Source organism: Primulina eburnea, chromosome 16 (assembly GCF_022965805.1).
Source record: "Primulina eburnea isolate SZY01 chromosome 16, ASM2296580v1, whole genome shotgun sequence".
Lineage (NCBI taxonomy): Eukaryota > Viridiplantae > Streptophyta > Magnoliopsida > Lamiales > Gesneriaceae > Primulina > Primulina eburnea.
The window spans coordinates 8039450-8183628 of NC_133116.1; the positions used below are offsets into that span (position 1 = coordinate 8039450).

Sequence of the window (144179 nt, forward strand, 5' to 3'; positions counted from 1 at the left end):
ATTACACATTAAACCTTCTTAATCACCATTAATCCGTTAATTATCCAATTTGGAATTCGGGCTACTATACAGACCTAACACTGTAGACTTTTAGAATAATTTTGCCGCTCTTATATTGAAAGTATTCGAGTGCATTGTAATCGTCCTGCAACTTGTTGTTCCCGAAAGCATATGACAGTTTAAAGAAGTTTTCCATGTTCCGAAAGTCAGTGCCATATTTTGGAAAGGTTCTAAATTTCCCCGTCGTAGGGTTCCAAAGAATGAGAATCCTAACACTGATTGACACACAGACCAAGCCACAGGACCCCTCAATCAATATGGATTCATGGGGCCTGTACAAAGGAGGAAGCCTAGCAGTTTTCACGATCAAATTTTGATTCAGTGGAGGGTAAATGGTAGGAACAGAGTCCTCAACTACTGATTGAACGGAGCAACTGTTCATATCCATGGGAAATATACTGGAACCGAAGAGGAGTCTGTGATCGTTCTTTATGGAATTGAAACGGGCCTTTGCAAAATCACGGCTGGAAATCAAGAAATGGGCTTTTGCAAAATCATTGCTGGAAATAAAAAAATCCCAGCTTTTCGATACCAATTTAAATTGACAGAGAGTTTTCACAAGAAGATGCATTAGAATTTCCACTACCATCAGGGGCGGATCCATTAAAGGGCTATACTGGGCTGTAGCCCAGCCCACCTTTTTTTGTTACTACTTAAGTTAAAATTTTAGCCCACTAACCAATGTCCTGTCCTGTCCAGTCCAGTCCAGCCCAGCACAGCCCAACCCATTTACATGCAGATCCAACTGTAAGAAAGTGTGTGTTGTAGACACGGCCGCTCGAATCAAAACAAAAACGTTCTCCAAAAACTGGAAAACCATTTTTTCAATTTTTTGATATTTTCCAATATCATGTCCTACCAAGTACCAACTGTGTTTCGTTTTTCTTTTTGGGTCGACATCGCTTGCGAGGAACAATAGGATACTCGAACCCATTCGGTATTTATTTAAAAATTGCATGATGTGAATTTTCAATTTTTAAATACTCAATATCATGAATTTTGTTTTTTGTTTTTCTTTTTGCCGATTATTTGACACTCTATATTGAACGAGATTTAGCTAAACATATTGATGTAATTTCTATTATTGATGATTTTAGAATCTCGTAGAGCACAATTTCGTTGAACGATATAATGTAATTTTTTTTAATAATATATAACTTATCATATTGAGTTCAAACCCCCTCACTCTTATTTCTGGATCCGTCCCTGACTACCATGTCATCTGGAATATTTTAATTCGACAATGGCTGCAGAGTACGATCAGGAGCATCCATTTTCAACAATAAGTTTTGGGAAGAAGAAAGTCAAGAAGTTTTGGAAAGTCAAGAAGTTTTGGGAAGAAGAAAGTCAAAAATAAACTTCACAAAAATTACAGTTGATGCTAATTATTTAGCTTTTAAATATTTTTTCTTTTCTTTTAATGACTCTCATCCAGGTTGATACCCCAGGAATGGACCCATCAAGATAAGGCCCAAACTCCTGGCTCATCCCTAACACAGGTAGAGGGCCCATGACAAGCCCATGTAATCTCCTATAAATACCAGGTTCTTGTGTCTAACTCAATGGATTCAATATACTATTTTTTAGCAGCAACTTTAGCTGCTCTCCTTTATATCCTCAGTCTCTGAATTGATCATCAGGAGACCTTCCCGGCCCTCTTCTAACAGTCTTCTTCGTGATTTTAGGCTGATGACAAATTTGAAACATGCGTCTGGACTAGTGTTACTTGCTGGAATCAGACCCCAAATTTTCAGTGAGTATCACTTGGCGCCATCTGTGGGAAAACTTTGAGTTGAGACGTATAGATGGTGGGCAGGAGAGGGAGCATTAGAGCTAACTCAGCATCGTCGCGTCCTCAGATGAGACCCGAATAATCGCATGTTGAGACGAGGCAGGAACAACCTCGTCAGGAGACAAGAGCTGAGCAGCCCCATCACAAGACAAGGGTCTAGCAACCCCATCCCAGTGGAAATATGGGGAACTTGACCCTGGAACAGTTGTACCAATTTATTACCCGGACAATGGACAAGGCCATGAAGAGGAACAAAGAATCTATGTTTGCTGAGGAACATGCCACTTGCCAGGAGTGAGATGAAAATGCTGAGGGCCACCAGAGCAGGGTTGAAGAGACACAACCCCTCCCAAAAGAGAGGAATATGGAGATGGGAGAGATGTGGAAGGAAATACGATGTTGAGGCAGCAGTTGGGAAGTAGATCGCCGATACCCAATATAGGAAGTCCTTTTTCAATTGCCTGAGGGGATGTGGGGGAGCCCGAGGGGAGGTGTGGGAAGTCGCAAAAGGTTGAGAGCAGTGCTAGATTGCCTTTGCAGAACAGATGAGAAAGATCATCATCCGGGAGTTGACAGAGGTCTCGCTCATCCTCTAGGCATGGTCCAGGCCCTCCGTGGATAAATCAGAGAGTCGGGGAGCAGAGAGGGGAAGGTCGAGGTCAATATGTCCCTCAGGAGCCCGTCGAACCGAGGAGGAGAATGAATTAGGATGACCACTATACGAGATAAATGATTCATATGATCTTGGGGGGTGCTACTGATGGAGACTATGGGCGAGCTCGGAAGACACATGGGAGAAGGTTGGAGAACTTTGAGATATCTAGGGGTGCAGACTTACCACAGGACCTCATCTACAGCTTTGAGCCGAAAGACCTCCGAGGCGTTGTGAATCCACATAACGATGCCTTGGTGGTGACGACCACAATTGCCAATTATGATATGGAGAGGATATTTACTGATAATGGAATCTCCGTAAACGTCTTGTTCAAGAGCACGTTAGATCAAATGAAGGTGGAAAGATTTGAGTTTGAGCAGGTCTCTACCCCACTGTATGGGTTTGCAGGACACGCCATCCCACCTTTGGGTCAGATTGTTCTTCCCCTATCTTTGGGGACTTATCCTCGGCAGATAACAAAAATGATAGCCTTCACCGTGGTGGATATCCTGTCAGCGTATAATGGAATTCTAGGACGGCCAGCCCTGAAGGATTTTAGAGCCGTAGCTTCCACATATCATAAGAAGCTTAAGTTTCATGTGGGGAAAAGAGTTGGAATTTTGTGCGGGGACCAAAAAGTCGCGCGTCGGTGTTATGAAGGGATAGCGAGAGAGGAGAGAAAAAGGGCGCGTGTGGAGGTTAACATGATTAGGAAAGGAAGAAGTGAAAAACTTGGCTCGGTTGAAGGTACAAGAAGAGCAGAGAGAAAAGATGGACCCAGAGTGGGAGGGTATTTTGAGATTGATTGAGAAATTTAATTCTGGAATTTATTACTTGGAGAATGCTCAAGAGAAGGCTTTAAAGAGGCCCTGGAATGCTTACCACCTTAGGAAATATCATTCAGAAATTTTTATCATTGATGTATTTCATCGTTTGAATTTTTTATTGTAAACAGTTGGAATTCAATAAAATCAAGTTCTTCTTTTCAGTTCATGAATGTTGTTGTATTATGAAAGTGAGAACACTTTATTTTCCTACTAAAATATCGTCTAGTAGAGGAGCAGAGTTGAAAAGGAGAAAATATTTTATTTTTCTACTAAGGCATCGCCTAATAGAGGAGAAGAGTTGATGATAGAAATTTTATTTTCCTACTAAAGCATCGCCTAGTAGAGGAGCAGAGTGGAGGATAAAAATTTTATTTTCTTACTTAGGCATCGCCTAGTAGAGGAGCGGGGTGGAGTAGAGAGATCTTTAAATTTTCCTACTAAAGCATCACCTAGTAGAGGAGTAGAGTTGAGAAGGAGAAAAATAAATTTTCCTATTAAGACATCGCTTAGTAAAGGAGCAGAATGGAGTAGAGACATCTTTAAATTTTTCTACTAAGTCATTGCCGAGTAGAGGAGCAGAGTTTGGAAGTAGAAAAATAAAATTTTCCTACTAAGGCATCGGATAGTATAGGAGCAGAGTGGAGTAAAGGCATCTTTAAATTTTTCTACGAAGGTATCGCCTAGTAGAAGAGCAGAGTGGAATAGAGAAATTTTCAAATTTTTCCTACCAAGGCATCGCCTAGTAGAGGAGCAGAGTTGGGAAGGAGAAAAATAAAAATTTTCCTACAAAGGCATCATCGCCTAGTAAAGGAGCAGAGTTGGGAAGGAAAAAATTAAATTTTCCCACTAAGGCATCGCCTAGTAGAGGAGCAGAGTGGAGTAGAGACATCTTTAAATTTCTTACTAAGGAATCGCCTAGTAGAAGAGAAGAGTTGGAGAGAAGAAAAATTTTACCTACTTGGGCTGAGCCTAGTAGAAGAGTCAGGGGAGAGGAGGTGAAACTTTTGTTTTTCCTGCTAAGGCATCACCTAGCAGAGGAGTCGAAGGGTGAGGAGTTGGAAATCAAGTTATTTTCCTGCTGGGCCATCGCCTAGTAGAGGAGTAAGATGGTGAGGAGCCTGTAGTTTTATTTTCCCGCTCAGGCATCATCTAGAAGAGGAGTCATAAGGTGAGGAGGTGGAAGTTTTATTTTCCTGCTCAGGCATCGCCTAGCAGAGGAGTCAGAGAGGTCCGGCTTAGCAGAGGAGTTACGAGATGATGAGGTAAGAGTTTTATTTTCCTACTAAGACCCAGCTTAACAGAGAAGTTACGAGATGATGAGGTGAGAGTTTTATTTTCCTGCTCAGGTATCGCCTAATAGAGGAGTTAGATATGGTGATGAGGTTGAAGTTTTATTTTTCCTGCTAAGGACTATATTTGCAGATGAGTCAAGGGCACGGGGAAGTGGAAATTATTTTCCTTCAAAAGCTTAGTAGAGGACCTTGAAGATGGAGGGCCACGAGGGCATACCATGTTAGAATAATTTATTTGGCTTGTTGATAATGAACGATGTTTGCCGCTACGAAAATTACGTGGATCGACTTGCCCGGTCAGGTCATGGGGATTTTGGGGCAACTCCCCCAAAAACTGTTCAGAAACCACACAATCATTCGCAAGGGGCGGAGGACGAGGGTGTGCAGGGCGAGCTCTCGACGTGCTGGGCGAGGGTGTGGTTGGGCGAGGAGGGGAGTGGGCGTGCTTGGGCGAGGCGAGAGGCTAGGGCGTGTTGGGTTAAGGCGAGGTTGTGGGCTAGGGCGAGGGCGCGAAGGGGCGATGCGAGAAGCTAGGGTGAAATGTGTGTGGCGAGTGCGCGCTGGCAGGGCGAGCGTGAAGGGTTTCTACGCGAGGTTAGGAGTGGCGAGGCCACGCTAGGGCAAGATGGGCGAGACTGAGAGTAGGGGCGAGGGGGGCAGCTGCGTGCCGAGGGCGCTACAGGCGTGCAGGCGAACAAGGGAGGATGGGCGAAGGCTCGTGAGGAGTGATGACGGCGAGGGTGGTGGAGGCGAGGCCGGTAGATGGGCGAGGATTGTGCTTGCGGCGCGAGGAGCGATGGCGGCGACCGCTAGCAAGGATGGTGGATGGGCGAGGGCTCACAGGCGAGGATGAGTGGGGGATGTGCGGGCGAGGGAAGGGCTACGCAGGTAAGCGCTCGGCGTGCGGCTGCTGGGCGAGGAAGAGGTCATGAATGAAGCGCGGAGGAAATTATGTGCGTGAATAATGAGAATGAAGTGAAGAGGAGATCCCTATCTATGGGGGAGGTGTCACGCCCCGAAACTCGGGATTTGAGACCGGTATCGTTTAACAACTACACAATTGAAAACAACCAGTCTCGTAGCATAGTATAAATCGAGAACCAATTTATTAATCATAATTTCTCAAAAACTAGTCTTTACAACTGAAATAAATAAAATTACGGAAACGGCTTACATGAAATTTAAATTACTAAAATTCGAAAATAAATTTACTAGGCAATCTCAAAAGTAATAAAAAAAATCACCAGCCCCAAAATTGTTGAGATTCCTCTTCCTCAACCTGTTCTTCGGATTTATCTGGGGAAGGTTTTAAGGGGTGAGTATTTTGGGAAAATACTCAGCAAGTGGGGGCCTTTCGAGCACAATAAAAACGACATGCAATTTTTGAAATATATACCATGCAAACATAACTCATACCACGTGCACATCATTAACCCGACACTGAGATTCATCTACTTTCAATGGTTTACTGATATCAGTCCCTAATTTTTACTCCTCTAAGGGGACGAGGCCGTATTGCGGTTATCTCCTCCACCGCATAAGAGTACGTATGGTTGGGATTCCCACCCATATCAAGTTGAATTATCACAGTGTCAAAACATAACTCATGCAAAAACATCGTAACCAGAAAGTTGTAGAAGAAGAATTGTACTCGACCGATTTTTTTTTACAAAAACGAAAAACACATGACCGAGATTTAACAATTTAAAACAAGCCTCTTACCTTAAATTCTTGATGAAAGAAAACGTGAAAGGCTAGGGTTTACTGCACTGGAATTTTCGAAATTCCTACTTCGGCGGCTGGACGGTGGCAGCGCTTCGCTGTACTCGAAAATCCTAAGGACACTAGAGGGGAGAATCTCGAAATTTTGGTAAGAATTATGGTGTAATTTTTGAGCTATAGGGCCCTCCTATTTATAGGGGTTGACTGCTATCGTGATCGAGAGTTATAGTGCGTTTGAACTCTGAAACAAATCTTCATCTAGAATCATGATATAATCGTGATAATGGGTGATATTCTAAATCTTCCATCCCCTATAATTTCGAAACTTACATAATATATACACTGTTTAATTTGAATTCTAGGGATTTTATTATCTCATGCTTGATCTTTTATCCTGTTATCTCAATCTCAACTCAAATCTTAGAGCTTTATCTGCTTATATTTGAAATTCCTTATTTAATTTCTTGGATGGAGATAGATTTATTCCTCCCAAAATTTCAAGTTGCACGATAAATAATACCATCTTAATTTCGAGCTTCAAAATTCTGCACACGATAAAATTATCTACACGACTTCGATAACCTTGCAAAAATCTTATATTCTGAATATAATAATATTAATATCCAAGATTACAATATCCTAGTATAATCAAATTATTAATCTGATATGAACACGATTGTACAAAAATCCCGGGTTTTACACCGAGACCAGGGTTAGTCGACACCGGCGTTGTTTCAAAATCACATAATTTGTAAACAACAAGCCTTGTAGTAATCAAAATAACCAGTCTATTTCATAATTAAATAATCGTATTTATAGTGCGATTAAAACAAAATACGGAAGTGTAAAACATGATAATATAACTAAAAGACAGAATAACAAGACTGGTCTTGGATTGAATTGGCTTCATCACCATCCCCAAAAATATTCTTGTTCTTCTTCCTCAATTTGTTCTTTGTTCTTATCTGAGGGGAGGAACTACACGATGAGTATTTGGAGAAATACTCAGTAAATAGGGATCGATTGATCATAGTTGATAACAAATGCGTATATTATTCGAAGACAGATAACATGTTCAAATCATATCATATCAATTCAAACAAAAGACACTGATAATCATCTTATTTTACATGGCTAACTGATCAGTTCCATAAGTTATATCCTCTAAGGGGACGAGACCATAGTACAGTTATTATATCTCACCGCATCAGGGTCATATCAAATAAAAGTAAATGTCAGAATTTCCTGACCATTTCAAATATGAATCATAACAGTGCCTTCAAAAATATTTTCCTCAAACATGCTTTCAAATATCATTTAACAAATTGAATGAATAACATATGTCGATCGAATTTCAAAACATACGTACTTCTGTTTGTACAAACATGGACACACTTATGAAGAACAAGCATGTCATTTTACATATAGCACATAATACACTTATGAAATACAAGTGCACATAAAAGTATAAAAAAAAAACCCACTTGCCGGAGAAATTGTTCCGAAAATCTTGAAATGAACAATTTGGAGTTTGACACCAAAAATCAGTATCCTTGAAAAAATGTTTGCACCTCTAATTGAACCGTTGGATCGATCTATAATTTGGATATGTTGCTCACAACACGTGTATGTGTATTCTGAACGATGGAGATCGGATTCGAATGTATAAACGATGAGCAAAATTTTCTGAATTTTGGCAGAATTTTGGCACTCGAAAATTGATAGCAACTTGGAGTAATTTGTGGTGTGATTTCTCTTGCATTTGGCCACTATTTATAGGGTTGGTAAAGCACTCCACCACATGTCATGATCCCATGTTTGTTCACCCACTAAGCCACAACTCCATGAACCCATGTCCCAGCCATGATCTCATGTTTGTTTATCCACTAAGCCACATTTTAGGCCACTAACCATGTTGATTTTCAAGGTTTTTTCAAGGTCTTCACATGAGGCCTAGAGCAGATCTGGCCGTTGATGAGGGGAAGTCGATTTAATTTGTTTCCAAATTTTTGGAGAGTAATGTGCGACATGATGAGAATACCCAACTCTCATATTGCAAACCGAGGACAACATAATTAATCAAACTTCAAACCTACGATTCAGTTCGACTTGGGAGGGGAAGACTGGTGATATCCCAGGAATGGACCCATCAAGATCAGGTGTAACGTCCTGAAAATTTGAAAGTCCACATGAACTACGTGCATGCAAGTTATTAAATTTCTTCGGTATTTTATTAATTTTTTTAAATCATTAAATACATGTTTATTTCATTAATTTGTGTTTAATTATTTTTATGCATTTTATGCATAATTATTGCATGATAGGGATTTATTTCATGATATTTTAAAAGTTTCCTGCATTAGAATTTAAGTTGTATTTCGCATCCGAACGAGGAACGGAGACCGAAAAATTATCAGGAAAATTATTTTAATCACATGATTTTTTTTATTGATTAATATAAGGTGTTTTTAAGTGTGTTTTTCAAAAATGAGATTTTATCCGGTATTTTTATCCGCATGATTTTATTTTTAACGGTACACTAATTTTATCGAATCGGGGGACTTTTTAAGAGTTCGGCTAATATTTTCAATAACTTACCAACATGAAAAAATTTTTGGGAGTGCGTTTGGATTTAATGGGCCCATTTTTAGACTTATTGGGTATATAACCCTTTTAAAAACTTTTAAAAGGAATCGTGGCCCATTAACAAATCTTTAATGAAATGATTAAGCAAGTAAGCAATATTTATCTTAATCCTAAACGTTATCAGCCGACACTCATCCATCCCATTCAGAATTCTCTCGGTTTCGGCAAGGAGTTTCTCAAGGTGCTTGGTTTTCGCTTGTTCTTGCATCAAACAATTCCCCGGCGCGTTCGATCTTTGTTATTCTTGCGTGAAACATCTTCAGGCATGCCACGTACTTTTATTGCTGCATCATATATGCTATATACATGCTGTAATTTGTTTATTTGTTTGTGGAATTCTCGATCCAATGCATGTCATGGAAATCCCTTGGTTTTTGGCTTAAATACATCCATCTTTTGTTCTATTCTCACGTTTTTGTTGAATGGTTGCAATGGGGCTGCTGATTTTTGGTTGCCTAGAGGTTAACATGTTGTGTCTAAGGTGATATGATGAAGGGATTCTAAGAAACACTCAGCTCTTGGTGAAAAACGATGGGGTCATGCGTGTGGCTAAGATTTCGGGTGACTTTGGTGTAGTGTTGGGGTGAGTTCGGTCGGCTGAGGGCCTGGGGCTATGGTTTGGTGCGTGTCTAAGTGTCCTAGGATAAGTCTCTTTATGGTGGTTCATGTCCTGGAGCGGCAGCCAAGAGGCTGAACAAAGAAAGCTGCGGCTGTGCAATTTGGGTTCACGAAGAGCAAGTCACGTCTGTGGGGTTTGGGGCGGCTGCTGGACGGGGCCAGGGCATGAGACAGTGTCTTGGGTCGTTCCTTATGTCCTAGGGAGGGCCTGGTGGTGTTGGTTCAGGGCTGGGTTGGCTAGGGAAGGTGGCTGGACCAGGAAGCAACCAGCTGCACCAATGGGAGACAGATTAGGCTAGTCACGGCTCTTGCTCGCTTTGGGGCTCAGGCGTTAGTTCTAAGTTTGAAAGGGGTGTATCATGGTCTTAAGTTATGTCTAAGGGTTGAGTCTAGGGCCTGGTTTGGGTCTGGTTCGAGTCGGTTTAAGCATGAAGTAGTTAGAAGCATGCTAGGGTCACAGCTTGAGTTGGGGGATGGCTTGCTGGAATTTCCAGCAGCTGTTAAGGGTCTTGTTCGAAGGTCTAAGGGGGCTGGATTAGTGGTTTTATGGTCTCTTCAGTGTTTAGAAGGGGTGGTAAAAAGTTGGGAAAAATTTGGTTACATTTCGGTTCGATTCGGGTTAAAACCGGGACTCCTCCAAGTTTTAAAATGAATCAATTAAGTTTTGAAACGGGCTCGAGTTTACGCCTAGGGATACTTTTATTGAGACATTTTAAAGAGTTTGGTAAGCTTCGGGTCAATTTTAGATGTCCAGAGGTGAAACGATAATATTTGGGTTCCCATGGGCAAAATGGTAATTTTGCACCTGGGGTGAGGTTTTTATCCTGGAAGCGCCCTGAGTACAAATATATGACATTTTAAATGATTATGCATCATTTTCACGATCTTTACGCAATTATGATAAATACGTTGCATGCTTGGTTTAAAGGAAAAGTTACGTATATGCATATTTTGATTAAGTGATGAAAATGATGATATTTTTGAAGGATGTGAATTGGGTGTGACTGACGATGTATAAGTATACAATGACATGAGATATGATGAGCTGAGGCCCGGGCTTAGTGGGCGGGTAATGCTGTCGATGATGTCCCCTGCCGCCGGGTACCACGGTTTATAGATGGATCCATCGATAGAGCTGATACGATAGAGCTGATACGAAAGTCACAACTAATGAACTGAATTCAATTAAAAGAAAATGTTTAAGTTTATGATGACACGATGTGCTGTTTTGACACGTATATGATGATATGAGATGACATGACATGAGATGAAATGATTTGACACTAGATGATTTTACACGACACGTTTATGTTATATTTTAAGTTCATGGAAGATATGTTGAATATGATATTTTTCACTGTTGTGTGTCATATATATGTACTTGTTATTACTGGTACAGGTTTGTCGAGTCCTTAGACTTACTAGGTGTGTGTGACGCAGGTGAGCTAAACGATGAGGAGACTGGAGGTGACGAACTCTGAGTCAGCGGACCTGGTGGGCGACATGACCCGAGGACCTATGATTTTTCCGCACTTATACGCTTTTACATTTTGGAGAGGATATGATGATTTTATACACTGTTTATGTTATTTTTGGATGTTAAGATTTTACTCACTTTTTTTACTCCATTATATTTTCATTGGTAATTGTTTACGATAATTTTTAAAAGATGTCTTTACGTAGGATTGCATGCATGCGATTCATTTACATGTTAAATGAGAGCTTTTGAAAAAATATTTTTCGCATTTTAAAATGAGTAGACGTTACATTAGGCCTAAACTCCTGGCCCATCCATAACACAGGTAGATGGCCCATGACATGCTCAGGTATTCTCCTGTAAATATCAGGTTTGAGTGTCTAACTCAATGGATTCAATATACTATTTTTCAGCAGAACCCTTAGCTGCTCTCCCTTATATCATCAATCTCTGACTTGAGCGTCGGAGGGCTACGTCGGGACACCCTCCTGGCCCTCTTCTAACGGTCTTCTCCGTGATTTCAGGCTCAGGGCAAATTCGAAACCTGCGTTTGGACTAGGGTCACTTGCTGGAATCAGACCCTAAATTTTCAGTGTATATTATATTTATCATTTAATTATCAGATACTAGATTTGTAACAAACTTGAGATACTCTAACTCTCGCTAGTTTTCGATACAGAAAATACGCAACCACCAAAACAACTAAATTCTCATTCTTCTGTTATATTTCTTTTATCATTCTTTCTTTTATCATTCTTTCCTGTTCTAGAGTAGACAGTACGTATGATGGGTCTTTAATTATTTTTATGGCTCATTTCATTTACAGTTTGACTTATTTAATTTATAGTCCCATCAAATGGTGTCGACTAAAAGACCATGGACGGGGTAGTCGATTTGCAAAGTAGAACCAAAGAAATGGCACATATATTTTGTTTTCAATAATCACTGCTAGCAATCCACGTGAAGCAAAGAGATAAAATATATAAGATATTAGTGTCACTATGTTAAATGTCAAAAAATAATTCAAACATTTTTTTAGTTAAAATTCAATGCATGATCCATGTAATTCAGTTATTGTAACATGAAAAATATAGTTGTAGCTTGTATGCGTGAATTCTTGTTTCTGATAGAGCCAGATTGTTTGTGTACATGAATATCTTCTTCCTAGTCTTGAATTTAGATAATAGAGATAGGTTGTTTGGGTTATCAAAATCATCAAATAGTGTGCAAGTACCCTCAGTTTCTGCTCCCAATAAGATTTTTAATTTTATTTAAAAAAAATGATGATCATAACAACAACAGAATGCAGTCCAAACATGTGAATTTAATCCTTCAAACTATGTCAATCGCAAGTAAAATGGAAGTGAACTACCTCAAATTAAACTTGCAAAAAGAATCAATCTCATATTTGCCCACACTTTATATTTCTTAGACAAATATAGAGAGTCTATTTTCAAGATCTGGCGCCCTCAACGAAGCTCCTCTCTCTGTAAATCATCAAATAACATCCTTGAGAACCTCGTAGGAGATTTGAAGCTTTACAAAAACGAAATGCGTATTAGGGTCATCAGGCCTCATATCTACCTGCAACTCACTATACAACTTGTGCTTGTACAGGCATATCTGGTGTCATTGTAAGATTACACAGCTCGAACTCTTGGCCGTCACAACAACAATCATCATCAGCTGAGTCTCGAATTCTCACTGCAACAACAACCAACATTGGTCGTCTTATTTTTCTTACCATATCTATCCATGTCCTTTTCAGAGGCCAAATTCACATCATCCGGCGAGAACTCAATTGTCTTTTCCATTTTTTGTTATTATATTCATTCATTTCGTAACAATCAAATTCAAACATGCTGAAAAGTGTTGGACGCTGATTGATTCAATGTTATTTTTGATATTTTATTATTGAATTCTTGTCATAATTTGCTAAGGCCGTAAAAGAATTGTAAAAAGGAAGCTGAACAGAACGAACCTGGGAAAGGTATCAATTTTTAAGTTTGCTCACACTTTAAGTTTCCTCCTATTTAAATATAGAGTTGCTGGCTGCAACCTTTATGCGAATTTATCTTTCTTGGAAAGCTTGTTGCTTTGTAATGTCCCAGATTCGACGACTGTCCTCACTGTATCAAGACAAGTCTTTCCAGCGTGCTTATGTCCTCACTCACACGCACCCTAGGAAACTTCCCAGGAGGTCACCCATCCCAAAATTGCCCCAAGTCAAGCACGTTTAACTTTAGAGTTCTTAAGTGATGAGCTACCGAAAAGAAGACGCACCTTCGTGATATAAGTAGTACCAATCAAATCTTTTTAAGCCCTCTTCAACTGTACAGTCCATTACATTGAACAGTCTCGGAATCCCTCTCATTCCCGTGTGGGTCGGTTCATTCATGTTCCCTCCACCTAGAAGCCTGCCAGGAGCCGCTCATTGTCCGTGCAACTGATGGCACCGGCGATCACCCCCGCTCTCTTCGGCCCCGGGCCTCACATGCCCACCAGCTTTCGCTTGGTTCGTCCCCGAACCACACCGTACTAAGAGAGGTCGGCTCTGATACCACTTTTTTTTTGTAACGATCATGGGCCATTAGGCTGAACCAACAAAAGCCTCGGCCCATACCCACGCACCATTACTGGTCATGAGTCGTTAGGATGGTCCAGCATGGGCCTCGGCCCATGCCCATGCACCGCCACTCACAGAAAACTATTAAAAAGATTTCTGTGAGTGGCGGTACATGGGCATGGGCCGAGGCCCATGCTGGACCATCCTAACGACTCATGATCAGTAGTGGTGTGTGGGTATGGGCCGAGGCCTTTGTTGGTTCAGCCTAATGGCCCATGATCGTTACATACTTGCTTACATAAAATAAGTAGATCAAATATTTATGATCTTAACAAGAAATATATGGGTCACCCTCGAGCATCCTCTGATATTACCATAGGACTTGGACTGGTGTCGTCAGCAACATTTTCGGGTAACCATGATAAAACCGTCGCTAAACCATACGTTTTTTTTTGTACCCTGGGCTATGGGCTAAAATTTGTTATCAATTCAAAATTTTAGCGACGGATATAATAAATCCGTCGCTAATTCATCCATATTTTTTAGTAGGACGAAAAATCTAGCCAGGGCTGGAGCCCACCCCAACCTTTGGGGTGGCTCCGTCCCTGGGCTGAATAGAGATAATTTTGCAATTCTAATTCTAATTCAGTTTGCAGTAGAAAATATCACATCAATTCCGCATAAAAATAATTCGACGATTGTACGTACATACAGCAGATTTTTAAATCAACTCGACCAGAATTTCTAACTAGAAAATATATCTTATATCTTTGTTATATTATTTTTGATTTTTTTATTATCTCTATCTCTCGTAAAATATCGAATTCGAGATAAGATATGAATTTTTTTTTTGGGGTCTCAAATTAATATTTAATAGTAGTGGATTTTAGTTACGTTTTTGTTGGATTTTATATTTTTTATTTGGGCTTATATACGTTTGATAATTATGGATAAACTTATAGAATTTAGAAAATTTAAATATATAATTAAGTGATTAACTGATTGATTATATAGCCCATTACATAATATTGTATGTAAATATGAAATAAAATAATTGTATTATATTAAAAAAATTGGAATATTTAATTGTTCAAAATATAATTTCATATTATCTGATACCCCTAGTAGGATCCGGGTCATAGTCAGGGTCGATTTCAGGAGTATCCGGGTATAACTCTTCTTCCCGGATGGTATAACTCCTCTTCCCGGATGGATTGGTGTTGTACGCAATTCTTTATTATTTACCCGGGCCCTCATAGAGTTGGTCGGGTGCTTCTCCCCTGACCGGGTAGTGTTTCCCAGTTGCATATCCACTTTGGCAACCTCGAAAATAGCGTTACCTCGACAAGTGAGCCACACTTGAGTATAATCATTACATGCCATCTAATCTGCCAGAGCAACTTGGGCTTGGAGTGTCCGAGAAGTCATCAGAAGCTAGGATGGTAAACCGACTTAGTAGATGTCACGGAAATCGAGGTAACTACCCATTCCTCCCCTATAAATAGCCGGTATTAAATTCATTTAAAGGAGAGAGACTCTTTGAACTAAAAAGTATTGTTCACATATATTCGCATATATATTGCTTAATTTCTTCTTTGCCTGCTGATTTAAGCATCGGAGTGGTCACGTCGGACACCCCTACGGCGCCCATTCACGAGTTCATCTTCTTGTTTGCAGGTCAAGACTGAAGCCATATACCTTGTTCATTTTCCTAAACAACACTACAAATACTTGATTCGATCCGGTGGAGCACCCGACCCTGCTCATCTATTTCGCCTGGATCGCATCATTGGCGCCGTCTGTGGGAAATATACTGAATTCAAGACGTTGATATGGCTCGTACAAGAAGAACCGATCAGGGTGATCCTCATGCCCAGGGGGATGGGGGACAGACTTCGAGACAAGCCAATGTCAATAATACTGGGCCAAACATTACCCTGACCCCTGAGGAGTTAAAAAGAATGATGGCTGATGCCGTCGCGTTATATGCAGCTGGAAAGGAGGTCTCTCGACCTGTTACACCACCCGGTGATAAACAGGGTGATAAACAAGGACATGAAGAGGAGCAAGAACAGGAGAGGAGGGAAAAAGAAGTAACAGGGGAAGATGAGGAGTCCAGCGCCGGATCCAAATCTCCTACCATGGCAGAGGAATTGTCAAATTTACGGCAGAAGATGAAGGTCCTCGAAGGACAGTTGGAAGAACGAAGCGTTGCCCGAACAATCTTGAGAGGATGTCCGTTCGCAGACATCATAGTCCGGGAACCTCTTCCCGGGAATTTCAAGTCCGCCAAAGTAAAAGATTATGATGGCAACGCTGACCCAGAGGAACACTTGGCCAGATTTGAAAATACGGCCATGTTGCATTGCTACACTGACCGAATTAAGTGTAAAGTATTCCTAACGACGTTGGTGGATTCAGCTCAGAGGTGGTTCGAAGGCCTGGCATCCCAGAGTATTAACTCCTTTCAGGATTTCCAGAGGGTGTTTTTACACCATTTCAGTAGCAGCAAGAAGTACAAAAAGACTGCTTTTAGTCTTTTTGAGGTGAAGCAGAGTCCCGAGGAGAGTTTGCGGGCTTACATCAAAAGGTTCAACAGAGTGGCTCTAGACGTCCCATCTTGTGCCACCGAGACCAAGACTACTGCCTTCACCCAGGGTCTGAGAGAGGGTGAATTCTTTAAATCGCTAACCAAAAAAGTGCCCGGGGATTTTGAGGACCTGTTATCCCGGGCAGAGAAGTACATAAATATGGAGGAAGCCCAGAAACAGAAGAGGGAAGCAGTGAGGAAAGAAAGGGGAGACCGGGTATCCAAACCCGAGGAGAGGGGACAGAAGAGGGGCAATCCAGGGCATTTCTCTCATCATGTGCCTCTGAAGATTGCCCGAGAGAGGGAGGTGCAGGAGTGTAGTAGGGATTTAGCTCCGGATCATCAACTGGCTCGGCCAGAGAAGACAGGATTTTGTGCGCTTCACAAATTAGGCTATCATAATACTGAGGATTGCAAAGTTCTAAAGGGAAATTATGTTGCGCCTTCCTTCCCAAAGCCCACTATCAATACTCAGATGTCTAGGGTGCCGCCGTGGACATCCCGACAGCCCGGATCTAGTTCTCAGAGAGGAGGTGTGAGAAACAACTCTAGAACCGAGCCCGGAAGAAGAAGGGGGCCTGAACCTGAGCAGAGAAAGAAGTCACCCTCCGTTGTAGGGACAATTAAAATGATATCCGGAGGCTCTACTGACGGAGACTCCAATCGGGCAAGGAAGTCAAGAAGTAGGAAAGAGTGCTTGGAGGTGGAAGGAATGAGGGGCAATGAGGCAGTCATCAGTTTCGGCCCGAAAGACCTGAAAGGGGTGAATCTACCCCACAACGATGCCTTGGTGATCCAAGCCCGGGTGGCGAATTATGACATTCTGCGGGTTTTCGTAGATTCAGGCAGTTCTGTGAATGTAATTTTCCAAGATGCTTTTGAGCAGATGGATTTACAGGGCTATCACCTGGAAACAGTGGAAACTGCTCTTTTTGGTTTCGCCGGACACATGGTTTATCCAGAGGGGGAGATTATTTTGCCGCTGACTCTGGGCTCTCACGATCTAAAGAAAACAGTGATGACTTCTTTCACTGTGGTGAACTCCCCGTCATCATATAACATTATCCTGGGGAGGCCGGCTATGAATGAGTTAAGGGCTGTAGCGTCTACCTACCACCAGAAAATAAAATTTCCTGTGAGAGCAAGGGTAGGAGAAGTTCGGGGAGATCAACCCTCTTCTCGAAAGTGTTATGTAGAAGCGGTCCGGGCGGATCGGAGCAGATTTAAGAGGGAGGGGAAGAGGGTTAGGACAGGAGAAAGAATAGTGGAGGAAGGGGAGATCCACTTTGTGGCAGAAGAAGAGCAGGAGGCGGTGGAAGTGGGGCCGGGACAGCAAATCCGGGTGGCTCGGGATCTCAGCATGACCACCCGGGTAAGTTTAATTAAGTGTTTAAAAACTAACATTCATGTATTTGCCTGGTCCCAGCAGGAGCTTACGGGGATTTCTCCCCTTATATCGGAGCATCATTTGAACATCATCCCGGGATCTCACCCCGTGAAGCAAAAAAAGAGGCATTTTGGTCCTGAAAAGGACAGGGTCATATCCGAACAAATAAAGGAGCTCCTGAAGGCAGGGCACATTCGGGAGATTCAATTCCCTACGTGGCTTTCCAATGTGGTTTTAGTACCTAAATCCACTGGCAAATGGCGCATGTGCGTAGATTTTCGTGATCTAAACAAAGCATGCCCCAAAGATCATTATCCACTGCCCCGGATTGACCAGCTGGTAGATTCCACTTCTGGTTATGAGCTGCTGAGCTTTATGGATGCGTACCAGGGGTATCATCAAATTCCCCTGGCCAAAAAAGATCAAGATAAGGCCAGTTTCGTCACCTCGGGAGGTACATTTTGTTATGTTGTAATGCCTTTCGGGTTGAAAAATGCAGGGGCCACCTATCAGCGTCTTATGGATAAAGTATTCGAGAAGCAGCTGGGGCGGAACGTAGAGGTCTATGTGGATGATATCTTAAGCAAGACCCGGGAGGTCACTACTTTTATTGATGATCTGGAGGAAACTTTTGCCACCCTCATGCAATATGGGATCAAGCTTAACCCGGCCAAATGTATTTTTGGCGTAAAGAGTGGCAAATTCTTGGGATTCATGGTCACAGATCGGGGAATTGAGGTAAATCCAGAGAAGGTGAAGTCTGTCTTATGTATGCCTTCCCCCCAATCTGTAAAAGAAGTACAAAAACTGACAGGAAGGATTGCTTCCCTTTCTCGATTTATATCCCGATCAGCACACCGAAGTTATCCTTTCTTTCAAATCTTGAGAAAGGCCCAGCAATTCGGGTGGAACGATAAATGTGAACAAGCCTTCCAGGACTTGAAAGCCCATCTTGCAGAGCTCCCGGTATTAGTAAAGCCCGAGCCCGGGGAAAAATTATTCCTATATTTATCCTCTACAGAGCATGCTGTCAGTTCAGTGTTGATCAAAGAGGAAGGCTCTGATTAGAAGCCTATTTATTACGTCAGCCACGCTCTAAGAGGGCCCGAACTCCGGTATACAGAGGTAGAGAAGATTGCATTGGCTTTAATCGTAACTTCCCGGAAGCTAAGACCGTACTTCTTATCACATCAAATAGTGGTTCTTACCAACAGCCCTCTTGGTAAAATCATGACTCATGCTGAGGTATCTGGGCGAATGATTAATTGGACTGTGGAATTGGGGGAGTACGATATCGAATATAAACCACGAGTGGCTATCAAGGCACAAGCTTTGTCAGACTTCTTGTCTGAGATGATCCAGCCCAGTGAAGAGGAAGTGTGGAGAGTTTTTGTAGATGGGGCGTCTAGCCTGGCAGGGTGCGGAGTAGGAGTCGTGATGATATCTCCCCCGGGAGAAAAAATCAAATTGGCAATAAGGATTGATTCCCGAGTAACTAATAATGAGGCCGAGTACGAGGCTGTGCTAGCTGGAATTCGAGCTGCTCGGGAAGTCGGGGCTTCCCGAATAATTATATATTCTGATTCACAGCTTGTCACTCAGCAGATAAGGGGTGTCTACGAAGCCAAAGATGACAGGATGCTGAAATATTTACAGCTTATCAAAACACGAGCGGAGGGCTTTTCGGATTGGAGTATCGAACAGATACCCCGAGAGGAGAACAGCGAGGCGGATATTCTGGCAAAAATGGCTGCCTCCCTAAGTGAAGTAAGTACCCGAGAAGTGTTGCACGTCTCCCGTTTGATCCTCTCGACCGACGAAGGAAGAGCCCCCGATCCAGAAAACTCTTGGATGACGCCCTTAATCAGATTTATTGAAAAGGGTGCACTACCCGAGGACAGAGGTCAAGCCCAGAAGATTAAGAGACAGGCTTCCAGGTTTGTTTTCTTAAACTCAATCTTGTATAAAAGATCATTCCAGGGGCCTCTCTTAAAATGCTTACCTGAAGAGGAGGTAGATTATGTACTCCGGGAGATTCATGAAGGATGCTGCGCAGAGCACCTTGGAGGAATGTCTCTAGCTCGAAAAACCATGCTTGCCGGGTTTTGGTGGCCAACTCTTAACCGAGATGCCACCCGGATAGTTCAAGCTTGTCAGAGCTGTCAACATCACGCAAATTTTAAGCACAGCCCGGCCACTCTCATGAAGCCCATCTGGGCATCTTGCCCTTTCGATCAATGGGGTATGGATATTGTGGGTCCCTTCCCAACTGCTCGGGCTCAGAAGAAATTTTTATTAGTAGCAGTGGATTACTTTTCCAAGTGGGTTGAAGCCGAGCCCTTAGCCCGAATTACCGAGCAGGAAGTGTTGAAATTTCTGTGGAAGAATATTGTATGCCGATTTGGGGTGCCCAGAAGACTAATCTCGGACAATGGCAGACAATTCCAGGGCAAAGAAATTATGTTGTGGTGCCAGGAAATGAAGATTATTCAATCTTTTACCTCTGTTGCATATCCACAAGCTAACGGTCAAACAGAGGTTGTCAATAGAATCATTGTGCAAGCACTAAAGACCAGATTACAAGGTAAAGGAAAAGATTGGGTGGAAGAATTGCCTAGTGTTCTCTGGGCTTATCGGACTACTCCCCGGGCACCTACTCAAGAAACTCCTTTCAGCTTAGTGTATGGTTCTGAGGCAGTCCTTCCCGTAGAGATCGGAATGACTTCTTCTCGGGTAGAAGCTTACCCAAGCAGCAATGATCAGGCCAGGGCTATGGAATTGGATCTGATAGAAGAAAAGAGAGATCGAGCATGCATCCGAATGGAAGCATATAAGAATCGGATTATGAAATCATATAACAAAAGGGTCCGGATCCGAAATTTCCAAATAGGAGATCTCGTCATGAAAAAGGTCAATCCTGCTGGGGAAGTCGGAAAGTTAGAAGCCAGGTGGGAAGGACCTTACAAGATTACTCGAAAAGTCAGTTCGGGATCTTTCTATTTAGAAGATGCACAAGGGCGTTCCCTCAAGAGACCTTGGAATGTATTTAATTTAAAACAGTATTATGCTTAAATGGATGTATTGATTGAAGATATAATGGAAGATATATTTTTCTCAGAAGTGTTCTATTATTTCTTGCATCTTAAGTTCGATGAGTACTAATCTTAAAAGCCCAGGGCACTACACCCTGGCTCGGGGCTACACACCTCGACCATTCCAAGTCCCGGGACATGCTCCCCGGCCCAAGGCTCCGCACCTTGGTTCTTAAAAGCCCAGGGCACTACACCCTGGCTCGGGGCTACACACCTCGACCATTCCAAGTCCTGGGACATGCTCCCCGGCCCAAGGCTCCGCACCTTGGTTCTTAAAAGCCCAGGGCACTACACCCTGGCTCGGGGCTACACACCTCGACCATTCCAAGTCCCGGGACATGCTCCCCGGCCCAAGGCTCCGCACCTTGGTTCTTAAAAGCCCAGGGCACTACACCCTGGCTCGGGGCTACACACCTCGACCATTCCAAGTCCCGGGACATGCTCCCCGGCCCAAGGCTCCGCACCTTGGTTCTTAAAAGCCCAGGGCACTACACCCTGGCTCGAGGCTACACACCTCGACCATTCCAAGTCCCGGGACATGCTCCCCGGCCCAAGGCTCCGCACCTTGGTTCTTAAAAGCCCAGGGCACTACACCCTGGCTCGGGGCTACACACCTCGACCATTCCAAGTCCCGGGACATGCTCCCCGGCCCAAGGCTCCGCACCTTGGTTCTTAAAAGCCCAGGGCACTACACCCTGGCTCGGGGCTACACACCTCGACCATTCCAAGTCCCGGGACATGCTCCCCGGCCCAAGGCTCCGCACCTTGGTTCTTAAAAGCCCAGGGCACTACACCCTGGCTCGGGGCTACACACCTCGACCATTCCAAGTCCCGGGACATGCTCCCCGGCCCAAAGCTCCGCACTTTGGCTCTTAAAAAGCCCAAATGACCATGAGGACCGGGTCTGGGAATACATATGTATTTCACATATCATTTAGTCACAAGGAAGAAAAGAAAGTTCTTCATTAAAGGGCTCGAAGGCCGGAAATTACAAAGGAAAAAGAGAGAAGGTAAACAATCCTACTCTAAAGGTGCAGTTTGATCCCCGGACTCCCCAGCCTCTTGGTCAGCATCACCATCTTTAGGAAGGGAGTTAATGGCTTTGTCAATATCCGGGAAGCCTTCTTTGTTAGCCGGGATTAAGTTTTCCTCTTCAAACTGTTCCCGGCATTTCTCAAAACCGACTTTGAAGTAGTTGTATGATCTATCTTCAACAGCCGCTTGGAAATCTGAGGATTGAAGGAAAATAGTCTTCCATTCCTCTTGAGTAAGCTGTAAGGATTTAAGCTTATCCTCAGCAGCCACGACTCGATGTTGTTGGCAAGTAGCTTCTTCCTCAAGGTAGCGGGTCCGGGATTCCAAGAAAGCAATCTGCCTTTGAGAGGCCTCTTCTCGGATTGAACTTTCATCCCGAGCACGCTGAGCGGAAGCCAAATGCTGGTTGGCCATTTCCAGGGAGGCCAGGAGACCGGTGACTTTCTCCTCATGCAGCTTGGTAGCCCGGGCAATATCTTCTCGAAGTTGATCATGAATTTCTTGAGCCGCCCGGGCTTGCCTATTTGTCTTCGTGGCTACTGCAGCCACCTCCTCAAAAGCAGGCATTATCATTTGAGCAGCCTGAGCAAAAACAAAGAGCAAAAGTCATAAAGAATGTGTCAAAATATAAGTGTAATAAGGAGAAAAACTTACGGAATAGAGGCGGTTCGATCCTTCCAGAAATCTATTGCAGGCCGGAACACTTTTTAGAAAGGCCGCCTCAGAAAGACTGAGCATCTGCTTAAAGCGTTTCGCGCCACTAGAAGTAGGCCCTTCGAAAAAAATGTTAGTCGAAGGAAATTCGGAGCTGGAGGCTTCCTTGAACTGCGGAGGAGGAAGGGATTCGTGGGAACCAGAAGGACCCTGATCACCTGCAGGAGGATTATCCAAGATAATCAGTTCGGGCTCGACAGCCAAGATCCTTTGCCTTTTACTAAGAGGAACCAGATCTTCGGCCTCCTGTGAGGTCTCAACCACTACCCGAGGAGTATCATCCTGGGAAGGATTCTCTCGAGTAATTTCGATTCCCCGGGGCGTTTCCTCCATAGCACGTTGTTTTTCTGCTTCGGCCATTGCCCGGTTTGTTGCGAGTTCCTTTTCCCGGGCCGCCTTTTCGACTGCCCGTCTTTTAGCGAAAGCTGCTTGCATCTCGGAGTTATCTGGACAGAGGAGAAGTAAGTGTTGAGTAAATCAAGGAAAGAACAAGGGAGGGGGTGGCAAGAAAGAAGGGTGAATTACCGGGTTGAGGGCCCGAGCCCGCCACCTCATCAATCATGCGATCTTCGGGATCCTCACCCCGGGGACTCAACCCATATGTGATCAAATTATCATCAGAAATTAATGTGGAAGATGAGTATTTGCGCCCTTCCACCAAATCCTGGCTCACGATGAAGGGTTCTTCAAATTTGTAGGTGCCGGGAAGCGAAGGTTGTGTAGGCAGAGAAGAGAGAAAGCCAGACAAGCAGGGAAGATCTCCCGGAAGTCGAATAAAAAAGTATCTTCCTTTCCACCCTTTTTGAGAAGAGGGAATATCATCAAGGAAGCGAGCGTTATGCCGGGCAGTCAGGGAAAAGGCATTATCCCCAAACCGGCAAGAAAAGTAATAGTGAAGAATGAGGGGGTTAATAAGAAAATTATTCATGTTAAAGAGGACATAAGTGGCAGCCATTATCCTAAAAGAATTAGGGTGAAATTGGTTAATGGGTACGCCAAAAAATTTGGCAACTGCAATGAAAAAGGGGTGAATCGGAAATCTAAGACCATTCTTAATTTGGTCCCGGAAAAAAGTAGTGTACCCTTGAGGGGGGTTTTTTGCCCTATCAGAGGACTCGGGTATTAAAATAGAAAGATTGGAAGGAATACTACCCAAGGTCCTAAGTTCTTCATCCGCCCCTGGGCGCAGGGTGCTACTCAAAGAGGAGAACCAGGGAAATCCAGGGGCCTCGACAGGAGGAGGGCTCACGGCCCGAGTTTTGCCCTTACCTTTTCTTTGGGCAAGAGTTCGGGAGGAATTAGGAATGGAGGGTTTAGAAGAAGATGGTTTAATTAAAGAGGCTACTGGTCTCTTAGCAGGTTGGGTGATAGAGCGTTGGGGTGGGGGAGATTGAGAAGCATCGGAGCGTAACGCAGCAGATTCGTCGCTAGGAGAGCCTCGCGCATTGGCTCCCGACGTTGAAGAAGTAGAGTTTGACATGATAAAAATAGAGAACTTACAGGTTTTGAAGAGGAGCTTCGGAAGTGGGTGATTTTTTGCACGGAAGAGCTTCGAGGAGCAATTTAAGCAGGGCTTCGCCGGAGATTCGAATTTGAAAGTGATATTTTCAAAATAATTTAGGCGCTACTTATAAGGAGAAGGACTCGATCTCTACCCTTGATTTGCATCTGATCGGATGGACGAGATGATCCTTGGGAATCGGTAAGGACACGCGTAATCATTATGGTGTCAGACTTATCAACGCCTCGAAATTCGAAACGTTGATAACCGTTGAAGCAAGAAAGGTACGTACTATCACGGTACCTTTTGAATTACCCAGTTTTTGGTAGCCCGGGGGGTTTAAGGCCCCGGCATGTTATTTGGGAGCCCGGGAGGTTTAAGGCCCCGGCATGTTATTTTATAAATCGGGAGGTTTGAGGCCTCGATATGTTATATGTTATGTTAAACCGGGGAGATTTTAAATCCCGGTTTTTACTTGGAAACACGTAAATTTGAGGGAAGTACACAAGCAAAATGCGCGAAGTAAAAGGCGAGGCCCCCGACAACTTGTTCGATAGCCCGGAAATTTAATTACCCGGGATTGTGTTTTTAGTCCAGGAAGAAGGATATCGCACCCCGGAATAGATTCCCAGACAGGTATATCGCGGAGACGTTTTCAGTTTTATAATTCGAATTATTACGATTGGTTGAGCATCTATTGTTGCGACGCACGTAAATTTATATAGATTTTCTGGAAAAGAGGCAATAAAGCAATAAAAAGCAATAAATTTCTCATTACATAAAGAAGCGGCGAGCAATTATGTCATCCATTACAACAGACACAGAATCTCGCCATTCTGTTATCCAGTTAGTCAGCTCGTGGATTCGAAGATTGACAAAGGTTTCGTTGTGCATTATCTTGGTCAGCGCATGCCATTCTTTCCGCAGCATCATGTGTAGTAGAACCTGGTCATTAACCAGGTCTGTAATCCGGGCCACTGCAAATTCTCGGATATACTTCCTCGCTCTTGCTCTTTGTGCTCGAGTAAGAACGAGACTGTTGCGGTAGGAAAAATCCAGATCGTGGGCCTTATCTCGTACGGTCATAACTTTCCTCCACACGCTCTCCTCGATGCCTCTCTTTAGCTCCTCTAGATGAGGACGCATTGCCGGGGTCACCAAGACGTGTGTGCTGCTGCAAGCACTGGAACCGCCTGAACTCGACATGGTAAAATGGGAAATTGTTTTTTGTGTTCACCCTCTTACTTATAGGCAAACGTCCTTAAATGTGGGGGAAATCCAAGAGTCTCAGCCATGCGAAGCGTCTCCTTTATTATTCAAAGGCAAGAGTTGATCATAGCCATCAGATTTGGACAGGTGTATGGTCAGGATGTCCCTCGTAAAGTGCGCGGAGCAGACGAAAGGATCTGAACAGTTATCAAAACGTCAAATCGGAGGTGCCTCGAAATACGGAACGTTTTTGTTTGGCAGGAGTTCAATAAATCTCATATTATTATGGCACCACGTCAGCAGACCGGGGGATTCTTGGTCCCTGTTTATTCTTTCTCTCGAACTACAAACTCGAGATCTCAACATAACAAACTGATAAATGCTAGAACGAAAACAAAAGGACATTTCATTATTAAAACTGAGCACGAATTACACGGAGATGTTCATCCTCTACAACAACCCTCCATTTGTGCAGCCAACCGCTGAGATCTCCGGTAGCGGTCTTGCCAAAGCTATCTGACCCGGCTATGTCTTCCAGGATCTTCAACTCCTTTTCTAGCATTAGTGCGTAGACACCATGGTGAGTAAATATGTCCACATACTCCGCAACACAAAGACGTTCACGATACTTCTGCATACGAGCCACGTTCTCAGGAGCAGGAGCCCCTTCTGCGTACTGAGAAGATTCCAGCTCGTACAATTTTTCCCAAAATAGGAGTATTTTGTGGAAAACTTCGTCTTCCAAATCAGTCTTCCGTCTCTCTGTGGCCGCACGCATAAATTCCCCCGCCATATCAGGAGCTTTCGAATTGCTTGAGCTTGCCATTGCATTGATAAGATGGAAGGATAAGCAAGGTCTCTATTTATAGGGTAGAGCGTTCATCTCTACCTTCGATTCAAATTTAATCGGACGATCGCAGGACGCTTAGGAAATCGTGCGTACAAGTGAAGAGACGTGTGCAGTTATTGAGAGTATAGACTCATCATTACCTTGAAAAACGAGCAATTTTCAGTAGCATCCTCATTAATGTATTCGATCGATTCTCTCGAGAATAGTGATTATCAGACATCGAGGAGTCAAGGATATGGGATACGAGACATTCCAAAAGTTCCCTTGTTTAAATATTTGTTCACAATTGCAAAGAGTGCAGAAAGGATCAAATCGGGACAGCGAGTCAAGCTCTAGCCCGACTATTTTAGGGATGGGTGGTGATACCCCTAGTAGGATCCGGGTCATAGTCAGGGTCGATTTCAGGAGTATCCGGGTATAACTCCTCTTCCCGGATGGTATAACTCCTCTTCTCGGATGGATTGGTGCTGTACGCAATTCTTTATTATTTACCCGGGCCCTCAAAGAGTTGGTCGGGTGCTTCTCCCCTGACCGGGTAGTGTTTCCCAGTTGCATATCCACTTTGGCAACCTCGAAAATAGCGTTACCTCGACAAGTGAGCCACACTTGAGTATAATCATTACATGCCATCTAATCTGCCAGAGCAACTTGGGCTTGGAGTGTCCGAGAAGTCATCAGAAGCTAGGATGGTAAACCGACTTAGTAGATGTCACGGAAATCGAGGTAACTACCCATTCCTCCCCTATAAATAGCCGGTATTAAATTCATTTAAAGGAGAGAGACTCTTTGAACTAAAAAGTATTGTTCACATATATTCGCATATATATTGCTTAATTTCTTCTTTGCCTGCTGATTTAAGCATCGGAGTGGTCACGTCGGACACCCCTCCGGCGCCCATTCACGAGTTCATCTTCTTGTTTGCAGGTCAAGACTGAAGCCATATACCTTGTTCATTTTCCTAAACAACACTACAAATACTTGATTCGATCCGGTGGAGCACCCGACCCTGCTCATCTATTTCGCCTGGATCGCATCATTATCAATTAAATTAGTTTTCTTATGAATGAAATTGATTGGCATTTAAATCAATGAAATGGAGAAAAAATCATCCTCGAACAATTTTCAGCTTGAGAAAAGAAAATTTATATAAATCGCAGAGTCTTTCTCGTGTTTGCTCCTCAAACTATGGGTTGGAACCTATTTATGTTATCTATATCTTATAGATGTCGTTTCCTATTAGAATTTAATTTTTAAAAAATATAGAATTTGGATATATATTCATATCCTAACCAAAAAAAAAATGATATCACTTGTTAATTTTATGATTCAAATATTTATTTGAGACACCCGCAAAAAGGTAATATTTTTATGTTAAAAATGTTAATTTTTATTATAAATATAAATAACATTGACTCGTCTCAAAATTTGAAATATATATATATATATATATATATATATATATATATATATATATATATATATATATATATATATATATATATATATATATATATATATATATATATATATATATATATATATATATATATATATATATATATATATATATATATATATATATATATATATATCGTGGGCTTTTGCTTCTAACAAATTAATGTAATTTTAAATTGGTAACCTTCTAAATTGATCTATTTATCTTAAGTTGGGGAACATATTTTGATAATAATTAAGTACCAGTAGTTACCAAACGGGTGTTGCATGGACATAATTATTACGTTATTTATTCAACTCAAAAAATAAATTATTTATGTTTTAATTTTGAAAAAGGAAATTGCTTTCGTGGGAATTGCTTTTATAGATTTTAAGAATATATTATCATCTACATAATATATATATATATATATATATATATATATATATATATATATATATATATATATATATATATATATATATATATCGTGGGCTTTTGCTTCTAACAAATTAATGTAATTTTAAATTGGTAACCTTCTAAATTGATCTATTTATCTTAAGTTGGGGAACATATTTTGATAAATAATTAAGTACCAGTAGTTACCAAACGGGTGTTGCATGGACATAATTATTACGTTATTTATTCAACTCAAAAAATAAATTATTTATGTTTTAATTTTGAAAAAGGAAATTGCTTTCGTGGGAATTGCTTTTATAGATTTTAAGAATATATTATCATCTACATAACAAAAAAGTGAAGATGATTTTAAGATGGATTTATAAAAACAGTACGCCAAATTAAATTTACTTTTGTAATCTCATTTTTAATTGAATATCTAAAATGTCTCTGCTTTTATTAATTTATACTGTTAATTAAACTTAAACTCTTTGTAGTGATCGAGAGTGTTTTTAGAGGGAAAATTCTATGAAACTTTGTCAGATAATGCGACTATCTTCATGGGATTAGCTATATAAGACTAAATTTCTCAACACCTAAAATTCGGCCGGACCACAGATAGTGCAGAAAACGGTCTCATAGATTTTATGAAACTTTAATTTATACTCAAGTATGGTAATGCAGTAACTAAAATAACACAGATTTTATGGAAATTCGAAAACAATATTCTTCTACGTATCTCTTTCTTAGAAAAGAATTTTAAATCTTTAAAAAACACAAGAAACATCACCTACACAGTTTAAATAGGAACAATGTGTTTCAGAATCTTAAAACATGATTAATGCATGAAAACAACAGTCGGTAATTTTTCAAAGTTAAAATATGAAACTTTTTTCCCTTAAATCTAATTAAATATACTAATGAAGACTTCGAGTTTCATCGATTGGATAAAATTGCAGCTCCCAGGAATCATTCGACCATTTTGGTGGAAGACTCATGTACCGGCTGAACAATTGTTTTTATCGAGCATGACACATTTCTTCTTCATTATAATGCAAGTAAATGTCATGGAATATTCCCCTAAATGCACTAAGTTAGATCTACCAAATCAAGAATGTTTCTAAATAACACAACTTAGCGTCTGGTAAGGTGATAATTTTCGCTGTTTGTTGATTGGTTGAGATATATTTCATTCAAATTTATTTTTTCATGACGTGATCCTTTATGAAATGATGTTCGAGTCTTAATTACTTAGTTCGGGAATGTATCATGAGATTTTATGTTATGAAAAAGCACTTGTATTGTCACAGAAAATAAGAGTTTCACTCGATCAGATTCCATAATTTTTGAGATGTTGAATCTATCGAATTTGGGCATTTCATTTTTTACCTGCAAGATATTTTGCTTCATCAATTGAAGTGACTATAGATGTCTGATTCTCGTTGAACCAAGAGATCAGTCTGTCTCCGAGAAATTGACATGACCGACTAGTAATTTATTTTTTCAATCTTGCAACCTGCGTAACATGCATCAGAGTACCCAATGAGATTAAAACTTGAGTTTTTCAGATAACAAAGACCGACGTTGATAGTCTCTTTAAGATATTTAAGAATTTTTTGGCTGCGGTGCAATGAGATTGGTTGGGATCAACTTGGAATCTTGCACACATACAAACTACAAACATGATATTTGGTTGACTAGATGTCAGATACAATAATGAGCCTATAAGACCGTGATACTTTGTTACCTCGATAGGAATTTCGTCTTCATCTTTGTCTAATATTATTGATGCACTCATATGGGTTGATGCAACTGAGAAGTAGTCCATTCCAAAAATATTTATGAACTTTTTGGTGTACTTGGATTGGTTGATGAAAATAAATTTTCAAGTTGTTTGACTTGCAATCTAAGAACGAATGTAAGCTCATCCATCATGCTCATCTCAAACTTTTGCATAAACTTAGAGAATTTCTCGCAAAGCTTGAGGTTAGTAGAATCAGATATAATATTATCAACATAAATTTGAATTAAAAAAGTATGATCTCATTTGGTAAACTTGAACAAGGTCTTTTCAACCGTTTCTATCACAAAGTCATGATCAAGTAAGAACTTATAAGGAAGTGTATCATACCAAGCTTTAGGTGATTGCTTCAGTCCATACAAAGATTTATCTAATTTAAAAACATAATTATGACAGGTAAGATTGATAAAACCTAGAGGCCGTTGTTCAACATATACTTCCTCTTACAATAATCCGTTCAAAAAAACTGATTTTACATCCATTTGATATACTTTAAAGTCCTTGAAAGTATCATATGTAAGAAATATTCAAATAGGCTCAAGTCTTGCAACCGATGCAAACAATTCATCAAAGTCAACGCACTCTTCTTGTCTATATCCTTGAGCTACAAGATGAACTTTGTTCCTCACAACCGTTTCATTTTCATCTAGTTTTTTTTCTGAAGACCAATCTAGTCTTGATAATGTTTTGCCTTTCCGGCCGAGGGACTAAATGACAAACTTTGTTTCACTCGAGTCTATACTATCCTTGTTCATGATTTTCTGAAGGATGCTGGTATATGTTTTGCTGATGGAGATGCCAAACAAAATATCTTGGTTTTCAATCTTGTAAAATCCATCTTAGTGTAGGCACAAATGCAGGAACGGAAATCAAACAAAATTAAATTAAATAATAACGTCGAATTTGTTCGTCGGGGAATTTTGATTTATTGTTCTTTTTATATTTCAAAGTAGGGGTTGTTTGTTTGTTCTAATTGAACGCCAGCTATGTGAGTTTTATCTCCGATCCGATTGAAATCTCTAAGACCATAAGATGCAGAAAGAAGTGAGGTACTATAGAACACAAAGGGGAGATATTGTTTTGTGTGGGTCAGCTAGTTGTAAATCTATTGTTATATCACATACCCATTTTCGTCTTGAAATTTACAATTTAATCAAACCTTTGATATAAAAATGTAAATATTTTATTTAATTCTAAATTTAATACAGCTGACAAAATTTTAAGAGTAGGTCTCATGTGAGACCGTCTCACGGATCATAATCTATGAGACGGGTCAACCCTACACATACTCACAATAAAAAATAATACTCTTAGCATAAAAAGTAATACTTTTTAATGGATGATCCAAATAAGATATTCGTCTCACAAATACAACCCGTGAAACCGTCTCACACAAATTTTTGCCAAATTTTAATTTACACATGAATAATTTGGAGGCATGATTGAGTTCGCACTTTGGGGCAACATTAATTTATTATATCATCTTTCGGCCCATATCTAATAAATGAGCCTGAGACAAACCTTGAGTAAAAGGCATTGCAAAACGTGATAATCAACGTACTAATTGTCCACATAAAATTTGTGTCAGCGAATGAATTGTCGCTACAAAATCAAAGCATGCTGTCGAATGATAATTCAAACAAAATTACATGCAAATCTTCAATTTAATTTCCTATACATAAATTCTTATCCTATGGATGTTAAATTCTTATTTTCGAGTTGAGCTCGAGCTGGTCAATAAATTAATTTATAGTTAATACCAAGGTTCTCAAGAGCGCGAAACGTGACGAAGCAATAAGGCTAAGTTTCAAAATTTATAAATTTAAGTGGATTTAATATGAGATTAAGCATGAAAATTTTTTTTAGTTGACCATACATATATAAAAAAATAACCATAAAAAATATTTATCCAAACATAGTGTTAATCATAATGTTTGAATACTCCCACTCGCTAACCCATCATAATTAGTACGTTCACTACCTCTGGATAATATATATTTAACCCATGCTTTGTACTTTGATATATAAATAACTTTAAAATAAAGCAATATATATATATATATATTAGATTGGGAGAAAAATCCAATGATATAGTATGAGTGCGGGCATCACAATTTGTTGACCAATTGGAGTATTGATTCTACGTTACTTTCCGACAAATAGACAATATTAATTTATAATCTATGAGATTGAGATAGCAAAGATTTTTCATGGTCCACTAGCTTGAATTGTCTCATTCAACACATTCTCTTTCTATATAATACAAATAGGAAGATTTTTATTTAAACAAGTTTCCTTGTTGGATTTTTTTACTCCATTCTCATTTTTTTTCTGAAATTGGAGAAATTTCAGAAAAAAATTGCAAGTTAAAAAATTGATTTATTATAATATGACAAAATTTTTAGTGACTGACGGATCAGAATCCAGAATACCCTAACTTACAAGAACCATTTACTGCGATAAATTTTTTATGTTGTAATATATTCTAAGTCTACCTTATCAAAATCATCAATTTAATTTTGAAGAAATTAATAATCTTCGAAATATCATTATTTCTTAATTCAAACTTTGATTACTTCCCGATAATATTTTTAAAAAATAAACATTTGAAGTACATCATATATGATATACAATTAAACTATTAAAGAGTTTTGATATAGTGATCGCCCCACTCTATATACTAATGTAAACATTAGCTAAAATGATGTATTATACAATGGACGTCTACTATATTAAAACTATATAATTAACAGGCCTAAATACAATTATTGCATGATATGACATTTGCTGTGAAAATATGTAATTCTCCAAAACACGATAAAATATTAAATTATTTTTTAGTAGCTTTATCTCTATTTTTTCACCCTTAGCTTGCTTTTTTAAATTCTAAAACGATTATTTCCTCTCTCTTTTTTGTCCTTTTATCGCAGGAAAAAATTTAAGATTTAAAAACAATCAAATTGTTTTATATTATGTAATAAAACCACTATGCTTGGCGGATAGGGAACACACGTTATGAAAGCGTGACACTGATGTCATTCATAAACCGCACAAACAAAAGGGTTTATTGTCGAGATGTAGTGGAGGGGTGCAAACCTATCATCAAATCTTTCAAGAAACACTGCATTTTTCATATATCAAATCATATTATATGATTAATTATATATATATATAATTAATAGTGCTTAAAAAATGTGGCACTACAACATAAATGGGACCAATGAAGCCATGCGTGTGACCATTTTATCAGCTCAAAAGGGTCTGTTTTCTTTTTCATTACCCATAGTGAAAAACAGTTTTATGTGCACATGTATACAAAAAAAATCTCATGTGATTTTATGAGACGGGTCTCTTGTCGATCCAACTCATGAAAATATATTAACTTTTATGTAAAAAATATTAGCTTTCATTGTATATATTAACAGAATCAACATGTATATATAACATATATAAATAAGTGAAACTATCTGATTAGAAACTTACTACGTGAATATTGTGATAAGTGAAACTATCTGATTGGAGACTTACTACGTGCATTTGAGATGATTTTTTACCAATTGAATGACTTGACTCTTTCAAAACAGTAGATGATTCGTACTAAACTGAAATATTGCAGAAAGGGCAGGACCAGTGGAGATAATTGTATTAGACCAGAATTTAATTTCCGAGGTCAATTTGTAGGCTATAATTATTTGTTTGCGGAAAAATACACCGTGAATCTATCATAATATGGAGTAGGTCTTATATTAGATCATCTTACGGATCTTAATATGTGAGACAGGTCAGCCCTATTCATATTCATAATAAAAATTAATACTCTTAGCATAAAAAGTAATACATTTTCATGGATGACCCAAATAAGAAATCCGTCTCACAAATATGACCCGTGAGATCGTCTCACACAAGTTTTTGTCCAGAATATGATAGCGACTATGGTGTCATGGATACATATTCATAGTTTAATCTTTTTCATTTATATATGAAATCATAATCTCTCTTTTATATAGTGGTTACAAATTTCTTAGTTAGAAATATCAAATATTACCAAATTATATATTGTAAATTGTGAATAAAAAAAAATAAACATTGAAAATTGAGGAATAAGAAGATGATTTATGTTAGTCCACTTCTAATTATTGATGTGATCTTGAATTGAAGTCATCAATAACGTCCCCAATTTGACGACTGATTGTGTCAAATAAAAAATGGGTCTAACAAGTTATTGTAATTACTTGTTAATTAGTGGTGCACATAACATAGGTTGGGAGTCGATAGTTGTTCCTGTTAGGAAACGTAATTGACACAATTTTTTCGGACGTAATAGGTTTTAGAAAATTGGAGTTTTGGTAAAAACGAAAAAAGTTTGATCTTTTAATTAATATCAAACTCGATATCGTCACATGTTAAATTCATTATATATCATAAGGAGTGTCATTATTGAGAGAGAAATTATTAAAATGTAAGGCAAAAACTTGTGTGAGACGGTCTCACGGGTCATATTTGTGAGAGATCTTTTATTTGGGTCATCCATGAAAAAATATTACTTCTTGATCCATTTCGAATCGGTTGCCTTTTCCTATTCATCGAAGCTAAACCACATGAAGACCAACTTATTGGTGATAATTGATGAGTCTTCAGGCTAATTGTATTACAACATAAACTTAAGTGAGATCCATATCATAAAATATTTCTAAGACTTAAACTACAAAGGAGAGATTGCAAATTTGGCCTTGTAACTTGTTAATTTTCCATTTTCAGTTATATATGTTTTCAAGTTGCTATTAGTCCAATAACTTGGCTAATTTTTTCCCCACTTTTAGTTATACTCACCAAAATTCTGAAATGATATCAAATATGCCAACAATATCCTATAACTTGTCAATAGTTTCGAATTTTACATTAGCAGTTTTCGGAATAATTAGGATTTTAATTTGGTTCGTAAGTTAGTCTGTTTTGGATTTTAATCATATGCGGCTTGTCAAAATTTGATTTCCATTCAGTTAACTTGGATATTTTTTTATGTTTTGGTATTTTTTTCTTGAAATCACTAAATCCAATGAATATTACTTATTTGATATCGATGCTTTCCTATGTAGCTCATAAAACGATAATAAAACTTATATCACATATATTAAAAACTATGTGAGCAAAATGAAATATTTTTCCTATTATTTTGAAATATTGAGTATCGTTCTAGTTATTTTTCCCTTTTTTTTGCTTAGTATAATTTTAGTATATGTAACATGAGCTTTATTTACTCCATATAAGCCATTAAGAGATGTTTGGCGCCAATTAAGCAATGTTCGTCAAATAAGAAATGTTAGTTGGGTTTAATGATTTCGAAAAAAAATTAAAGTGTGATGGGATGTCGTTGAGCAACCAAAATTAAATATTTATTCTCTAAATAAAATGAGTGTAATGGTGAAAAGGTCGAATCCATAGGGAATGAAAGATTTATTTCTTTCGAGGAAACACAATAAAAACGGGGGATTTATTTGATGAGAACTATATAAAATACTAGAACTAATTTAGCGTGCAAGAAAAAACAATCAAGAGGAACAACTAATGAAATGTAAAATTTAATATTACCAAACTCTTATTCAAGGGGTTTTCACTATTCAATTGTATCACTGGTTATCAGTTAACATATTATTTATTCATGCAATTAACCTTAGAATTATAAGGATAGCCGCTAAAACTCTTGTGTTTTCCTAATTTAATTTCTAAACTCAGCATTTAGTCAAAACTTATCAGTAATCAATCGGACACGATAGTGTTCCATATTAACTAAAGATATCATTTTCTATTTTGTGAAAACATTTAATCCTAAAATCTGACAACCGAGATCGCTGCAATTGATAGACCAGTTTTGACGATTTATTTAGACTAAATATGCAATGATAACACAACACACATAATCTAGTGTTACTCAGGTACAAATCTTTCATAACAATTACGGATAATTGAATTCATAGATAGTAATAAAAAATCATATATCAAATTAAATTGGCGGAGTAATCGACGTAAAATTTTCATAGAATTTATTCATAAATCAACAAAAAACAAAAATATTAAATTAAAGCGCAAAAACATCACATCGATAAAATTGAAATAATACAAATATCACTTGTATTATAAATGAAAACTTAGTCTAGAGTTCTTGAGATGAAAAATTCTCACGTCTTTTTCTTCTTTCTTTCACGTGTATTTTGATGGAATAGAGCGAAGTCTAAAGATAAAAACAAGAACTACAATAAAACCTAATAGTACTAGGAAAAGATTAGGTCTATCAATAAGAAAATCATTGTTTTTATGGAATAAAATTCTATCAAATCTTTCTTTATGATCAATAATATATTTATCTCTCCAAAAGTCTTTAATGAATTAAATATCACAATTACGACTCATAAAATATGACATTTTCATCATAATTTTCGAGCTCTATATACAATCGCAAGGCAGCTGCTAACCAGTCACAAAGCATGGTCACCCCATGTTCGTGCACTTCTTCTGTTTTTATCCTTATTTTACAACTTCATCTTGACAACTTCAAATGTGATAAAAATCGTCTTTTTAGCCCAAATTTGCTCCAAGACCATGAAACTTCATTCTACAACAAAATAACACAAAAGTGTATCAATCAAACACGTCGAAAGTGAGAACAATGAGAAATTTGATAACAAAATACGAACTATTGCGATCTTACAAAAGTCTAAAACGTACAAAAAAATCCAAATCATTGCATGAAACCAAATTTTGGCAAGTTATGAAATTAAAATTCAAAACATATCAACTTACAAGATCAAAATATTATTATCGGTGTCACGTACTATGTATGTTATCAATTATCGATATCACGTCAATAATTTAGTGAAAAAAAGTATCAAAATTATTGAATTAAAACTGAAACTTAAAAAATTATGATAATAAAAGCTGAAAATAGACAAATTATAATCATAAAATCACAATTTTCCCAACTAAAAATATATGTTTCACCTGATATAATTAACACAGATCATAGCCCACATGCAGCTTATAACTAACTTATTGCATGCTACGTATTCATGTACAAAATTCTGACATTCTCCATGTAAAGCAAGTAACAATAAATCTGAAACACACGCGGCTTGTAATAATAATGGAAACCAGTGTTTGGATTAAAAAAAATCGAGTGGAAAATGAACCTCTCTCACGCAAACGCACGCACACACCGATCTCTATACACAGGGGAAAGAAAACCTTATTTGAATTTTAATCATTTAAAGCGTTTAAAAAGGAAATATAAAGTTAAGCAGGGTTAATGATAGTTTTCCAACTTTTAATAAGCTGCCAAAGTTTCTTTTTAGCCGTGTAATTAGTCAGAGTCTCCTCTCCTCATCAAAGACCTTTTGTTGAAAACTACTTTTATAGTGTTATTTAGCATAGCGTGTCATTCAATATTTGTTTTGCTTTATTACTCATCATGAAGTTTAATTCATCTTCGAACATGCTAATTAATTTTGCTTTTATTTTAATATGACATGGGAAATGAGATGTTTTGCATTTACGACATAGTCCTAAAATTGCATTTAACAAGTTAATTTTATGAGTCAAATCTCCGTATAAACTTGATCCATGATAAAATATTAATTTGTATGCTAAAATTATTAACTTTTATTCTATATACGGATTGGGTCGACCTGTATTACATGAGACATAACTGTATATTAATTATCAATAATATGTGAGGTCCATATTTTTTGTGGAAAAAAATGTTCATCTTTAAATATAATTTTAAAGAGAGATGACAATGAACCGAGTTTCTTATTAAACCCACCTCTCTGGGGCAGGTTTAGAGCCGCTTAAATGGGTCCCCAAACCCGACTTGAACATGACCTATTGTCATCCTTAGCTGAGATTATTGCTTTTGTTGATCTAAGACCCAAACCCGACTTGAACATGACCTATTTTCATCCCTAGCTGAGATTATTGCTTTTGTTGATCTAAGACCAAAGATAATCATAACATGTAACAACTTAGTTTCCTCGCAGACCAATTTTCGGCAATCATATATATATATATATATATATATATATATATATATATATATATATATATATATATATATATATATATATATATATATATATATTACAGTTAATTAGGGGTGTCTTTCTTTGTTTTATTGTCAATGGAATTGATCATATCATATATATTTGGTTTAATGAGATTAAGACTCAGTTTCAACAACATACTGATTTAGAGAAAAAATTTCAAATAGATTGATCAATTTGGATAATAACTTTTTTGATCCAATAACTTTTCTTAATTTGAGTTTGATCCATTAAATTTTCAAATTTTAGTTTTGCTTCACACTAACTTTTAAATTCTTTTGTGGGCTTCCAGTCTTATTTTGTCATAATGTTGATATGATATCGGAAAATATTTGTAATATTTAAAAATAATAATGTGACACCAGAAAATACTGAGTCGTCTGTTGTCATGCCAACCATTAGTCCGAAGTAGTTAAAAATTAATTGCCAAAATTTGAAAATTTAGGGAACCAAAATCCAAATTGAAAAGGTCAAAGGACCAAAAATTTCATTTTCCGCGGGATAAATACAAAACATTGTATTCATACCGAGCTTATTTTACGTGAAATGCATCAACGTAAAAGAATAATTTTCAAAAAGTTCTCTCTCCCATTTTTCTTCCTTCTTTTCAATATCACCAAATATTGAAGGGGTTACATGCTGCATAAGGCGTAGAGTACGTTGGCGACTTTCCAGTAAACAAACGTAAATATCAAATTCACGAATGAAAGGAAAGATTTGTAGTACTTGAGCTTAAATCTTTATATACTACGTGAAATTTCTTTTGCTGCAAATGGAATTTCAAATTCGTCTTAGAGATACAAATCTTAATCAATTTCGTTCCGAAAGTTGAATGGCCTCCATGATTTGAGTTAGAAGCCAAACACCGAAAACTGTTGAAGATTATAAGAGTCAGACCATATTATTTATGTTATTATATATGTATGTGTGTGTGTGTGTGTGTTTATATATATATATATATATATTTAAAACCAAAATAAAATATTCTGGAAGTACCAGAATCGGGCACATATCTAGTTACAGTTACTCCGCATTTAAAGTTGAGAAGCAACCTAGTATTCAAAATCTGAATCATGGCTCCTCCATTTAAGACACAAGAAAACTGAATGAAAGTCCACTGTTGGTTGACAAAGGGAAAAAAACCTTCCAGCTCATCGTTTACATTTATTTATTTATTTATATATATATATATATTTATATAAATTTCTTCAACATACCATAACTCAAACTCTTCAAACTAAACCCATAAAGAAAACATCAAAAAATAAATAAAAATATTTTGGTGGCTCTTTATTTAGTAAATGTAGGCAGTTGCAGCATGCAAGAAGAGAAATGGTGTATAGTTAATTCCAAAAGAAGAAAAAAATGAAGTAAATATGAAACTGAAACCGAGGAAGCAATTGAATATTGAGACAGAAACTGTAAGGAAGAATAAAGAGAAGTAGGGAGGGGGAGGGGGTGGGGTGCGTAGGGTGGGGTGGGGTTTGGGGTGTGTTCTAAGACACAATGATTACATTGGGTCTTGGGGAAACAGAAAGTTTTGGCGTGGAAATAGGTATAGAGAAAGGGCATAATATGGAAGAACGTGGGGGAAGCTTGACCATGGTACAATACCCTTTTTATCATCACACACACTAGTATATATGTTTTTATTATTATTATTATTATCATTTCACAATTATATTTTATTTATATATATAAAGACTTACAATATACTCATATAAAATTGAGTTACCCAATTTTCTTAAAACGGATACGGATATAAAATAATTGTTATATGAGCTCATGGTGTGGTATTTATCTCTTATGTTTACATTTATTTAAAGGATGAATTATGTTGCTTATTAATTATTTAAATAAATATAAAATGATTTAAAATCATTTTCATATAAAATTAATTTGCATGTAATAAGTGTGTTGTGTGAGTTTCCTTTCTTCTTGAAATTTTTTATTTGTTTCCGAAATTTATTTTAATAGTGTTTGTAATCTCTAAAAATAGAGATTATGGATTTTTTCTTCAACATTTTTTTTAAGAAAAACAAATTTATAATCACTTTTTGTTTTAAGTAGTAATATAATATGAGTTATCTGTGTCTAATATATTTTTGTGCTATAATAGGTCGAGAAATATATATATATATATATATATATATATATATATATATATATATATATATATAATCTTCTACATGTCATTAGAGTTTGTGTGATAAAAAAATAATATTCTATAATGAAAATTGTTAAATGATATTTTAGTATCTTCGATATAATTCTTGAAACCATATGAAGGAGGATATAAATAAAGTATATATTTTTAAAAGTGTATATTGTTTTTTTTTTAATGACGCGAGAATTCGCGGTTGTTATTTCTCAGTATGTATGGGGTAAACCTCTAGCCAAGTATACAGCCTTGGACAAGTCTTATGTAGGACTCTTCCGATAAGGTGTTGACGAGAATAATTAATGACACTAGTAGAATTTCCTCGATTTACTTCGCATATTCAATGAAGTAATAGGTATATAATTGCCGAAGTAGACGCACGTGAAGTAATAGCTAATCATTTTACTTCGCATTATCACCGAAGTCGTATCTAAGAAATTAGCGAAGTCTTTGGTCGAAATTAGATTGTTGCTGAAGTAAAACAACGTCTTCTACCTCGTCGATTTCATAAAATGCAGAAGTAATAGATTATATATAACTGCATAGTTTATATTGAATGACGAAGTAAATGTGTTGTATAACTTCACATATTTTGTATTTTGTGAAGTAAATATTGCGAATGACTTCGCCATTATGGCTAATTAGCGACGGTTTTTGTGGGACAGACCGTCGCTACTTTGCGACAGTAATAAATACCGTCGCTACGTTGCGACGGTAACACATACCGTCGCTACTTTGCGACGGTATTGCATTCCGTCGCTAATTAGCCACAGTTTCAAACCGTCGCTAATTAGCGACATATTTAATATTACCGTCGCTAATTAGCGATCGTTAATTTCAAAACCGTCGCTAATTAGCAACAGCCTCTCACAAAACCGTTGCTATTTAGTGACCGAATATTTTAAAATCGTCGCTAATGTGCGACAGTATCTAGAAAACCGTCGCAAATTATATTTTTTTTAAATTATTTTTTAATTTTATAATTTCTTATACATATTTTTAAATAATCTCTTCCACTAATCTAAATATTATATTTTTAAATAATATATAAAACGATTTAAGTTGCAATAAAATAAACGAACAACAAAATTAAATTCTTTATTATAAATTAAAAGATAAAAAAAACGAACAACAAAATTAAATTCTTGATCATAAATTACAGAGGGAAGCTAAAAAATTTATCTAGAGCGAAAATAAAATCGTTCAAGAGAAAAAAATAGATCGAAAATGTGAAGCGGTACGAGGAATATGAAAGAGGACGGGTATATTTATAGGCAATTTGTGAATGTAGAAACCGTCACTGTTAGCGACGGTTATTTTTAAACTGTCGCTATTAGCAACAGTGTTTGTATTGTCGCCGATTCCATTAGCGACGGATTATATTAACCCGTCGCTATTGGGCGACGATTAAATAGTTCCGTCGCTATTCTAATCGGCGACGGTAATATATCTGTCGCTAGTAGCGACAGATTTAATAATTCCGTCGCTAATGAGCGACGATTGTTCCGAAACCGTCGCTGATACACCAACATTCATTTTCCAAATTTTTAAATGGCTTTGTTTTTTGTTTGTAAATATTTGATTTTTATTATTTCACCATTTATATTTAATTATGAAGTAGTAGATTTAAAAGACTTCATTTTTTGTATTGTGGTGAAGTAATTAATAGAGAACGACTTCGCATATATAGAGTCGTGGTGAAGTAATTAATAGAGATCGACTTCGCAATTATTGAGTTGTGGTGAAGTAATTCTTTCTTTAACTTCGACACAATTTTAATATTACGAGTTATTTTATATTTTATTACTTCATCACTTAAGGGAAATTAATTAAAATTATGGTTCATTTTTTTACTTCGCTAAATTTAAGTTTCAAATTTTTTTTAACTTTTCACTTCATTAAAACTATTCTGTCGAAGTAAAATGATGTAAAAAATTAGAAGTGAAGCCCGTGTTTTTTAAATTGTGAAGTAAAAAATAATGTTTTACTTCGCCGCTGTTATTACCGAAGTTGATTGATATATACTACTTCATAATTATTCATTGCCGAAGTAACTAGTGGCGAAGTAAAAGCCAAAAATTCTACTAGTGTGAACTCCTGATAATTGATAAACGGTCGCTTACTTTACCAACTCAAATATCATAAAACGATATTACAATTGTGGATCATAACATATGTGTTAGGACTAGGAGTGGCGGCTGGAGCTTAGCATACATATCTTATTTCACTAAGTCATCTCTTTATTCTTTTCATTATTATTATTTTTATTATTATTATATATAGATATATATATAATTTCATACTTCTTAATGTTCTCTTTTAAAATTTGAATTGCTTTTTCAGGGAAAAAAGAAGGGATATGTACTTGTATACCATACACTTTATTTTTACCAACATGAAGAAAAAATAAAATTTAATGCGCCACGCACGAAGAAAACTAACAGGGTGGAATGCACGATGGGGGATCAGCCTACTACGAGAAAACAAAACAACCAAAAAAGCTAGCCAGCATATATACCAACAATGCACAATATAATTGTAATTATAATTAAAAGAAAAGGTTATTAAATTAATGGTAGGATAAGAAGGGGTTCTTCTCTCTTTACCATTCACTAAAATCACCACTTCTTAAAGGCTATGGCAGAGGAAGAGAAGAAGCAAAAAAAGTTCTAAAAATTAAAGGGGGCAAACATACTACTTACTAGCTCTCCGTCTCGTATTAAAAAAAGCAAAGGTACAAATCTTTATACTCACATGATCCACTTTGGCCTCCGTATGAAGTAGAATCCAAGTTTCTTGATTCTTTACACTTATTATTTTCTTTTCATCTTTATGTGAAAAAAAGATGAAATGATTATGAAAAAACCCTAAAGTTCGCTTCATTTTTGACCTCTTTTGTAGCTTTGGCTTACCAAGAAATTATACCATGTACCTCAAATCCCACATGCGTACACTTATAAATTGAGGTGGGGTTTCGAGGGTTTGAGGGCTTACTTATATTATTATGTATGGAAGTAACGAGAAAGAAGGGAATCAAGAAAATATTTCACATTATATAACTCATAATATCACTAATATTGATCAGGGTTTCGGCCAAATTCAGGAGCCATCACTTACCCAAGAAATGCAGCAGCAAAATACTGGTGATGCTTATATTGGCGTTGGAGGTAATGTGGGGGGAGGATCAACTTTAACGTTCCCTGAGGTGTCACAAATCCTGCCGTGGACACTTCCTCCGGTTCACACATTCAACCCGGTTTTCTCGACCCGTGATCACGACCCGTTTCTTCTTCCTCCTCCGCCGCCACCAATGCCACCAACATCGTCCTACGGTGGTTTGTTTAACCGAATGGCTTCCGGGTTACAGTTCGGGTACGATGGACCGGGTTCGGACCACCAAATGAGGCTTATTTCTGAGTCGTTATGCCAGATGGTCAGCCCCAATTCGGCCCCTTTTGGGCTCCATGCTGAGCTGCAGAAAATGACGGCTCAAGAGATTATGGATGCAAAGGCTCTTGCTGCCTCTAAAAGCCACAGTGAAGCTGAGAGGAGGCGTAGAGAAAGGATCAATAATCATCTTGCTAAGCTGAGGAGCTTACTCCCTAGCACCACTAAAGTAAGCGAAATGCAACACTTGAATTCAGAACTTTATTGCATGAATCATTATTATATTAATGCGCTAACTAACATATATATTCACATGTTTTATTTTAGTGTTCACAGCAAACCTAAACTTTAGTTTTGTGTAATATTCTTTGTGGGTTCAAAGATTTTTTCTAAAATTACATCCTAAGATTCTTCTTAGGTACTTGAAGAATTGGATTTCATTGGACTAGTGGAGGTATGATTAGGTAGGAGAAATGGCATAAAGGACTCTCATTTTATATATGTATATATATATGCACTTTATCAATTTTGTGATTTATTCTAAAATTATTCTCTATCTTTTTTATTATTGATGAAATGCCACAATATTCCAAGTGTTGGTTCCGAGGAATTGGAAAAAGGGAACGGAGAAAGGGAGCAAGCGTTAATATCGCTCAGTTTGATATAATAAAGAGAAACCAATAAGCAGTCCAAAAGCTTCCATGGAAAATTCTTGCCGGAATTTGCAGTCAAAATATTTAATAGAGGATTCTTAAAGATTAAAAAAAGACAGACAAAGAAGCATTCCTGTCAGTAATTCGGCTCGTTTTTACACTTTATTATTACCTATGTTTGTTTCCCCAAACCCCACCCTCGACATTTATCACCGAACAATACTAAAAGAAGCGGGATTTTGGTCGCATGATTCAAATTTGTTACTGGGTAGCCATTTTCTGCAAGCCCTTTTATTTTGTTACAATTCTTTATCCGTTTATCCACAAACATTGTGATGTATGGATAATGTTTTGCAGATTAATTGTGTGCTTTTTTCCATTTTTCATTGTTCTTGATGGAATTAACACTCTTGAAAATGAAACCCTTCGTTCTCAACCCATAAAAATGTTTTCTTGTTTGTCATACTCTAGAACTTTCATCAGAGGTGTATGTCATGCTTTTCAGACAGACAAAGCTTCATTACTAGCAGAAGTGATCCAACAAGTGAAGGAGCTAAAGCGCCAAACTTCTCTAATAGCGGAAACTAGTCCGGTCCCTACTGAAACCGATGAACTAATCGTGGATAATGCATCAGAAGATGGTAAATTATTGATCAAAGCTTCGATCTGCTGCGATGACCGATCCGACCTCTTGCAAGACCTAATCAAGACTCTCAAAACATTAAGGTTGAAAACTCTGAAGGCTGAAATAACCACGCTCGGTGGCCGGGTTAAGAATGTCTTGTTCATTACCGGAGATGAAGAAGATTCGATTAACCATAATATTATTGATGGTGAAGATCAGAATCTGCAGAAGCAACAGTACAGTATAAACTCAATACAAGAAGCACTCAAAGCAGTGATGGAGAAATCCAATGGTGAGGAGTCTGGTTCTGCGAGTGTTAAAAGGCAAAGAACCAATATAAGTATCCTTGAACACAGGTCTCTTTAAAAAATATTAAATGCTAAAAATATCGACTTTTTTTTTCTTTTACATTTTAAAATTTCCCCCTTTTTTATATGGTGTGGCTTTTGGGTTGTGTTTTTCTTGATAAATTACTTATGTTGTTATATTAATATTTTGACAATAGTTACAATGTCAAAATGGAAAGATATATATCTTGCTTGGTGGTGAATTTTGCATATTTTCTCAAAATTTGATGATAATGCAATAACCTTAAAACATATACATCTCGCTACCAGCACCGATACCACTGAGCAGCTAGCCACCACGACTGGCGGTGCTGCCGCCCACGTCCACCGCTGTTGCCTTCATGAACTTGGGACGTCAAGCTCTGATGTATACCAAAATTCTCCCAACCGTGTGTTTTTGGAGGCACTGGAGGTTGTGATGTACTAAATTGTGGGAATTGATGTATATTTTGTTAAAGCAAAGGCATGTCACACTTTGTCCCATTTTTATTATTAATTTTATATAATGGTCATCAAATATTTGTGTTGACCAGGGGTGTTTTATGTATGAAATTATATATATATATAGTGCAAGCTGGTTGTGTGTTAAATCTGAATATCTCATCCAAATTTACTTGATTTTCCACTTTGGTTTTTATTACTGTGTAATGAATGGCAAAAACTTGTGTGAGACGGTCTCACGGGTCATATTTTGTGAGACGGATCTTTATTTGGATAATCAATGAAAAAGTACTACTTTTTATGCTAAGTGTATTACTTTTTATTGTGAATATGGGCGGGGTTGACCCGTCTCACAGATTGAGATCCGTGAGACGGTCTCACATGAGACCTACTCGTAATGAATTATATGGTCTTGCTTTTGGTCTTGAGTTGTTTTTATTTAATATATTTTTATTTGTCAAAATTAAATATTTTTTTTTATTTTATCTACTCTATCAAAATTTCATTTCTAATAACCTACTTTATTTGTCTTTGGTGAATATATCTAGTTCATATAACAATCAAAACATGCTACTTGAGTTGTTGTCGATTTAAAAGATTTAAGTTGCAACGTTACCACCAACTATAGTTTTTGGCAAAACGTCAAGCGCTCGATCGGTTCTACCATCTCATATTCCTTAATCTTCTTGGTCTTACTATATATATTTATTATATATTATTTTAGCTATCTATAATGTTGGATAATTTAAATTCCGGTGATTTAAAATGAGGCTATTGATTAAAGAAGATTTATAAAAGTCAAGCAGGACAGAATTAGAAAGATAAATTAACTACTTGCGTCTCTCGAGTTGAACTGGTCGTCAAAGTAAAATTGATCCTATTAAGACTAACTAACGCCAAGCGTAACTGTAGTGCCTAAATTCAGTACACGTATAACTCATGCAATTATTTAATTATTAAAGCATTTATTTAAATTTTAAAATGAGTCTTAGTGATGCATGATTTATTTAAATGCATTATTCTAAATTACTTATGTTTTTGCGATGCACGTTAAAATGTTTCTCGAGTTTAATGTTGCAGGCGATTATTTGAGGCGAGATCGAGGAAATGACCGGTGACGATTTTGGCAATGTAAAATATGGTATTTTTATTTTAAGTTGAAGATGAGGTATTTTAAATAATTTATTTAGCTTAGCATTTTAAAGCTTGCAAAGAAATATTTTTGTTTTAATTTTTTTTAGTAATATGTTTTAAGTCACTAATAAATTAAACACCCTAAACACTATTTTACATTAAAACAAGAAATTAATCAATTTTGCAATAACCTGAAACAAAAAATTAGAGATAACTAAAAAAATATTATTGCTTCCAAATGAATTCGTTGCAATTTTCGGAAACAATATGTTTAAATTAAGATTAGTGAATAGTTAATTATCTTCTAAGTTTGAATTTTTTTTTTTTTAAATTAAACCTGACCAAATTTAAATGTCAAACTTTTAGAGCCAAATTATAAAGTTGGCAGATAAACAAAGTCTTCAATGTGTGAAAATGAAATATGTGAGAGTTGGGGACCTACTTTTAATTTTACCATTTTTGTGGTCCGTGATTCAAACCCAATAAATTGAACAAAACTGAAAACAAAAGAGTAAAAAAACCTGGCCCATGCAGGTCTCGAACCTGCGACCTTCGCGTTATTAGCACGACGCTCTAACCAACTGAGCTAATGGGCCAGATGCTATGCTGTTACAGTTTTATTTTATTATACGTTAGGTCTTTTAAACTCCTCCTGTCTTGCCGTTGAACTAATGATATGTAAATAATAATAATTGAATATAATTTCTTTCAAATATTTAATATACTAAAACAATATTCCAATAACTTAATTAATATAAAGTAATTAACTTAGAGTTAGACCGAATAAAAGAAATGACCATCTATGCTAAATTAAACATTATAGTTTCAATTTTCATTAAAAAATAATAATAATATTAACTGAATATTTTTTTTGTTAGATATGATTCTTGAAAAAAAATTAAACTTTTTAAAATCACAAATAGGATTGGAAATATGAATAAGAACTATTAATGTCATCTAAAATGTTTAACGCTGTTGCATGATATATCTGATCATTTGTAAAATGTTGTTTTAATACTATGTGATACTCACGGAAAATTTAGGGTCCGCTCCCAGTAAGTGTCACTAGTACAGACGCAAGGTTATGAAATTGTCCCGAGCCTGAAATCACGAAAAAGACCGTTAAGAGGGGGCCAGGAAGGGTGTCTTGGCGTAGCCCCTCCGACACTCAAGTCAGTGTATGAGGATATATGGGGGAGCAGCTAAGGGTGCTGCTGAAAACAATATAGTGAATCCATAATCATACGCTCAAACTTGATATTTATAGGAAAATACCTGGGCTTGTCATGGGTCATTCACCTATGGGCCTTAGATATAGACCGAGAGTTTGGGCCGGATCTTGACGAGAGTTTTAAATATAATAATTAATATTTACTGCGACATAATGATAATGTATTTAATTTATAACAGACAAATGTAGCAATCGAATTGAGAACAAAAAATTACAATTAAGTTAAATTATAAATTCTAATTTTCTTCTTATTTAATCAACTTGAAGGGTATTTTGGAAAATTCACATCGATGTATCAAGAGTAGTTTCGACGAGTCTTTTTTTTAATAATAATAAATAACGGTTACTTGAAACACTTTTAATAATAACCAACCAGCCTCCACCGATGTAATGACATCAAAGTTAATTATTTTAAATTATGACACCAGAGTTAGTAGGTCTCTTGTAAGATGGTATCACGAATCTTTATCAATAAGACGAGTCAACCCTACCGAAGCACCAACAAACGGCTAGCCGAAGAACCAACGACCAAATTATCCGAAAGGTGGTGGCGAATTTTCGAATATTCAACAAAAGACAAATTAGCTTGGATGGTCGTTACAAATCTGTCATCTTCTCCAATTTATTATATTTTGATAAATTTATTTGATTTTATAATATTTAATTTAAAAACCTGACATTTTACCCATTTAGTAATTTTTATTTTGGTGTTAAGTTGATTTAGGAAATTATTCGATTTTAATTATTTTTTTCTCAGATTTGATAATGTTCTCATATACATTTTTGTTTCGTTTGAAGACAATTAATGATTGAGGGGAGTACCCTCAAGATTCTTAAATTTCTTGTAGGGTTGGTTACCTGCCGCGTGCAGGATTGAATCGCAGGATTCTTCTGTGGAATCGTGCGTTTGGTATTATCTTTTAAGTACGATGGATCCTGATGAAATCTCACGCTTGGTTAACGAGATGAAACTGTCCCACAACGATCCGTGCGATGTTGTTAATCTAGAAGAAACGGATATCCGGGTGGGCGAGGAACGGCTGGCACAATGCTTGGTGGCAAAAATCCTATCGACAAAGGCCATCAACAGAGAAGCATTCAGACATCAGATGCCCCGAGTGCTACAGGCAGAAAGGAGAATTGATATTGAGGCTGCAGGTGACAATTCCTTTGTTTTTGTGTTCTACTCTCTTCGAGATCGGCATAGGGCATTAACCGAGGGGCCATGGAATTTCGCAAGAAACCTTCTGATTTTTAAGGAGCCAATTGGTAGGCAAAACCCTCGAACTATGAATTTTGATGAGACAAATTTTTGGGTACAATTACATAATATTCCCCTCGCATTTATGCACGAAGATCTGTTATTAAAACTTGGTCGGCAAATAGGACCTGTTGTGGAGATAGACAGGGGAGACAATGGTGCTTTCATGGGCCGATTCGCAAGAATACGTATACGCATCAATATCTCCCAGCCACTTCGAAAATGTATTCGTGTTAATGCGATGAAGGATGAAGAAGATAGCATCATATTATTGGTCTACGAAAGAATTCCCGACTTCTGTTACGCTTGTGGAAGGCTGGGACATACTTGTAGAGAATGCGATGACCCTATTGCAGACAAGGAGAATCTTTCATATGGTGTCTGGATGCGGGCATCAACTCATTTGGTTGGTAATCGGACGACTAGGGGGCGAGGGACAAGAACAGATAGTTCTGGTAATGGGATGAGCAACCATGATGCTACAGAGCGACAACCTCAGCAATCCTTAATTAAGGTGGCACCGGGAAGGCACTCAATTGTGACAACAGTAGACCCCCAATGGGAGAGTAATTCATCAATGATGCACACTGATCTAAGCAAGGGGATGCCTGATGAGGCCGATAGGATTCCACTAGGTACATCATTATATGTGGTGGGGGAAAACACCCCAACAAATCCTCAGACTATAACGGAATTATTGGCACCTGATGCCGCTGCATTGAGGGGTGAGGGGCTGATCTTGGACCAAGGACAAAGGCCTACATCGAAACAGTGGAAGCGAAGGGCTCGGGAAGTGCACAGGGAAGGGTCACGACGAGCAGAGGTGACAGAGTCCTATCCGTATTCAGGGGTTAAAAGAAATGCACAGATGGTTTCTGAGACCTCTGAACAAGAGCACACAAGCCCTATCAAGAAAAAGGAAAAGCGCGTAGAGGAGATATCTGAAGCTACTGATATAGCGGCGGTGGTTGCAGTGCAACCCCGCCGACAACAATGAATATCATAGTATGGAATACCCGCGGGCTTGGGAACCCGCGGGCATTCCGGGAATTGGGGCGACTTGTCGCCGAAAAGAACCCAACTCTCTTATTTTTAAGTGAAACAAAAATGAGAGAGGCTTCCTGTCGATGGTGGAAATATAAGCTGGGATTCTCGGGATGTTTTATGGTGGATTGTCGGGGACAGAGTGGTGGTCTAGCTTTATTGTGGAAGGAACCAGCCCTTGTATCGATCAAATCTTACTCGCCTGGGCATATTGACTGTGTAGTCCAGGAAACAGATATGGTGTGGCGCTTCACAGGTTTCTACGGTCATCCGGAAACTTCTCTACGTCATTTCTCTTGGGATTTATTGTCCCGGCTTAGGGATGTGCCAGAGCTCAGGGAGATACCTTGGCTGGTTGGAGAGGATTTTAACGAAATTTGTTTTGACAGTGAGAAATTGGGAGGCAATAAGCGGGCACCGTCTCAGATGCAAGCTTTTCAGGAAGCACTTGATCTCTGCGAACTTCAGGACCTTTATTGCAGCGGGGACATATTTACATGGGTGAACCGCCGGGAACCAAACATGATTATTTTTGAGCGACTGGATCGGTTTGTGGCAGATTTGAAGTGGCGTCTTCTTTTCCCTGTGGCGCGGGTCAGCTCGCTGGAGTTCTTTCACTCTGACCACCGACCCATCTGTATGCGCCTCAAAGGAGACCAAATCAATTCTTATACAGGCCGGAGGCTCAATAAACCGATGTTCCGATTCGAAAAGGGCTGGTTATTAGAGGATGATTGTCGAGAGGTAATTGAGCACGGATGGGGAGGCAGAGGTCCCTACTGTTCTATCAAGGAGCGCATGGAGTCCTGTAAAAATGCTCTGATATGTTGGGATAACAACCAGCTGCGAAAGACTCCTAGGCGTCTTAGAGCACAGCGTAAAAATCTAAATTACCTCAGGACGAGCTCCCACTGGAAAAGTAACACTGCACAGATTAAGGATCTAGAGGCTGAGATAGAAAAGCTTGCTACAAAAGAGGAGATTTACTGGAGACAAAGAAGCAGAGAAACTTGGCTTAAGGATGGGGATCGTAACTCACGGTTTTTTCATTCTAAAGCCTCACATCGTAGAAGCCAAAACACCATATCCGGGATGGTATCTAGCCAAGGTGACTGGTGTACCGAACCGAGAGGGATATCAGAGATTGTGATGGAATATTTTGAGCGATTCTTTTCCTCTACCAATCCTAGTACATTTGATATTAATGGTGTTATTGAATCAGTGGTCCCGAAAGTGGATGCTCATATGAATCAGATTTTGTGTGCTCCCTTTACAGAAATAGAGGTTAGACAAGCTCTCTTTGATATGCATCCAGATAAAGCTCCTGAGCCGGATGGTTTTTCTCCTCTATTCTTTCAGAAATTTTGGGCAGTTGTCGGTCCAGATGTCTCAAAAGAAGTTCTCAGAGTACTCAATGAGGGTGTATCCGTGGAGGCTTGGAATCATACTCTTGTCACTCTTATACCAAAAGTCAAAGATCCGGTCATTATGAAAGATTTTAGGCCGATTAGCTTGTGCAATGTATGTTATAAAATTGTCTCTCGAGCCATCACCAATCGTCTCAGGCCTATTCTATCAGATCTTATTGATAATTCCCAGAGTGCTTTTATCCCAGGGCGGCTCATTACCGACAATATTATTGTGGGTTTCGAGATATTACACTGGATGAGGACAAGAAAGACCGGAAGTAACAGTTATGCTGCACTTAAACTGGATATGAGCAAAGCGTATGATCGGGTCGAATGGGAGTTCCTACGGCAGATCATGGAACGGCTAGGCTTTGCTGGAAGCTGGATTTCTAGGGTGATGAACTGTGTTACTTCAGTATCATACTTCTTCAGAGTTAATCAAGATGTGGTGGGCCCTCTCAAACCAAGCCGAGGATTACGCCAAGGGGATCCTCTTTCCCCTTACTTGTTCGTATTGTGTGCACATGGCCTGTCTACTCTACTAAGTGCTTATGAAGCGAGGGGTTTATTCAGGGGAGTTAAGATAGCGTCTTCTTGCCCATTAGTGACACATCTTTTTTTCGCCGATGATAGTCTGGTATTCTTCAGAGCGACTATGCAGGAAGGAGCCCGCGTCAAAGAATGCCTAACACAATATGAAAAGGCATCCGGGCAACTCGTTAATTACGATAAGTCGGCACTGTCTTTCAGTCCTAATTCTAATCCAGCTCTCATGGACATGATCAAGACTATATTGACTATCCCTGTGGTTCATCAACATGATCTTTACTTGGGTCTACCAACGGTGTCAATGCGTAGTAAAAGGCTTCAATTCAAATATCTGATTGAAAGAGTGGTGAAACGAATCCAAGGATGGGGTCATAAATGGTTTTCTTCCGGAGGAAAAGAGGTCCTGATCAAGTCAATTCTACAAGCGATTCCCGCATATGCGATGTCATGTTTCAGATTGCCTACTATGGTATGTGATGATATTGAAAAAGAATGCACGAACTTCTGGTGGGGCATAGATAAGGGTAAGCGAAAAATGCACTGGAAACCCTGGGATTTTCTCTGTAGACCAAAGTGTCGGGGCGGCCTGAGCTTCAGAAAATTGACTGAATTCAATCGAGCATTGCTTGCCAAACAGTTATGGCGTCTTATCCGTTTCCCAGATTCTCTAGCGGCCCGAGTACTCAAAGGCCGATATTACAAACATGGCTCTGTGCTTGATGCAGGGTTGGGTGGTAATCCATCATATATATGGAGATCGATCCTTTGGAGCAAAGAAATTCTGGAGCGTGGTCTGATTTGGAGAGTTGGGGATGGAAAATCAATTAAGATCTTTAAAGATCAGTGGATCCCTACCATGCAATCTAAGATGGGTGAGCCGATGGGGGCCTGGGATCAAGAGGCTTCTGTTAACGAATTAATTATCCAAGGAGGGTGGGATGTTTATTTAATCTCTTCCAGATTCAACCCATATGTAGTGGGCGAAATCCTTAATATCCCAATTCGGCCGTCAGGTGAGGGTGATACGCTTTTTTGGAGATTCGATGACAAAGGCAAATATACGGTACGGGATGGGTGTCGTCTTCAACGTGGATTGTTCTCTCCACCGGAGCACCAATCGGAGTATCATCTCGAATCTTGGTGGACGTTTATATGGAGTCTTTCTATACCACCTAAGGTGCGGCTGTTCTGGTGGAGTATTTCTCATGACTGTATCCCTGCTAATCAAAATCTATTTCGTCACCATGTCCCGGTTAGTGAATCTTGCTGCCTTTGTAATTATCCTTTGGATTCGACTGGTCACGCTCTTTTCTTCTGCGCTGCAATAAAACACCTGTGGAAAAGTTCCCCTTTCTACCGTATTATCAAGGGAGCATTGCAAACCAGTACGCTCGAGATATGCATGTGGTTGAGAAAACAATTGTCAAAGGAGGAGTTTGAAAATCTTGCAGTACACACATGGGGAGTCTGGAAAGAAAAGCAAAATTTCATCCATGGATCTAGGAGCAACCCGATGGCTGCCAATGTTCAATGGTGTTCTGCCATGATTTGTGATTTTAGAAGAGCTCGTATGAAGGAAAAAATCCCCATTCAGTCTGTGGTGGGTACATCGGAAAGGAAGTGGAAGCCCCCAAGGACATACAATCTCAAGATGAATGTGGATGCAGCAGTGAATAAAGAAAAGAATCAGTACAGTGTAGGAGGTGTGGTTCGTGATTCACAGGGGCGTTTGTTGCTTGCTTTTGGTAAACAAATCAATCAACCATTATCAATGGTGCATGGGGAGCTGTTAGCAATCAGGGAAGGAATAAAGCTTTTGTATGACAATGATCTTCGAGATGTTCAAGTGGCCTCAGATTCCTTGTTGGCAGTGCAAGCAGTCACCACCAACCAGGAGAATCTTAGCTACATTGGTTCTTGTGTAGCAGAAATCAAAGATCAAACTCAGGCACCTATTATTTCAGAATTCATTCATGTGCGACGGAATGCTAATAGTGTTGCCCATTATTTGGCTCGCTTTGTTTTTTCTTCTCCCTCATCCTTTGTTTGGATGAATGGAGACTTTCCTGCTTGGTTGGTTCAACTTGTAATTGACGATTCTTTATAATAAAATTGCAAGTCTTACCGTCAAAAAAAGATAATGTTCTCATATACGGTCAAATATGAACTTTTGATTTCTTAAAAATATGTTTCGAATATCTCCATTATATTTTCATTCTACAAAATTTAATGAAGATACATGAATTTGAATATTCCCAGCATTTTTATGTGAACCAATGTTTTCTGAGTCAAACCAGTGATCAAATCAGTATAGCTTAAAAAATGGTTCAACCAATCTGACGATTAAATTAACGCCCGTATCAGAAAACTTTTATATTATATAAAACTAGTTTTTCACCCGTGCGATGCACGGACAATTAATTTATTTAATTGATGATTAGAATTAAAAAATATGATAATCTATTTCATTTTTTCTACATGATTTTTTATCAAACTGAAATGTTTATTGTTTTCATATACATATAGATCATAACAATGAAACACTGAATAAAAAAATCATTTTTGTATTTCGATGAAAATTAATATCATGCTTGTATTAGACAATGAATGACATAACGTGTTTGTCAGTTATCGTATACACATATAAATTTATGTACTATGTTCAAAACAGTTATTGCAACAAAATAAAATGATAAACATGATACAAAATTTTAATGTTGTTTAAATTATCGTATACACATATTTTTTCATGTTATTTTAACATTAATTACTTATTTTAATTTTTAAAACATATTTGGATGAAAAAAACTTAGTTTAATCCTTATTCTATATTTTTGTTATATCTGCATATTAATATTTTGATAATAAACTTCGTTTATCTTGAAGTTGTAATTACATTAGGACAAACAATTGTGGAATAATTTTTCAAAAAAATTACTTATTCAAAAATGTAAACTACTTATTCGTCATTTTATTTTTTCTTGCCTTCGTGTGAAAAAAGTATTTAATATGTTTTGGAACATGGGTTGATTGTGGAATAATTTTTCAAAAAAATATCGTATTTGGTGTTAAGGTGGCCTCAATCTTAATTTTAAAACATGCGCTATTTTATGTTAGTATTGTGATGATGATGTTAATTTGATTCGTTAATTTATAAAATTATTTAATTGAAGGAAAAGTTTTGAAATTTGTGTCAAATTTCAAAAAAATTTAATACAGAATTTAGTTTATAATTTCAAGAATAGAATTAAATTTTTGGAATTGAAATTGGAAATGTAATTTAAATTGGTTTCTAATTCCGAGAGATATTTAATACAAGTTTATAAAAGTATTTACATATTAAAAGATATTAATTTTAATTTCTAAAATGTTTTTTTTCGAAGTAAAATATTTGAAATCTGTTTCAAGTGTCATAGTTCATATTTAAATTTTGAATATTAATTTGAATTTGATTTATAATTCCCATAATAAAATAAATTTTTTGGATTTGAAATTTGAATTGTAATTTAATTTGGTTTCTAATTTCCAGATTAAATTCAAGTTTCAAGCCAGAAACACTCAAACACACATACATTAATCTACGGTTTTAATATTGAATTAAATATGCACATTTATTAAAATATATTTAGTCACATATTTCGGTTTTTTTTTCTTTTTAGTAGTTTATATTTAAATTTTGAATATTAATTTAAATTTATTTTATAATTTCCATAATGAAATTAATTTTTTGAATTTGAAATTTGAAATGTAATTTAATTTGATTTCTAATTTTTAGATTAGATTCAAGTTTCAAGCATTCTACACACATACATTAATATATAATTTTAATATTAAATTAAATATTCTCAATACATTTATTGAACATAAATCTAGGCACATATTTCGTTTTTTTCCTTTTTTAGAAAATATATTTTGACGGGAAATTACTAAAAATAGCAACAACTCTGTTTTTATATATATATAGATAATAATATAATATAATATAATAAATAATATATTTTAAATTGTAAATATCTTAAATGTATATATATACATAATAAAAAGTATATATTTATCCAAATATAAAATCTTAACAATATATAATCAAATATAATTACATAAATATTTTTAAAAAATAAATAAATCATAATAAGATATAATATTATTAAAATAATATTTTTAATAAAGTTCAAATCAAAATCATCATATATATATATATATATATATAACAAAAAAATAAAATTTTAAAGATAAAAAATAATTTTTTAAAAAAAATTTAAAATGTGTGAATTGGTAGAACCGGTTCTTGACCAGTTCTGACTGATTTTGACCGATGCAACCGGCTTTTGACAAGTTTTGATCGGTTCTGACTGATTTGACGGGTGAAACGGTTTTTTGTACTTTTCTGACATTTGATCGATTCTCGGTTAAATTAATTAGCTCGATTCAGTTTTGAAAACACTGCGTATAGATTCCCTTAAGCTTAATGTCATGTCTACAGGGCGAGACTATTTTTTTTTATAATTATTTTCGTTTTGTTTTCTCAAGGACCGATATGTTCTAATAACATGCAAGTTAATTGTTAAAAGAATGAGTCTCATGTGAGACCGTCTCACGGATCATAATCCGTGAGACGGGTCAATCATACTCATATTTACAATAAAAAGTAATACTATTAGCATGAAAAGTAATATTTTTTTATGGGTGACCCAAATAAAATATCCGTCTCACAAATACGATCCGTGAGACCGTCTCACACAAGTTTTTGTCTTGTTAAAATAGGGCACTTCTTAAATATTTAAAGAAAAGTTGCCAAAAGAGGCACATACTATTTATTAAAAGGCAAAAACTTGTGTGAGACGGTCTCACGAGTCATATTTTGTGAGACGGATCTTTATTTGGATAATCCATAAAAAAATATAACTTTTTATGCTAAGAGTATTACTATTTATTGTGAATATGGACAGTGTTGACCCGTCTCACAGATTGAGATCCGTGAGACGGTCTCACATGAGACCTACTCTTATTAAAAAATCAATCCTGAACAGAATAATTAATTTTCATGTTTGAATGTGTCTCATGTGAGACCGTCTCACGGATACTAATCTGTGAGACTGATTAACTCTACCCATATTCATAATAAAAAGTAATACTCTTAGCATAAAAAATAATATTTTTTCATGGATGACCCAAATAAGAGATCCGTCTCACAAATTACACCCATGAGACCGTCTCATACAAGTTTTTGTTTTCTTCTTTTTTTCTAATTTATATATAATTCTTATTTAAATATAAATAAAATTAATTATAAAGAAATTTCACACAGTGTCTGCCAAATCCCATTAATATCCCCATCTTTATAACCCTTTTGCTCCCCAGTAGGAGGATAATTTCGACCTTTCATACGGAGGCCGACTCACCAAAGAACAAAGCGTCGTTTCATTGAAAGCGAAGCCTCCAAAGTCCAAAACATATAGAACATCACCCGGGCTAGCATTAAACCTCCGTTGAATTTCCTATCAATCGCTACAATTTCATTCGCAACTTTTTTCCCACCAATTACTGATTATTTGCGGATTTAGATGCAGAAGAATTGTGTGTATTATTGTGCATTCAAGTGATCTGGGAGGGGATGATGAATTGGAATAGAATTTTGAAGTCTTTACAAGTAGTCGTGGCGCATGGGTTTCTGTTCTCGTTCACTCTTTTTCTTTCTCTCAAGCTTCATGGCGCTTTTAATTATACTTGGTGGTCTGTACTCGTTTTCTCGATCTTTTTTTCATTCAAGGTTTTTTGGGGTTTTTTTTTTTTAATTCATGTGCTTGATTGTCAGGAAATTCGTTTTGTGTGTGTTTTTTTATTTCCTCTGTTAGATTTTCAAGCAATTTTATTTGATTTTATGCTTGATTATCAAGAAAAGATGGTAACTTTGTATAATTTGCACAGGGGATGTTGATGTTGACATAATTGAGATACAAAAAGTGGAATTTTGTTTGTTTGGATTTGTGTGAATTTCATATGATTGATTGTATGTGGTGATTCATTGTAGATTCTTTTTTCTTCTCCCCTTTCATTTGTCTTATTGAGTATGCTTTCCAGCTTTGCTGCATTTTTATTTTCAAGTTCCTATTCCAATCTCTTTTAACTGAAATAATAGAAATTTTTATGTTTAATTTGTTTGGCGTGGTCATAATAATATGTATCAGGTCTTCCTAACTACTAGCCCAAAATGATATTTGACATGAAGCTCGATGGTGTAGACAATTGCTTTGATTTGAATGAAATGTAATCCTATTTTGTTGTTCTCCATTATATTTATAAATTTATAGATTTAGACTCGTGTATAAAGGAATTCAGACTTGTTGTAGAAGTTCTAGTGCAGTTCGGATTTGACTTTTGCAGGAGGAATGGATTTCCAAGCTCTATAAGTACTCATTTACAGAATCTGTTTTCATTTAGGAATGTTGAACTTGTTTGTCAGCACAAACGTGTTACATGATCATGCTAGCTTAATTCATATTTTGTTGCTGTCGCATAGTTTGTCCATTATTGGGTTTAAAGTTCAAACCAATACATTTCTAGTCGTTATATAGCCAAAGAAACTGGTTGGGATTTGATTATAATAATCCTGCATTTCCTGCTTTTTTTTATCTGGTAGTGATCATGCCTACTGAGCTTTTATGTGTGTTTATCTTCCAGCCTTTTCCGATACTGAGTCGATTCCATTTCCTTTTATCTCTGTAGGTTGATATTTTCTCCTCTCTGGTTATTTCATGCGGTTGTAGCAAGGGGGAGATTCTCCTTACCAGCTCCATCTATGCCTCATGATCGCCGAGTATGATACCTTACAATACATCAATTAATATATTGCTAGTTCACGTGACAAGTAAATGCACGCACGCACACAGACTCCACCATCACCACCACTCAAACAAAAATTAAATGCGTTCTTTGGCTACAACTTAAAAATGACTTGCCCTCTTCTATGGCCAGTGGGCACCATTTCATTCTGTCATGGCCACACCATTGCTCGTTGCTTTCGAACTACTTCTGTGTGTATATCTCGAGAGAAGATATGGTAATTTCTCTCGCTCTCTATTCCTTGGTAATTGCTTAAAAGTTTGTACAATCAATATAATGTTGGTCCATCGTTCCTCGTTATTTTTCTTAAACGTCACTTTTATTATCTTTTAGCATATAAACATGTAACTATAACTGTATATAATTTATGGAATGTGGTGAATGGCAGCTGTGAATTTGAAGATTGTATTTCTGCCTCTGCTAGCCCTGGAAACTGCGATTTTGGTTGATAACATCAGGTAATACTTCCCTTCCTCGTAAAGAAGTTATTTCTGTATTCTTATCCCGAGGATTTAATATTTTTGTTCAGGATTGTGTAAATGAGTTTAGACAAGAGTGACTGTTATTTGTTATTGTTTTGTTGTTAAGGATGTGTCGATCCCTTATGCCTGGAGATGACGAAAATATCAATGATGAGGCAATATGGGAAACTCTACCTGTAAGATTGTATAAAGCCTTAACTAAATAATCCAAAAACTGAATTTGCATTGATTGGTTCCATTTTTCTAACGTGGTTATTACTGCACTATTTCAATGGACACCATGATGAAGTTAGAAATCTCGATTCTTGGACTAGTGATACACTAAATCATCACATAGTCTAAGATACGGATTCATTTTCTTGGGTCACACGAAGCTCTGGTTCTAATTTATTTTCAAAAAATTGTCACACCAGTCACATGCAATATTTAGAACGGTAAGTGGTCAATGAATTATATCAATTTTTAATTATGAAACCGTCCGTATTCAAGAAACTGTAAACTGGAAAATCGGGAAAAAAATAGTGAACTTAAAAATGGCATTCATGATTCATCTGTAAAGAAAACATTTCATGTCATAATTCTCCCCTTTCCAGATGATATTATCATGGACTTTACCCAAAAATGGATGTTTTCTTTTGCATACTGTATAGTTGTTCAACGAAGAAGTGGCTATTTACCTTTTTCTAAACTTTTGAATACTGATGGCCACCATAATTAATATCATTTGTTCAAAAAAATTTCTGATTTATGTTGGTTGGTATATTCTTGTGCATCATTTTTTTTTTCCCACTCATTCTTTACCTAAAGTTTTCATATTTCTTTTTCAGCACTTTTGGGTTGTGATATCAATGGTCTTCTTCATTGCTGCGACAGCATTTACACTTCTGAAGCTATGTGGTAATTCAACTTGTGTGCTATTAAGATATCTTATAATGTTTTACTCCTGGGTTCCATCCATTTGACAATCTTAAACACATATATACTAAGGTATGAGATGAGAACACAAGAAATGATTAACAAAAATTATAGTATATGAGTTAAAAGAAGGAAAGGGAGAAAGAGAACAAAAAACTGGTGTTACACGACTAGGAAGATGGATACTTTTTACCCTTTCAGTATCAACTCAAAGGTAATAAAATCATACAGAGTTTTCAAATTCAACACATTAATTATCATGTGGACACCATGATCATGATAGTTAATTTTCTTACCTCATATACTGCTTAAGGCTTTCTCACCCTAAGCTATTTAGAGTTTGAGACAAAAAACGAGTGTTCAACAACTCTGCTAGAAACAGATTCCTTACATCTTGTTGATGTTATGCTTCAAATCAATTGTTTTTCTCTCTTGATGCAGATGCACTTGCTTGTCAATATTTTTTCTTTGTAACTGAAATTTCTAATTAATTCTTCATATAATTTTTCATTAACTAATTAATTTATACAGTTTATGCTGTTCATCTTGGGTTTAATGTCATATCTTCATTGAATATTTCTCTATTTTTCTGGGATTTATGCAGGTGATGTCACTGGCCTTGGTTGGTGGGATCTATTTATCAATTACGGGTATATACAATTCTCTTTTTCCTGCATTTACTGTACATATTGTCTTGTGTGGTGCATGCTGAAGCGGAAAAAAATATTATTTTAGTGTTGCAGAGTGCTTTGCCTTTCTTATTTGCACCAAGTGGTACAATCCCGCAATCCACAGGCGTTCTCATCTTACAGCAGCCACTTCATCTTCAACAAATGTTAGATATTTTAACTGGACTAACGGTGCCATGGTAGCTTCAGAGGATGATAATCAAGAAAGCAGAACGTGCAGTTTACATGACATTGGTGGGCACGCGATGAAAATTCCACTTATTGGTTTTCAGGTCTTATTGTTCATGTACTTGGAGGTAAGCCAAATTAGTTAAGTTTCAGATTTTATAAATGCTTTCGAATGTTGATAAAGAGTTATTATGTTGTCGATTCCAGGGAACTCCACCTGGTGCTAAATACATTCCAATTCCATTATTGTTTTCTCCCCTTCTTTTGCTTCAAGGAGCCGGATTGTTGTTTGCCATATTTAGGTTTTATGAGAAAGTCATATTATTAGTACATAACGGCAGTTCAAGAAGGTCCTTTAGACTACCACCAAGCGTTTATGAGTATATGGGCTTCCTGCGTCGTGGGTCGAGGTACTGACATTAAGTTGACGGAAGGTGCGAAACTACCTTGTTATTTATGTAATTTACTCTTGCTAATTATTTCCAATATCAGGTTATTGGGCTGGTGGTCAATTGATGAAGGAAGTCGAGAAGAGCAAGCTCGGCTATATTGTACCGGGGAATCCGGGTGAATTTTCTGAACTTTATTTTGGACCACTCAGTGATTGTTGGAGATAAATTGTTATATAGAAGATATAGTTAGGGAAATTTGTTTTTTTGGTTTTGTATGTTTGATTTTTTTCAATTTTGGTTATTTATCTTATAAATTTCAATTTTAGTCATATATCTTCCTATTTTTAACAATTTTAGTACTTTTCATTGGGATTATTGATGTGACAATACACACTTCAGCGTCACATCAGTATTGCAGTGGCGTCACATCAGCATCACGTCAGAAAAAAATTAAAATTGCCAAAAAACAATGATAACGGACTAAAACTGAAATTTGACGATATAGAAGACTAAAATCGCAAATAGACAAACATAAATGACCAAAAAACAATTTTCCAATATTGTTATCATATTTTTGAAAAAAGAATATGCTATCATTGCATGAATTTGAATCATGAACATTGTTTATTCCTAGCAGGTATAATACATTTTCGCCAGATGATGTGAAGAAAATGCCCAAGACGGATCTTGCAAAGGAGGTGATTATCGTGGTGTCTTTAAATTGATGGAATTTTAGTTTTCTTTACTTCCACCAACTTTTTTTTTATATTCTGCTGATGCTACGAATACTACATACTTGAATAAGTGTGGCTGGCATTGTATTATATTTTTTCCCTAGATATGGAAACTCCAATCCGCCCTTGCTGAGCAAACGGAAATCACAAACATTACCCAGAATGAGTTCGAAAGTCTTCAAAATGTAATGCTCATTAAATTTTATTTCATACTCGCTACTTTCCTGTTATGTAGTTGTGAAGCTTATGTTATTGGACTTTGAACGCTGTCTCTAATGGTGATTGGGGAGAACAAATAAATAGGTAATCAAGATAAAAAAATATAAATGATGACACATTCGGAACACATTGAGATGTTATATTGTGGTCAACTAGGCGCCCAGCACACCCTCAAGTTCTTGCCATAGGTGCCTCAAAATGTGAATATATATTAATCTTGCTTGTTTATTGTGTCAGGACAAAATCCTGTGTCGAGTTTGCTTCGATGAACAAATAAATATGGTTCTTCTCCCTTGTAGACATCATGTTCTTTGCAGGTATTACCTATATCCCTCTTATCATTATTTCATTTTGCTCATCTTGTCTGTTCTCTGTGTCTGAGAAATGAATATTAATGTCCTAAATATGTTGCATTTAAGTTGTTGGTCTTAAATAATCCGAGCTTCCCCATCCAATCTCTCTCTGACTCGTAATTTATCTTATGCCTCGATGTTTAAAAATGTTAATTCTTCGTTCCTGAATTATAAACAGTGTATGTTGCGAAAGATGCAAGAAATGCCCCATATGTCGTGTATGCATTGAAGAGCGTCTACCTGTATATGATGTGTAGCTCTGCTGGTTTTACCGACGAATTTCCAGGTAAAGAGAAATACTGTAGTTGAGTCACTCGAGCAACATGAAGCATTGATTTAAGGGGTGATTGCAGTTTTATCAAGTCATTTCACCATCCCAATATAAACAGCTTGGTTTATATTATGTTGTGTATATTTTTCATAGTACTGTTGGCTGACTTAGTCTCACCATATTGTATAGAATTATTACACACAAAACATATTTATCTTCACTTGGGAAGTGATAAAGGTTGTCCTTTCTTTCCTTCGTCAAAAACTTTTTTGTGTCACGTTATTTGTGAACATTAGCATATGCAGATATCGTGTGGTTATTCTTATCCTTTTTAGTGAGCAGAAAAAAAAAAAAAAAAAAAGAAACGATATCACAATCCCTTTCATTTACTATAATATACTCTCTCTATCTCAACCAAATCCATAAATTAATTGGTAACAAATAAACTATTCTTTTGTGAAATCATTCCCAAAAAATATAGATAAAAAAGAACGACGTTAAAAACAGACAGGAGCCGCAAGAAATCATTCATTCAAGAACACGTGGCTGATATTGGTAAGACCGGACTGGGATTTCCCATTTCTTCATCCTTGGATTCGATTTTCTTGGAGTTCATCTGAGTGATGAAGCCATTAAAACACTCATCCACTGTTGTAAATATCTCCTCTGGATAAAGATTCGTGACTTCAACTTCGTCTGGCCCGTCTATTGCATAATTTATTTGGCAACCCTTGAAGAAAATATCGTGGGTGAAAGATGCCACCACACTTTGTGGAATTATTTTCTCTGCAGCCAAAATAAAATTCTGGGGTATTATTTAAATTGGAGAGTATTTACCTGACAATCGAAAGCATTCTTTAGTTAAAGTTCATATGCCATATATGACCAGTTCCAAGAACAAGACACTAATTTAATGGTGACATTCTTCTCCAGAAAATTTCGCGATATATATTTCATTTCCGGAAAATAATAGTGTACTAGAGGTCGAGATACCTTAAACAGAAATCATAGACAGATTTCCTAAAATACAAGTTTGAGGAACTCAAATCAAATAGCGAAACCTTAAAAGATTTAAATTTCCGATACTCTAATAAAGTGTGTATATGATACATGTCAACATTTTTCGAAAACCCGAATGTGTATTAACGTTTTAACAGCAGAATTTTAATTTGAAAATTTCTTGAAATTATGTGTTTCTCTTATGAATCATAAATGTAGAACCTTTTGCAGCATCAAGTAAATGGTCTTCGGATACGGTGATTCTGGGAAGATTTCTACCAATTTTCTTCTCCCACAGAGAAGCAAGCTCGTTAATATTGAGATAGTTGCAGGGTGGTCGAAAATGAAGGGTTTTCTTCAATGTACGAATGTCACCCGCAGCTTTGATCGTGAACTTCCCAATGTCTGGTCCGGCAACAAAATAAGCTGCACAGATCAATGCAATAAAAACCCAAAAATAAAACATCATTAAAGTTTTTGAAGTATTTTACAAAAACTTGGTAAAATTAGCAAAACAAAATGTGATAAATCGCATTTAAATTCGTGTTTAATGATTATCAATATTTGTATTTCATCCCTTGTTTTTGTTAGCAAATGAATTAATCATGGCCTACACATTAAATTACCTTTCACGCAACCATCTCCATAGATTTGGAAATGATCTAAAGGTGGTGAGACCTCAGAGGGGTGTGTGTTATCATAGTAAGGCCATGAAGCTATTGAATTGCAACAAATATAGGTGTAGGGTATGCCTGCATCTTCAACGACTCGTCGGACTTTTCGTTTTTCGATATACATGCTCAGCCCCGGCTCCACCGGGTCAGCACGAGCCACGTCGTGCCCGAACTCGGATGGCAAGAACCTCTGCAACTCCAATGATTTCATTGATCATTTCCATGTTCAGTATCACATATGTTCAAAAAAATACTTTACTAACCATAATGGTCCCAACGGCTTGAATGGCTCGGATGAGGATCAATTGATCGAGAATGTTAGCACCACCCACTGCTGATATTACTATATCTATCTTGTGTTCTTTTAGTATTTTCTCCATCAATTCTTGGTTGTTTATTGCACCCTACGTTTTAATTTTAAATAAAACAAAAACAAATAATATGCATAGTTAATTCATTAATAATCATCCAAGAAAAAAATGAAATTGCTCAAACATAATATTCATAAATCGAATCAAATAGAAGACACATACATGAATGATGGTGGCTCCTTGATCCTCAAAACCTTTCAGAGCCTTGGCCTTTGCCGGACAACTCGGTATCGAACGTACTAGAATAAAAGTCGAGTGGCCGGAGTTCAGGCTAGCGTCTGCGATAAACTGGCCGATGAAACCGGCGGCTCCGACGATAAGAACTCGACTAGAGTGATCAGCTCCACCATTACTTGAAGGTGGCAAGGTCATTTTCAATTCTTTTCGAGTTTCGTAATTTTAGTCCTAGGATGTTCCGTGGATCGTGTAATTCGCCAAAAGAAATAAAATTATTTATAGATGCTTCTGATTGATGAACTTTGGTTGGTATAAGTTGGGATTTAAAATCTCAATAAATGCTTCTACATGTTTAATTTTATCTACCCTTCCTCAAGATTCAATATTATTCTTCTCTAAAATTATTTAAAATTATTGAAAACCCTAATTAATCTCTACATATAAATTAACATTCTTATAATATTTAGCATTTTTCAAAATAAAATTTAAAGTATATTATAATTATGAAAATAAAAAATATCAAGAATGACATGTAATATTTAATATAATAAGAATTTAAAGTTTCATGCTAATATTAAGAGGGAAGTATTTTAGAATTTTTTTTTAAAAAAAAACTATTGATATGCCAAAAATTGAACAATTCAAGAAAAAAAATACAGTGATAAATCTGAGTATTTTAAAAAGTATGAAATGAAAAATATGATTACTAAGAATGACTTTTTCTTAATTATATGTGCGTGTGTTTGTGTGTTAAAAATTGTATATTGCCGACAATGAACTAATTATTGGCTGTCAATTATCTGGTTAATTTTTTTATTTACATTTTATTGAAAAATGAGATTGACTGTTAGATGGATTATTTGATCACTGGTGGTTTGTTCGGTTGGTGATCCACTGGTAAGATCGATAATGGCAAATTGATGTGTTTTTATAATATTTGTTCCCATTAATTCTTAGTATTTCTCTGCATTAAAATAGTATAATACTAGGTTAAATGAGCCCATGTAGATGTATTTCAGTTTAATACGATTTGTGTGGCATGATTATATGCAAATAATAAAACTGGAAAATCAATTTATTGCAAGTTCGGGTTTTCGTACTCTAACTCGTCAAAGTTAAATCTTAATACATAGACCAACGTCTGCGTATATAATTTAAAAAAATTTAATACAATCGATGTGAGATCAAACTATTTACTGACATGTTTGACCACACCAAAACATGTTTAGGTATATGATGCACCTCTCATGCCAACGTATTAAGAGTGAGTCTCATGTGAAACCGTCTCACGGATCTTAATCTGTGAGACGAGTCAATCCTATCTATATTCACAATAAAAAGTAATACTCTTAGCATAAAAAGTAATATTTTTTCATGGATGACCCAAATAATAGATCTATCTCACAAATATGATCCGTGAGACCGTCTCACACAGATTTTTGCTACGTATTAGTTATGTCATGACAGAGTATAATGATTTCCTTCCCGATTTGTTTTCGTCTACGGACGTTTCAGTGAGAATATTTTATTAAGTAAGACGTTAAATCTATGATAGATAAGTTTGACAAATGAAACATGGCATCACTAATTACTAAAATTGTTCATTTGTCAAGTATATATTTCTTAAATCATTTTTTCTCATTTGGATGAATTTTTTTTCATTATGATATATTAGATGTATTATGTATATGTTTTCTTTTACCAATTTTTTTGACATAAATAATTTATGATTTACATGTTATTATTATTTATTAAACTCGAGTCAGTCTGACATCAAACTAAATTTAAATATAAAGTTCTTATACTTTAATTAAACTAAATGTAAATATTAACAAGAAAAATGAAAAAAAAAAAAAACAATAACTATAGAGAGACGTCGAAAAACATCTTCCACGATTTTATTTGAAAAATCACTATATAAGTTTTAAAAATTAATTTTCCAAAAACTTAAATTTACTCAATACATACACAGTGTGTGCATATATCATTAGTATATACCTCGTATGCATACAAAATTCTGGTTTCACCTCTGGTAAGAATCAGTTTATTTTTCTTGCACTTCATGATGGAATTAATAATAGAATTGTTCTATTAATTATCATCATTGGCAAATTCCCCAGGATTTGGGGATGCTCGTGGACAGGGGCGGCCCTATTATAGGGTCTGGACCGAGTTTCAACCCAGTCTAGCACCCGTGCTTAAATTATATATAGATATGGTTCCGAAAAAATTAGTTCTTGGGATTAGTGTGTATGTGTGTGTATATATTATGTTTTAAAATGTCTAGTCTATGGGCTTAGTGTCTTATCGTTAGTTTAAAATATAATTTACATTTGGTCCAATTTAATCTATTTTTGAGTTAAGCGTGTATCAATGAGAGTAGCATTGAGATATCTGACATCCCAGTAAATTCTCATGCGTGAAGTTGTTAATGTTACGTCGCTTGATCTGATTGACTAAATGGGTCGTAAAAAAGTGTGGATCTTAAAATGTAATTCTGTCTTTACTGGGGACATGACCGATGATATAGAGAAAATAAGGTTGATATCTAACAAATATGATACAACATCGGGACATAGATATGTACATCTCCGAACTCATAAGCCTAACAGACTGACACAGTAGCACCAAAGTAGGTGCACTCTACGCTGTCACGAGTATAAAGAAATAAAGTTGTGTTTTTGCTAACGGCTATAATTGTTAACCTAATGATGAGCGTTTGATCCTAATATCCATGTACTTAGTGTGTCTATGTTCTATTGAAGAAAACATTTTTCGTGAATATTACATACTTGGCCCAGTTGTTGATCCAATTATAGGTATAGATTATAGAATGATTTTAAAAATTTACATCAATATCCCGAGGAAACTAAAAATGGATAAACATTGATTAAATAATAAATAAGTTAAAAAGTCTTTGGAGTCAAATATAGTATAATAAAATTTCTTCTTTGAATAACATGTATACTTTTTTTATTTAATCTTTTTTACGTCTAAGTTCAAATATTTTACATTATTATATGTTAGATTTATTATTGTTTACACAATATTTCGATTTGCGGGCGTGACAGGTGCAAAGATGCACCAATTTGTGTAAAAATTATAAAAATCTATTTTCTAAAAACACAACGATTATGGACATTAAATTTGATCGTTCGTTATAGTCTTCTAAACAAATACAATACCAAAACAAAAAAAAAATGGACAATAGAACCCGATGAAATAAACTCCCAACATGATTGTGTATCAAAAATCAGTAGGAAATTACAAAAACATGAAAAACATAACAAAATAATGCTAGAATGTGTACGATGATGCTAAAATATGACTTAAAAAGCATGAAAAAGTTTGACTAAATCTATGAGAATTCTGCATAGAATTGCCGGAGTTTTTGCGATGTGTGTTGTGTGTCTTCCCTGTTGCTTTGGCCGATCATTTTCTTCTAAATGATGAGCAGTTCTCTCCACTCTCCCATAATCCACGATCTTCTCCTCTTTACTTCCACAATCTTCTCCTCTTTCCACGATCTTCTTGATTTATCTGAATAAATTTTAATCGATGAGAATCTATCTGTCACATTTGATGGGCTTTCACAATTTAATTGAGCCTTCATAAGTAAATTGGGTTTTTATAATTAAATATTTTAGGCCAAGCAATTGCTTCCCAGCATTGGCCCATTGGGCCAAAATGTTTGTTGATAAATCTTTAATCCATTTTTTTGTCAAGCACATAAAACTAAAAGCCCCATCACGCTTTCAAAAATATGTGCAAGAGCTTTAGCAGAAACATTTAGATTCAAAGTTTAGTATCCCGTTTTCTTCTTCTTCCAAAATTCCAAGTCAAATCTTGATATCACCACACTGGAACACACTACCTAGATGTCCTTGACGAATCTTTTACCCAAATACTGTGTTCACCAAATCTACCTTTCTCTTTCTAAATGTCGCAGTGTCTCCATGAGGAGCCAATGCTTCTGCTTCAGCATTATCAATTGACTCTTCAGAGCTGCATACTTGTTCTTCATGATCTGCTGTCATACCCTTACTCAATACTTAGCATAATTACCATAATTAAAATAAAGTTTGAATGATATAACTATAGCATGAAGCAAATCAAATAAGAGGCATCACTATGGACGGTTTATAAAAATTTTGGCATGATGCCCTATATTTTGTATGCACCAAAAACTCAAGCAATACTATTTATACACACTTATAAACATATTCTCATATACAAACATACTTTGTATCATCATACATAACAAGGAACTTGTTTCAAACACTGACATAAAATTTACTACAATACATATGCAGAAGCTATATAATAAGATGTCCCGGTTCTTGTCGAGGTAAGGCACGTCACAAGAATTCATTGGCGAACCAGCATCCTACGTCTCTTCATTACCTGATCATGTAATACATGAGCTACGTGAGTTTATAAAACACAATAAGTTGGCACTTGTACATATCAATATGCGTCGAAGGAACATACATATCAAGTCGTAACAAAAATGAATCTTTAAACCATGTCATATCATAGCATATATTCATGTTTATTTTGTACTTGAGCCTCATTAGTTGGCCTGTACTACCGTGCTTGCTTTATTATATAGCTACTATTGTGTTGGACATCAGGGAGCAACCTTTGGCAACCCACGCCCCATGAATATATATTGGCCAATAGCTTTGGTGGACTTAAAACCACCCATGATGTCAACAAGCTCTATATCATGTAAAAATCAATCCATTTCATGTCATGTTCATGTTAATGTTCATAACATAGCACTCATCTTCAATATTCATCAGTTTATTTCATATTTAATACATAACAATGTAATATGGTGCTATGTTTTCATCAATAAGATACTAACAATGTACATATAACAATAATCAATGGAAAGTATTTGAAATCATACTATTACTTATGTATTACTTCAAGAACATGCCAACTTACCGTCCAAGTGTATGAATACTAGTTTGAGAGGATGCTTCTCGTTCATATACTGTCAAATACATCACTAAACCAATCACTATGTATATACTAGGTGAAAATCACTCTTTTTTTGTCCTCTACATGTATAACAAGCAAAAGAGAAGAAAACTTACACCCTTAGGAAGTTCTTGTAATAGAGAACTTAATTCTAACTTCAAAATGATGAAAAGAATGAAGAGGAGAGCTTTTGGGAGGAAGTTTTCTAGGTTTGCTTCGTGTTTTTGCTGAGGAAGAAGGTAAGAATGGTAAAATTTCTTAGAAAAGTAGATCTTATCTTTTTATACACTGCTGGGTGCATATGTGCGACTTTCTAGGCGCATATGTGCGGCCTGTTCTGCCCACCCGGCGCATATGCCGAGTTCTAGCTAATATGCGCGCCACATTCTGCCGAAAAACTCATTTTTAACTTGCGAATTAGCAAAAGTGGTCAACATGAAAGTTGTAGCCCTATGTGTTTTCTTGCATCTCCAATTAGCCTCATGTCATTTTAAGGTCTAAGTAAAAAGTTATGCTCATTCTCCCAACATTTGTCAGTGCAAGAACAACGATACACACGACACACTTCGGGCCACTTTTGGCTCGTCTTCCCTAATGATTTGAACAAAACCCAAAACGTGAAAGTTGTAGCATTAATCTTAGCTTTCTAATGGTTATGGCCTCACTCAATTTGGATCAATATTCACATCATTATGCTAAAACCCGTAACAACTACCACAATTTCATCTCATTTCCTGCAGTCATATACCAACTTTCATTACACTACTTTATCTACACATCTTACTATCACTATTTTAACACAGATTCATTCTCAATACACCATGGACAACATAAAAATCATATTCAATCTCAATATTGATACCTCAATCATCACGTGAAATCTAATGAGCTAAATAACTACATAATAAACGACATAAACGCATTATTATCATTTGTACGAGTAACCGGGCATTACATCTGCTCTCTCTCTTGAATGGCATTTGCACTCAGTCTTCATCCAACAATCTTTGCCTCAACTTATTTGTCAGGATGGAGCCATCTTCCATAGGAGCCATTAACTCATTCATTTTTTTTAATTGTTGGAAATTCTTGGAAACATGTCCTTCAAAGTCTACAGTGCTTCCATCCATACCATTAGATCATCTCTGCTCTAAGAAAAAACCTCTTTGTTCTCGTAAATATGGAAAACCTCTTATCATCATATCGGCTCCCTCGAATAGACTAAACTTTTATAATTGGACCTTGACTTTGGTAGGAAAAACCTATGAATAATCTCTGATCTCCAGTACACTTCACAAGTAAAATTCAACACTTCTTCAATTCCTCAATTGTTACTCCATCTATCCCATCAAGCTTAACTCCCCGTCGACCATGACCAGTACCATCAATCCCTACCAGATAATGTATACATCTTACGTTAGTTGTTCCAACCAAGAAGTCAATTTGCTCATCATTGCGCTTTAATGGTGTTTGTGAATTTGTCCCAATGAAAAATACATTAAAAGTTTGTTGTTTTCATTCTTGGCTAGACCGACGCCCCAACCTCCATGGCTCCCCGGTTCGCCACTGCTTCTATCGGAATTTGCTCTTCGTCTCCTTTAGCTGTTGCTTCTGGATTGTCCACTGGAGTCAAATTGGGTTTTAGTTTTTCCTTCCCTGCAAGAACGAACACTACTCCCTTCTCGATCCATGGTTTTACGACTACCACGACCAAACAAGATTTCCCTTCGGTTGTTTTTGCTTTTTCTACGGCTATTGGTAATATCTCTCAATTTTTCTCGAGTACTATGTGATGCTATTCGGCTCCCTGAAATTTCTTGTTGTCTTGATTGGAGTAGACTTTTTACTTCTTTCTGCTTTGTATGATTAACCTTGAGGCACTTTGACTCTCCTAGAGAAATTTGAGAGAATGACGACTGGTTTTGCAACAATATTGATCACTGTCATGTTACTCTATGTTATTTCCATGTTGGCTCTCTGAGATATTTAGATGCCACTGCTTTTTGTTTCTTTGCTAGTATCGGTTCCTGTGGGGAGTTGGGTGGTTTTGTGAATCCCACCGACAAACAATTGATTCAAGCCATGTGTTGGCATAACTCGCCGCTAGATCATTGGCTCCCCTCATTCAATGAACGTGCATATGACCATGAATCGGCAGCCAAGTAACTCTAATATTTTCTTTGTGTGTTGCATATCACTTGAGTCACATTCTCCCTTACTCAAGGAGCCATTTGCATGCATTTCACTTCAGTTGGACCTCATTCTCTTTTTAACGATCATATGTACTTTTTCTCGACAGAATTAACATGTCAGTTTCATCTCATTAAATGTTCATTGATGCTCCTTGTCCTTTACGACTTCAAGTCCTTTGTTTTCCATAAAGGCGACACACCATATCTTAGTCAGGTAGCTTTCTGTTATTCAAGAGTTATTAGGATAATGTGAAATCTTTCCAAATGAAGAAAATATGATTGAACGGCTTAATTTTAGTAACCTTTTAGATTTCAATATTTTCTGACTGGTAGGAGTACAACTTTATCTTCAACGATTTGAATACTTTGGACTGTCAGTCGGTTATGACAAATGATAACTTTGCAGCTTAAGTTCAGATATTTCAGCTTTTTGACTTCTTAGTCAGAATGAATTGATCTTCTTAAGCCTTGTCTGAACATCTTGATCTGATCCAGCAGTCTGAAACCTAAAATACATTTAAAGATAGCTGGACATGAAACAACTCAATGTTGTTATTTGTCAATCACCAAAATATAATGGTACTTGAAATATCTTAACAATTAATCTATTTGGTGATGACAAAATCAAGCTGCACGTCTATACAAGAAGTTATATAGAACAAAATTTAAAAGGATTTGCCCAAGATGAATTTCATTTTACATGTGCATAAAATTTAAAAACATTTTTTAATACACCTACACAAAACAATTATCTTCTTTGACTTGAACCGCTGTTTTCACCACATTTTTTTCTTCTATCTTTTTCTTCTACTCTTCTACTTTCATCATTATGCTTGGATTTTTCAAACTTTGCTCTTTCGGCTCGCCGGTTTTGCTCTTCAAACTTCTTATAATCTACCACTTCCCCATTTTGGACATAATCACATTGTATATGATCAAGAATTTCTTCTAACTGGCTGCCAAGGGTGGTCTGAATATCATTGAGTCGAGCCTCTACTTGATGTTGGGATCAGGTAATTTGACCTGCTAAAGTTAAACCCCAAAGATTCAATTTGAGATACGACTTGATTAGCAGGGAATAGCTTGAAATTCTTCTCTAGATCGCCAAGATCACATAGAAAATCTCACCGACAGTTGTCAAAAGCAACAATATGAACAAACTGCTTGATTTAGACATTTTTGACCATTTTGGAGAGATTTTTGATTTGTGAGTGAACTTGATCGAGTAGCACTTTGGAAGAATTATCCTCGAATTCCAACAAGAAATTAAGTCAAGTTCAGAAGGAGACTATTCGTCAAGAACTGGAGAGCATGATTGAAGCTACAACTATATGGAGGAATGGAATAATTGAGTCAACGACTGGAATTTCCAAATCTTTGTAACGTTGTTCAACAACTTCTTCTGTTCTGGGCTACCCCAAAAATATAACAATCTCCTTACCAGACATATTTTTTATGTGAAACAACAAGGTTTTCGAATTTCGATTTTCTGTTCATGAGCTAGAGTTGTTGGCAGTGATTCCAAATTTAACTACTCCTTACCGTAATGTCTCACTCTCTCATTTGTAAAATCTTTAATTATTGGAGATGAGGGTCCGTCTTGCTTTTATTACATGCATGCACCTAAACTCTTCCCTCTTAATTCTTTTAATTTTTGAATTTTCAAGTTAGGAATTTGGAAGTTCATAAATCTATATATATAATAATGCTAGTGTTGTACAAGTTGGAATTTATTATTGGGAAAATGCGTGAACCTGAAATTAATTAATATAAATGGAAAATTTCTTTATTTATTTAATTTTTATAAAAACAAATATGGGAAACGGTTTGCTTACTTTCGCCATATACTACGGATTTTATTTATTTTATTTTATTTCATGACTTTTGGCGAGTGAAATAAACTGTTACTAAAGTGATTAGAATTTAAAATTTATAAGTTTGTTTAACCACCAAATATTTAATTTATTTTTACATGTCCACTTAATTGTACTAAACTATATGGAATTTAATGAGAAGCTAGTGCATAATCACATGCATAATTATTTTAGACGAAAACTTGTGTGAGACGATATATCTCACGGGTCGTATTTTGTGAGACAGATCTTTTATTTGGGTCATCAATGGAAAAATATTACTTTTTATATTAAGAGTGTTACTTTTTATTGTGAATATCGGTAGGATTAACTCATCTCACAGATAAAGATTCGTGAGACTGTCTCACAAAAGATCTACTCATTATTTTATGGCCGGTGCATTTTAACTTCTAGTTATTTTATTTTTTTATATGTATGAATTATAAATTGAATAGGGTTCTCGCAATAAAACCTACCTATTTATTTATGGGGGACCAATCGAGCAGTGTATTCAACTTGAATTGTGATACTGACTCATTATTAGAAACCATGTACAAAATGCAATCAATTTTTTTATATTAAAAAATAAAAATTAACACAAGTAATGATTATATTGTTTATGATGGAATATTTAAATTAAATTATTGATTTAATTATACTCAATTATTATGATATATGGTTGATGTAATGATTGTCACGCCTGCTTAGAGCAATGGAAACGTTGTTTGAATTGATGATGTACAGTTTAAAATATCTGAGTTATCATCAACTATAACTTTTGGTAAAGCGCTAAGTTGTCGATCTTATAACTGGTATCAGAGATAAAATCACGGTTTCGATTATCATTTATTATAAGAAGTATAATTATTAGGAGAGAGACTCTTGGATGCAATAATTGTTTTTGTTGAGTAGATTAATAAAAATATTCTACTTAAACTATGATACGATTTAAAAGTTATAACTTTGATAAAATGAGAAGCGATGAGTCCTATATTTTTTTTTATTTTATGTTTTTCAGTTAAAACTAGAGTAAAACAATATGGAGTCGATATCATGTAATACATACAACAGTCCTCTTTGACCAATATACCCAATCTTTGACCAATATAACCAATCCAACACGTGATTATATATTTTTCTTTTTTAATTTCTTGCCCGTCACTCTCAATCAATACTGCAACTTTAACTCTAATACTTATATATATATATATATATATATATATATATATATAGACACACACACACACACATTGCAACTTTAACTCTAATACTTATATGGCGAAATTTTTTGAAGTGATATAATTTCATCTTTAAAAAATTTTGTTATCTCATTATAAAAAATTATATTTGGTCCATCTAAGAATATTATTTCTACATTGATTAAGTCTCTTATAAAACGGTCTTGTAAACATATATTCACAAAAATGGTTGATCTAGTTCATATCTATAATTAAAAATAATCTTTTTGTCATAAAAAATAATATTTTTTATTGATCGAATGAAATTAAAGATTCATCACACAAAATTAAATCGGGACAACGTTTTATTCTATGATTCTGAATTCCTGGTGAAGCACATAGAATAGAGAGTAGCTGGTACACGGGGGCAGGATAAGATTCCTTGTGTTTGAGTCGTTGCAATCCTTCTCGTTTTTCTTTGAATAAAATGCTATACATGCGCCTAATGGCCGACACCACGATATTTGGGTTGGTGGCTCACTTGGCCCATCCGATATCTTAGTAGGGGTCGTCAATTTGACCAATCCTTATATTTAATTTCAAAGTTTATATTGAAAATATTTGTTTTTATATGTTTAATGTTGTCATTACATAAATATATCAACATTAACACAAAACTTTCTGAGACGGTCTCACGGGTCAATTCTATGAAATGCATATCTTATCGGGATCATTTATAAAAATATTTTTTTATACCAAAAGTATAACTTATTATTGTAAATATAAATAGAGCTGATCTATCTTACAAGAGATCTATTATAATATTAAAAGTTTATGTAATCTTATCTCATACATACATTCATGGCAAAAACTTTTGCAAAAAGGTCTCACGGATCGTATTTTGTGATACAGATATCTTATTTGAGTCATCCATGAAAAAATCTTACTTTTTATGCTAAAAGTATTACTTTTTATCATGAATATCGGTAGGATTGACCTATCTCACAGAAAAAGATTCGTGAGACCGTCTAACAAGAGACATACTCTACATTCATAGGTATTGGAGAGCAAGAAAGCGTTCTATCTTACTGTTGAAAAAAAATTAACTCAAGCTCAACTTGTGTAGGGCAAAAGTTTTCATTTATTTAGTAACAGTGTCGGCAATATTAGTGTGGTCCAAGAGAGGTGCTCTAAAATTGGTGTTATTTTAAGGAGAACGTATAGGCAAAAACTTGTGTGAGACGGTTTTACGTGTTGTATTTTGTGAGACGGATCTTTATTTGGATAATCCATGAAAAAGTATTACTTTTTATGCTAAGAGTATTACTTTTTATTGTGAATATGAGTAGAGTTGACTCGTCTCATGGATCACAATCTGTGAGACGGTCTCACATGAAACCTACTCAAACGTTTATTATTTTTGTTTAGGAAATGTTCACGGGTTTATTTTGTTTTATTTGAGACATTTTTTTAAATAAAACTAAATTGTATGTTAGGCTTTTCCTTGAACAATAAATTTTCTTTGTATATATCTGTCGAGTCATATCATAAATTATTTGATAAATATTTAGATATTATATTTTGGTTAATATATATATAAGATAATAATATACTTCCCCTATCTTTTAAAAAACGAAAAAAAAGGAGATGATATTAATAATGATTTTATTAGAATTATACATAGAACTGTCAGAACAAGTTAACAGAACGTAATTACAATATATATATATAGCTTATAAGATATAATATAAGGAAATCAAGATATATATTACACAAATTTCAATTAAATTAAATAATATTATCTTTTCTCATGAATAACTTTAATTTGTCTAAAATCTACAGAAACTTTAGGAAGTCTTCACCAGAGGCTTAGCGATACAAATCAAGCGACGCTCAGAGGAAAATAAATTACTAAAATAATATTATGTACAAAATTCATTTATTTCAATTAAAGTAAAATAATATCCATAATCTATAATATAAATTTTCTAATAATATAAAAAATGTAATTCAAAATTATTTATATTTTATTTTTCGCTAACTACAAGTTACTATAATTTTTTTACACTATCATCAAATTTGGGCGAATTGGGTATTTTCCGGTCAGAATCAGACTAAAATTGCAAAAATATTAAACACAGAAGACTAAGAATAATTTATTTTTTTCTATAAAACAAACTAAAATCACAATAGAACAAATGTTACGGACTTATAATACAGTTTTTCCTGTAATATATCCTACAGGAATAAATTACTAGCTAGGAATGACTTCAAAATTTTCACTAAACAAATAGATTATTTTAAATTTTATTCAGTATATAAATATATACTGAAAATTAAAACCAATTATTTTAATCTCATTTCACATCGAATCATTTTTTTTTTCAAAATATGTAAAACATAATTTTTTCTTAAAATAATAATGAATTTTAATAATAAAATAAATATAATATTTTTTACTAATTCATATTTAAAAAAAAGGAAGATAGAGAATAAAATAAAAAATAAATTAATATTAAAAAAGTAAAAATCAGTACTTAAATAATATTTTTAATGTTTGTGTATTTTTTGTAGATATAAGTATAAATTTCGAATTTTTTAATTGTAACTCGTTGAAGAATTATTAATAATATTGATAGGAAAATAATCAATAAAAACCATTATTATCAATTTATAATATATAAAATAAAGACAAACACGTCTAATCAAGAGAATGTAAAATTAGATTCTATTAAGAAAATCCAGATTCACATCTACATATGTGTACCGAATATGATAGATATAATTTCTTAAGAACATTGAGTAGACGGTTATGTATTGTATGTTGCTACACTATCTCCTGGGATGTCCAGTGTATCTGTACTGTTATATTTTTATTTTTTTCAATGAATTAGTTCATTTAAAAAAAAAAGAAAATGAAAAATAAAAAATCTATCACATTCACTCCGCTGTCTATTTCTAAGCTTGACTCAAAGCATGCGTTGAAACACGGAAGTTAGCGGGCCCCACAAAACACGTAGATTTTATTTTTTTTGTGTTAAGCATTTTAAGACATGCAAATTAAATATGATTATATTTTTCAATTAAGATTACCTTTCGTAAACTTTGTCTCATAATAATTTAAAATAAATGATACCGAACAGAAATATTTATAATAAATGACACGTCATTATGGTTTAAGCGGCCGAGAAACGACAATTGGCGTGACTAATACAATATTTGCAAAAGATTTGATTTAACTATAATTTGTTGGGCGTGCCTTTAAACGGATTATTTCACCCTGCCCGTGCAGGCAGTGCTTGCACGGGAGGGGATGGATCACTCCACATGAGTGATCCGGGCCCACCACCATGTATTAAAAAAAAAAAAAAAATTTGGCTCAAATTTTTCCGAACCGTTAGATCTACCCTGCGGGCACTGCCCGCAAGGATAGGGTCTACTTTACCCCTTTAAACAGTTCCAAAAGGTTAGCTAAAGAGTTTGACTAAATTTATAAAGGGATTTGATTTTGAACCATATAATTATTAGTCCTTCATTTAATGATTTTAGGACATCATTGCATAATCTTGCCTTTCGGATCTCTTGTTATATGATTAATCATTGGAGGAATTTTTTTTTTTTTTTTAAAAAAAACAACTTTTGTATGTTTGGCAATGCTCATTGTGAGACGGGCTCGCGTATTTTTATTCGTTAGAAGGGTCAACGATGTACATATTTACAATAAAAAGAAATATTTTTCTCAAATAAAAGAATTATCTAACAAAATCGATCTCACAATAGTTTTTGTATTCATTTAATCAAAGAATACAAACACCCATACTCGATCGTTCGAGTTCGAGTTCAAAAATGGGATGATATTTTAAAAATATTCCACCAAAATATAAAGAGTGTGTCTCATGTGAGACCGTCTCACGGATCCTAATCTGTGATATATCCATATTCACAATAAAAAGTAATACTCTTAGCATAAAAAGTAATATTTTTTCATGGATGACCCAAATAAGAGATTCGTCTCATAAATACGACCCGTGAGATCGTCTCACACAAGTTTTTGTCAAATATAAAAAGAAAAGAACGTGAACTACAAAATTGATATCATCGTGCGTTTGAATATGTATTTTGAAGCATTTCAAACTTAAGACATAAATAAATTGGCAGAACATAAAGATATTATTAGACCGATGGAATTATTTGAGAATTTAGGATAAATTCAGAAGTACGAGCAAAGTTCTGAAATGGATCCCTGACACAAGATTGGATATCAACCTAATTTTCCACAAAAAGTAAGTGCGAAATAACAACAAATTAAGAGGAACAGTTTATATCAATCAACCATAGCGAAAGAAATTTTGTTCAACATCTTTCTAACTAAGGTCGATTTCCACTGAATTTTATTAACCTCAAATCGCCATTCCTAGATGATTGTTGAAGAAAAAAGGCATACATATTCAAGAAATTGAATCAAAATGGAAATTTCAATTCAAAATTGGTAAATCCCTTGTACAAGAACGTCCCACGAGGTCAATTAGTACAAAATTGTCGAGATTTCGACTAATATTTCTGCTATATATACAATCCTATAGTAAGATCTCTTTAATTCTCGACACATCTTCCAAATGGAGTTGAGGTCCAAGACCAACCATTTGTTCTCTTGGTGGAGTTAACCAACCCTCGAGCCGTTCTACCCGAATTCCTCGTCGTTGCGATGATCGTTGGATGGATAGAGAAAGGGTTGAGTCTCAATCGTGGTAACAAAGAAGCATGACCACGCACCTTCTGATGATGTAAAGCCTGGCCCTTTGCTCTCTAAGGACTCTTCCGAGCCCTCTACTCGAAATCCTTCTCTTTTCGCCACCACTCATCTTCATTGTCACCTCGAAATGAACCTTAGGAAAGGGAGTAATGGTATAATATTTTTTTGTTTCTCGAAAGGGTTGTGGTTGAAGTGGGTCACAATGAGTGTAAGGGCGATGTTTTTATAGAGTAAATTGGAGGGGGGGCTAATTTGTTGATTGGGAATGGTGGGGCAAAGGAAGGGACATGAAAGAGCGTGCGAGTGCTCCCTAGCTCACCAGACAATTCCTCCCACGGGTCCCCTCTCCACTTGGGATTCCATTCCCACCATTAAATTCATACACAACTTGCACCCGACTTGTTTCTTTCTCTTCTACTTATTTTTAGAGCTTATCCATGAGAAACTAATTATTGTAGTAAAACACAAGAATATTAGGGTCGCTGTTCTTGTTTCTATCAATTCTTCTTCTTCTTCTTTTTCGCCCCGGAAAGTAGTTATAGTATTCAGTTTAAAAGGGATATATCATGTAGCTAGCTAGCGGGTGTGTTAGTAAATTACGTGGTCTTACAGTCAATTTCAAGTTATATATATTGCGAACTTATATTCATCCAATATATATATAATAATGTGTCACTAGTTTATTATATATATTTCATCATATCGAATAGATGAGTGTCACATCATTGATAGACATAAATATTGATACGGTTGGTGAGAAGCACAACAAAACAATATATATATATATATATATAGAAGAGTAAATGAATTCGAAGCCATGAAGCTATTGGAATTGAATATTTGTGGCCATATTTGTTGGCTATACCCACCGACATAGTGGGTCGGCAATGGCTTGGATCAGGCAACATATTTCCATAGTTTAATGGCTATATATCGTGACTTGGAGTCGATGATTGAAATATATGAATTATTGGATTTGGAGCCACTGATAAATTTTAAAAAAAAAAAAACCAATATAAAATATGTAACCAGATATTTATTTATTATTTGACATTCTACCTAAACTCAACAATCGAATAATTGGGAAGTGGTTTGAGTCCTACTTCAAAATTTCACGTCTTAACTAGTATTAATTTTATCGAGCCGGATGACACCCGAATATTTCGACACATTTGCTTTTGATGGCCAAGCATGTACATCACCATCACATCTGATGTAATGTTTCGAGAGGCCAACATGATGAACAATCATTTAACTGGTAAGAAATATTATATATATATATATATATATATATATATATATATATATATATATATATATATATATTTTCCCATTTTCTTTAATTTTCATTTATTTTTCTCATTATTTAATGTGACGCTTGCAATATTCAATAATATTACTCGGGTTTAATTTGAATGTTAGTGTTTTACCTCATTATGGAAATTATTGTGTGGATTTTGAAACGTTGTGCATGCGAGTATTATATATATATTTTTTGGCGAAATGATAATTTACGTACAAAATCACATAATTTTTACGGGAAATTGGTCTTCAGTCCTCAGCCTTCGATTTTTTTTGTGTTCAGTCTCTGGGTATTTTTTTAGTACCACATTTCCACATGAAGTGTACCACATTTTGTATGACATAGTACCACAATTTTGTGGGTAGAGAATGAACCCAAAAAAATGTTTTGATTGAGAATTTTTCACCAACTTCCCTTAATTTTTTTACTTTTGGTAGGTCAAATGTTATTTCTAGAACGGAAGGATAAGGTGTCGTAGGACGGGGATGGATCCTCTGCTGTGCTGAAAACACAACACTAGGTGTTGTGCACTTTTTACACGAGATGATCACGTGATCATCTTGTGGAAATTTAAAAAGTTGTCAGATTAAACGAGATGATCATGTGATCATCTCGTGTAAAAAGTGCACAGAACCAAGTGCTGTGTTTTCAGCACAGCAGAGGATCCATCCCCCGTCGTAGGACGTAGGTTTACTAGATAATTGTTGTAGATTTTTTTTTTTTCCGCGCGGGTGCTAAAATGACTAGGATTTTACGCTTTATGTCTCTGTGATGTGAAATTTCCTGCGAAAGCTACCAAATTAAATCAGAAAAGTAGCACACGCTTGTGAAAATAGAAAGGTTTGATTCATGCATCGTTGTTTGGCCCTTAAGTAGAGCCAAAAAATTAATTCAGAAAAAAAAAAGTTTCATAAAGATAAATAAGAAAAACAAAATCAATACTAATTAATGTTTTTATTTTTGTTAATATTAGGTACTCAACCAGCATGATATTAGATGTGAAAACTGCACAAAATTTACATCAAGAAAAGGCCAAGTGTGTATTTTACAAAAATCACTCCTCTCTTGGGATCCATTTGCTCCACCATAAGCTCGTTCTACGCTCGTTCAGTTCATCGACACTTTCATTTATAGTTCGAATGATCTTCCTCTGAAGTCGAAGAGCTGAGGCCAGTGCATTCCTCTCCAAGCTCGCCTTTTTCTTTGGCGCGACTTCCTGTCACATTTCAAAAGTGAATAGATATCTCGAGCCTTAAAAAGACCTCGAGGGGGTGGTGTCCCTATTATTCAACGGTTGTTACAAATACAGAGGCAGATCTAGGAATGCAGGACAAAGGGGAGGTTGGGATGGCTGGATGAATTTTGGAAGGCGAATTTTTGTCCCTCTGTAGGATCTTTGGTTTCAATTATTCAAGCTCTTAAGAAGTATTTATATGATCGGGCGAAAATTCAAGGGGTATCGGCACAAATTAGCTAGTATTTACTGTTTAAGAATAGCTTAGATACAAACCTTAAGTTCTTGGAGTTGAGCTTCTGTGAAGCCACCATCTTTCTGAGTTCCTGACTTAGCCATTAGCTGAATAATCCACTTCGCAGCATCACTGTAATCTTGTTGTGTAGCTCGGATAAGTTGTAGCCTTAGACTCTGCACGAACGACAAAGCCAGTATGCCTTCTTTGTCAAAGTAGGGATGGGCCAAGGCTGCCTTTGCACTGATTCTCTGTCGAGCTTTATACCGAACCATGGACATCAAAAGTTCCCATCCAATTCCACCATCTAAATCTAACAATTCAAATCCATGTCGAAGATCAGGGCTAGCACGTGGCTCTACGGTTTTTCGCCATGCAATTAAGTCATATGCACATCTTTTAAGTTGGCGGTTGAATTGTATGAGGGCACTATTGCTCCGCAATGCTGGGAACGCCTGTATAAAAATCATCTTGTGTCAAACAATCATGATCTCATTTATTAGTATAATATAGTCCAAAAAATAATCTTTATACATGGACAGTAGGATCATTCATAAAACATACTTACCATTTGTAGGAATATCAAACCAGCACTGTAGATGTCGAATCTGTCTGGTGAATTCAACTGATAGAAGAACTCAGAATCAAAATGGATAGACATGTGAAATATTGGTCAACAGCTTTGTTATATAAAGAGAATTGATTGAAAACCTGCCATAGAACGGGGGAAAGTGCAGTGGCGACAGGTAGCGAGGGAGCTGAGGGGGTTTGGGTGCTCATAATATATTGTTCAGGTGCAGCGTATCTATAGGGAAAGAGAATCAAATAAGTAATCAATTTTCAACTATACGTTGAACTAAAATGTGAAATGTTAGCGGCTCGTATAAGAAGGATTGGATAGATTGTCACCTACCTTTATCAGTGTAAACAGTTTTCAAGTGCATTTGATAGTTTATCAGACTTTAACGGTGAAAATTGCTCATTTCGATAATTAGAAAGACATGCATGCCATAGACCCTTCGTTACTAACTGGCTACAACTGTTAATATAACCAGAAACCAATGATGTGCTTCAAGAAAGGTACCTCGGATCGAGTAAAAACTCCTTGGGGATGTAATTGATACCAACTCTTAAATCTGTGGCCGCTCCAAGGTCTATGATTTTGAATGTTCGAGAATCTGCCACAATATTATCATTAACAAAATGTATTTCCAGTCAAAGAGGAACATGTTAGCGAAAAATCAATCTCGAACAGATCATTGTGTTCGAGCTGTCACCTTCAGAAAAGATGATATTTTGGGGCTTAATATCCCGGTGGACAATCCCGGTCGAGTGCAGACCTTCCAATGCAAATAAGAGCTGTCGCATGATCGTCTGAATTATTCTATTTTCCCTTTCTAGTCCCTTTGGTGTGTCTAGAACTTCTCCAAGAATCAATGCTTCCACCTGAAAATGACAATAGATCATTTGGTTACAAATGTCAACTTCGCATCCTGAGACAGCAACTTCAAACATAGATGCCATTGGTATGAGGATAATATTTTCAGTCCAGAATTCCATCCTTTCATTTTTTTTTTACCAACAATTATTCACATGCTCGGAAAGTGCAGACACAGTATGCTTTCACATGTTACAATTATTAGTTTTAAGTTGGATCTTCTCTCGAACAACACCGCGGTATATATATAGTTAAGAAATGTGCAGAATGCAAGTAATTTTCTGTGGGAATGAGTAATTAAGGATTGTCTAGGATAAATGGAGATGAACTCTGTCACATATTTTACCAACTACACTGATTCAACAGCATACAAGGCTGAAGAAGTTCCGTCAACCTAGGGTGCGGGCACAAAGAGACCATATTCTCATCGCATTTTAATAATTATAAAGATGGTCCGAGAAGGTACCAACATTGTAAGGAAACTCTTTACTCTGCAATAAATCAGCAAGCGTAGCTTCTCCTTCAAACTTCCATAGCAGCCAATATTCAGCACCTTTCTTAGGAGAACCCTGAAACATAATTTAAAGTGTCCAGAGTTTTGAAATGAGATTAAACGTCACAAGACAAAGTTGCAGGGTGAAAATATTGGAGTAACTGAAACCTCAAGAAAGCCGTATACAAAATCAGCACAGCTATTAGCACAGGCCCTTCGAACCCGCTCGTTCATCCATATCTCCACGGCTCCATATTCAGTAGCTTTCTTCAGGACTACATCATTATACTTTGGGCAAAACTCGAGTAATAATTAGTAAATAGCTTTCCAAAGTCTTTCAGCAAAAACTTAATATCACACATATCACAATGGAATTCAAGCACAATTAAAGGGGAAATTTTGAAATTTTTCAAGAAATTTGTTGAACTAAAAACCTTTGAAGACTTCTTAGCCATTGAAGCTTTGTAAACCACTCCAAAAGATCCCTCGCCCAACTTTTTCCCCAACACAATGTCATCCTGCGATTTATCCACAAATCAAAAACCTCAAAACCCACAAACAATCATCATCAATAAATCAAGAACTCGTGACAAAAGAAAATACCCATTTCAGAGACCTTCTTATATTTAGGCCTAAAGATTCTCTCCACAGGAGCAAGAAAAAACATATCAAAGAATCCAGGCGCCACACCAGGAGTAGCCCAGAGATAAGAAAGTGTACCCAAGGCTAAAATCACACCAGGAACAGTAACCGCAATCCCGTTTGACTTGGGCAGAGTGCTTCTGTAGATTATATCGCCACACTCCATTACTGTACACGGGAGTCCCACTCCAACACCCAGAAAAAGATCATGAACAAGATTGAAACTTTCAACCGCCGAAGCAAAAATCACTATATTTCTGGCCTTAGAAGTGGAGATTCTCTGGTTCTCTCCTCTCGATGTAGAAAGATTCTTGATATTGAGCTTCTTGCCCAGAAATGAAGAAAGGGGTTTCGTTTTGAAGGACTGAAGCTTCACTCCTCCGAGTCCAACACCAGTACTAGTAGCCATGAGTGAGTGGTGTCGTCTAAAAATCAATCAAACATCCAACTGGGAAATCATCAGAATTCTTTGATTGCCTAGATCATTTTCGGCCGCTGCTTGGCGTAGAATGTTTTTCATTTTAATTCTATTTAGACAGTTAATTCAGGTATTATTTGTGGTTGTGAGGGGCTTCATTGGGATGGGAAAGTAACATAAACCACAAGTGACACGTAATTATCTTCCTTGTTTTGCTTTTGATCTACAATCTCTGGACCGATAAACGAACAACTCAAGTATACAGAAATTTTTTGAAAAAATTGATAAAAATAAATAATAATATTTCGGAGTATAAAAATGCAGCATGCATTTTATGAAAATTATGTACTATTGATTTTTTTTTTTTTGAATATTTGGTTTAATACAATCTTTTTCGAATGTAAGGATGCTGAACGGAAAATGTCACTTAATAGACATTTCAATTTTCCAGTATAATTTTTGATAATAATCACAGATATTTTCATGCAGCTGCCATAGTAAAAACTAAAATTTAAACCCGGTCAAACGAGGAGGGTTTAGATCTGATCAACCGGCCTATAAATTTATCTAGAATAAGTAACGATGTTTAATAAACTGTCCTGATATATATGGAAAATAATTCGTTTATATTTTATATTATATTGAATAATAAATATTCTAACGCTTAAACTTAATAGTCGTAGATTTTTTAATTATTTTTCTTTTAAAATTGGTATAAATTGTTAGTTTGTGTTTATTTTCCCTTTTTTTTATAGTTTTTTTGGTTGCTAAATTATTATATAATGTTACGGTTGAGATTATCTATGATAAACTAATTTTTTTGTGTGTAATTACTAGAATTAAAAACACGTTTAATGTTTTTATCGAATTTGAAAAAAAGTCAAAAGAAATGGTTCGATGTTTTGTTGGTCCAACTCGAAATTAATGGGGGCGGGGCTGAGAGTGGGTATTAAATATTGGTCAAGTGAATTGTCTTCCCAACCTTCTCTTCTTTTGGCCCGATAAATTTCAACGGCTTTATGTCGTGATAATATGTGAATTGACACAAGCCGATCATATTCTCTGATGAGCAGCAAATTCAAGCTTTGGTATGATCTTTTCTTGTAAATGGGATCATCTGAAATTTAACCTAACTCACAATTATAACATTAAGAGTTTTTTTGATATTGCTTGCCATGTTGAACTTGAGGATGAGCGGTTCGGTGTTGCTAAATACATGACAAGTGTTTTTGTGGCTGAATCTAATTCCTAGAAAGATAACACTTACTAATGTTTTTTTGTGGATTGTACACTCAAAGGCATACCATGTAACTAGAGATCATGAAGTATTTGTATATTTTCATTGAGTTTCTTGTTACACGATCTGAATATATGTAGGAAATAAAGTAAAAATTGAAGTCAAATGCATCGTCACTTGCAAAATAGAGTTGCATGGTGGTCGAGCTTAATTTTATCTTGCATGATGTCCAGTGGCAGAGCCAAGAATATGGCTCTGTTCGAGCTATTTTAAATTCTAGAATCTTTAATATTTTAAATTGATATACTCGAACTAATATCATGTTAATCCAATATTATATAAAATTTACATCCCAATTTTTTTTAAAAAAAATTGGGCCCGGGTATTTATAGAGGTTGCTCCGCCGTTGATGATGTCCTTTATTCACCACAAATTCGACAGAATCTGTTGTATGTTAGTCCTCTTCTAGGATTGTTTTAGTTTAAACTTTATTAGTAATTTGGTTTGTATATATATCTACTTATAACAATATGTATTATGATCTTGGACATCTTATCAATTGTTTTATTATATTAGATTGTGACAGACAAATGTTTGACTATTGTATTAATCGTTGTGTTTCGTTAAATGTTTGTTTATCTAATCTAATAATGCAAATGTGAGAATGTTTACATTTTGACATGTTATATTAGGTCACAATGAGTTAAACAAACTCATCTACTAATTAAATTATGACTATTAAATTCTTTTTCTAAAGTTTATTTGTTGAATTACGAACAGTGTCTTGCTGGTAAAATCTAACGTTGGACATTCAAGTGTAAATAATATCTAACAAAAGAATAAAACGAAAGGATAACCTGATTATGATTCATAAAAAATGAAGGAAAATAAAGAATATATACATAGTTCGGAACAAATGGCAAGCGCATCACTACGAACAATGATAAAAATAAATTACAAACAGCATTGCATTTTGAATTAATCCACACAATCAAAAAATGTACTTTTTTCCCCTAAAAACGTAAATAATATATTAGCATGGCCATGTATGTATATGTAAGTATACGTATAAATAATTGTACACATAGAGTACGCGTAGAAAATTTGTACTTGTAAGCATTATAGATCGCCATGCACCCACTAATGCCAGGATAGCTATGACAGCTACGTGAGTATCTTCTATATCCGACAACTTCCACAAATACTAGATTTTATCATCACAAAACTAAATCCGCCGCCGCCCGTGAGGGCTGAGCCTCCCACCGTCACCACCATCGTCGCCGCCGTTGTTAATGACTCGTATATTTGAGCGAATTCCAATATCGACCCTCATCCCACGTCATGATATCCTCACACTTGTCCTCCGTCCTTTCCATTCATTTCTTGCCAGTCTCCGTCTCACTCTTCGCACTTTAATTTCATTAATGGATATCGGCCATCATCATTCACTGATTCAGCAGCAAGTTTGCATCATTTATCAAAATGGAACGAAGAAAATTAAGATTTTTTAAGACATGAACCAATTATTATCAGATATCAGAAAAAAAATATTCATGTTTAAACAAATCGTAGGGTGCCCAAAGATTATCTAATATACAGGGCCTCTTCGCATCGAGCCTTAACCATGGCTTCCCCTTGCCACTCCAGTGCAGCAGGCTCACTGGACCCGGATGCAGATCCCTGCATAAACCTTCAAGATTATCACCCCCGAGCCCGTGTTGATTCCACCGATGCTCGACGCCTTCAACATTACCGGCAAAAACCAGCAAAAATGGCGGGAGAGACCCTAATTCGTAGATTCTGTATCTTCTCTGTATTTTCATCCAATATTCTAGTTTCTTAGTTAACCCATGGTTTCTCCATCTCTTTAGATCGATTACCATTACTCCTGTGTTGAAATAACAAGGGGCTCTTCTTCTGAAAGTGTCGGAGAATGATGGGTTCGACCAGAATTTGGAGTTGAAGTAGTGGCTGAAGTTTGCGAGGCAGTACTCTGGGGCTCCGAGGACGTGGGAGTTGAGGTTGATTTCCCAGAGTTTGGCAATGTCGTCGATGACTATGAGGTCGGAGTCGAGGTATATAATGCGGGTGACGGAGGAGGGGAGGAGGTCGGCGAGGTAGATGCGGGCGTAGTTGAGAGGCTCGTCCAGGGCGCGGCGGATGGATGAGGAGATGAGGTGGTTGACGGTGGTGGGATTGAAGGGGTAGAGGTGGAAGCGTAGGTAAGGGAAGGTGGAGATGATGGTCCTGAGGAGATTGTAGCGGTGGTCGGCTGTTGCGAGGAAGTGGAAGACGGTGTTTTCCGGGCAGTACGAGTGCTGGAGAACGGAGAGGACCGCGGCGATGGAGCCACGGAGGTAAGGGGTGGCGTAATCTAAAGTCATGGCTATATGTATTGTGGAGGAGTTTTCATGCAGCGGTGGGCATGATATTCCGTTGCGGAATGCAGGAGCTTCCCGGAATTGTTGATGACTGACGGCAGAGAGTGGAGGAATGAGAAGGAGAGGGAGGAGGACTGCGGTGGCTAGGTGACGGAGATCAGGTGGCATGGCGATTTGGAATTGAGGAGGTGAAATATGGAGAGGACTGAGCCCTGAGGTAGTAAGTATTGGAATAAATAAATAAATTAAACTTTGTTTTGGCCAAATCTTTTAAATCTTATTTTAGTTTTGAATGCATAAATTGATTTAAAATTTAATTGAAATTGAGATTTTAACTAAACTAGTGAAAATGAGTGATGGCCCACTTGCCTTATTAAACCTGTCCATAAGCTTGATTCCGACATGTCTATGTCCATTATTGTCTTACCGTGTGTGTATATATATACACACATTGTATTCATAATTTTTTAATATTTCATCACGTCTAATGAGTGAGTAAAATCTAATCGATTCTCACATAAATGTGCACGATAAGTGTACAACATATCAAAATTATATATATATATAATATATAGATATTCTATCTACCGAGTCTATTTTTGTATTAGTTGATGAAATGACAATAATCTATTTATATATAATTTGATATGTTTTATCACATTTAATAATATTAAAATCATTTCATTTGTGAACACACAAATGAGCACAATAAATGAAGATTAATATATCAAAGAGTAGGTCTCTACGGTCTCACAAATTTTTATTTATAAAATAGGTCAATCTTACCGATATTCACAATAAAAATTAATACTCATAGCATAAAAAATAATAATTTTTCATTGATTACTCAATTAAGAGATTTGTCTCACGAAATACGATACGTGAAACAATCTCACACAAATTTTTGCTTATATTCAAAATTATATTTATACATACATAATTCAGTATATATGGGATACAAGTAAAAATAATTTGCATAGTTTTTTTTTTGGTGGTGGGGGGAAACCAACTGAATGTATTGTATTTACATTGGAATATATGTTTGTTAAAAATAAAGAATACTATTTGGCATCTGGGTATTGAATGTGTGGTAGGACTGTGAAAGCCAGCCTGGAAAGACGCGTTCTTTATGAGGGGCCAAAATCCAGTGTTTCCCACCAAATAAGATCTCAACCGTACATCACTGCTTCCGGTCAATAATGTAGCCGACGGTCTAGATAATAGCTCACCCTTAATTGCCGCTACTATTTTCTGTTCACACTCGCCATTATCCACGTGCTGTGCACACTCGATTTTGGTTGGGCAGTGGCGCTTACACGCGGAAAGATGGTTAGGAGGGGACTGACTGGTATTAAGAAGATATAATAGTGGATCGAGTCATTAGTTAGTCGCAATCTTCGATACACGGGAAATGTGAATCGTAATTAATGCCCATAATTAAGGCCGCGACCTTTTTAGTGGTTTATTTCGTACTATTTACGTGGGTATTACTCTACTGATAAGATAAGATAGATGAGCAAGATTTCCATACATATATAGAATTCATTTTTTTTATTTGAGGGTACTGTCCACATAAATAAGATTTCATCTACCCTTTTTAATAACTACTGTACCGTCACTAATTTTTATTTTGACAATTTGATAGGTTATATTAAAATTTAGAATTTTAAAAATATTTTATAATAATTTTTTTATGTCATGAGTAATACCATATTTAATTTAAAAGTTTAAAATATTATGTTCGTTGAATCGAAAATTATTCTTTCAAATAATAAAGGCAAAAATTTGTGTGAGACGGTCTCACGGGTCGTATCTATTAGACGGATCTCTTATTTAAGTCATCCATGAAAAAGTATTATTTTTTAGGCTAAGAGTATTACTTTTTATTGTAAATATGGGTAGAGTTGATCTGTCTCACAGATTAAGATCCGTGAGACGGTCTCACATGAGACCCACTCAATAATAAATCACTAATTTATTGATGAATTACTACTTCATACGCCCAATTATATAGGGGTGAGCATTCGGTTAATTCGGTTACCGATCGAACCGAATTAGCCATAACCGAACCGAAATATTTATCCATAACCGAACCGACCGAATTAATTTGCATAACGGATGAAAACCGAACCGAATTAAAATCGGTTCATTCGGTCGGTGACCGAATTAACCGATTAGTTTAAAAAAATTGTGATTTAATTTAATTATTATATATGTAATTTTATTTTAACACAATAGTTTACACAAATGCATAAAAACATAAAATCACACACATCACAAATATATAATTTTATTTGAACACAATTAATACATATTATATCGATTTTAAAATTAAAAATTAAAATATTTATAAAAATCGATAAATAAAATTTTTATTAAATAATAATATTTATTATATCGGTTAATTCGGTTAACCGATTTACAAATTTTGAAAACCGTAACCGAACCGAATTAACTGATATAACCGAATTTTTTTAATTTGAAAACCGAATTTTCGAAATAACCAAACCGAATTTCCGAATTGGCTCGGTTCGATCGGTTAATTCAGTTTAACCTAAATCTTGCTCACCCCTACAATTATACATGTCACATTTTTTTGTTTGTTTCAGATATATTGGCATGTACCATGTTTAGTAATTTTACTAGTTAAGCCTTGAAAAATATACAACTATTTTTTTGGATGAATTAAATGAGGATGAAAAAAGAAGTGTACGTAAAATTGTTTTTCCAACTATTTTTCATAACTCGTGTGATTTAAAAAAAAAAACCATGTATATATAATTGAGATGGAAATATTACATAAAATTTCATAGTCTAAACATTATTAATTTATAGAAATTTTACTTTATAGAATACACATTCGAAACTATCAAATTTATTAAGCAAAATCCAAAAGCCAAACCAACTCGTACAATTTGGATTGTTACATGTAAGTCAATCACAAGTGTATGACATTTTATTAAAAAATTATATTTAATAATTATAGTATATCTTAAATTTATTTTTATGGTATATAGTAACAAGGCTGATGAATGTTAAGAATATGTGATAAATCATAGTGGGTGTTTGAGCAAACGTGTAAAATATATAGTAAGAACAAGTGATTTTCTTATAGAATTTGAAGGCAAAATTCCTCTATATCTCTCATCTTTCGCAAATGAAAGAATTTCAATAGAACACTTTGAATTATCCACTTATCTTATATCATCTCACTTCAACAAAACTGTTTTTTGTTGTGTATGTCTATTTATGATTTTGATAATCTATGTTATCAAATTGAAATGTTAGTCACATATCTTCGATTTTTGACAAATCTAGTTATTTTCTATCGAATGTGCTGATATTTATGTCTATTTATAATTTTGATCATCTATGTTATTAAATTGAAGTTTTAGTCACATATCTTCTGATTTTTAAAAAATCTAGTTATTTTCATTAAAAATGTTGATGTGATATTATATACGTCAATGTCATGTCGAAAAAGACCAACATTGATAGAAAAAAATACAGCATACTAAAATTGAATTTGGATAATATAGATGATAAAAAATTGTGAAAGGACAATATAAAAAACAAAAAAATTCCCTAATTATTATAATAAAACGATGTAGACTTGTTGGATCCAATAATCCCTTGTTATATAGGGTGGCGAGATCTGTAAAAGCATAAAATTATTCTGATGGGTTATATGACTCAATTTAATTTTTACTTAATTATTTATTTATGGACTACAAAATCCTCCACAAATTTGTTAGTTCAACTCCTTTCATGGTAAATACAAATTTTCATTTTGCATTTCATGAACTTTTGCTTTGTTAGAGAACTTCATCGAATGATAACTGACTTAAATATCAGAGAGTTTTGTCGAATAATTCCAAAAAAAATTCGTACCGTAGAAAACGATCCACAAAACTTGTTTACTAACTCTCAAGATTGGTTGATCACTTCAATTAATTAGCTGAATACTGACTACCAAGATTGATTGATCTCTTCAATTAATTAGATGATCACCCGAATCCCTAATTTCAAATTATTTTATTTTTTATACACGAGGTTTTATTTTGAAAGGGGAAGTTGGTGAAAAATCTCCAATCAAAACATTTCTTTGGGTTCACTCTCTACCCACAAAATTGTGGTATTATGTCATACAAAATGTGGTACACTTCATGTGGAAATGTGATACTAAAAAAGTTCCCAAGGACTGAACACAAAAAAAATCGACGGCTGGAGATTGAAGGCCAATTTTCCATTTTGAAACTGATCATTACATCAGATATTATTTCTATATTTTATAGACATCTTAATTATAATATAAGATCAAATTATCATTAATTTTTAAAATATTGCAATTGGTAACTCCGAGCGATTTTAGTTTTAAGTGCTTTTCACAAAAACAGTTGGCTTCCCGTATTTCCCCCCTATAACCGACAGTAGGTGGGAAATTTATTTTGATATTTATTTAATCATATTAGTCAATTATTATAGATACAAATATGTGAGATCAACTCACATAAAATCTACTAAAATATTAATGATTTTTTAAAAACATTATAATTTCATCGTTTTTTAATGCTAGAACAAATTTAACAAAATCGGACGATTTTGTAATTTTGGATCTAATAACATTAATAAAAAATATTATAATCGCATCCGGGGAAAAAAAAACTTATATATTATGAACAAATAATATTAGGCTGCATTTGGATAATTTTTTTCCCTAATTTGCCAACTGATTAAGTGACATTTCCCATCATCGAGTGGCAAAATGTAGTAAGGAACCACACATAGATATATGTATATGAAGAGATGTTTTGTATGAATATTAAGATCTGGTTTGGTAGCCAAGGATGACTAGTCTTAATGACTTCAAGAGATCAGGAAATTTTTAACCAAATCGAATATCGTTCAAAAATGCAATCGAGCTTGGTCCATAAAAATGTTGGATTAAATATATGGACTTTTAGGCTTATGAGCTTTCCATGTGAGTGAAAGGAAATTTGAAAAAGTAGGTTTGTCCCAAATTGGAAAAAATCAAGTGGTATAGATAGGTTTATATTGTGTTATACTTTATAGAGGTGTAACAATTATTGGTCAAGAGGCTCTCTCTCGCGTACACAGGCGCAGAGGGGTGCAAATCATGGGCCCGATTTGCAGTGAAAAAAGTTTGACTTGTGTGTAAGCGTACGAGCGCGACCTGAGTGCGTCGAATGTCGGACTAATCAAGGCAAAAATCGCCTAGCAGTCTATGTCGTCTTTTGTTAATTTTTTCTAGTTGAGACCTTTCGCATGATATGACTGTTGATGCTTCATCTACCATCTTTAAGACAACATTTGGCTTTTTATATGGATGGTATTGACATGTATAAATAGGGGATGAACCTAGCCTAGAAAGATAGACCGAAAAATCCACTTTCTCCTACTGCTACAGTTCTTCTGCTTCCTCTGCTACAGTACTTCTGTTCTGCTACAGTACTGTTGTTCGTTCTGGTACAGTACTTCTGCTTGTTCTGCTTCTGCCCCGTTCACTGATAAAGTTCAGGTACTGATTTTGTTCGCTAGCATAGTGCTTTGTGATGCAACTCTGCTGGTTTGCCCGTTGTATCATGGGAAACACACGTCCGCTGAATCCTCGGAGCACATATGGGAGGGGGCAAATATGTTTTAAAGAAACTGTACAAGCTACATGCCTCGGTTTGATTTAATTAAGCATTGTACTAATGTTTTGATTCACTATACTGATTTGCTGGTTTTACACATAACTATCTTTCATGTTTTTCATATATTTTGGACAACAATAAAGCAGTTTCTAGACGTCGTCCGTTGGCTATCAAAAATTATAGCGTCATGAGTTTATAATAATTTTCACCAAAAATTGTAAATTGAAGTGATTAATATATTTGAGAGACCCGTGTAACATATTTTCAAATTTACATTTTTTTATTGGGCATAGTTAATACCAGATTAGTGTTTGAGAACTGAATTAGTGAAAGAGATGTCTACCGAAAAAGTTAAACATAAATTACGTGAGATGAAATGTTAGTCGTTCGGGTCGACCTGATCAATATCTGAAGCGAAAAATAACAGTGTTAGCATAAGAAGTAATAATATATTTTCATGAATCATGTCGAGTAGGAGACCCGTGAGATAGTTTCATATGAGTCTTGTGAAACTATAAATAATGATGATAAAGCAACTCAAAATTTTATACTATGCAATAATATAAGCGTCATGTTTCTATCGATCACCTAAAAGAGACAATTATTTCACTTCGACACATTCTATAACTTGGCATGTCTCATTTTCTTATAATAAAATAGACTAAGAGCTGATTGAACAATGTAAAATGTGATTAGTCCCCAGGGTTGATCTCTCAAATAAGGGGTAATATTTAGATCCGATCCCAATTAAATTTACTCCATTGTAGCTAATAATGGACTAACTGATAAGTCTAAAAATTTTCCTCCTAGAAGAGTTATATTTATTGGTTTGCTATACCAGCCCTCACTTGCTGTGTCTTTGGATGAGTTCCATGCTACAAACATCCTCCTACTATATTTTTTATAAGTTCAATCATGTGCCCTGGCATTGTTGAGACTGGAAGTATTAATGAACTATCATTGCTTCACTTGGCTACTTTACTTATACCCCAACAATAAAACTTTAGAGGAGAAAGAAAGAATTATTTGTCATGGCATCATTTTTTTTTGCTCATTGCAAAAATAACAAATATTTCCTTAAATATAAATATGTCTCATTTATTTAGGTTTACATGTATTTCACACAAATTAAGAAAGTCATAAGAAATATAAATTTTAGAAAGAAATTTCCTATTTGACCCTTATTTAATGAATTTTTTACTTGGATTAAAAAATTGTTGGAAATCAAATTAATTATGATTTTAACATCGGAGATTGATTTGGAGGAGGACTGAGTAAATAATATAAGAAAATTTTCAAAATATTTCGATTGTACAAATAGTGAGGGATTACACTGCAATTTTCATATAAAACTATTTTGGTGAATTTGTCCATAATGGAGGGGCAAAATAGATATACATATTTTGGTGTCCTCATGGTTTCTATGATTCTATCATGTCCTCATCTTTAATAAAATAGAGTAGATATATTATTTTTATTCCAAGAACCAAACCTTAGTTTACATGTTAAGTGGCAGCATTTAAAAAATGACATATTTAATATTAACAATCTTAAAAAAAATCTATTTATTATATTATTAACTAAAAAATTAATCACAATAAAATTTTTAAAAACAAAGATAGCAGGTTGATTACGCAAATGGCATTTAAATTTTTTTTAAAAAAATGGTAATGTGTACCATAAATTTTTGGACAGTTATACAAGTTATTGGATCCTAGAGACCCATTTAAAAAAAAAAATGTTCGTATGCTTATCTTTAATTCCTCAAATCAAAATTAAACATGGATTTAGATTTTATTTTTTAACATAAATATCATCATGTACTCAATCTTCTTGACAATATCACAGCTTGCTCAAAAAAGTATTTCTATACTAATCAAACACTTGTTGGTTTTGGACCTATTGCTCCGATTTTCTAAAGCAGGATCTCAAGTTTGAATCTTGGAGCTCTAAACATATTATTAATTTCATCGTGACACCGTTTTCCGTGAAAAATGATACATTAATTATTTTTCATTTCATCCCACGTTTGACTCAAGTTTTATAAAAGATCAAAGTTATAAATTATTATATTAGCCATATAGATTGATTTATTGTCCCTTTATTATCTCATTCCACGAGTAAAAGTGTAAAACGATGCCTAATAATAGTGTTCACCGTTCAGTTTTCAAGCAGGAAACATGAGAATTGTTCCATATACTAATTCGTGTAACACTTCTTAATCTTGTAATGTAGTTGGAGTTCTAAACATTACACACTCTCTCTTTATTTATATTTATATATATATATTTATTAGAGTATCAAGATTTAGATATTTTTTAAGGTTTTTTTGGAGCATTAGGACAGGAGCTAAGCTTGGGAGAGATCGTGTCTGCTGGGGTTTGTAGAAAATGATATACGCGGTTGTCCGACTCATCTCCACGTCCAGTATCACTAAATGGCTCAAGTGTATGAAAAGTTGGGTATCGAGTACTATCGAGTATGAAGCTAGACCAGAGTAAATGAAAAGAAAATGACACAAGTTTGTTTCTAGATGTTCGAAGACTTCGACAATCATACATCACCCATTCTTCCTTGCAGAAGGATTTAACTAAAAGACTTTGACAGTTACAACATCTAAAAATTGCTCACTTCAGTCTTGTCACACTGTCTAACTGAAACTCTTAAAATTTCTCACTTCTTATTCTCAATTACAAAGATTTCTAAAAAGAAATTCTAAGCAAAAATTTATCCTTAATGATCAGATTACAAAATATCATTGTGTGCTTGTTATGATCAATTGGACTCTTGAAAAATACTTTGAACTCGAAGAACTATTTTTAGACGGATAGAGTTATTGAAGAGAGAAAAATGAGGGTCTTAAGCATGTATGACTAATCTATTAATAAGCATCACTTACAACCGTCGTCATTTTGAATATGAAAATTCACTACAAATAGAAACATCGTTGTGCCATGTCATCGTCTTTTCTGACATATAGTACACTTCGGTAGTGTGCATAGAATCTAACATTCAACAGACTGAAAAAACTGTTATGCAATATCTATCCAATCATCAGCTTGGCTCTGATCTTCAGGAATGATCTTCACATGTTCAGTGAATGTCTATTGTTTAGACTAACAGATCTAACGAGATAAATTGTTCTATTAAATCATCTAACAGATCAACAATTTTGCTTGGGAAACATATCTACACATGAATAATTAATATCCTTTTTGAATTCAGTTTTTTAATCATCTATTAAATCAACAACTTTATGAAATCACACAAAATAAAGATACATGTTCTATCAAATTAGTAGATTGGTAACAACAAGAAATTATTGAATCGATTTTTTTTTTACGTATACCCTGTGAAGTTTATGCAGCATAATGATGGAGTTGGGAGCTGTGACATATTAACAATCGATTATGTGAAAGACACCTCCCTTAAATCCATCCGCCCCACCTTCGGATTTGGACTTGCATTTCTCACTAGATAGCATTTACTTTTGCAGTTACCACTCAATATTTTATTTTATATGTTTTTTAAAGTCATATGGTATAATTGTTCGTCGAATTATCCAAAATATATGACTTCTTTCTATATGAATTTCTTTGTGAGATTTACATCATTCTTAAAACGTTGTCATACCCTGACGAAGAAGATGTGCAACAACCACGTAAAAAAACTGTCGGGAAGGTTTAGTGATATTCGAAAATCTTCTCGAAAGTGCATAAGCAAATTGTTCTAGAGTACCTAAAAAATAAGTGATTTGACGATAAATTTGAATGTTCCGGAATTCCGAAAATAAAGTTGTTGAATATATTGGAGACTTAATATTAAGAGTATGTCTATTGTGAGCCCTACCGATATTCAGAATAAAAAGTAATACTTCATCCATGGAAGATTTGTGTGTGCATCCAAAGATTCAATTCTGGTAGGATTAATTGGCGAGAGATACTCATAAATTCCCCTTTTTTTTTTTTTAAATTCATAAATTCTGGAATTTAGTTTAGAGATATACACTTGGTGCTAGCTAGTATGATTTATGCAGTTGATTCCGGGACAAAAACCGTAGTAGATAAATACAATTATACGGAATTTAATGATCGACGCCATAATAGAGTGAATTTTATGGTACGTTTCATATTTAAATTGAAATCCCAACCACCCTAATTAATATGAACTCTCTGCAAGTGGCCTCTTTCTATATCAAACTGAGAGTAACATTCACTTTATGCATAAATGTTTTTAGTGTTATACGAATATCTTGTAAAAAAAAAATTTCTTGTAAAGGACATATGAATAAATAGAGATCCGAAGAAGAAGATAACAAAGACCGACCCTCAAAATATTTTTTTACAATGTTTCAGTCAAAACATACTTCTTATGAAAATGAGATCATATGACACCGAAAAAAATTAATTCACCTCGCCTCAAACTTTACAAACTGGCCGCTACCATGGAAGCCACGGATTTGGAATCTTAAATCCATCGACAGTGGAGCAGAATCCCATTTTTAATTTACATAATTTCCCAATCATTTTCTGTCTTATTCATTGTGTTCACATTTTCTACTGTAACTCACAAAACGCTCTCTTGTTTTCTTCATTCAGGTGATGTCCAGACAAGAAAAGTTAAACGAACAGCTCCACGGAGACCTACAATGTCCCTTCTCCCTCTCCTCGTCTTCTTTCTCTTTCCTTGTCTTTCTCTATCCTCTCCTCCCTTCAGTGAGTTTTCGTCAACCTGTACATATATTTATCTATCTTTAACTTCCCTTTTCATGCTTCAATTCATTTACTTGGAAACTGATCAGCTAACTGTCACTACTTTGCCGCTTTTTTTTAGCAGACTACAGTCTACACATTGACTGCGGCGGCCTCGTGAATTCCACAGATGCTTTCCACACGACGTGGGTCTCCGACCGCTTCTACTCCGGCGGCGCCACCTCGGTCGTGTCGGAGCCTCTACACTTCCTCCACCAGCAAGAGAAGACTCTGCGCTACTTTCCCATATCTTCTGGTAAGAAGAACTGCTACTCCATCCCCATCTCTGCCGGCTCCGGCCGATACTTTCTCCGTACGTTCACTGTTTACGACAACTTCGATGGGAAGTCTCACTCGCCGTCTTTTGACGTCTCTGTTGAGGGTACTTTAGTCTTTTCGTGGCGTTCACCTTGGCCGGAATCGGTTTCGCGCTCCGGAGCTTATTCGGATCTGTTTTTATATCTTGATGACCCGGATGTTGATCTTTGCTTTTATAGTATTGCCACTGATTCTCCTGTTATTGGGTCTTTGGAATTGATTCAAATTGACACCAACGCGTACGCTTTCGATTACGCGAGAAATTCAAGCAATTACATCCTGGTTAATTACGGCAGGTTTTCATCTGGGTCGGATCAATGGGGACACGGATTCAGCAATGACACAGATTTCTTCGGCCGGTCATGGCAGTCTGATGCTGAATTCCGGCTACCATCCGTATCCATTACTAATGGAGCAACAATCAAAGCAATTTCGGCTATTCGAAACGTAATTAATGTCGAACAAAGCCCAAATTATTTCCCGGAAAAGCTTTACCAGACCGCAATAACGGCTTTAGGAAACGGCGGTGGCGTGTTGGAGTATGATTTGCCGGTTGATGCGAAGCTCGATTACTTGTTATGGTTCCATTTTGCTGAGATAGATGTGAGTGTAAATAAAGATGGACAGAGGGTGTTTGATGTGATAGTGAATGGAGAAAATATAAGTAGGGTGGATGTGTTTAAGAAAGTGGGGGGGTTCGCTGCATATGATTGGAGTCATGTAGTCAAGAATTTGAGTAGTACTACTTTGAGTGTGAGGTTGGAATCGGTGGTTGGGGCACCGATCATTTGTGGGCTCGAGAATTATGCGATCGTGCCACTAGATCTCAAAACAGTTGCTGATCAGGGTACGTGTTTCGTATAATTGTTTGATGTTTTTCGGGATTGTGATTATATTTCTCTGCATTGTGTTTGGATGTGGAAAAGGGAAAGATCAAATTTTTGTTTCTGCTATTCGCTTAGAAATGTAGGATTGTTGAAGATAATGGGATTTTGTAAAATTTTAGTTGTTAATTCTAGAATTGTTGAGTCTGGTGCGTAATCTCATTCTTGTATGATTTTGTTTCATAAAGGAATTCATTTTTGTGTTGAACCGGCTATCTTCGGTAACTAAGGCATGTTGTGAGTAGCTTGTGACTCTATTTATAATTCAGAACTCAATCTGTGAACAAACCTTTGTAATTGTTTTTGCCAAACCATTTGCAGTTATTGCGATGAAAGCACTGAAGGAATCGCTTCGTATCCCAGATAGAATGGGGTGGAATGGAGACCCTTGTGCCCCTACCACTTGGGATGCTTGGGAGGGTGTTACCTGTCATCCCACTAAAGATGAATCTACCCTTGTTGTCTCCCAAATGTAAGTGCTCATCCACTTTTTGAAAGTTTCTATTGTATTAAAATTTAGAACAAAATATGTAAAATGTTGTGGTGTAGTTTGAAAGCTAGTATTTTTCTTTTGCATAATCTTGATTAACTTAGTTTGAGACTCTGAGTTGGAACTGGTGGCTGGATTTTTTTTTCCTTCTGAAAATAGATCGTGATTTGTGTTTGAGACTAAGTATTATTACTGGAAACCTTTCCAAGGGCCGTTTCATTTGTAATACCATCATCAAGCGAAGTTTGAGACTCTGAATTGGAATTGGTGGCTGGAAATTCTTTTTCTGAAAATTGATTGTGATTTGTGTTTGAAACTAAGTATTATAACCTGAAACGGCTTTCCAAGGACAATTTATTTGTAATACCATCATCGAACAAAGGCATCTGGTTAACCCTTTACATGTCGTTTGAAAGTTCATGATTGCCATTTAAGGGATCTTTTATTGTGGGTCTTCTGAAATTTCTGCATCATGAAAGCGCATTGCAAGTTCGTTGCATGTTAGTCGCGGTACTCCATTGGAGTGGATAATTATTTCTTATGTTTTATTTTATCTCGTTCACAGAGATCTTGGGAGCCAAGGCTTGAAGGGATATATTAGTGAACAAATCAATCTTTTGACAAGCTTGGTAAGCCTGTAAGTATCAACTATTAATTTTGTATATCATTGTTCTTTGTGAATTGCTGCTCAGATAGAAAGTAGTAACTGATTGAGATTCTTTAAATTTGTTATTCTGCTAATCAACTGCATATGAAAGCTGCCTTCTGCATGTATAGACAGTAGTGGACGTTCGATGGGCTATGAGAAATATTCGATATTCTATCTCCATCTTTTGAATTTTGATGGGTTTGAATAATGAAACCAGAACAGAAGTCTCATCATTGAAGCTGGGACGGTAAAAAAAATGGAGCATATATCTAATTCTTCCTTGAAATATCCGAACCTTCATGTAACGTATTGAGTATTCATTTTGCCGAATTTGTGTTGTTAGATAGCTACTCTTTCTGCTCAAGAAATCTTCTAAGCAGTACTTGACAGAATCCATGCTGCAGCACTTCGGTTTTCTGTTCATAAATCAATATCTGGAAAAATATTTTTATGTGCAGGAATTTGAGTTCCAATTCTTTGGGAGGTAGTATACCGTCGGGATTGGGTCAAAAGTCTCTTGTGAAGTTGTAAGAATTTATTTTTCATTTTGCTACGCCAGCTTATCGACACTGTTTTAAATAATTTATCTTACTATGATTATTTAGCCCCCAAATTAAATAATTTATTGAAGCAAATATGGAGAATTGGTCTGATTTCATCATTTATATTTTGTTGACATCTTTGTTGCAGGGATTTATCAAATAACAAATTGACTGGCTACATACCCGATAGTCTAACTTCTGCCAGCTTGCAGCTTGTGTAAGTTGCGAGCTTCTCCTGAACAAAGGACTAACATAAATGCGCATCACACACGAGAACGCAAATTTAGTTTCTCTTCTGTCTCAGTAAGCATTCTGTTTGTGCTCAGGTTCTTGAATGGTAATTTGTTGGAGGGACAAGTTCCGGAAGCACTTTACTCGATCGGGCTCCGTGGTGGAACTATAGAGTATGTCATGACATGTTATACTTGACCTAATTCCCATATTTATGCATTCCTATTAAACTTACATGTTCACTATTATTCTTGAGTTTATTTAGTAAACCATAATCTTATTTTACAGCCTTTATGGTAACAAAGAATTATGTGGTGTACCCTCTCTACCGAATTGTTCGCTGATTTGGGGGAATAATGGCTTGTCTACTGGTGCAAAAGTTGGTATAGCTCTGTCATGTCTGGTGGTTTTTTCGACATTAGTTCTTGGTATATACTGCTGCATCAGTAGGCGGCAAAATGAATATGACTTTGGGTTTCCTCATGAACTAATGTGTAAGTTCCCGAATAAACTAATTTTTTTGGTTCTTACCAAAATTCTTATTCTTACATCTAGCAGTTTGTTAACCTTATTTCACTTGTCATCACATACAAACTTGTTTATTCTTGAAATTGTTTTCATAGCTCTTGCTGCGAAAAGAAACAGATACCACAGGCAAAAATCCTTGATGACTCTTGAAATGGAAAGCCAACACGCCAAAGGATTCATACCGACCTATAACGAAAACTGACTCAATATACATCTCTCTATAGCACATAACAAAGTTTTTGAGGCCTCAAAGCTGATGTACATAATCGAGCGTAGATGATCTTGATCACGCTGATACATATCTGAGTGGTGACGAAGTTCGAAAAGATTGAGATCACCAGTTTGAAAAGATGCGGTTCAAGCCACATCAGCTTTTGTTAGAAATTACAGGGAGTAGTGTTTCTTGGCTAGTTTCACGGGATCAGAAAGCATAGGGAAGTTAGGTCACATTGTATCATAACAAGGTTTTGCTATTGGGTGACCGTAGGAAATTACGAATACGATGTGAATGTGAGCTTCATACAATAAAATTGGTCATTTTAGCATATGATTGAACTTTAACAATGCATTTTGAAAAGAATCCATGATCTAATCTTTGTAACATATATTGTAAAGGCTGATTGGCCGCAAATCCTTGAAAGACTTTAATGTGATTAAAACTCGTAATTCGGTCCAACTCCTTGCAAAGATCATTGATTTTCCCATCCATTTGATCAAACAGAGTTCCAGCCCAAGATTTGAGAACACCACTACACTGACAAATACAAGTTGGAAGACTAGGTTTAACTCTGCTTTATTCCCAACTCCGTATGAAAAGATAAGAGACATCCTTCTCCAGAAGTCATTTGTGTTCAAATGTAAATCGTTGGAAATTTTCTCATTTTTGGGAAGGGATCTGGATTCATTATAAATGAAACCAGTCGATGATCTTATCAAAAATATGCCAAGTTCTCAACCTCGGCCGCTAGAAACTGTGAGTGCAAATTACTATGATATCGATCTACACGGGCCAACATGATCTCATCACCTTGTCGTTTATTACACCAAGTGTACGGATCCCCTCTATCTGTTGAATCACGAAGGCCACAATCGTCTAAAGCATCAGAGAAAGCCGACATTTGAGTAACATCCTTCGGTAAACCTCCAAACTTTTCCGAATCATACAAAATATCATTAAAATCCCTTACGACTAAACATGGAAGCATTTTGAGTTCGTGAAATACCTGCTAGTCTTGTAAGAAGTTGCCAAGATTGATTGCAAAAGGCAATCAGAGGGTTGCCATAGAAACCAGCAAACCGTCATTGATTCGAACCATTCTTTAAAATGCAATCTATATGAACGGAAAATGATTGGATTAGACGTATTTTTTTGGCTACTCAAAACTCGTTTTTTAGGCAACCTCTCATAGACAAGAATGATACAGATTTCTTCCTGCGATTGCTCTGTTTGAATCCAAATACCTTGGCTAGTCCAATAACCTTTTTGGCATATCGCAAACACTGATTGAAGAAGATCAAAAAAATCGTAATCTAAGTTTCGTGTTAATATGATATATATCATTCTAATTCTTTTTGCACTGAAATATTGACGTGATGTCGAATATAACTAACACGAAATCTGCAAAATTTTGATATGGTATCGAATGTCTACTTCAACATTCTGATCAAATCGTGATGGTTCTTACATATCATTTCTTAATTTCTTCAGAAGTAATTCGAAAGACCATGCGTCTTTCTTATCTAGTTATAACGAAAAAGGATACAGCTGGTTGGATCCAGCCTATTCTTGAAATAAACAACTCACACACACTCCCTTTCCAAAAAAGATCAATACACCACCAATCACTATACTTAGATTTATTAGATTTGTCCTTAAAATATCGGTATTAAATCCCAAACTCCTGGCAGATGGCCAGTGGCCTAAAGAAACGAAAGAATAGGTTACATTTTTCATATAATCTCGACGAAAAGTTAAAAAAGAAACCATTTATCATGTACATAAAAAGAATATATTTGTTTATATGTTAGCCCGTTGTAGGTTTGAAATGTCAGCGAATTCCACTGGATCCTAGCTATTTACAAGCGCGTGGTCCCATCGCTTTATTTTCGCATGGTCTACTTCATGATAAGTTCAGTCCTTATCTAAAATAATTATCCCATCAACTCAAATTCTTTGTTCTTAGTTGATTTTCACTGTATACTATTTTTACTACATATCATGATATCTTTATCGTACAGTAATTTTCACAGAACACGTAATTTCAATTTTTACTTATTTATTCATAAAATGTGAACTTTAATATCGATCCCGAGCTGGATCAAAACCGTCTCATTAAGTCTGGATCCGATTTCGAAACTGCCCCGAATCCATTAATGAATGGATCATGACAATTTTTCACTTATGGAACCGGAATCGGTTTGATGCCAAGGTTCATACCTTGAAAATCAAATCTGTTCAGAATCGATCTTGGATGGGTTCTTATCAATTTCGGCACCGGTGGATCCGAAACCAGAACTGGAACATCGAACCGTTAAACATGCCTACCGACACATTAGATACTAATTAAAATTTGGCATTTTTCTCATGTATAGAAGGGTTCTTAGAGTGTTACCATTCCTAAAATTTAGTTGATGATTTTTTTATTTAAAAAATTGGCAAAAATATAAAGTCAGAAACTTAGAAGAAAAGGATAATAAGTATGAAAGCAAAAAAATGACAGGTGACATGGACAATAATTATTTTATGGGTAAATTTGTGAAAAATACATCTGTCAAAGTTCAAATTAAGATTCAGTACCTAGCAATATTTTTTTAAGAATTAGTACCTGACAATACCATAACTTTAGGTTTAACTCCCCACAAACCCAAATTTACATTTTTGCCCTTATATTGTTTAAATAATATATTATTTTATTCACAAAAATTTCATAAGTTTTCTCCATCTAAAATATATTTTTTAAATAAATATTTTTTTCTAAATTATCACGGAATAAGAGTAAATACTTATTTTGACATATAAAGTACCTATTATTGGGTTTCAGATACTTGATTCTATTTTTTGAATACCAAATGTATAAGAAAATACTATATTTTCGATTAATCACCACAAATGTAGTCATTGTTGGGTTTTCATGAAAAATGAATTAAGATGACTTATTCACGTAATTTTATTTTTTTTAAAAAAAAACATAGTTCATCACTTATCATGAAATAAGATTAAATATTTATTTTGACATATAAAGTACATATTTTGGAGTTTCAGATGCTTGATTTGACTATCTGAATACTCCAAATATGTAATAAAATACTAGATCTTCGAACGATCACCATAAATTCATTAATTGTTGGTATTTTCATATCATTTTATTTTTTAAAAAAACATAAGTCATCACTCATCATGAAATAATATTAAGTATTTATTTTGACCAACAAAATACATATTTTGAAGTTCAAATGCTTGATTTTACTCTTTGAATACTCCAAATGTATAAGAAAATACTGGATCTTCAAGTTATTACAATAAATTCAATAATTGTTGGTATTTTCTTTGAAAAAGCATTAAGATGACTTATTCATGTCATCTAATTTTTGAAAAAACGCAATTTCTCACTCATTGTTGAATTAGAAAAATTAATTATTTTGATCGATAAAATACCTATTTTCGGGTTCCAGATATTTGATTTGGCTATTTGAATACTTCAAATGTGTAAGAAAATACTTCAATTTCAAGTAATATTAAGTGAATTTTGATTGTGTCATTTGTGAAGTTAAAATGCGATACTTAAATTGATACACAGAGTATCTAATTAGAGCATATAAATACATGATTTTTCCCCATAAATACTCATATCCAATTATTTGAGGATGTGAAAATCTAATTTGAAGTTAATATTAAGTGACACCGATGATGATATTCATGAAGCAAAAATGTGATACCTAAATTCATATAAATAATACATAATTCGAGTTCACAAACACTTGATTTTACCTTTTAAATACTAAATTCGATTGAGTATGTCAAAATATATAATTTGAATATAATATTGAATATTTTTTGATGATGAATTTGTGAATAAAAAACGTGCTACCTAAATTGATACAAATAGTACCTAATTTGATTTCACATATACTTGATTTTACCCTTTTAAGACTCAATTTTGATTATTTTGGGATATAAAAAATATAATTTCAAGTAATATTGAGTAATTTTTGATGTGTCATTTGTGAAGTTAAAATGTAATACCTAAATTAGTACAAAAATATCTAATTCGAGTCTACCAATACTTTATTTTACTCCCTAAATGAGAAGTATTTTATTTTGAGTTTGCATATACTTGATTTCATAAATGAGATACTCACAATATGTATTAAAATACTTGATATTCGAATAAACAACGTAAGTTCAACAAATGTTGATTTTTTATGGAAGATACATTTGTATAACATATTCATCTTATTTAATAATAAAAAAAAACAAATTCTCAACTAAGCATGAAAATTTTAAAGTACTTAGTTTTACTTGAGAAGTACCTAATTTGAGTTTGCAAATACTTGATTTCGTAAATGAGATACTCACAATATGTATTAAAATACTAGATATTCGAATAGACAACGTAAGTTCATTAAGTATTGATATTTCCATGGAATAAGCATTTGGATGACATATTCGTATCATTTAATATTTTTTCTGTAAAATAAAAACAAATTCCCAACTAAGCATAAAATTTTAAAGAATTTGTTTTTATTTGAGAAGTACCTAGTTCGATATTGCAAATATTTAATTTAGTACATGAGATACTCATAATATGTAATAGAATACTGGATATTCGAATATGCAAGGTAAGTTCACCAGTATTTTAATGCATATTGTGAGTATCTCATTTACGAAATCAAGTATTTGCAAACTCAAATTAGGTAATTCTCAAGTAAAACTAAGTACTTTAAAATTTTCATACTTATTTGAGAATTTTTTTACCAAAAAAATTATTAAATAAGATGAATATGTAATACATGCTTAGTGATCGAGCAAAACTTTCATTGTAAAATTCTTAGTAACAATTAATAATATTCAAGATCGAAATAATCACAAAGTGCACGATGTCAAGTAATAATATAATCATGGACTTTCAATAATCGCAATTGCACGATGTCAAAATTTTCCATGCTTAGTGATTGAGCAAAACTTTCATTGTCTAAGAACTGTATTTCTCAATTATTATTCTCAGTTATTCATTTTTTAGCAGTGATACTTCAGATGATTGTTTACTACTATGATTATTAAATAAAAAATCAATGATATGGTTCAAGGATTAAATGATGAAATAAATAAGCTAGAATGATTGATTAAAGTTCAATGAGAAATGAATTTGTTGGGAATCTCGGTTCACCTACCTCTCGCTAATCTTCTTAATTCATTCGACAATGATATATGCTTTCGACGAGATTTCACATCCAATTGAACACACACTCTCAAGTTATGTCAAATTAATTCAACTCAGTGAATTAATTAAATCTCTTTAATTATTTATTAATGGTGAATTGCATGTCGTTTATTAAATCTCATAGCTTTGACCTATTGTATTATGACTATTGACGTGTATCCGACTTCATATTTCTCTGTAAATTGTAAATCCACGGATTATGCTATTCGTTCCTATCACGGGCTATTCTCTCGAAGAACATTGTCCGGAAATCTCCAAATCTTCGCTCTAAGCCTTTTTTCTCTTTCAAAGCTTTGCGGCTGCTGAAAAGTCCTTGAACATGTCATCCAAATGCATTTTGGATAGAAATGCGAGCACTTGGTGTACTTACGTTACATATTCGAATATTTAGTATTTTAGTACTCATTATGAGTATATCATTTACCAAATCAAGTATTTTAAATATGAAATTAGGTATTTCGCAAGTAAAACTAAGTACTTGAAAAAGTTCAATGCTTAGTTGCGAATTTATTTTTTTAACAATAAAAAATAATTAAATAAAATGAACATGTCATCCAAATGCATCTTAGATGAAAATGTGAGCATTTGGTGAACTTACGTTTCATATTCTAATATCCAGTATTTTAATACTCATTCTGAGGATTTCATTTAATAAATCAATTATTTTAAAATTGAAATTAAGTATTTCGCAAATAAAACCAAGTACTTCAAAAGGTTCAATGATTAGTTGCGAATTTGTTTTTCTTTTAAAATAAAAAAATAAATGAAATGTACATGTAATATAAATGCATTTTGGATAGAAATTCGAGAACTTGGTGAACTTACATTACCTACTAGAATATCCAGTATTTTATTAACTTTATGAGTATCTCAATTATCTAATCAAGTATTTAAAATTGAAATTAGGTATTTCGCAAATAAAAATAAATACTTCAAAATGTTCAATGCTTAGTTGAGAAATTATTTTTTAAAAAAATATAAAAAATAATTAAATGAAATGAACATGTCATCCAAATCCATCTTGGATGGAATGCGAGCATTTGGTGAAATTACGTTGCATATTCGAATATCCAGTATTTTAATACCCATTCTGAGTATCTCATTTACCAAAAAAAGTATTTTAAAATTGAAATTAGGTATTTCGCAACTAAAACTAAGTACTTGAAATGTTCAATGCTTAATTGCGGATTTGTTTTTTAACAATAAAAAAATAATTAAATGAAATGAACATGTCATCCAAATGGATCTTGGATATTTATAGACTCGAATTAGATACTTTTTATATCAATTTAGTTATCACATTTTAACTTCACAAATAACATATCAAAAGTCACTCAATATTACTTGAAAATATATTTTTTATATCCCAAAATAATCAAAATTGAGTCTTAAAAAGGTAAAATCAAGTATATGTGGAATCAAATTAGGTATATTTGTACCAATTTATTTATCGAATTTTTAATATCACTAATTTCATCATCAAATACTACTCGATATTAAATTCAAACTATATATTTTGACATCCTCAAATAATCGAATTTGTGTATTTAAAGAGTAAATCAAGTATTTGTGAACTCGAATTATGTATCATTTGTATTAATTTAAGTATCACATTTTTACTTCACCATCAGTGCCACTCAATATTAACTTCAAAATATATTTTGACATCCCCAAATAATTGGATATGAGTATTTAAGGAATAAAATAATGTATTTTTTAGATTCTAATTAGATATTTTTTTTTACCAATTTAGGTATCACATTTTATCTTCACAAATGACACCATCAAAAGTTACTTAATATTACTTGAAACTCAATTATTTTCTTAAACATTTGAAGTATTGAAATGGCCAAATCAAATATTTGGAATCTCAAAATAGGTACTTTATCGATCAAAACAAGTATTTTTTCTAATTTCATGATGAGTGAGAAACTGTGATTTTTTCAAAAATTAGATCACATGATCTTAACGCATTTTCAATGAAAAGACTAACAATTAATGAATTTATGGTGATGTTCGAAGATCCAGTATTTTATTACATATTTGGAGTATTCAGATGGCCAAATCAAACATCTGAAACTCCAAAATAGGTATTTATATGTTAAATAAATATTTAATCGTATTTCATGATAAATGATGAACTATTCTTTTTTTTTTTTGAAAAAATAGAATTACATGAATAAGTTATCTTGATGCATTTTTCATGAAAACCCAACAATGACTACATTTGTGGTGATTAATCGAAAATATAGTATTTTTTTATACATTTGAAGTATTCAAAAAGTGGAATCAAGTATCTGAAACCCAATAATAGGTACTTTGTATGTCAAAATAAGTATTTACTCTTATTCTGTGATAATTTAGAAAAAATATTTATTTAAAAAATATATTTTAGATGGAGAAGACCCATGAAATTTTTGTGAATAAAATAATATATTTATTTAAACAATATAAGGGCAAAAATATAAATTTGGGTTTGTGGGGAGTTAAAACTAAAGTTATGGCATTGTCAGGTACTAATTCTTAAAAAAACATGGCTAGGTACTGAATTTTAATTCAAAATTTGGCAGATGTATTTTTCACAAATTTACCCTTATTTTATCTACAATTAATTGGATGTAATCTCGGCGTCGATAAGATGAATTCGAGGTTCGCGAAACAAAGTCCAGCCAACCTGAAAATGGGAATCTTTTAATGTTTTCCCATTAATGATGTTGAATTGTCTAAGTTGAAAAAAAAATTATGCTAAAAATAAGGAAAACAAGAAATATATTCTATGGTCCCAATCACTGTTTCAGTACACCTAATTTACTTGCATGAAATTGGAGAGCTAATTTCATTTTTAACAAGAATAAAATCTGAGATTAAATTGAAAATTTAGATAAAAAAACTTTTATTTTCGCAAAAATTATTAAAAGTTTTGTTTTTTGTTTTTTGTTTTGGAATGAAAGTTTTGATATTTTTAAACTAAGTTAGTTGAGTTTCCTGATTTATTTTATATATTGATCGCCGCGAGTTTTTGTCTCTTTAATTTGGATATTTTTCTGACCGATGATTTCCTATTCGTTCTTGACTATTATTGTATGGTTTTGAATTAAATAAATGTACTAAATTAATCTCTAAAAAAATAACAAAAAAATAATTTATTTTTATTCGAAAGACAACGATTTCTACTTATGTCTCTCGTTAGATATGCTCTGTAGGTCAAATAATTGATTCATTTCATCTTGATGACATGTCTTGAGTCGGTAGAACAGATGAACATTTGATCAATTTTAAGGAGTTCGTTCTCAGGGAGAACCTGTCGCACATGTCTTGTGTAACTGACTAACATAATTTGCATCCTATTACATTAACTCGAAGATTTATCAAGTGTTCATTGAAGTATAGTGGATGAAGGTTCTCACATCATATAAAAATTATTGATTCATTTCTTAATGTATTGTTGGGTTACAGGGTGCTAACAATCTTGATTTTAATAATAAAAAAACTTGTTATTATGTCGCTAATATATTTTACTAAATATGCAGTTGATAGGCGTCAAATTAGATGTGAAAGGTTGCTGAAATATAATTTAAACATAACTTAGTTTCTGGAGAATTGAAGTATTTTAAGGATATCTCATAGTTTGGTGATGCAAATGACAAGCCACCAAAACTACTGATTAGAAAACTCAGTTTGTCACAAGTCATAAATCACAAAATATTAGTTGCTTCGAAAGTTATCTAGGCAAAACATTAGTCGCAAGATCGAGCTAAAGGAAACAAAAACAACAACCATCTTAGTCTGACCAGTTCTAGTATCTTGCTCATATATCTCATCTCGATTATTCAAATGAAACGATTTTACATTGTTTAGTTATTCCTCTACTTTCATCATTTTCAAACTTCCAAAAGCAAAAGGAGAGAGCTAATTATAATTTTAGAGAAGAGATAAACTCTGTTTTTAGGCAAAAACTTGTGTGAGACGGTCTCACGGGTTATATTTGTGAGACGGATATCTTATTTGGGTCATCCATGAAAAAGTATTACTTTTTATGCTAAGAGTATTACTTTTTATTGTGAATATGGGTAGGGTTGACCCGTCTCACGGATTAAGATCCGTGAGACGGTCTCACATGAGACCTACTCCTATTTTTAACGTTTTTATTTCATCTCTTTAATTACACACAAAATGGGAAGAATTGTGTTAGAAAAAATTATTTCTATCCAAATTTTGTGATAATAAAAAAAATGAGAGATTATTGTTCAAAAAGTGTGCAGTTTATATGTGTCAAATTAGAAGTGAAAAATTTGTTGAAATTATAGTGATGAAATGTAGTGACCCGTTCCAGAATCACCTACTAATCAAAAACTAAGCATGCAATTAACCTAATTAATTATAATCAGGATAACAGCGGAAATATGGCCAACAACAATAGTTATACAACCCAATCGAAATCGAAGTCTAGACTAACTCAAAATGAAATATCCAGTACAACCATATCGAATCAAATGGAAAACACTGAAAACTAAACCAACCAGCTACTCAACGTCCTCCTCCTGCTCCTCCTGAGCCATCCAACCTGAGGCCTGCCCCGTGGGAATGGGGTGTCCAAGAATAAACAAAACCGAGGACGTGAGCGATAAGAACGCCCAGTACAAAAGTATGAGTATACAAACCTATATGAAATGCACATGCTATGATATGATACCAGGGTAGTCAAGAAACAGAATCACAAAGGATCTCAAAATGCTCAGTCTAGAGGCGCCAAGTGGATAGTGCCGCGCGGTCCAACCTCTGGGTCACTGCATCCACTACAAGACAGACGTGGACCTAAAATGTCCCGGACCACCGAAGCCCTCCCGACCCGTCGGCCACTGTGTACTCTCGGTGTCCATGCGTCCACAAGACAGGGCTGAGCGGCCCCAAGATATAGCTTATCTCGAAAGAGATACAGCTCAACAGTAAAGGCTATCTCGAAGGAGATACGGCTCAACATGATATGCAATATGCATCATAACTCGTGACATAATAGCATGCATCATATGACATATAACAATGCAGCAAATACTCATGCAACACATATATGAATGTATACTCAACCAGGATATCTCGGATAGTACTTTCGTACCTCTATCACAGCAAGCCTAGCCTTACGCAACACCGCTAATCAGGTCTAGCACAAACCTACGCATCAAAAGCATACTCAATCAATACTACCATGCTCGACTAGCAAAACCAGTACTCCCTAGTACTACCAAAGGTTTAGGGTTTACCTTCGTCCGTCGACAGCCCTTTGATGTCGATTGCCTTGAAACTCAGGCGCCGCTACGCTACTACTCCTGGCAGCTCTTGGCTATCGCTCGACCAACAACTAACCCTAGAAACCTTCCAAACTCTCCAAAATGAGAGAAAACTCAAGAAATTGGCAAGTCAAAATGAGGAAATCCGAGCACTATTTATAGGCCATGTTCGGATCCTCCGAACAACACTTCGGAACGTCCGAACGCTACGTGTCCATTGGCTCTTGACAGCTCATGATCGGATCCTCCGATCATACACTTCGGACCGTCCGAACATGCATGGAAAATGACGTGTCGATCAACACTTGACACCTATGATCGGATTCACCGAACTACACTTCGGATCGTCCGAACTCTTCGGTGCTTCCGAACCCTCTTCGGTCCGTCCGATCATGACCATAGCCAAAATTACACCTTAAACCTTCTTAATCACCATTACTCCGTTAATTACCCAATTTGGAATTCGGGCTACTACATTCTCCCCCCCTTAAAAGATTTCGTCCTCGAAATCAGGCTTAGAGAATGAACAAAACGAAATAACAACATCATTAATACATCTCAATTGTTGTTGAATACAACTGATACTATGATTACAACTGAAAACACAAACTTATACAAAGCACAACTCAAAAGAGCTCTGGATGCTCCGAACGCATACGACTCTCTAACTCCCAAGTGGCTTCTTCAGTGCCTCGACGCTGCCACTGCACTAAGACAAGAGGAATGATCTTATTCCGCAACACCTTATCTTTGCGATCTAGAATCTGAACTGGTCGCTCCACGTAAGACAAATCCGTATCAAGTTGAACTTCAGATGGATGTAAGATGTGCGACTCATCTGCTACATAACGTCTCAACAAGGATACGTGGAACACATCATGAATACTTGATAGGTACGGCGGCAACGCAAGTCTGTAAGCTAAATCTCCCACACATTCCAGTATCTCGAATGGACCAATAAATCTCGGAGACAGCTTACCCTTGAGACCAAATCTCAAAATCCTGCGAAAAGGCGAAACTCGGAGAAACACCTTCTCACCTGGCTGAAAATGAAGAGGTCGACGCTTTGTGTTCGCATAACTAGCCTGTCGATCCTGAGCAGTCTTAATCCGCTTCTTGATTACTGCAACCTTATCTATAGCCTGCTGGACTAACTCCGGTCCCTCTACCTGTCGTTCCCCGACTTCATCCCAGAATAATGGAGTACGACAACGTCGCCCGTACAACGCCTCAAATGGTGCCATACCAATACTACGATGATAGCTGTTGTTGTACGCGAACTCAATCAAAGGCAAATGATCCTGCCAAGCGGGTCCGAAATCCATAACACAGGCTCGCAACATATCCTCAAGCGTACGGATAGTCCTCTCTGATTGACCGTCAGTCTCCGGATGATAAGCAGTACTCAGACTCAGTGTAGTACCCAAAGCTGACTGGAAACTACCCCAAAACCGTGAGGTAAAACGAGGATCTCTGTCACTAACAATACTGACAGGCACTCCATGCAAACGTACAATCTCCTGAATGTACAATCGAGCCATACGATCGAAAGTGAAATCACGATTATACGGCAGAAAATGAGCAGACTTGGTGAGTCGATCCACCACTACCATGATAGCATCGCTGTTCCTCGAAGATAATGGCAAGTGAGTAATGAAATCCATCGTAATATGCTCCCACTTCCATTCTGGAATAGGTAAGTTCAACAACAATCCTCCCGGTCGACGGTGCTCTGCCTTAACCTGCTGGCAAACTAGACACTTGGAGACAAACTGATACACGCTGCGCTTCATCCCTTTCCACCAAAACCGCATCCTCAAGTCTCTATACATCTTGTTGCTTCCTGGATGAACACTTAACTTGCTTCGATGCGCCTGAGACAATATCTCGTCCCTCAAAGTGTCATCCTCTGGTACTACAACCCGATTAGATAAGCACAGAAGACCATTGGACTGATAATGGAAATTGCTATCACCACCAACTAACCGAGCTAATCTCTGAGTCTTGAGATCAGACATCTGAGCTTCTCGAATCCGAGTGAACAATTGGGCTCAGATAAAATGGTAGCAACACGAATGCTCTCCATACCTTTCCGATGCTTGAAGTTAAACCCCAACGAGCAACTATCCTGGATGGCACTAGTCATAGCACAAGTCTGAAGTGCAGAGGCTCTCACCTTGCGACTAAGCGCATCAGCTGTGAGATTCGCAGAACCTGGATGGTACTTGATCTCGCAATCATAATCCTTCAGCAAATCCATCCAACGACGTTGCCTCATGTTCAACTCAGCCTGAGTGAACAGATATTTCAGACTCTTATGATCAGTAAAGATTTCAAACTGAACACCGTACAAATAATGACGCCAAATCTTCAGCGCAAACACAATAGCTGCCAATTCCAGATCATGAGTGGGATACTTCTCCTCGTGAGATTTCAGCTGTCTGGAAGCATAAGCAATCACATGACCGTTTTGCGTCAACACACACCCTAAGCCTTGAGTGGAGGCATCGGTGTAAACACTGAAACCATCAGATCCTGACGGTAACGCCAAAACAGGTGCGGAAGTCAGAAGTCGACGAAGCTCTCTGAAACTATCTTCGCACTCGGATGACCACTCAAATGGAACATCCCTCCGAGTAAGTTGCGTCAATGGTCTGGCTATCTGAGAGAAATTCACGATGAAGCGACGATAATACCCTGCCATACCTAGAAAACTACGGATCTCAGCCACCGTCGTCGGACGTGACCAATTCAGCACTGCTTCAATCTTGCTGGGATCCACAGAAACTCCTTCCTTGGAAATCACATGACCAAGGAATACCACACGATCAATCCAGAACTCGCACTTACTCAGCTTAGCATACAATTGCTTCTCGCGAAGAATCTGCAACACAATCCTCAAGTGTTGGGCATGCTCTTCCACACTGTGGGAATAGATCAAGATATCGTCAATGAAAACCACCACAAACTGATCCAGAAAATCTCGGAAGACTCGGTTCATCAGATCCATGAACACCGCTGGCGCATTCGTCAATCCGAATGGCATAACTAGAAACTCGTAATGCCCATAACGAGTACGAAATGCAGTCTTGGAAATATCATCATCTCTGACTCTCATCTGATGATAACCCGATCGCAAGTCGATCTTGGAGTAAACAGAAGTACCCTGAAGCTGATCGAACAAGTCATCAATACGGGGTAAAGGGTACTTGTTTTTGATCGTCACCCGATTCAGCTGGCGATAATCAATGCACAACCGCATCGATCCATCCTTCTTCTTGACAAACAAGACTGGAGCTCCCCAAGGCGAAACACTCGGGCGAATATAACCCTTATCAAGAAGATCCTGCAATTGCTGCTTTAGCTCTCTCATCTCTGACGGAGCAAGACGATAGGGGGCACGAGAAATCGGTGCAGTCCCTGGCATTAAATCTATGCCAAATTCCACCTCTCTAACCGGAGGAAAACCAGGAATCTCATCTGGGAAAACTTCAGGAAATTCACAAACCACTGGAATATCCTCTAGACCAACACTACCTGTGGATGAATCAATCGCATAGATGAGGTAGCCTTCCCCGCCCGACTCTAAAGCACGACAGGCTTTCAGAGCAGATACCACTGGCATCGGAGGTCGCGCTCCCTCACCATAGAAAAACCAACTAGAGCTTTCAGTCATACGAAACTGAACAAGCTTCTGGTAACAATCCACAGTAGCTCGGTAGGTCGTCAATAAGTCTATACCCAAGATACAATCAAAATCTTCCATCTCTAGGATCATAAGATTCGCAGTCAACTCGTTACCCTCAAAATCTAAGGGACAACCCATTACTAGACGCTTCGCTAACACCGAATGACCCATCGGAGTAGAAACAGAAAGAATGACGTCTAGAGAAACATAGGGTAACCTATGACGCTTAACAAATCGTGCAGAAATGAAGGAATGAGAGGCTCCTGTATCAATAAGAACAAAACAGGAATACCGCATAAATGAAAAGTACCTGCTATGACTCTCTCCGTCTCATCTGCAGCCTGATCCTGGTTCAGCGCAAAAACCTGACCTTGGGCACGAGGTCGAAGATTCGAACTACCCACTGCCTGACCCTGCCTCCTCTGCTGAACAGTCGTCTGAGATCCAGAACCGGATCCTGCTCCACCTCGCAACTGAGGACAATTCTTCTTAATATGCCCCATCTCTCCGCACTGATAACAAGCTCCTGCGGCTACTCGGCATTGCTCCGATGGATGGTTCTTCCCACAATGCGCACAAGACTCCTTCTTCTTACCAAAGCGGAAAACACCACTAGATCGAGATCCAGATCCAGAAGAAGATGAACCAGATTTCTTGAATGACTGAGATCGAGGCCTCAAAGTACTCGGAGGTCTAGAAGAAGAAAGAATAGCCCTACCACGCTGGAGACTGATCTCTGCCTGGCGACACCGGTTCACTAACCCATCATAAGAAGTAGGATTATCACAGACAGTGACTCGATCAAAGATCTCCTGATTAAGGCCCTGGAGGAAATGATCATACTTGGCCTCAGAACTGCCACTGATATGAGGAGCGAAGGGTAACAACTCAAAGAATTTCTGCTGATACTCATCAACAGACATACTCCCCTGCTTAAGGTTCAGGAGCTCAATCGTCTTGGCCTGGCGAAGGGCTGGAGGAAAGTACAGCTGCATGAACGCTGCACGGAAATCGACCCAAGTCGCTCTACCCTGCGACTGAACTATCGGCGCAGAAGTCGATCGCCACCACCTGCGAGCACGGCCCTCGAGAAGAAAACTAAGGGTCTCCATCTTCTGCTCATCGGTGCACTGGAATGCGCGGAAACAACTCTCCATGCGCTCTAACCAATCCTCCGCATCATCGGGAGTCTCACCGCCAACTAAAGGCTTAGGCCCCATCTGCATGAAACGATGCATATCGAAACGCCTAGGACCATCCCGACGATGACGATGCTCACGATGACGTCTATGATCGTCCTGGTCACCCCATCGACCTACACTCCCCTGACTACTCCCGTCATCAAAATGGTCAGCCATCGCTACAAGATAGAATAGGGAAAATGGTAAAATGGTCAACGGAAATCCCAAAACAGAATCTATATCCCAAAATCATACGCATGCTCTGATACCATAAATGTAGTGACCCGTTCCAGAATCACCTACTAATCAAAAACTAAGCATGCAATTAACCTAATTAATTATAATCAGGGATAACAGCGGAAATATGGCCAACAACAATAGTTATACAACCCAATCGAAATCGAAGTCTAGACTAACTCAAAATGAAATATCCAGTACAACCATATCGAATCAAATGGAAAACACTGAAAACTAAACCAACCAGCTACTCAACGTCCTCCTCCTGCTCCTCCTGAGCCATCCAACCTGAGGCCTGCCCCGTGGGAATGGGGTGTCCAAGAATAAACAAAACCGAGGACGTGAGCGATAAGAACGCCCAGTACAAAAGTATGAGTATACAAACCTATATGAAATGCACATGCTATGATATGATACCAGGGTAGTCAAGAAACAGGAATCACAAAGGATCTCAAAATGCTCAGTCTAGAGGCTCCAAGTGGATAGTGCCGCGCGGTCCAACCTCTGGGTCACTGCATCCACTACAAGACAGACGTGGACCTAAAATGTCCCGGACCACCGAAGCCCTCCCGACCCGTCGGCCACTGTGTACTCTCGGTGTCCATGCGTCCACAAGACAGGGCTGAGCGGCCCCAAGATATAGCTTATCTCGAAAGAGATACAGCTCAACAGTAAAGGCTATCTCGAAGGAGATACGGCTCAACATGATATGCAATATGCATCATAACTCGTGACATAATAGCATGCATCATATGACATATAACAATGCAGCAAATACTCATGCAACACATATATGAATGTATACTCAACCAGGATATCTCGGATAGTACTTTCGTACCTCTATCACAGCAAGCCTAGCCTTACGCAACACCGCTAATCAGGTCTAGCACAAACCTACGCATCAAAAGCATACTCAATCAATACTACCATGCTCGACTAGCAAAACCAGTACTCCCTAGTACTACCAAAGGTTTAGGGTTTACCTTCGTCCGTCGACAGCCCTTTGATGTCGATTGCCTTGAAACTCAGGCGCCGCTACGCTACTACTCCTGGCAGCTCTTGGCTATCGCTCGACCAACAACTAACCCTAGAAACCTTCCAAACTCTCCAAAATGAGAGAAAACTCAAGAAATTGGCAAGTCAAAATGAGGAAATCCGAGCACTATTTATAGGCCATGTTCGGATCCTCCGAACAACACTTCGGAACGTCCGAACGCTACGTGTCCATTGGCTCTTGACAGCTCATGATCGGATCCTCCGATCATACACTTCGGACCGTCCGAACATGCATGGAAAATGACGTGTCGATCAACACTTGACACCTATGATCGGATTCACCGAACTACACTTCGGATCGTCCGAACTCTTCGGTGCTTCCGAACCCTCTTCGGTCCGTCCGATCATGACCATAGCCAAAATTACACCTTAAACCTTCTTAATCACCATTACTCCGTTAATTACCCAATTTGGAATTCGGGCTACTACATGAAATCTCTAGCTTGATGATGAAAATGATCAACCGCCAAAACTAATGATTAGAAAACTCAATTTGTCACAAGTTATATTACAAATAGCTCAGTTGTTTCGAATGTTATCTAGGTGAAATATTAGTTGAGAAATCGAGCTAACGGAAACAACAATCACCTCGGTCTGACCATGTCTGATATTTTGGTCATATCTATCAGCTCGATTATTAAAATGGAACGATTCAATATGTGTTACGAAGTTAAGAGAATGATTTACAAATAATCTTAACAAGTCAAAGTCTGAATCAGGATCAAAATCATTCTCTTAACTTCGTAACACATACTGAATCAGACAAAAAAAAAATTGATAAACCACGATGAAATTGTTGGTTCAACACTAAATTAAGAACAAGTTCCAGATCCAAGCTGCTTGATCTGTCAAGAATATCTCTCTCATACCAACCTAAAATTGAGTGATTTTTGATTCTATAGAAATTTAAGAAAAAATACTACAAATTTTTAGTTCATCACTTTGTCCAACAATTGATGAATCAAAGGCTATAACTAAGATACTAGAACAACTCACTTGGAACAACTCAGGTCAAACTAATAGTTCAAGATAATCAGATTAGCTCATTCAGACATATCAACTCAACTCAGACAAAATCACATCAGCTCAGAGCATATCAACTTAGTTGGCCAGAACATCCCAATTCACAAAATGATCAGAAATACGAATTTGATCATTGCAGTGTCATAATTTGTGTATAACATTTTCAAACAGACATATTATTCCATCTAACATCTATATCATTCTTGAAGACTATAAATACAATGCACCGATCAAATATAAGCTTCTGATTGAGATTCAAGTATGAGCATACTACATATAGAAATTAGTTAGAATGAGAGTATGACCAATTGTGAGGATACATTTGAGAGACATACATATTGTAATTAATTAAATCTACACATACAATCACTCACACATATATATGAGAGTTGGGCTTTAAAATTTAGAAGAATAATCATCACATAAAGATATTAAATATTATGTTTGTAATTTTGGCATAAGATACGTTAAACATTATGAGAATTGTGCGGTTGCAGCGTACAATCGTGAATATGCTATGAGTTACAATTAGGCAACGACTAAGTCCTAAATTTAAGTAGGTTTGTACACAGAATTATACTAATCAAATTCTTCTAGTAAATCTTTCCTAACTGGAAAAATGAGTGACATAGTACTTGTTAATATTCGAACATCCATAAACAAATTCATGTATATTTATTTATTATATTTAGTTACTATTGCTTATTTTTTGAAGATCTATTTTTTAAGCTTTTTATGTGTTCCTCAAGTAAGAAAATTATTGCATACAAAATTTTTGATAAAATCTTCAACTAAAACATTATGCTCATTCAACTTGAACATTTTTTTTAAATATTTTCAAAAATTTTAATCAGTTTTTATGATAGATTATTTTGAGTGTTTTTTGCTTGGCTTGAAAATCAAACTCGATTTAATTTCTCGATGTTCAATATTTTAAGAACTGGGCAATTGTAGCTCAATATTTATCCCAATACTTATTTAATTATTTTCAAAATTAATTAAATATATTCAAGTAATTGATTCATAATTTCTTAATATATTTATTTAGTTTTCATATTTTCAATTATATTTTCATTCAATTTTGTCCTCCAGCTGACAAGATATAAATAAACAACAACCATGCATTGTTAAGTTCCATCATATATATATCCGTTCAAAAAAAAAAGTTCCATCATATACATGAGCTTTTAATGAGTACCTTAAAATCTGGAATTTATCAAGGAAGGTAACATATATCTATGTATTTTGTGAAATGGTTTTACGAATTTTTATATGTGAGATGGATCAACCCTGCCGATATTCGCAATAAAAAGTAATAATCTTAGCATAAAAAGTAATTTTTTTTTCATGGATAACCCAAATAAGAGATTCGTCTCACAAAATATGACACGTGAGACCATCTCACACAAGTTTTTGCCGTATATATATATATATATATATAAATCTACAAATATTAATTTCAATTTTTACAAGAATTAAATACTATAAACGTGTTTTTGCCGCTGTCTATATATATATATATAGACAGCGGCAAAAACACGTTTATAGTATTTAATTCTTGTAAAAATTGAAATTAATATTTGTAGATTTAAATTTGATATTAGTGGTGGTAGCGTTTGAGTCTCAACTCCCAACTAAAATAAACCTCTATTATGCTTAATAATAAGACTAATACATAAATTAATCACGTGTGAATGGGCTTGAGCTTGATTTTTGACTCCACAAAGTTAGGCAACAGAACCCAATAATTTACAATATTTAATCCACCTTTATGATACTTTCTTCCATATATATATATATATATATATATATATATATATATATATATATATATATATATATATATATATCAATTTAATTGTTGGACATCTCATGGACTCCGCAAGATATTTATTGAACATCATTAAAGTATTTAATGCAATATATTTCTTGAGAGCCCAAAAAGTATGTAAGATGAAAGCTGATGCGCATTTCATTAGCGCCCTCAAATTAAATATCTTACCTATATATATATAATATATATATATATACACGTGATATTGACTCTGATATGAATTTTCAAATTGGTAAGCTTATATTTGTATTTAAATTAAGCTATATATAAATTGTGGGGAGTGTAACTCAAATGCTTAATCTAAATCCTGTCACAGTCGTCGTAGCCCAACATTTTGATCATTTTCAACATATAGGGCAACAATACACGAGGCATTATTATTTACCATCGATAATAATATAAACTAATGGCCATTTTTTTTTAATTTCACATGGGATCCGAGTATTAATTACATGTACAATATCCTTTTTTTGTATAAAATAAATCAAGATTTATAACGTGACTTTACAGATTGGATTCATGTTGTATGTATGTATTATATGGTGAATCATGCAATTAATGTTATTTTTCTATAATATTTTTCTTGATCATTACGCGTGAATCGAGCTAAATAGATATAAAGCCACGTTGATGTTAAAGATACCGTAACAAATTGTCATTAATATATTATTTAAATCTTCCAAATTTCACGGTTGATTTATAATTACGTTATAATATTATATATACCTCAAGTTTCTATAAGACTGTTTTTTTTTTTAATTTGTTCGAATTAAATAATATACAACAAACCAACAAAAACCTAAACGCTTGCTTAATTAATTAGGCGTTGAAAATTAATAACAGAGACGGAATAATATTTTAACACACATAAGAAATTATTAATAATAATTGTAGTAGAGTTTCTTAATTGAATTGACATAGTGATTATTTCTATGTATAATTATAATTAAGAAAAAAAGGTATCTTGGATTTTATTTTAATGCGGAAAGACTGCTCTAGAAGAGAGGAAAATTTCAGATTTTCAAATAATATTTTAAAATTTTAAAATCCATTTTTTTTAAGTTTTTAATGTCGTGCTTTCATAATTGAACTAATATATCTACCTATTTATTATTATTATTATTATTATTATTATTATTATTATTATTATTATTATTATTATTATTATTATTATTATTTTAGAACCTTCTAATCACGTTATTCTAGTCACATGACATCTTAATTTATTGTCACTTTTGATTAATCTATAATGTGTTATTAAATATAATCCGAAACAATTCTAACATAACATTTCTCCATCTGAGAAAAAAAAATTGTATAGTTTTACAAAACATATTGCCCATTTCGTCGTTTCTTATAAAGTATATTTTATATTATCCTTGGTACATCGTCACTCTGACCAATTGTTCTATGCTATCAACATGAACTCATCGAGGAGTCGACGCAGATCGAAGAATTTTCTATTATTGATTTGAACATATGTCTGCTTCTTGATGTATACCAATCTGAAGTAGATATTTGAAGCGGCAATCTCTCGTTTATGAGAAAATTACAATTTTATTTATGTATTTTTTGTCTCTTTATAATTCTAGTCATCTATATAGTTAAATATCAATTTTAGTAATTTATATTTGTTTTTATTGCAATTTCAATCATTTATCCGACGTAGTGCGTGCTGATGTGAAATCGATATGGTGTTGACAAGAAACTAACATATGTACAGAAAAAAGATTAAAATTGTCAAAATCGAAAAATATGAAACTAAGACTCAATTTTGGTAATACAGATGATCAAAATTACAAAGAAACAGATACACAAGATGAAAATTTAATTTTTTTCCATCGTTTATAGATATAGTGTAGAAGGGTATATAGGAGTCTCTCTGACCATATATTATTAATGGTAAAATTAATTAATATGCGAACCCGTGAAGAGAAAAAGTATCCCATATAGTACACCAAAGCCGATAGTGGACCTTCCCATACCTTCACAAAATCTCCTTTACTCTACTCACCATTAATTAACCCAAAACTTACATTAATTTTGACTCACATTATTTGAGAGAGATTTGAAATTATTTAAACTTTCGACGTGGATTAGTAACTTCCACAAATATGAATTTACTTGTAAACATAATTTAATAATTTTGTGATCACTAGAATATCACTTCGTATAAATATTAACTGTTTCCACTCGTTCATCTCATCGCCTCGCATTACACATAATTTATTATCTGAAAGGGGACTGTTGATCATAAACGTACATGAAATTAATATATTATATGTATCAGAAGTTAGTATTGTACTCTAACATTGTCAACACGAATGCACAAACATGCAGCTAGCGTTGTGTGTATGTTGTCAATACGAACACACAACAAATAAAAAATTCCTTTCATTATCTTTTCTCATGCCTAAAATTATCGTTAAATATATCGACCAAGCATAGAATGGATTGAGACTGACATGGAGTTAAGATATATGCAAAATAATAAACACACAAACACACACACACATACACACACAAACAATATATATATATATATAATATATATATATATATATATATATATATATATATATATATATATATATATATATATTGTTTGTGTGTGTATGTGTGTGTGCATGCATGCAAGTTGCAAAAAGCCGATGTTGACTTCGTAACCCTAAGTTCATGCGTGCCATGTCGGCAACATATATAGCCAACTTTCTTCTACGTACTATATACTTCATTATTTAATTTGTACGTTAATGTATATCAGGTTTGGACCATTAAATTAAATGTGTGGAAAAGTCTACGCTTTAGAATCGGTCCATCCCCATTATTTATGGAACATATTTTTTGCATGCTACCGAACAAAATTAAGTCTCCGTGCTTTATCTATAATATTTATTTTAATGTATACGTTGATTTTTCTTCCTTCCTTTCTTTTATTTGAAAATCAAAAAAATTTACAATTGAATAATACTATAATAGTAAGAAATATTTTTTTTGAAGTGACTTTTTATGGGAAACAAATATTACTGAGTAGGACTGTTGTGAGACGGTCTCACGATTCTTTATCTGTTAGACGGGTCAATCCTACCGATATTTACAATAAAAAAATACTATTCTTAATATAAAAAATAATATTTTTTCATAGATAACCCCTATAAAATATTTATATCATAAAATACAATATATAAAACCGACTCAAACAAATTTTTACCTACACTTAACAAGGAACGTGGGGGGCGTATATGTTTGAAATTTCAAAGTAGTTGTTAATATTATTTTTAAGCATCGAATGGGGAGACAAATAGACTAAAGAAAGGGTTAGGAATATCTGACACGACTTCTCAACCAGTAGGAAGAGTTATGTGGCTCACAGGCAAACCGTGCATATAAATATAAATAATATTATATAGGCTACGAATGAGTCAACAAAATCAACTTGGATTTACACTCTTTCTCCCACTTGCTCACCCTAGTGGCCTCAAGCAAATTCCATTATTTTGAATTGTTTCTTTGACAGATTGTTATATCTTGAAATTCATGATGTCTCAAAAATTGCTTGGATTTAAATGAGCTACTTTGGTATTTAAATAATTGGTGGTACGGTTTTCTTAATTGGAACATGCGTTTTGTTTACTGTATCAAATGTTTTTTAAGTTTATCATAAATTGTGAGGAAATTTTGAAAAGCACTAAAAAGTTATTATTGGTGGGAGGTCAATCATGAATAAGGATTTTTCTATTGGAGGCAGCTGAATTTAATAAATTGTCACAACATTTGTCTTGCACATGAAGAGTTGAAGTTATATGAAAATACATGACTTTTTCCGGACCAAGAAAGTCTTGAATCAATAATTGATGTAAACAAATTTGACAAATTCTTCAATTATTAGCCATGATATATATATATAACATAATATAATATAATTGAATTATATATATAAATATTCCTTAGATTTTGTGTTGGAAATTTGAACTTAATGAATAAATTAAACAAAGAAGATTAGGAAACTAGAAAAAAAAAACGATTGAGGAAAAAATCGATGCTACAAAAGCTGTACGTGAATTGCCCAAACAACAGGAGACACGGTAGGGCACTAGAGCTGGCTGGAATTTCCAAGTAGCAGGTGTTACGTCTCAAGACCAAAACGTATATGACATCTGATATTGTTTAACAACAATAAGTCTCATAGCAAAAAGATATACAAAACAAGTTTATTCCATAAAATAACATTGTTTTTACATATGCAAAAGTCGAATATCACGAAAACCGTTTTACAAAGAGAATGTACAAAATGCGGAAGCTGTTATAATTAAACTTATAAACTTTGAAACTGTGGACTTGATCTCCATAGCTCCTGATTCCTTCACGAGCATCAAAATTGGTCTTATTTCTCATCTTCTACATGTTCTTCATCTTTATCTAGGGAGTGGAGTAAGGGGGTGAGCGTTTTGAGAAACATTCAGCAAGTGTGAGCAATAGATCGAATACCATAATAACAAGTTATACATATACATATCTTAAAGTGATAATTTTTCAGAGCACAAGTAAAAAAAGAAAGAAAGATGGAGTTCAAAACTTATATCGTATCAGACAATCAGATCATATCAAAACAAAATCTTAACAAAACGAAGTCTTATCAAATCAAAATTACATATTGAACACATATATTATAATATTGATCATAATTTATCCAGGATCTTGGGTTCTATCTGGGTCTTCTCCTGTAAATGAGCTCCATATGGAGCCTTTCCCCGCATCCATGCTCCCTCAAGGGTCTTCTCCTATAGACATGATCTCTCTAGAACCTTTTCCCTAACAGACTTTACCGATGTGTCATCATTTGAATCATATCAAACAGAAATTTCACTTGGAACGTAGGAACTTATTGAATTGGAATGAAAGAAACATATCGAATTAGACATAACAGATGGATCAAGTCGGAACTGAACTTAGGAGAAAATGAAAATGAGAAGCATATAGTAATACCGAATCATAGAAAAAAATACAGTATACGATCAAATTTTAACATCTATATAAGCATTTCAAATATATATAAGCCCACTCACATATACATTGAATACGCGGCTCAAACTTAATAGATATTCGAACCAAACTTAGGCAACACTAGGACAGAACTTGGAAGGGTTGGGTCAGCACTTCGAGATATTATTTGAGTTCAAACTTCTCACATCTTTGCTGGTGTAATACTGGTATAATGCCCGAATAATGACTTTAACCACCTGCTTGTTTGGATTGATGTAGTTTTTCAAGTAAATTTTTTTTTGACATCACGTGTATTCTTATATTAATTTCATTCATGTGGGAGATTGTTAGAAATTTGAGCTTAATGAATGAATGCAAAAAGGAATAGAAAAATCGAAGCAAAAAACGTTGGAGAAAGAAATCAGTGCTCCAAAATTTGTCTGGGAAGTGCCAAGTCAGCAAAGGGCACGCTAGGTTGCCCTAGTGCCCCAAGAGCTACCTGGATTTTTCAAGCAGTGGGTGCTACAATGTGGTGACACTTTTTAGCCACCTAGCACACAACATTCTGCTTTGAAAATCCAGGCAGTGCTAGTGAAGAAATTGAGAATGAGAAAATTCTTATTCATACATATTTCCTACATATTACAAGTATATATAGAGATACATCTAGTAATCTCCATCACACGTTAAGATTCTTAAGGATCTACCTATACCAAAAATAATTCTAATTACATCTACTAATTTATCATAACATATATACACAAGATATTATACACATAATATTCTTCTATGCTCCAATGCTCCCCCTCAAGCTGGGTCCAAAGGATTGATGGATCCAAGCTTGCTCAAAAGCCTGTGGAACTGAGTAGTCGTCAACACTTTGGTGAACACATCAGCGAGTTGGTCATTAGAACGTACATATTGAGTGTCAATTAATTTGGATTAAACTTGTTGACGAATGTAGTGACAGTCCTCTTCAATGTGTTTGGTTCTTTCATGGAACACGGGATTAGCAGCAATGTGCATAGCGGCCTGATTATCACAAAAAGTTTCATAGGAAAAGAGCTGGGACAGCCTAGATCAATAAGAAGACTGTTAAACCATACAAGCTCACATGCTGGGGAAGCCATCGCACGATACTCAGCTTCAGCATTAGATCAGATGACCACAAGTTGTTTTTTACTTTTCCAAGACATCAGATTACCACCAACAAACATACAATAACCAATAGTAGAGCGACGATCAAGTGCATTACCAGCCCAATCAGAATCGATATATCCCATAATATTAGTGTGACCATTACAGGTCATGAATATTCCACGACCAATCGTGCCTTTCATATACCGCATGATTCGTTTTACCATGCCTAGATGTTGAATGGTTGGGGCATGCATATGTTGAATAACAAGACTAACTGCAAACGTAATATCTGGTCTCGTGATAGTCAAGTAGATGAGCTTTCCAACAAGTTTCTGATAATAGCTTGGTGAGTCTAGGGCTTTTTCTATAGATGCAAGCCTCAATTTGCTTTCGAGAGGAGTAGCAATGGGTTTGGTGTGTATCATTTCAGCATCTTGAAGTAATTATAAATGTATTTACGCTGGTCAAGGGAATAGCTTTTTGCTGGAAGCCGCCATTTCAATTCCAATAAAATACTTCAATGAACCAAGATCCTTGATTGGAAATTTGTGCTGAAGTTTCTTTTTTAACTGAGCAATAGACTCATTATTATTCCCGGTAATAACGAGATCATCCACGTATATTAATACCACAAATGTGTCAACTGAATCAAGGATGACATAAAGGGACAAATCAGCCGAGCTCCTTTTAAAACCAAGAGCTTCAAGAGCGGTGCTCAGCTTGGCGTGCCATGCATGGGGACTTTGTTTCAAACCATAAATTGTTTATGGAGTTGACAAACCAAGTTTGGATTTTCACTTTGAGGATGCCGCGATGAAGCTTCATAAACACTTCTTCCTCAAGATCACCATGCAAGAATGCATTTTTGACGTCCATCTGAAACAAGGGTCACCCATTATTGATAGCAACTGATAAAAGAACTTGTACCGTGGTCATCTTGGCAACGGGGGCAAAGGTTTCCTTGTAATCGACACCAAATTTCTGGGTGAAACCTTGAGCAACAAGGCGTGCTTTATGCCTATCAAGAGAACCATCGGAGTTGAACTTAATTTTAAAAACCCAACTACTACCAACTGCATGTTTCCCGGAGGAAGAGGAACTATAGTCCAAGTTTTGTTCTCAGCAAGAGCAGTTAATTCTTCAAGCAAAGCTTTCTGCCAAACAGCCTGGGATTTGGCTTCATGAAAATTTTTGGGCTCAGGAACGTTGGATATAGATGTAAGGAAAGGTGTATGCGAAGATGATTGTCGTTGGTATGAAATACAATTAGTGACAGGGTACCTGACAATGTGAGCAACATAATCTGCCAGTTTTGTTGGAGGGTAACGCATCCGTGGAAGATTACATCGGGAAGATATTGGTGAACCTTGTGTATGGGAAAGAACTTGCTCGGGTGATTCTATAATAACTTCCCTAGAGAGAACGCTAGCGATATCCAAGCGATCATCACTGTATCCTGAAGTAGCTTAGGTAGGATGTAGATCTTGAATAGATTGATGACCATAATCAATGCTGGGCAAAGGAAATAGCTCAGGCAGCTTCTTCCCCTGACTAGGAGCAACAAAGTATGGAATTTGTTCAGCAAAATAGACATCTCCAGTCACATATAGTTTCTTGGAGAGAAAGTCATAACATTTGTATCCTTTTTGTGTTTGAGAATAACGAAGAAATATACACTTAACAGCTCGAGGATCAAGCTTGTCACGATGAGTAGTTGAGACATGTACAAAACAGGTGCATCCAAAAACTTTGAGATGAGACAAATTTGGTGCTTTGTCCTGCAATACTTCAAGAGGACATTTAAAATCCAGCACTCGACTGGGTAAGCTATTCACAAGATAGGTTACAGTAAGGATTCCATGAGACCAAAAATGTTTTGGGACATTTATTTGAAGCATTATGGCTCGAGTTTTTTCAAGAAGGTCACGATTTTTACGTTCGGAAATCTCATTTTATTGAGGTGTATTGACACAACTAGTCTGATGCAATATTCCGTTAGAAATTAAATATTTTGTCATGTTATGAGACATATATTCTATATCATTGTCAGATCGAAGAACTTCAATATGAGCTGAAAATTGAGTCATAACCAACATGTGAAAATCCTTAAAGCACTCAAAAACTTCACCTTTTGATTTCAATAAGTACACCCAAGTAACACTGGAAAAATCATCAATAAAGGTTACAAAATATTTAAATCCATCTAGAGAGGAGGAAAAATGCCCCCAAACATCTGAATGTACAATCTCAAATGGCTGAGTAGTACGAGACAATGATGAGTTAAAGGGAAGCCTAGAGGACTTAGAAAAATGACAGATATCACAGTCAACTGTTTCTTTAGGTAGGACTCGATTTATCTTGCTAAGAACATTATTTGAAGGATGTAAGAGACGGCGTTGCCATAGATATTGCTCAGTAATGGGAGAGGAAACATCCTGGAATCCCTTGGTAACCTGAGAGTCAGGAGAGAAGTTGTAGAGTCAATGCAAATGAAATCCTTCACCAATCATCTTCTTGGTGACGAGGTCTTGAAAGATGACCTTGTAAGGAGTAAATATAACTTCACAATTGAGCGAAGATGTCAATTTGTGAACAGACAACAACTGAAAGGGAAAGATGGAACAAATAGAACATCAGACTCTATAGTGTCTGAAACAAGTTTAATTTTGCCTTTACCCTTTACAGGAGCACTTTTCCCATTTGCTACAGATACCAGAGAAGGTGTAGAAAAAGAACGGAAGTCATAAACGTGGGTTAACTTATTTGACATGTGATATGTGGCAACAGAATCAATGACCCATACATAATGCAAATTGTTAATTTCGAGTGCAGTCAGAAAAGGAATCTGAATACCTTGGTTGGTGTCAGACTTTTCATCAGCCAAAAAACAAGCAAAATGACTAAGAAGTGCGGCTGACTGATCTTTTTCTTTATTAATAGCTCCTCCTTGGATAGCTCCCTGACCATTCCTATCTTGTAAATAATTTGCGAAATCATTAAGTAAAGACACAAGATTAGAAGAAAAAGATTCAATGGAGTGTGTAGCCACATGAGCCTTTTGATCAGGAATTAGTTTTTGATATCCTCCGCCCTTATGATCTTTGGAGAATTTGGGCTTCAACTCGGGGTGAAGTGTCCAGCAACGATTAATCGAGTGACCAATAATATGTCAATGCTAACATTTGAGGTCGGGGCATTTGCCCTTGTAAGACTTTTCTTCAGAGGATGAGCGAGTAATATACGCACGAACATCGAGAGGACATGGATTAATAAAGCTTGGCATGAATTTCCGGCGTATTTCCTCACGCTGAATGGTCGCGCAAATATTGTTGAAGTAAGGTAAATCGGTATTCATTAGAATATGCCTCCTTAGATCCTCAAACTCGGGATTAAGACTTGCCAGTAGCTGAAAATACGGTCCTCATCTGTTCTCTTCCGCAAAATAGCTGCGTCAACTGTAGGAGGTCTATAAGTCTCCAACTCGTTCCACAAACTCTTCACACTCTCTAGCAAACTTACGAATGGCTTTCCATCTTGATGAATATTTGCAATCTCCCTGTGAATTTGGAAATTTCTGGCAGAATTGTTTTGGTTGCCATACATGTCACGAACATCATTCCAAAGATCCAAAGAAGATTCTGAATAGCTGAAGATTTCTGCAAGATCACGCTCCATCGAGTTAAGAATCCATGACAGAACATGTTGGTCCTTCGACAGCCAAGTTTCATACTCCAGTGAACTAGATTCAGGAGATTTGAGAGAGCCATTAATGAATCCCAACTTTGGTATACCACCAAATGGAAGGTAATTGAATTCATTCAACAATACTGAACTCAATTTTTGAGAGATATTGAGATCACCTTCAGCAATATCCTTCGACCCTCCAGTGACAACAATAGCTTCTGCCATAACAATAATTAAGAAAATATGAGCAGCGTGCAAGGATAACTGCTCTGATACCATGAAGAAATTGAGAATGAGAAAATTCTTATTCATACATATTACAAGTATATATAGAGATACCTCTAGTAATCTCCATCACACGTTAAGATTCTTAAGAATCTGCCTATACTAAAAATAGTTATAATTACCTCCACTAATTTAGCATAACATATATATACAAGATATTATACACAGAATATTCTTCTATGCTACAATAGCTAGCATAGCACTGTTTCATGAACAAGTGATTGGTTTTTTCGAGTTTTCTAATATCACTTCATCCAAATGGTATCTTTTGATGTTTCCTTCAAATCTTTTGCACAAAGAGACACTCATATGTTTAAGACAACACGTCTCATCATTTTAACAACGTTAAATATAGAAAATCAAACATCTATTTCATATACTTATCATATTTCTGAAGACATCTGCATTTATCTTGTGTTTGCACTTATTATTTCTTCTTTAAGAGAGTTTGTTATATTATTTTATTATTGAACAATTGTAATATGTCGTGTTGTTGCTATCACAAGTTGGAAGTCGTATCTTGGGAGACAATTGTCATATCTCGTGAGCACCTTGTGTAAGACAAATTCGTCTTGAAGACTAAGGTTCTCTCTTGCCTCGACTTCGAATTTTCTAACATAATTTTCGGGTCTTGGTATCTTCAAATTGCAGATCACATGAAGGTCATCTTGATAAATCCTACTAACATTTCGAACATTTAAAAACTTGACAAATTCTTCAATTATTAGCCAAGAAACCATGGCTGAAAATTCTTCAAAAAAGTCACATTTCCGCGTCGAACTGTGACAGCTTTCGCATCAAAATTATACAAATGAAATGTATTCATGAACAACAATTGATGGGAAAGCCTTTTACTTAATTCCGATATATTTTCGGGTTCAAGTCCCATCAAAATTCAAATGTCTTTTTGTTGGGGGTAATTTAATTTCCACGAATGACAAATCTATATATTCCTATATATTTAAGTATTTAAGAATAAAATATAATTTGCAATATGGAAAAAATAATAATAATTGGTATTGTATTCAATGAAAAATTTGAAAAAATGCCGAATATTGCGTGATATCTTTTTCAATCTTCAAACGTGCAAATATAAATAAAATATATTTTATTTCCTCACGTAAACTAAAGTCGCATATTAGTCGGTCACAAAATTGAGGTGGCATTCCCATCTCTAAGTCAAAAGGAGAGGAATAAACAAAAACTAAGGAGTTTGGAAAGTGCGCTTTTAGTGGCCACCTTTTAAATTATCATTCAATCCCGCTTTCATACTCGAGGCACTAGCCTGCCTGGGATTTGAATTGATTAATACATGTGATTCGTGTGCATGTGTAAATATCGTATATATGATTTGATTATAAGGTGAAATATCATACTCGTATTCCTCGATCGCATAACTAATAACTCGGGTTTTTATTTGTGAACAAGTTTGAAATTTTGATGTGAAATGATATCTATATTAGGTGCATTTCATATCAATATCAAATTAATAAAGTGACATATAAATTCATCATAATAATCAAATACATTTAAAATCAGTCCATTCTAATGCATCATAAGGAGATTTCAAATTGGTCTTTTTATAGGCAAAAACTTGTGTGAGACGGTCTCACAGGTCGTATTTTGTGAGACAGATATCTTATTTGGGTCATCCATGAAAAAATATTATTTTTTGTGCTAAGAGTATTACACCTCGGGCTGTCTTGCGATACCCTCTAGGGCTTGACCCGCAGCAGTCCCTTGACCTAAAGTTGACACGTCTCATAGATAAAGATTCGTGAAATCATCTCAAAAGAGACCTACTCTTTTTTTTAATCACTCTAATGTTCGTTAATTTTCAAGCATTCAAAATACTTAAATCACTTCTAAAATAAAATCCTTTAATTATATATAAGTTAGAATATTGCATGCTTGATCTTAAAATGCATAAAAATCTTTCAGTTCAATATTATAGATGACATAGATAATATCAAATATGAGGACGCAAAATATTATCCAAAAAACCAAATTTTTCCTACCAAAATATCTAATATTTGTTTTTCCTTCCCTCTCTCGTACTATATGGGAATTCGGGAATTTTCTACTTTTGTTGGAAAATCTTATAATAAAAAACCTTAATGTGAATTAATAAAATTAAAAAAGAAACTCCTATTCGAGATAAACAAGCGATCTTAGAAGATAACTTAAAATAATTGCATTTCTATTGTTATAATATATTATGTGCATTATAATAAAATTAATACACGGACAGCCGTAATGACACATCACTCCGATTTGTTGTTGGTCAATATAAAAACGTGTTGTCCAATAATAGAGGATAATTGTACGAGAATGACACGATTTAATTTAGATTATCTTTTATTATATATGATTATTATTATTATTTGATATCATTTATGTAAACACTTGTTTCATAATGGATATAAAATAATATTTTAAAGTAATTTTTTAATACCAACCATATCCACACTTTTTTGGCCCCTTATTTTTTTTTTGCATAAAATATTAAATATATGTACAAAAAATCTAAAAAAAAACTTATTAAAACTCGAAAAAATTAAAGTTTATATTAATAGTTTTAAAAAAAAGTAAAAAAAAAAAGAAACGTAAATTTAATTCAAATAACCATTCTCGATTTTTCATCGTTAAACAAAACTTATTGTCTATATATATGTAAAACCATATAATAATTAATTAAAATTGGAATGACTAATTAAAGCTTCGATGCGGGGTCCTAAGATGAGGGGATAGGACTGTCCGTACAGAATCCCCGTAATCTTACCCCTTTCATGTTAACTCACTATTTTCTTCCTGAGAAATGATCGAAACAGTCTCGCGGATATGTATATTTTATATAAGTCAAATTAAATTATATATGTAGTGAAAATTGATAGTTTTGATATAAAAAATAATAATTTTTATGAGTTAAATGGTCGAATGTATGTCTCACAAATTTAATCCGTTAGACCGATCTCACAAGATCTTTAGTATTTTTTATTTGAATTTATTATACATCTAAATGTATGTGCGATTTTATAAATATGATACAACTCCACTTTTTTTTCTTCATTCAATTTCCAATTATCAACAACCACAATATTTACATAAAAAAATCTTACTTGTGTGGAATAAAATTTTTTATGGTTTGGTGTTAACAAATAATTAAAGCAAAATCGACTTAAGCTAAGCTGAATTTCGAACTAAACAAAACTGACTATGTCCATAAGTTAAAATGATTTACGTAAACTGGACTAGTTGAAAAGAACTGATTCAGACCCAAACTGAAGTTTTTCATGCCAACAAACACCTTCTTTTTGAACGGATCCTTTTTGAAACTCAAGGCTGCTAGATTCAGAGACTGTAAATAGAGTGTTAGATTTAATTGAATTGTGGTGATGAGAGCCAAAACTAGTAGGCCGTAATAGCTAAATCAGAAGACATTATAAATAGCAGAAGCTCTCGTATCGCTTTAACAGAAACAGTACTTTTAAAAGTACTTATTCGCTTATAAAAGCAGAACCAGAACTTCAAAAATCAGAAGTATAACTTATCAAAACTTAACGTCTTTTGCTTGATCTTTACAGTCTTAAATGCTACCGTTACTTTACCTAGTACTAGTATCAATTGCACCATTAATGCTGTAAAAGACATTTAACGCTCCTTACTAGTTTTGGAATGAAACAAGACTGATTATCTGAATCTTTCTGCAGGACCCTTTTTAGGTGATAAAGCTGATTCTACTCAGAAGTCACAGAATTCGTTTTTACTATAGACATTGGATTCAAAGCTTCATATATATAAAGGTCGATCTTTTATAGAAAATAACATTATCATCATTATCAACGATACGATTATTCAAACGCTAGTTTGAGCTATCATCAACTACTACTTATCTTCAAGCTCAACATACAGAAAATCAGCACACGCTTTATAGTAGATATCCGATCCTCTGAGATCATATTGTGCTGATGTTTCGTTATCTCTTCACAAGCTATACATTATACTACATCTTGTTGAAAAAAGTCCGCAATCTGGGAAATAGTCTTTTCCACAACTTTGTTGTATTCATTTTACAGTGTTGTAAAGCTAAGAGTTTCAGTAGACTAAGAAGTGGGTATGTACAAAAGTTATAATGTAATAGCCAAAGTCTTTTAGTGATACATTCTGGAAACAGAAGAAGAGGAGATGTAGAAAGATTTCATCTTCGAACTTTCAGAAACAATCAATGTCTACTGCCTGCTGTTTTATCGTTTCACTCTCATATCATCAGATCGTTTCCGCACTTATTATTGTGATCTGCTGAATATTTATTCGAACAAGAAAAATTATAATCTCTAACAGGATTCTGGTACTCTTTGCAAAAACGACCAACAAAAGATCGAGTTTATAACTCGATATCGATCCCCAACATAGAGAAAGACTTCAATTTAGTAAAAAACGACGTCCTTTTTTACATAGATTCAAGCATTCAAGTATCTAAACTAAACCCAATCAGTCGAGCATACTTTACAAAGGATTGTATATGATCATTGAGAATCATTAAGTGCTAGGATATAACATTATCTTAATTCATTGTATTTGAAAATGAATATGTATATTGTTATTATTTCGGTTGAGGTGTATTAAGAGTTTCAGTTTGGCAATGTCTAAGTTCAAATTGAACTAGGATTTTGCAAATTACTTGTAATTTCCAAAGTCTTCTAGTGTGATCCTTCCAAAAAGAAGAATGAGTGATATAGGAGCTTGAGTTCTCCGAACATCCTGAAACAAACTTGCATACTTTCAACATTCAGTTTATATAAACAAGCCATTATTTGAGTTGTTCTAATATGTTAGTTTGACAGCTTCTTTCCGCACTTATTTGTTAGTCAACTGACATTAACAATCGAAATACATAATTCAGTTGTCAACCCGAATATTTTAATTTTTAAAAAGTTTGTGTCTAGTATTTTTGTGTTACTTTTATATATTTAATTATCAATATTCTTTATTATATTAAATAAAATATAATTTTTTTATATAACATTATGTTTTCTAACTTTTAAAATTGTCATCCTGAATTTTGGTACATTGACTGTTTGTAAATTGTTATTGTTATTATTATTATATCTTAATTAAAATGTCAATATACATATTTTTTAACATGTTCTAAAAAGAATTAAAAATTTTAATCAAAATTTATATATCTAATAAATGTAAAAAATTTGACATTTTGAAAAATGTTTATTTATTTTTTACAATTTTGATATACAAACTAATATTTGATTTTTTTTATAATTTTTTATTAGTAACAGTTATACTTGGCCAAAATAAAAAAATTCAATTTAACAATAGAAAATATTTATCCTAATTTAAATGTTATCTCAAATGATATAAACATTTTTTGTATAATAATTTTTAATAATAATATTTAAAATTTAAATATTTTAATTACATTATATCAATAATTTTAATAAATTTTAAAACACTAATACTTAATAGTTTTACTAATTAATTACATAGAATAACATTCTACGCATAAGACAGGTGAAATATTAGTTATTACTATAACAAAGTATTATATATACGATGATAATTTCTTAGAGTTTTGCACAAATTAGTGTTTGATATATAATATCAAATATTTTGTTAATATTTGATTAACATATTTAAACCATTCACTCAATTAGTGAATTAAAATGACTCTAATTTAATTTTGTTCTGTATTTACCAGCAAGCCAATTATACTATTTGTATATATATTTTCCAAATATAATAAATATATATATATATATATATATTTCAAATATAATAAATTTAACCTGGCCAGTAAGACAAAATAAATATGGAGAATACCAATCAAATCATGTCAGCTGGTAAATAAAATATCATGGGCATAAATTAAGTAATATATAATCATCACAACCTTTTTTTTATCCTCTTATTTATTTACTATTATTATGATTCATTTATTTGTATCCATCCACCCCCAGTTAAAAATAGATACAATATTATTATTTGTTATTATCTCTTATTTATTTATTTATTTATTATTGTTATTGTTGTTATTCATGTATATGTATCCATCCACCCCCGGTTAAAAATGGCCCATACTAGTGGAAACCGATGTATCATCCTCACTCTAACTTTAAACACTAATTAGTGTCACTTACAAACAAAAAAAAGAAGTAATTATTTAATTTTTCTTCTTTTAAATTCTCTTATTTTGCTCATGATATTTCATCAAAATATCCACGAGTATCATATATTTCTTCCATTCATAATTCCACATAATTACTTTTCAATCATTCTTAGTTAATGATCATGCAACCCAACAATCCCTCTTAATTCACTTGGTCTTTTATAAAAACAAAGTAATCCAACACTATTTTAGTTATTTTCAACGTTAGCGTAACGAGTTGGTGTAGGAATTGCGCTCTAACTAAGTTTTATATTTGGTATAAAAATTACATTATTTTGAATTTACTTTTATACCAAGAAGTGTAATATGTCGAAAATGGTCTAATGATTTGTGCATACATGTAGAAACATGTAGCTAGCAGCATTTCAAACCCTATGATTGATTTTTCTCAAATCTCGATTTCAGATAATCTACGAGTCATCGACATATTTATAATTATAATAATAGAATTATATATAAGCAAAACACGCTAGAAGCTAGTGATCAGTGGTAGCAGCAGATTTCATGGGGGGATGAACTTGCTTAAACAAAAGGTCCACACAGCTCATGTGAATCCACAATCAACTTGCTATATATCTTCAACATCTTTATACCCTACCCCACAACATACGCATACACATCTTCTACTAACTATTATTGTATATTTGTATATAATATGATTATTATTCACCTCCATACCATAAATAAATTTTATAAAATCTAAAAATATAATAATAAATGTGGATTATCACCCATCAATCCTTGCCATCCTATAGCTTGCTAATGAATTTCAGGATCCCCGAATCTTCCAAGTTCCTTCCTTGGGTTGACCCACCTCACCCATATCTTATTTCATCTCTTCAAATCACTATAATATAAAATTTTCGATCGAGATTAATTAATATGCATGACATATAATATAAAACTACTTTATAATAATATCATATTATATATATATATATATACACGAATTTAGGGCACCTTCTATTTCTATATATTCACACCTCTTCACAACAAAAACATAATTCACTTGTCTTTCTTTTTATCTTTCTGCCCAAAAGCATAGTTTATCTCAATTTCCCTTGCTATTTTTTTTTCTTACAAAACATAAAATGGATGGAAGCTTTCTTGATGATCAAAGCATAACGAGTGACTCCGCGTCAACCACGCCGCCGCTACCGCCCTCCTCCGCCTTACCGGAGACTTTGACCAAGTCTCCCGCGTCTCTCTGCCGCGTTGGCAGCGGATCTAGCGTTGTTATCGACCCTGAAAACGGCATCGAAGCGGAGTCGAGGAAGCTGCCTTCATCAAGATTCAAAGGCGTTGTCCCTCAACCTAATGGAAGGTGGGGTGCGCAAATCTACGAGAAGCATCAGAGGGTGTGGTTAGGTACTTTCAATGAAGAGGAAGAGGCTGCCAGAGCTTACGACACGGCGGCGCAGCGGTTCCGTGGCCGTGATGCTGTAACGAATTTCAAGCCATTGTCGGAGAGTGAAGAAGACGAGGTGGAAACAGCTTTCTTGAATTCTCATTCGAAAGCTGAGATTGTGGACATGCTCAGAAAACACACGTACAATGATGAACTGGAACAAGGCCGGAAAATCTACGTAGGCGGGAAGAGGGCCGTGACCAATGGCATCTTCAGCTTCACCTGCGGCGGCGGGAGGGTGGCGAAGTCCCGCGACCAGCTGTTCGAAAAGGCAGTGACACCTAGCGACGTAGGTAAACTCAACAGGCTTGTTATACCTAAACAGCACGCCGAAAAACACTTCCCTTTACAAAATGGCAACAATTCAAAAGGAGTTCTGTTGAATTTCGAAGACATGGGAGGCAAAGTGTGGAGGTTCCGCTATTCCTACTGGAATAGCAGCCAAAGCTACGTGTTGACCAAGGGCTGGAGCAGATTTGTGAAGGAGAAGAATCTCCGGGCCGGTGACATTGTTAGCTTTCAACGATCCACAGGCCCCGATAAGCAGCTTTATATAGATTGGTCATCTCGAAGGAACACATTAAATCCAAAAGTCGACGAAGCATCCGACCGGGATCAGCCAGTTCAGAATATTAGGTTGTTTGGAGTGAACATATTTGAAACACCAAGTAAGAATAATGCTGCAGCTGCAGCCATTGATTATAGAAGGATTAGAGAAATGGAGCTTGTCGGGTTACAATGTAGGAAGAAACAAAAGGTTATTGATGCTTTGTAACAATTAATTGTTTAGTTTTTAATTAGTTGATCGAGTGTGTACTTTTTGGTTCTTTTAATTTAATTCATTGGGAGAGAAGGGTGGAAATGGTGGAGCAGCTAGATGGCATCGTTGCAAGTTGCAGAAAAGTTCCAGTTGTAAAGACGAAATGGAAAGCTACTTAGGGCTCAAGATAATTTAGGTGTAGAATTTTCAAACACAAGAAATTGCCATATTTTTTTTTTCAAAGTTTTTAAAGTGTTATATATGATGATTATATTATAACTTTTTCTTTGATAAATATTTTTTATCTGCTCATACAATATATATGACTAAATATTGGTTGGTTAACCAAATAATTCTTTGGGTACTTGCTATTCTTATCCAATACCGTCTGATGTAACATTTTCTACGATATTTTTTGTTACAATAATTTCGGGGGGTTTTATTGGTGTGCCGGTTTCTTTAAATATGTTGAATTCGACATGTGACAATCAATGGTTAATTTTGAGCTGACACATATTAGAAAGATTTGTATCAAGTACATCTAATATTTGGATACAAGTTATCCAATCTATGCAATTTCTGAAGAATGAGTCTCATGTGAGACCATCTCATGGATCATAATCTGTGAGACGGGTCAACCTTACCCATATTCACACTAAAAAGTAATACTCTTAGCATAAAAAGTGATACTTTTTAATAGGTGACCCAAATAAGATATCCGTCTCACAAATAATACCCGTGAGACCGTCTCACACAAGTTTTTGCCATTTCTGAATGCCTGTGCTTAATATATGACCTTTCTTCAAGTTTCTATATTTTTCAGAACTACATTAATTTAGAGTGGGTCTCATGTGAGACCGTCTCACGGATCTTAATCTGTGATACGGATCAACCCTATTCATATTCACAATAAAAAGTAATACTCTTAGCACAAAAAGTAATATTTTTTCGTGAATGACCCAAATAAGAGATCCGTATCACAAATAAGACCCGTGAGACCGTCTCACACAAATTTTTACCATTAATTTATTAGCTCAATTCAATTTTGTCTAAATATTAGAGGGCTTACGTTTCCTAGCTCAGGTTTTCTTGAATTAAATATAAGGGAGAATCCCAATGGATGTATATTTATATTTTCTAATTTGAATTAACACGATGTTTCATGCTTATAAAGTACACTTTTTTAATATCGGCCAACTACTTGCAATATAATGTCAACATAATTATATATATGAATTATCCCCTCAATTTGACTAAGCTATACTCCTTGTACAATTTTTTTCCCATGGGATAGGGTTGACCCAACGGGAAACTTGTGGAATCCATCGATATTAATATTTCGAGTGTAGCATACATCTATTCTAATCACTTGATCAAAAATTAAAGGTGTAAGCGAGTCAAGTTACTCGTAAATAATTCTATCAAAACTCGAGTTGAGTTTGCGCTCGAGCTCGATCGAGTTCTATTAAAATAATTTAAACATAAAATTATTGTAATACCCGAGAAATTAATTATCGTAATCTGAGATGATTATTGATTATGAATAGATATAATTAGAACCGGGCTATTACGAGACCATATTGGCCAAATCATATGAAGGGTGCATTTTTGGACAGAACAATTGGCGCCCGAGCGGTAGAAAATGACCGCCCGAGCGCCAATGTTCAACAAGGTAGGCATTTGGGCAGAAAGTATGGCGCCCGAGCGGTAATATTTAATCGCCCGAGCGCCAAAGTGCATTCGGAGAATTCTTGGACAGAGAGTGCCGCGCTCGAGCGGTATTTTCTTACCGCCCGAGCGCCGACCGAAAGTCAAGAAGAACAAGCCACGTCGCTTTACATGCAAACTTGATATATATATATATATGTATACAAGCAACTTAATCCTTCAGAAACGAGAGAAAAGGGTCGAGGGAGGGTTAAGAAAATCCTTACGCCTTTATATTTCAATCCGTCCGTCCGATTTTGAATCTGACTTCAGTACTGTGATCCTATCGACGTAGGCTACAACTTGACGTAAGTTTTGCTACGTTTTGACATGTTTTGAAAGTATGATATTGTCAGAATTGAATAGGATTCATATATGATGTTCTTGATATGTTAGACATCGTAGAATCGAAGTCAGATTAAGAAACAGATCGATTATGGAATTGTTATGATTTTTCTGGAGTATATTGATTTATACCGGACAGATTTGAATTGTGACGGGATTACGGATTGTATTGGATATGAGTTATGGATTGTAACTATTATCTGTTGGATTGGTATTGACGGGGATATTGAAATTATACCGTTATACCGTTGATTTGAA

At 35.3% G+C, this 144179-nt stretch overlaps 10 protein-coding genes and 1 non-coding gene across 15 annotated transcripts; 5 read left to right on the top strand and 6 right to left on the bottom strand.

The window, feature by feature from the left end:
• The first annotated feature begins 15487 nt into the window (after nt 1-15487).
• Nucleotides 15488-18700, top strand: LOC140815981 (uncharacterized). Its single transcript, XM_073175045.1, has one exon. The coding sequence runs from the start codon at nt 15488-15490 to the stop codon at nt 18698-18700; it is 3213 nt and encodes a 1070-aa protein (XP_073031146.1).
• A 23795-nt stretch (nt 18701-42495) lies between these two features.
• On the top strand, nt 42496-45410 carry LOC140817216 (transcription factor bHLH30-like). 3 transcript variants are annotated; one of them, XM_073176860.1, is made up of 3 exons: nt 42496-42656; nt 43008-43538; nt 44468-45410. In XM_073176860.1, exons 2-3 carry the CDS (start codon nt 43047-43049, stop codon nt 44951-44953), a joined length of 978 nt encoding a protein of 325 aa, XP_073032961.1. In that variant the 5' UTR covers nt 42496-42656; nt 43008-43046; the 3' UTR covers nt 44954-45410. The 3 variants fall into 3 exon arrangements, with proteins under 3 accessions (XP_073032961.1, XP_073032962.1, XP_073032960.1); XM_073176861.1 differs by having other exon boundaries at nt 42519-42656; nt 43026-43538; XM_073176859.1 differs by lacking the exon at nt 42496-42656 and having other exon boundaries at nt 42710-43538.
• A 1621-nt stretch (nt 45411-47031) lies between these two features.
• Nucleotides 47032-47105, bottom strand: TRNAI-AAU (transfer RNA isoleucine (anticodon AAU)). Its single transcript has one exon. It is a non-coding gene; the product is annotated as a tRNA-Ile (tRNA).
• A 10295-nt stretch (nt 47106-57400) lies between these two features.
• Nucleotides 57401-63286, top strand: LOC140816757 (uncharacterized). Of its 2 annotated transcripts, XM_073176184.1 has the most exons (15): nt 57401-57733; nt 58727-58817; nt 58976-59060; nt 59232-59301; nt 59432-59501; nt 60153-60222; nt 60845-60890; nt 60976-61067; nt 61107-61225; nt 61305-61507; nt 61590-61664; nt 62127-62187; nt 62328-62408; nt 62680-62759; nt 62974-63286. In XM_073176184.1, the coding sequence occupies exons 1-15, from the start codon at nt 57615-57617 to the stop codon at nt 63050-63052; spliced, it is 1341 nt and encodes a 446-aa protein (XP_073032285.1). In that variant the 5' UTR covers nt 57401-57614; the 3' UTR covers nt 63053-63286. The 2 variants fall into 2 exon arrangements, with proteins under 2 accessions (XP_073032285.1, XP_073032284.1); XM_073176183.1 differs by having other exon boundaries at nt 57403-57733; nt 60976-61225.
• Nucleotides 63287-63427: 141 nt separating this feature from the next.
• On the bottom strand, nt 63428-65559 carry LOC140816801 (leucoanthocyanidin reductase-like). Its single transcript, XM_073176258.1, has 5 exons — nt 65273-65559; nt 65003-65143; nt 64692-64929; nt 64288-64491; nt 63428-63852 (listed from the first exon to the last, which is right to left on the bottom strand). The coding sequence occupies exons 1-5, from the start codon at nt 65480-65482 to the stop codon at nt 63599-63601; spliced, it is 1047 nt and encodes a 348-aa protein (XP_073032359.1). The 5' UTR covers nt 65483-65559; the 3' UTR covers nt 63428-63598.
• Nucleotides 65560-79955: 14396 nt separating this feature from the next.
• On the bottom strand, nt 79956-80456 carry LOC140816608 (small polypeptide DEVIL 4-like). Its single transcript, XM_073175989.1, has one exon. The coding sequence runs from the start codon at nt 80365-80367 to the stop codon at nt 80239-80241; it is 129 nt and encodes a 42-aa protein (XP_073032090.1). The 5' UTR covers nt 80368-80456; the 3' UTR covers nt 79956-80238.
• A 2036-nt stretch (nt 80457-82492) lies between these two features.
• On the bottom strand, nt 82493-86144 carry LOC140816289 (serine/threonine-protein kinase STN7, chloroplastic-like). The gene is made up of 10 exons (XM_073175443.1): nt 85572-86144; nt 85390-85473; nt 85124-85243; nt 84933-85031; nt 84302-84470; nt 84109-84202; nt 83736-83829; nt 83593-83649; nt 83066-83479; nt 82493-82771 (listed from the first exon to the last, which is right to left on the bottom strand). Exons 1-10 carry the CDS (start codon nt 86004-86006, stop codon nt 82610-82612), a joined length of 1728 nt encoding a protein of 575 aa, XP_073031544.1. The 5' UTR covers nt 86007-86144; the 3' UTR covers nt 82493-82609.
• Nucleotides 86145-88159: 2015 nt separating this feature from the next.
• On the bottom strand, nt 88160-89874 carry LOC140817167 (probable galacturonosyltransferase-like 3). Its single transcript, XM_073176800.1, has one exon. It carries the CDS (start codon nt 89799-89801, stop codon nt 88782-88784), a length of 1020 nt encoding a protein of 339 aa, XP_073032901.1. The 5' UTR covers nt 89802-89874; the 3' UTR covers nt 88160-88781.
• A 9928-nt stretch (nt 89875-99802) lies between these two features.
• Nucleotides 99803-104228, top strand: LOC140816307 (receptor-like protein 4). Of its 2 annotated transcripts, none has more exons than XM_073175493.1 (9): nt 99803-100005; nt 100124-101206; nt 101565-101715; nt 102299-102370; nt 102841-102909; nt 103073-103141; nt 103251-103328; nt 103444-103649; nt 103779-104228. In XM_073175493.1, the coding sequence occupies exons 1-9, from the start codon at nt 99939-99941 to the stop codon at nt 103883-103885; spliced, it is 1902 nt and encodes a 633-aa protein (XP_073031594.1). In that variant the 5' UTR covers nt 99803-99938; the 3' UTR covers nt 103886-104228. The 2 variants fall into 2 exon arrangements, with proteins under 2 accessions (XP_073031594.1, XP_073031595.1); XM_073175494.1 differs by having other exon boundaries at nt 100127-101206.
• A 26789-nt stretch (nt 104229-131017) lies between these two features.
• On the bottom strand, nt 131018-133460 carry LOC140815982 (uncharacterized). Its single transcript, XM_073175046.1, has 5 exons — nt 132968-133460; nt 132235-132524; nt 132092-132154; nt 131646-132004; nt 131018-131378 (listed from the first exon to the last, which is right to left on the bottom strand). The coding sequence occupies exons 1-5, from the start codon at nt 133458-133460 to the stop codon at nt 131018-131020; spliced, it is 1566 nt and encodes a 521-aa protein (XP_073031147.1).
• A 7213-nt stretch (nt 133461-140673) lies between these two features.
• On the top strand, nt 140674-142164 carry LOC140816812 (AP2/ERF and B3 domain-containing transcription factor RAV1-like). The gene has a single exon (XM_073176278.1). The coding sequence runs from the start codon at nt 140793-140795 to the stop codon at nt 141882-141884; it is 1092 nt and encodes a 363-aa protein (XP_073032379.1). The 5' UTR covers nt 140674-140792; the 3' UTR covers nt 141885-142164.
• The last annotated feature ends 2015 nt before the right edge of the window (nt 142165-144179 follow it).

Excerpts from the sequence above, each read along its gene's own strand:
- LOC140817216 (XM_073176859.1), top strand. The coding sequence starts at position 42,927 with ATGTATGGAAGTAACGAGAAAGAAGGGAATCAAGAAAATATTTCACAT. Across the intron at positions 43,539-44,467 it reads TACTCCCTAGCACCACTAAA|ACAGACAAAGCTTCATTACT; the intron begins GTAAGCGAAATG and ends CATGCTTTTCAG.
- LOC140816812 (XM_073176278.1), top strand. The coding sequence starts at position 140,793 with ATGGATGGAAGCTTTCTTGATGATCAAAGCATAACGAGTGACTCCGCG.
- LOC140816307 (XM_073175493.1), top strand. The coding sequence starts at position 99,939 with ATGTCCCTTCTCCCTCTCCTCGTCTTCTTTCTCTTTCCTTGTCTTTCT. Across the intron at positions 100,006-100,123 it reads TCTATCCTCTCCTCCCTTCA|CAGACTACAGTCTACACATT; the intron begins GTGAGTTTTCGT and ends GCTTTTTTTTAG. Across the intron at positions 103,142-103,250 it reads TCTGCCAGCTTGCAGCTTGT|GTTCTTGAATGGTAATTTGT; the intron begins GTAAGTTGCGAG and ends GTTTGTGCTCAG.
- LOC140815982 (XM_073175046.1), bottom strand. The coding sequence starts at position 133,460 with ATGGCAGAAGCTATTGTTGTCACTGGAGGGTCGAAGGATATTGCTGAA. Across the intron at positions 132,005-132,091 it reads TTATATTTACTCCTTACAAG|GTTACCAAGGGATTCCAGGA; the intron begins GTCATCTTTCAA and ends CCTGACTCTCAG. Across the intron at positions 131,379-131,645 it reads TGCTTTAAGGATTTTCACAT|CTTACCCAGTCGAGTGCTGG; the intron begins GTTGGTTATGAC and ends TCTTGTGAATAG.
- LOC140815981 (XM_073175045.1), top strand. The coding sequence starts at position 15,488 with ATGGCTCGTACAAGAAGAACCGATCAGGGTGATCCTCATGCCCAGGGG.
- LOC140816801 (XM_073176258.1), bottom strand. The coding sequence starts at position 65,482 with ATGACCTTGCCACCTTCAAGTAATGGTGGAGCTGATCACTCTAGTCGA. Across the intron at positions 65,144-65,272 it reads AAGGAGCCACCATCATTCAT|GGTGCAATAAACAACCAAGA; the intron begins GTATGTGTCTTC and ends ATTAAAACGTAG. Across the intron at positions 64,492-64,691 it reads TGGAGATGGTTGCGTGAAAG|CTTATTTTGTTGCCGGACCA; the intron begins GTAATTTAATGT and ends TGATCTGTGCAG.
- LOC140817167 (XM_073176800.1), bottom strand. The coding sequence starts at position 89,801 with ATGCCACCTGATCTCCGTCACCTAGCCACCGCAGTCCTCCTCCCTCTC.
- LOC140816608 (XM_073175989.1), bottom strand. The coding sequence starts at position 80,367 with ATGAAGATGAGTGGTGGCGAAAAGAGAAGGATTTCGAGTAGAGGGCTC.
- LOC140816757 (XM_073176183.1), top strand. The coding sequence starts at position 57,615 with ATGATGAATTGGAATAGAATTTTGAAGTCTTTACAAGTAGTCGTGGCG. Across the intron at positions 61,508-61,589 it reads TTCCTGCGTCGTGGGTCGAG|GTTATTGGGCTGGTGGTCAA; the intron begins GTACTGACATTA and ends TTCCAATATCAG. Across the intron at positions 62,760-62,973 it reads AGACATCATGTTCTTTGCAG|TGTATGTTGCGAAAGATGCA; the intron begins GTATTACCTATA and ends AATTATAAACAG.
- LOC140816289 (XM_073175443.1), bottom strand. The coding sequence starts at position 86,006 with ATGGCTACTAGTACTGGTGTTGGACTCGGAGGAGTGAAGCTTCAGTCC. Across the intron at positions 85,244-85,389 it reads TGGCTAAGAAGTCTTCAAAG|TATAATGATGTAGTCCTGAA; the intron begins GTTTTTAGTTCA and ends TTTTGCCCAAAG. Across the intron at positions 84,471-84,932 it reads GTAAAGAGTTTCCTTACAAT|GTGGAAGCATTGATTCTTGG; the intron begins GTTGGTACCTTC and ends TGTCATTTTCAG.